The 107,285-nt window shown below is 45.8% G+C and overlaps 4 protein-coding genes and 1 long non-coding RNA gene across 10 annotated transcripts; 3 read left to right on the top strand and 2 right to left on the bottom strand.

Moving 5' to 3' along the window:
• The first annotated feature begins 6,425 nt into the window (after positions 1 to 6,425).
• Positions 6,426 to 30,650, top strand: Sgk2 (serum/glucocorticoid regulated kinase 2). Of its 2 annotated transcripts, none has more exons than XM_027423513.2 (14): positions 6,426 to 6,523; positions 10,933 to 11,178; positions 12,434 to 12,580; positions 13,120 to 13,169; positions 13,698 to 13,755; positions 13,934 to 14,017; positions 15,223 to 15,351; positions 16,965 to 17,077; positions 17,344 to 17,380; positions 18,536 to 18,622; positions 22,749 to 22,844; positions 23,659 to 23,814; positions 25,988 to 26,077; positions 30,444 to 30,650. In XM_027423513.2, the coding sequence occupies exons 3-14, from the start codon at positions 12,545 to 12,547 to the stop codon at positions 30,606 to 30,608; spliced, it is 1,101 nt and encodes a 366-aa protein (XP_027279314.1). In that variant the 5' UTR covers positions 6,426 to 6,523; positions 10,933 to 11,178; positions 12,434 to 12,544; the 3' UTR covers positions 30,609 to 30,650. The 2 variants fall into 2 exon arrangements, with proteins under 2 accessions (XP_027279314.1, XP_027279313.1); XM_027423512.2 differs by having other exon boundaries at positions 15,220 to 15,351.
• Positions 30,651 to 30,912: 262 nt separating this feature from the next.
• LOC107978501 lies at positions 30,913 to 34,576 on the bottom strand. The gene is made up of 4 exons (XR_004770492.1): positions 34,468 to 34,576; positions 33,138 to 33,192; positions 31,073 to 32,049; positions 30,913 to 31,002 (listed from the first exon to the last, which is right to left on the bottom strand). It is a non-coding gene; the product is annotated as an uncharacterized LOC107978501 (long non-coding RNA).
• Positions 34,425 to 60,396, top strand: Ift52 (intraflagellar transport 52). 4 transcript variants are annotated; one of them, XM_027423509.2, is made up of 13 exons: positions 34,425 to 34,530; positions 38,589 to 38,713; positions 39,819 to 39,906; positions 41,137 to 41,266; positions 41,703 to 41,778; positions 43,833 to 43,904; positions 44,911 to 45,037; positions 46,921 to 47,007; positions 48,258 to 48,326; positions 50,648 to 50,802; positions 53,999 to 54,086; positions 56,358 to 56,466; positions 59,479 to 60,396. In XM_027423509.2, exons 2-13 carry the CDS (start codon positions 38,595 to 38,597, stop codon positions 59,634 to 59,636), a joined length of 1,278 nt encoding a protein of 425 aa, XP_027279310.1. In that variant the 5' UTR covers positions 34,425 to 34,530; positions 38,589 to 38,594; the 3' UTR covers positions 59,637 to 60,396. The 4 variants fall into 4 exon arrangements, with proteins under 4 accessions (XP_027279310.1, XP_027279309.1, XP_027279311.1 ...); XM_027423508.2 differs by lacking the exon at positions 34,425 to 34,530 and adding an exon at positions 34,590 to 34,744; XM_027423510.2 differs by lacking the exons at positions 34,425 to 34,530; positions 59,479 to 60,396 and adding exons at positions 34,590 to 34,744; positions 59,321 to 59,437.
• Positions 60,397 to 68,275: 7,879 nt separating this feature from the next.
• On the top strand, positions 68,276 to 99,725 carry Mybl2 (MYB proto-oncogene like 2). 2 transcript variants are annotated; one of them, XM_027423507.2, is made up of 14 exons: positions 68,276 to 68,523; positions 72,504 to 72,597; positions 74,461 to 74,532; positions 75,641 to 75,733; positions 77,796 to 78,016; positions 79,750 to 79,909; positions 88,528 to 88,836; positions 90,415 to 90,831; positions 91,622 to 91,761; positions 93,708 to 93,807; positions 95,782 to 95,895; positions 96,694 to 96,795; positions 98,511 to 98,660; positions 99,192 to 99,725. In XM_027423507.2, the coding sequence occupies exons 1-14, from the start codon at positions 68,504 to 68,506 to the stop codon at positions 99,318 to 99,320; spliced, it is 2,121 nt and encodes a 706-aa protein (XP_027279308.1). In that variant the 5' UTR covers positions 68,276 to 68,503; the 3' UTR covers positions 99,321 to 99,725. The 2 variants fall into 2 exon arrangements, with proteins under 2 accessions (XP_027279308.1, XP_027279307.1); XM_027423506.2 differs by having other exon boundaries at positions 72,492 to 72,597.
• A 4,419-nt stretch (positions 99,726 to 104,144) lies between these two features.
• Positions 104,145 to 104,597, bottom strand: Gtsf1l (gametocyte specific factor 1 like). The gene has a single exon (XM_035446611.1). The coding sequence runs from the start codon at positions 104,595 to 104,597 to the stop codon at positions 104,145 to 104,147; it is 453 nt and encodes a 150-aa protein (XP_035302502.1).
• Between the last annotated feature and the right edge of the window lie 2,688 nt (positions 104,598 to 107,285).

Here is a 107,285-nt window from a genome sequence, read left to right as displayed (position 1 = left end):
CTATGTCCCAGGAAACAAACTTGCACCTCCCAGCCACGTCATGACACGGTGTCTTTCACCCACATCTGTCCCCCTCCTTTCCTGTCATGGTGGAAAAGTTGACTCTTCTTCCTGAAAGCTGATCCTTGACCAGCTAGCTGCAATAAAAGGAACATTGACACATAAGGAAAGGCTTTGGAACGTTAACACGTGATTGGAGAAATAAACTTTTAATAACAAGATTAGAACATTAAAGATGAGGACACCTCCCAGAAAGTAGGACACAGGGAGGGTGGCATAGGGCTGCAATCCTGTAACCTGTCATTCTAGTACTCAGGAGGTAAAGCAAAAGGACTGCACAAACTCAAGGCTAGCCTGTCTCCAAACAGACAAAGACAATGATATGAAAATAGGAAAAATATTGGAAAATCAGCAGACTAGTCAAACAATGAGTTATATTAATAAAAAACTAAACTAAGTGGGCCAAGACACCGAGGACCTGTGTTCATGTACACAAACATCTGTGACTCTAGTTTGGGAGGATCTGATGCCCATTTCTGACCTCCTCAGGGTACCAGATATATATGTGGTACTGACATACATGCAAGCAAAACATTCATACACAGAAAAAATAAAATAAAACAGAATTGAGATATGCTAGTCTCCAAACTGAGAGGTCACGCTGAGTGCCAGGACAGAGGAATAGTACCAAACTGCAAAACTGTAAGGTATCAGAGTAATGAGAATAAAAAGACAGGTGGTGGTGGCACACGCCTTTAATCCCAGCACTCAGGAGGCAGAGACAGGCAGATCTCTGTGAGTTCAAGGCCAGCCTGGTCTACAGAGGAAGTACCAGGACAGGCTCCAAAGCTACAAAGAGAAGCCCTGTCTCGAAAAAACAAAACAACAACAATAAAAAAATGGGGAAAATGTGCTAATCTCAAATGACACAAAAAGGCATTTGACAAACTTCAGTATTCTTCCATGAGGAAAATGGAAGAAAACATGAAAGGAAACTTGCACAATATGACAAAGGGCATCTACACAAAGTCCACAGCTAGTACCATACTCGATGGTGAAAAGCTGAACATTTGTGTCAAAAGTCAAGAACAAGACAAAGACTACTGCCTTCATGGCTGCTACTCTGCCTTTATTAGATGTTTCAGCCAGATAAACTAGACAAAAATAAATAAATAAAAGAATCCAAGTTGGAAAAGAAGTAAAATTACATTTAAAAGTAATATGATTTGATTTCTAGAGATGTTCCAAGTCAATAGGAACCCATTAAGCTGCCAGAACTATCAAGCTAGTTCATCAGAGTTGCAAGACAGATTAATGATGAGGGAAGTGCTTCTGTGTATGTGTTTGTCTTATTGGATGATAAATAAAGTACTGTTTGGCCAATGAGGCAGCAAGTTAGGTGGGACTAGGAGTCAAGGAGAATTCTGGGAAATGTAGTAAAGAAGTAGTGATCCACAGGAAGTGACATGGCAGGGACACTCATATATAAACAAGGGCAAGAAGGAAGTGGGCCCTTCTCTCTTCCTCCAGAGTCACCATGTGATCCCAGGATGAGGATGCCAATGGAAGGCATCCTAAATAAGATAAGTCTTATAAAATATATAGACTTATGATAATTAAGACTGAGCTAACAGATGAGAAATCCTAGTCATTGGCCAAACAGCATTTGTACCTAATATAAGTCTCTGTGTATTATTTGGGGCCCTAACTCAGCGGCAGAACTTGGGTGGCTGGCAGAAAGCGTCTATGTGTCGGTAGAGCTCAGATGGCTTTTGGTGGAAAGATTACCGTAACAGAATTAACACACAAAAATCAGTTGCATTTTTGTAAGCCTGCAATGAGCAATCCAAAAATGTGTCAGTTTCCCACTGCTGTGCTAATTATCCCATAGCAAAGGGACAGAGGGAACATTTAAAAGTCAGCAGCTCTTGGGCTGGAGAGATGGCTCAGAGGTTAAGAGCACCAGCTCCTCTTCCAGAGGTCCTGAGTTCAATTCCCAGCAACCACATGGTGGCTCACAACCATCTGTTATAAGATCTGGTAACCTCTTCTTGTGTGCAGATATACATGGAAGCAGAATGTTGTATACATAATATAAAAATCTTTTAAAAAAAAGTCAGCAGCTCTTAATGCCACTGAACTGCAAATTAAAGATGGTAAATTAAAATGGTAAATACTACCATATATGTATATACACATACATATATAAACACACACACACACACACACACACACACACACACACACATATATATATTTACCACAGTAAAATAATTTGGGTAAGTGAGTGTGGGAACCCATGTGCTTCTTTGAGTGCATGTTTGACAGTCAGAAGACAACCATGGATGTCGAGCCTCACCTTCCACCTGTGTGAGACAGGATGCCTGTTGTCTACCACTGAGTAAACTAGCTGTCCTGGAAGCCTCTAGCTGGCCTGGAAGCCTCTGGAGTTATCCAGTGTCCACTTCCTATGTCTCAGTAGACACTTGAGCTACTTTTTCCAGAATTAGTGAATTTGGGGGACCAAACTAGACTTGTTTGGCTTATCTGAGCCATCTCCCTGGTTCATAATAATTTCTGAGGGGAATACTTAGTATCCGTTAAGCAGGCCATTAAACGAGAGAGATGCCTGTTGAGTTTCCAAAGTGATGGGAAGGGAAAGGCTGGTGTGACAGCAGACACTATCTGTGAAGAAGAGGAGAATGAGAAGGTTCAGAAAGGCGGGAAAGAGCTACATAAACTCAGACTGACATATTAAAGAAAGATAGGTTTCTATCAGAATTGTGTATGATAATACATAATTCCTTGTAATTCAATATGTAGTCAATAATCTACCATAATTAGAATAATTATCCTATAAAATTAAATTTAGTAACACCATGTTTATCTTAGTTTATGGAAGGACACTGCATGACCTTCAAATGAGATCACCCCATAAGATGTCTCAGATCATATCCCCATCATCAAGCAATATGTAATATATGCATGTTCTCTCTATATATATTGGCCATATATGTATATTCTACACAGAGGCAATTTTTCAAGCCATTAGTCTTAGTTAGGGTTTCTATTGCTGTGATAAAACATCATGACTAGCCAGATATGGCGGCCAACGCCTTTAATCCCAGCACTCAGGAGACAGAGGCAGGCAGATTGTTTCAAGTTTGAGGCCAACCTGGTCTACAGAGTGAGTTCCAGGATAGTGAGAGCTACACAGAGAAACCCTGTATCAGAAAAAAAAAATCGTGACTATAGTAGTGTGAAAGAAAATGACCCTCAAAGGGAGTGGTACTTTTAGGAGGTGTGGCTTTGTTGGAGTGGGTATGGTCTTGTTGGAAGAAGTGTGTCACTGTGGAGCAGGCTTTGAAGATTTATATATATGCTCAAGCCACACCCAGTGAGACCGCCTACTTCCTGTTGCCTGCATATCAGCACATAGCAGCTCCTTCTCCAGCACCATGTCTGCCTGCACCCCATCATGCAAACTGCCACCTCAATTAAATGCTTTCCTTTTTAAGAGTTATTGTGGTCAGGCTGGAGAGATGGCTGAGCGGTTAAGAGCAGTGGCTGCTCTTCCAGAGGTCTTGAGTACAATTCCCAGCAAACATATGGTGGCTCCCAACCATTCGTAATGAGATCTGGTGCCCTCTTCTAGCATGCAGGCACACATGCAGGCAAAATACTATATACACAATAAATAAATCTTTTAAAAAAAAAAAGAGTTGCCATGATCATGGTGTCTCTTCCCAGAAATAGAACATGGACTAAGATCATGACCAAATAGGAAGGAAGGACTTGCTTCATCTTACACTTCCAGAAAGCAGTCCATCACTGAGGGAAGTTAGGGCAGGAACTGAAGCAGAGGCCATGAAGGAATACTACTCTTTGGCCTGCTCAGTTTGCTTTCTTTTTTTTTTTTTTTTCTTGTTTCTTCCTAACCAAAGCTTCTCCTCCCTCCCCTCTCCCCAGTCACCCCTTACCCTTTCTTCTCCCCCACCCCATCCACTTCTCCTCCACTATTTCTCTTCAGATACAGGCAGGCATCCCACAGATCAGTCAGCCATGGAGTATCAATCTGCAGTGATACCAGGCACCCCCACATACACACCAAGTTTGGATGAAGCAATCCGGCAGGAAGAATGGGTTCCAAAAGTTGGCAACACATTCAGAGACATCTCCCACTCTGACTTCTAGGAGTCCCACACAAAGTTATACAACTGTAACATGTATGCAGAGGGCCTAGGTTAGTCTCATGCAGGCTCCCTGGTTGTCAGTTCAGTCTCTGTGAGCCCAGGTTAGTTGGTTCTGTGGATTTTCTTGTGGTGCCCTTGACATCACTAGGTCCTACAATATTTCCTCCCATTCAGTTTGCCTTTTTATACCATCCAGAACCACTAGCTCAGTGTTGGCACCACCTACGTCCACCACAAATCAAAATAATATCCACAAACTTGCCAATAGGCCAAACATATGGAGGTATTTTATCAATTAAAATCCCCCCTCTTTAGGTACATGTAGGTTTGTATACAGTTGACAAAAAACCAACCAGCATACCAGTATATGAGGAAATTGTGGGTTAATTTTGGGGGGAAATGCAGAAAATGAGAAAAACAACTCCCCAAAGTTGCCTCCTGACATCTAATTTTAAAGGCTGGTACGATGAGTCAGCAGTTCAGAGTAGAGGACCCAGGTTTAGATCCCATCCAGCACCCACATCAGGGAGCTCATAACCACCCCTAACTCCAGTTCCAGGGGATCAGACTCCCTCTTCCGGCCTCCTCAGGTACATCATGCATGTAGTACGTATATACTCAAGCACACATACACATAAAATATTGTTTGTTTGTTTTTAAAGAAAATCGAACCTGTGTTGACATGGGAAGATATACATGAGAAACAGAAATGAATTCCTGAGAAATGAATGGCTGAGCAATGTGTATAGTATGATTCAGTTTTGTATGCAGTTATGTCCATATCGGCACAGTCCGAAGTCAGGAGGGGTTGTCACTGTTTAATTAAGAGCACATTCCTCTAGAAATATGAATGAAGATGGGGGTAGAGGGAAGCTTTCACTTTCTATTTAATGTTCCTGTGTATGCTGAAATTCTTGCACACAGTCTGTACAATCAATACCATTGTGGGAATGAGGGGAGGAGCTTGACCGAGTAGCAGTGGTGAAAGAGGCAGGATCCTGGCCGTGGTCCTGATTTGCTCTGTACACTCAGGCCAGCTAGCTCCCCTCTCTGGACCAGACATGTGCTAATCTGTGTGTGTTGGAAAAGGTGGTGAGTTGAGGCTGGGCAGAGCTCTGGAGAGCATGGGAGCAGTAGTCTTTAAGGCACTGGGTTTGACCAATGTGTTGCTGGCATTTTTAACAAAGAGTCAAATAAAGAGCTGTGGATGTAGCTTGGGTAGAGTGTTTGCCTGGCATATGCAGGGTGCTGGGTTGGATCCCCAGTGCCACATAAATTCAGGGCATAATGGTACTGGCCTATAATCCCAACACTTTGGAGGTGGAGCAGGAGAATCAGAAGTTGAACGTTAGTCTCAGTTATACAAGGAGTTCCAAGCTAGCCCAGGACACACAAGACACTGTTTTAAGCAGAGTGAATCTCAAACTCTAAGGTGTCTTCTGCAGAGAAGTCACTAGAAAGACCCCGCCCAGTTGCCTGCCCCTGCCCCCTGCCTTCGTCAGAATGCTTGTTATGAAACCTTCAGATCATACACAAAAAAAGCCTCAATTAACAAGAACTAGGACCAGCTGAGCCCTGGTACCTTACCCTCAGATTTCCTGATTCAGAGCAGAATACAAGTCTCCACCCAACTGTCATCCTTCTAAAATGATGCCAGGGTAGATGAACCCTGGGTGGTCATGCACTAACTCAATACAAGAGAGTTGGAGATGGGTCCAGCGATGCAACAGGACACAGCAGGAATGAGCTACCCATCCCTGGAAATTGTCAAGGAAGGGCTGGATGCAGAGGCAGGCAGCCTTCATCAAGGAAATGGTGAGAGTTGGGTGAAATAGATCTTTTTATTTTTCATTCTCCAGGTTCCAGGAGAAGGGAAAGGTGATTTACATGATGGCAAATGGGAGGGCTAAGTGGACAAGCCTAACTTGCAAATGGACCATGGGAAGGGGGTGATTTAGGGATGAAAGTGTGACAGTGTCAGAAGGGACTTGGGAGAGCTTTTAATCAAGGCTCAGGAATTCTCATTAGGTTCTGGGAGCCAAAGTCACTTGCCCAAGGTCACAACAGCTGAAGTTAGCTGTAGCTTTTTAACAGTTCAGAGGGTCCCCAGGGCACAGCTGGCCAGAAGCCAGTGGTGCAGCAGCCATGGTGATTCGGTCCAGCAGTTAATTAGTAACTGGAGATCCTGAAGCCAACTCCCAGCTGGGCTGGAAGGCCAGGCCAGTGGGTGACGGGTCACTCCTGCCTGGGAAGGCTGCTGGTGAGTCAGGATTGGATAGACAAAGAAAGCACAATTCTCTGGGATCTGCGCTGGGACCCAGGCTTTGGAGGTGAGGGGCTATCCTGTGAGCAGAATACCTGCCTTGCTCTCAGCTCTCTGAAGCAGTGTCTTCTGTATTGCAACTGCCTGCCTAGGCCAGATGCTTCCTTAACCACCATTTTCTATCATTTGCTTGCCCTTCTTCCCCTTCCCTCCCTAACTTCATCCCCCGTCCTCCTTTTCCTCTACCAAGTTTCCTTAGTCCCTAACTCCTTCCCCTTCCTCCTACTTTCCCATGCCTCCTTAATTTCTTCTTCTTGGCCTAATCTCTTCTCTGCCTAATTTCTCCTTTTTTAAAAAAATTTATTTATTATGTATACAACATTCTGCTTCCATGTATATCTGCACACCAGAAGACGGCACCCGCTCTCATAGCGGATGGTTGTGAGCCACCATGTGGTTGCTGGGAATTGAACTCAGGACCTCTGGAAGAGCAGTCAGTGCTCTTAAACCTCTGAGCCATCTCTCCAGCCCCTAATTTTTCCTTTCTTAATGAACTAGCTCATATCTTCACTTCATACCCCCCCTTTCATTCTTTCCATTTTTAACTGTCTAAATCTCTTCTGGAGATTCTTGGCTGTGGGTCTTGGGAATCAGCTTGCCTGGGTTCAAATTCTACTTATATCATTTATTGACATAGTATCTCACTCAAGTTATTTCTCTTCACCATGCCTCAGTTTCCTCCTCATTTAACAGGAATAACAGGGCTGGAGGCGTTTAGCTTAGAGGTGGAACACTTGGTTGGCAGTCCTGGATTCACTCTTCATCAAAACACACATGCTCTCTCTCTCTCTCTCTCTCTCTCTCTCTCTCTCTCTCTCTCTCACACACACACACACACACACACACACACACACACACACACACACGTACATACATACACGTCTGGATGATGACAATTCCAGGAACAAAAGAAAACCAAGCTAGCCCTTGAGCTAAGACAGTTAAATGACACAGTTCAATGGAGTGAAGCCAGGTACAGTGACAGAAGCAGATACAAGGAGAGGCCATTGGACAAAGTTTTTAGGGGAGGCAAATGATGACCCATGAAAGGGTTAGGCAAGCAGGTCATGTTGGTGGGGGGATGTTCTCAAGAGAGAGAGAGAGAGCTGTGAATTATTCCTGCCCTAGCCCACTGTGCAGGTAGGTCTAGGGAGATTGAAGCAGGCACAACAGTGAAGGGCCAGAGAAAGGCATGTCTAGGCAGCAGCAAGGGATGGGAGGGATGACATTAATGGCCCATGGGTGACATAAGGGCTGGTGAAATTGCTCACTGGATTAAAAACACTTGCCATGCCGGGCGTTGGTGGCACATGCCTTTAATCCCAGCACTCGGGAGGCAGAGGCAGGTGGATCTCTGTGAGTTCAAGACCAGCCTGGTCTACAAGAGTTCCAGGACAGCCTCCAAAGCCACAGAGAAACCCTGTCTCGACATCAAGCCTGATGACCTGAGTATGATCTTGGGTACCCTCATGGTAGGAGAACCGACTCCTTCAAGTTTTCCTCTAATACACACACACACACACACACACACACACACACAAAGAGAGAGAGAGAGAGAGAGAGAGAGAGAGAGAGAGAGAGAGAGAGAGAGAATAAATGTAATAATAAAATAAAATAATCAGGAGATGACAATAGCGACAAGTTGAGCCAGGTTGTATCTATCACAAGATGGTAACACAAGAGAAAGGGAGCTACAGGACTGGAATGGGGTCTTAGTCAAGGTGACAGGAGACTGGGCAGGGAACATGTTGAAGTACTGCAGAGACTTGGTACTTGAGTAATTAAACAGTGACACTGTAGGAAATTTTATATAGAAATTCAAAATGAAAAACAAATAACCTAATAACTAGTGGCCATGGCATTTTTGCATTTTATTGTAGCTATTCATGCAAATGTCCATTGTCTTTTTCCCACTTTAATAAAATTAGTACCCCAATGCACCCACCATCCTGAAACTTGCTTTCTCCTTGATAATTGCGTCAGACGTGTGCCCCCTTTTTGATTTATGTAATCTTACATAGACAGAAGCTTGGTTTATATAATTTTTCATTTTGCATGTATACTATGCCTGATCATTCCACTCCTTGACTTCATTAGTCATATGTGTCATGAATACCTCCTCTATTTCAGGCCAGTTCTTGATGTAAAGGATTCAACAGTGAGCAAGAAAAGTCTGCCTTCATGAGCCATGTTCTAGTCTGAGGTGGAAAATTAGAGCGCTTGACTAGTGACGTCAGAGGGCATGAGCGCTGAGTGTACAGCCAGGTACCTAGCCTCCAGAGAGAGGCTGGCTACTGAGGAGGGTGCGCCAGCCATCAGGACTGTCTCAGAATTGCACAGGCTCTGCGCTAAAAGCCCTAAGCCCCACATAAACCTACACAATCAGTCAGCACAGGCCTCTCCTGGAGGACCCATCGAAGCAGGGTCCTCTACCATGTTACTGGAAGTCAGCCATGTGTGTTGTCTGAGACTAGTGCTTTCTAGACAGAGGAAGAAAGCACGAGAGGCTAAGCCATTGAACTGGTTTATGGACATGGGAAATAAGTGGAGATAGAGACCCAAGGACTGAGCTGGGGTTGAAGAGAAAGAGGAAGAGAGTCCAGTAAGGAACCCCAGGTCCTCTCAGAGCCAGGTAGGCAAAGGAAGGATGCCAGGAAGGATGCCAGATCCTCAGCTAAGCTGAGGGAGATGTGGACCCAGGAGTCATCCCTGGCCCTGACATAAGAATCCACTGTCCACTGATTCTTCAGGATGCTGGGACGAAATCCAAGGTGGGTTCAGCAGTGGAACAGAAAAGGAGTGGAGGTGAGGAGTGCCGACAGCTCCTTAGAGAAGTTTAATGAGAAAAAGAAAGAGAAAAATGGGCTGTCTAGGCAGGGTACGAGGTGAGGAACTGAGCCAGCATGGTTGTGGTGTTCCTACGTACCAGGCAGGGGCACTTAGCCTATTGTTAGCTTCTTCATCTTGTTTTTCTAAAGTCCTGCAGTCCTGCAAAGACCCCATGGGGTTTTTGTTATTGAAAAGAAATGTCCTTGGTAAGGATGTGTGTTTTGTCAACATGTCTCCCTGCAGACTTGTGTATTGGTTCAACATTTCTATTTTGTGGGGGAATGAAACTTTGATACTATTTAGTGCAGTGTTCTCGGGTCAACACCTCCAGGTCCCTTTAGAGTCTATGAGGATGCCTGACCCACAGCGCTCTGTGCTTAGGGCCATTGATTGGATAGCCACACAGAAAGCCCCAAGAAGAAAGCAGCTGTGTTGCTCCCATTAACTCCTTCCTTCCTCATAACACCTGCCGACCCCTCCTGATCCCCTGATAGATGAAAGGACCCCCATGAGAACCCTACAGGCACACCTTACAGCAAGGCCTTAACGGCCAGGAACTCCTAAGATGTGAGTTCTCACACAGCGGAAGAGCTGTGAGCCAGCCAGGCCTGCTTTAGGGACCATGAGCCAGAGCTCCTGAAGAGCCACAGGGAAAACCTAGGTAGCCAAGTCCAAGGTCAGCTGGACAGAGAGCCAGCTCCAGCTTCTCTGGAGCATCTACAGGGTTTTAGCAGGTGGGTTCTTCCCGGGCTGTAGCTCGGTTCCTCTCCTCTAGACCAGGTGGTCTATATTGTGCCTGTTTAGAACCCTAGGTTCTGGCAGCTGGGCTCTCAATATATGTATGCACACGTACACACACGAACACACACACACACACACACACACACACACACACACACACACACACTATGCCAATATGGACACAGACACACAGTGATGGACCTATACATATGATTACATAGTCATATGCACATATTACTAGACACAGTCTCATCTGAAGCCAGACATATAGACACTCACATGCAGGCTTATATGCTAACATATACTATACAGTGACACATTGAATGTCTGGGGACATTCCATCCACTACACACACAGAAAAACAATGATAAGTTCAGCACAGATACACACTCACATGTACATAATGTCATACCAACACATGTACACTTCCTTTTTCTTCCTTCTTTTTTTTTTTTTTTTTTTTTTTTGCTTTTTCAAAACAGGGTTTCTCTGTGTAGCCTTGGCTGTCCTGGAACTTGCTCTGTACACCAGGCTGGTCTCAAACTCACAGAGATCTGCCTGCCTCTGCCTCCCGGATGCTGGATTAAAGGTGTGCATCACCACTGCCTCACACACACACACACACACACACACACACACACACACACACACACACACGCACGCACACACACTGACACAAATATCTGAAATCTGCAGCCATACTGGCACACCAGAGACATGCACATCTCTGCACAAAACACTTGCAGAGAGCACATACTCTGACCCACACTGTCACACACATTCTCTTGCAGTCTCCAGTGATCCCCAGGATCTTCTGAGACTGCTACATATACCCTCATCTTCTAGGGAGCAATGGTGTCCTGGAGGGAACAGAGGTCTCCCATCCCATCCTAAGCACTGCTGGATCCTGTGTGACATCACCAGCCCCCTCAGTACTGCCACTGCTGGAAGTTCTGAGCTCTGTGCTGAGGGCACCAGGCACTAACACTTGGCTCTTGTTGGGAGAACAGAGAGAGTCTCTCTTGTCTGCCTGCGGCCTGTGCTCAGCTCCGACTGCTGCATCTCCCGGAGGCCTCTGCCCAGGCTGCATAGGTATGTGGGACAGGGCCAGGCTGGGCCAGGCACAGGACCCCCGGGGACAACCTAGGGAGGGATGGTAGTGTTTCAGGCTGGCTGTGGGAGCATCAGAGAGGCCAGGATGCACTTGCCTCTGCTAGAATTCTACGGCCTGCTGTGCAGGAGTTTGGCAATGGGAGGCCTCTAGATCAGCCTTGCTGGGGAACTCCCTTCTGTCGCAATTACTTTCTCAGTTGGGTAACCTCCAACCTGGTAGAAGTTCCTGGCCATGGGTGAATGGGTTTAAGGGTCCCACCCAGTCCAGAGCGGTGCCTCTAAGACCTTTCCTAAAAATAAGGTGATCTAAGAGATGCCAAGAACAACAACAACCAAAACTGGGATCTTTGAATAATTTGCATCATTCCCTGTGGGATGTACAGAGCCTGTGAGGTTCCCAGCCCCTGAACCAAAACAAACCCTAGACAGTTGGCTTCTCCTTCTGTGCCACTGACTGCATAGACCAACTACTGATTCCTTCTATCTACCACTTAAACTCACACTCTGGCTACCTGTGAGATTCCATGGTTCTGGCCCAATCGCCCCAGTGTGGTTGCTGTTACTGGACCCTGGGGAAAGTACCCAAGAGAGATTGTATTCAACACAGAGCTTATATCCTGGGACTTTTCGCAAGAATTCAGGGTTGCCAACATGCCTATGTGTGAGTCTGGAAAGTCTAGGCTACCCACAAACAGTCAGAGCTAAGAAAATCCTGTTCCAAATCATGTGTAGTAGCACACTTCAGTATTGTCTCCATTTGGGAGGCTAAGGCAGTTCAAGGCCAACCTAAGATATGTGGCAAGCTCAAGGCCAGCATGGGCTACAGAGCAAGGCCCTGTCAAAAAAAAAGAAAAGAAAAGAAGGAAGGAAGGAAGGAAGAAAGAAAGGTAGGAAGGAAGGAAAGGCGGGAGGGAGGAAGGGAGGAAGGAAGAAAGAAAAAGAAACAAAATTACATAAAGCATTTTTAAGGTCTCAGTGCCTCACTGAGAAGTAAAAGGAAATATTCATCTTTAGGCCTACAAGGGTCCTGCCTGCTCCAGCCACCTTGGAGTTTTGGGGCATCTGTCAATCATAGGAGTCTTCCTGTCCTAGGTGTCCCCAACATTTGCAAAGACCCTGCCAGGCAGGGACCACCCTAGCTGTCCCTCTCCATCCTTCCTGTACTGTTTGGTGAGAAAGGCTGGGTCTGACAAGTGACATTTGTCTCATCCATGCATGGACCTCTGGTCTTTAGGGTGGGAGCTGCTAAGGCTGTATCAGAAGTTGAAGGTGGGCAAGAGGGCAGTCCTGCCTGGAGGCCAAGGTCTTCCCTGTACCCCAGAGCCTACCTCATCACAGCTACAGAATGGCCTCCAGCCCAGTTGGAGTTCCTAGGCCACAGGTGAGTAGTTCTTAGTCTTTCTCCCAATGCCCAGCACCCTGCACCAGGGACTCACTTTCTCCCAAGGCTGAGGAGATCTGTAGAAATACTGGCCAGCCCTGTAGACTCTCGGGGCTGCCACTTTACTGTGGACTCACAGAGATGGGCATTTGCAAGGAAAATTGAAGAGAGATTTGGCAGGGAGCTATAAGAAGTAGATTTGGTTAGAAAAAAATGTGACATTGGTTTCGAAAATACATAGATTCAAATCCCACCTTGGCCACCTGTAAGACCTTGGACAACTCCTCTCTAGCTTCGGTTTTCTTTCCTTATAATTGCCATGATGGCCAGCAGCCTCTCCAGCTCATTAGGAGAAGCAGGTGTGATTTGAATGAAGAGATGGAGGAGGGGGTGGATACGAGGGAGGAAAACCCGTTAAAGAAGGGAGGGAGAGAAGGAGGTAAGCTAGTTAGTAGTGATGTTGGCAGAACCAGGGCCTAGGCCAAAGAAGAGGAGGATGTTTGCAGGTCTTGATTGCCTCTTTCTTTAAATGTCTTCAGCCTTCTAGGGCCAATGGAAACATCAACCTGGGGCCATCAGCTAACCCAAAGTGAGTTCTGTTTTCTAAGACAAAATTCCTACCTGGCTGTCCCATGGCTGTTTCTCTTGACTTTAGAAATGAAATCCAAGGTCCTTGGTGTGCTCAAAACCTGTGCCAGCTGGACCAGAATCCCTCTAACTCTGTGCCTGTGCAGCCTCATTTCTCATTAACTTCCCAACCTTGGCCCAGGCTAAGCCCTCTGCCTGGAATGACCCCAGACATCTTCACTGTCAGCAACTCTCCACCCGAAGGCCCTTTTCCTGGCTGGGGATGGGGGTGGATGGAGAAGACTGGCCTCTGCACCATGTACCTGATTGTCTCTCCTAGTTTTAACTGGTCTGTGAGCTGGGGTGGGTGTAGGGAGAGGTGTGTGAGGCTGTCTTCTACGCTTCTTGGGGCTGTAAGAGACAATGTTCTTCAGGGGTGAGGCCCTGAGGCTTCTGCAAGGCCATCTGCATTTTTCCAGCTCTGGAATTAACCAGAGATCCAGCCCCCCGAGCTTTCAAACGTTGATCCTTGCACTTCTCCTGTCCACAGTGCCCGACCCACAGACTTCGAGTTCCTCAAAGTCATTGGTAAAGGGAACTATGGGAAGGTAAGTAAAGAGAGGAGAGTGGAGGTTGGGGTCTCTCCCTTCTGTAGCCTTCTGCCTGCTGCCTTCATTAGCATATGCAAAAAGAAGGCTCACATACTGGCATTCCACAGAATTGGGCTTGGGGGCTGCCAGGAGAACTTTGTCATCCCTGATGTCTTGGGTCTGTACTTTCCTTCAGGTCCTACTGGCCAGGCGAAAGTCCGATGGAGCCTTCTATGCAGTGAAGGTGCTTCAGAAGAAGTCCATCATAAAGAGCAAAGAGGTACCAGACTCAGGAATGGTTACTTCCCCTCTTGCTTCTTGCTTCCCAGCCTAGGGTGGCTTCCCAAGATGGTTTCATCTCCAAGAGGTCCAAGAGGAGTAGCTCAGAAAGTCCAGCTCACACACAGGACCCTAACCCTTCTAGAGGAAAGCAGGCCAAGACATCTCCCTAGGAGGATGAGAAGGTCTCTGCCTTCTAAGAGCCTTTAACAGAATCCACTGATGGACCAGCTCTCTGCCCTCTCTAGGTGTCAGAGAGGGCACACACTTTGGGTTCACACCACACCCTTTTCATAGGCCCTGTCCACCTGGCCAGCTTGGATCTCTAGATGCCCCGGTGACTTGAATTCCTTCAACACGATTATGAGGACAGAGAGAAGATAGAATGTCAGGTCAAACTCCTCAGGAAACAGTGATTCATGCCCACAAGGAGGGGAGGTCTTCCTGCCTAGGTGGTCTTGAACTGACTCTGACAGTAAACAGCATTTTGATAGTTTGAAAAGAAGGTGACATGTCCTGGGGCTAGGGAGATGACTAAAACAGCATAGTGCTCCCTGTGCAAGCATGAGGACCTAAGTTTGATCCAGCAGAACCCACAAAAATAAAATGCTAAGCATGGCAGCATGTATCTCTAATCTTGGTGCTATGGAGATGGAGAGAAAGTATCCCCCAGGCTTTCTAGCTGGTTAGACTAGCCCAGTCAGTAAGCTATAGGTCCAATGAGAGATCCTGTGTCAAAGAACAAGGTGGAGAGTAATGGAGAGAGACATCCATCAAGTTCTTATGTGTACACACACACACACACACACACAAGATTGGGGGGACATGTACAGGTGGACAAAATAGCAGGATCAAAGGCATGAGGATAGATACTGCATGACATTTTTTCCTAGAGAGTTTCCCTGGGACTCAACCATCCTACCATAGTATATGCTTTGCTTGTCACCCCGGGGTAGGGGTTTCTGAAGTTACACTCGTATGAAGTGGCTGGGGGTGAGGCTCGGGACACTGACTTCTAAGTACTAAACAAGGAGGCTAGGCCTGGCTGGGGACAATAGAGAGCCAATGAGGGTATCTGAACTGGGGTAGGAAAAAGTCTTGGGCAGGACACCTCCATAAGCAAGGTCACCTGGATTGTGCTGGAATGAAAGGGGCTGTGCTGGACAGTGAGTGACATGGACTCCTGTCTTTGTGACTCCTTAGCAGAACCACATCATGGCAGAACGCAATGTCCTACTGAAGAATGTGCAGCACCCCTTCCTCGTGGGCCTGCGCTACTCCTTCCAGACCCCAGAGAAGCTCTACTTTGTGCTTGACTATGTCAACGGAGGAGAGGTGAGTGGACCTCAGGAAGGGAGCTGCCCACTGTGTTCCCCACTTAGAATGAGCTCACTGAATCCCTACAACAGAACTGCTTGGTAGTCCAAGAAACTGAGAGGCTCAGCTGAGAGCCTCAGCTCAGCAAGTCACTTCTCAAGACAAGCCAGGCTATGCAGGCCCTTTTCTTTCCTGCTGTTGCCTGGGTGTTTCCCTCACAAGGTGGCTCCTACTCACGTACATAGACCCCAGGAAAGGTCTCTGCCAATAGAAGTGTGTGCTGACTGTTTCCAATACTTCCCTTCCCCACACCTAGGCATAGGCCCACAGCCATGAGTATCATTTTTTATAACTTATTTCCATGTATGTGTACTGTACATGCCTATTTTTATGGGTGGGGCAAACATGTAGGTACATTTGCACATGGAGGCCAGAGGTTGATGTCAAGAGTCATCTTCAGTTTCCTCCTACCTTTTTCATCAAATCAGGGTCTCTCAACCAAGCCCAGAGCAGGACAGTTTAGCTAGTCTTGCTAGCCAGGACAGTTTAGCTAGTCTTGCTAGCCAGGACAGGGTAACTAGTCTTGCTAACCAGGACAGGGTAGATAGTCTTGCTAGCCAGGACAGGGTAGCTAGTCTTGCTAGCCAGCTTGCTCTGATGATCCCGTCCAGACCTTCCAAGGCTGGGATGACAGGTAGGCAGCCATGCCCACCTGGCATTTATACTGGGTCTCTGGGGACCTGGACTTGGGCCTTCACCCTTGCATGGCAAGCAGTCTAACCCCACTAAGCTATCTCTCTAGCCTGATGTCTTAGGATAGGATATCTCCTATCCTAAGGAGAGACCTGAGCTACCTGCTAAGCCTAGAGCAAGGCAAGGACAAGCTGGACACCATCTTGGATTTTTTTTTTTTTTTTTGGTCTCACTGAACAAGGGGGCAAAATTTAGTGGAGGCTCTTCTCAATTGTACCAGGTTTGGCCTATATGTAACCAAATGTTTTTCAGCCTGAGTCCAATGGGGGAGGTTTCAGCCTTCACATTCCTAAATGTTGCAACCAACAAAGCAGACCAAACAGAGAGATCTAAGCTGGGCTCAGTGTGACATCCTAAGGCTTGGGTTGGAGGAAATGCACATTTTTGTTAGGCATGATGCCTCCCACCTATAATCCCAACACTTGTGATACAGAGGTAGGAGAATTGAGTTCAAGGCCAATCTGGGTTACATAGAAAGAGTCTACCCTCTCCCACTCCAACCCCCCCCCACACACAAAGTATGTCTTGAACTACCTGGTTTCAAATTCCAGCTCAGCCAACTCTAAGATGTGGGACCTTAGACAAATCATTTAACTCCTCCTTTGACATGAAACTGACATCACAGCTGAGATCTTGAAGATGGTCATGAGATTTAAACAAGAATTGTCAAAGAGCCTGACTTGCAGCCTGGAACACAGCAGCTGCTTAATTATGCTATCTGAAGGTGTGGAGAGTACAAGTGTGCTGAGGGGTGGGGTCAGCATGCAGTCTTTTTAGACTAGGGTAACTAGCCTGCATGGAGTAGGGGGCCTTGAAGGACCCCATCTTGTGATCTAGGAGCTGGGATCCAGCCGCCATCTCACTGTCCCCTCTCCTAGCTCTTCTTCCACCTGCAGCGGGAACGTAGGTTCCTGGAGCCCCGGGCCCGGTTCTACACTGCAGAGGTGGCCAGTGCCATTGGCTACTTACACTCTCTCAACATCATTTACAGGTGAGGCCTGCTCTTGGCTCATGGCCAGTCCCAGGACCTTTCTGTTCCATCAGGCAGCCACTGGGCCATGAAGTTCCAGTGAACTTGGTCCTTTGACTGAGGAGGTCCCTTATTTAGGGGTGGGGTGTCCTCCTTTCTAGAGTCAAGTACCCAGGCTCCCTGGGTTTTCCTCCTTCACCTACGGGGGCTTCCACGAGTAGTTCTCCTGTTAGGACCCAAGTCCCCAATTCACTCAGTAAATGACTGTTTTCTCTTATTTTCTGCAGAGACTTGAAGCCAGAAAACATTCTCTTGGACTGCCAGGTGTGTGGTGTGTGGTGTGTGTGTGGTGTGTGGTGTGTGTGTGGTGTGTGGTGTGTGGTGTGTGGTGTGTGTGTGTGTGTGTGGTGTGTGTGTGGTGTGTGGTGTGTGTGTGTGTGTGTGTGTGTGTGTGTGTGTGTGTGTGTGGTGTGTGTGTGTGTGTGTGTGTGGTGTGTAGTGTGTGTGTGTGTGTGTGTGTGTGTGTGTGTGTGTACATGCAGCTCAACTCTATGCTCTCCATTCATGGTCTGTATACATGGGTATTTATGAATTATAATGTATGCATGTGGTAACATACATTCTTGGATATATGTGTACATATGGGCTCATGCACGTATCTATCTATATAAATCTGTGCACAGGAGACTATGTGTGTGTGTGTGTATGTATGTATGTATGTATGTATGTATGTATGTATGTATGTATGTATGTAGACCTGTGGGGAAGGGTATGGAGTGTGGCCAGGTGGAAGCTAGGGATCTGTAGACCTTCCATGTTGTTCCCTTATTCCCTGGAGACAGACCTTGAGATGGAGGATGGAATGTAGATTTCTTGGGGAATACTTTCCAAAGATACAGCCTTAAGGAGAATGAAGAAGACAGGGTGGGGCACAGGGAGAGGTGCAGCTGCACTGTGGTTGCAAGAGAGGCCTCAGTGCACCTCACAGATGGGAGCCCTAAGCAGGCATGGCTCTTCGGGATGAGTTGACACAAGGAGATTTGGACCTTCCTGGCCTCCACCATTCAGTTCAGGAGCAGCATAACTTTTGACAGGGTACAGTCCCAGCTGTGAGGATTAGGCACAGCAGCTCCTAAAGTCTGATAGCCGTCTGTACCTGTCTACCTTCTCCATCCTCAAGCCCAGATGGCATCGGTGGACTTGATTTCTCAGTCTTCAGCCCTTCATCAAGGGGATTACTACCCAGCAAGAACATCCTGGAGTTGCCACTATTGTAGGCATGGGCCCGAGTCCTGATGAGCTAGGGAAGACAGCAGAGTGGCATGTCCCCAGCCTGTGCCCTGAGATCTCCTGGCATCCAGGCTAGGAGCCCTGAGTCTGTATGCAGCTTGCATCTCCTCACCATATTGCACAGCCATTGCTCTAGGGTGTGGCATTTGAGCTTTGACCACAACCCCTTCCTTTGTCTCTCACCCACAGGGACACGTGGTACTGACAGATTTTGGCCTTTGCAAGGAATGTGTAGAGCCCGAGGAGACCACATCCACCTTCTGCGGCACCCCCGAGGTATGTGGAAGATCTATGGAGAAGGCTGACCATTAGTGGCTGAGGCCAGCCCTAAATAAAGCCACCAGGCTACAGCAGAGAGGCTTCACTCCATCATCTCAAGCTCTTTTCCAAGTCAGCCCTATACTGAGACTTCATTTCCTCACGAGTGTCAAGGGACCAGCTTTGGAAGGGTTGGCACCCAGCTACCTCTAGTGAATTCCACCACTGCCCAATGGGAATAAGCAAGCTATAGCTGAATGTAGGGTTGCATGCCTGTAATCCCAGCACTTGTGGGGTGGAGACAGGAAGATCAGGAGTTTGAAGCCAGCCTCAATTATATTAGATCCCAGGTCAGACGGGACTTCATGAGACCAAAAACAAATAGATGCAAACCTTATTTATTGGGATGTTGGAGGTTGAACTCAGAACCCCAGGCATGCTAGGCAACTACATTCAAAAAGTAAAAAAAAAGGGGGGGGGGCGGCTGGAGAGATGGCTCAGTTGCTTAAGAGCACTGGTTACTCTTCCAGAGAGCCCGGGTTTGGTTCCCAACATACACATGTCAGCTCACAACTATCTACAACTCTAGTTCCAAAGGATTTAATGTCTTCTTCTAGCCTCCGTGGATATTGTATGCAAGTGGTACAAGCAAAACACCCATGCCCACAAAATTGAAACAAATCATGTATGTAAATGTGTGTGTGTGTGTGTGTGTGTGTGTGTGTGTGTGTGTGCGTGTACGCATAAAGACAGGGATGGAGAGCTGTCTCAGCAGTTAAGAGCATTTGTTTTCTTGCAGAAGATGAGGAATCAGGTCTTGGCACCCACATGGCAGCTCACGCCAATCCTCCAAAGTAACTCCAGTTCCAGAGGATCTGGTACCCTCTTCTGGTCTCCGTGGGCACTGCACACATGTGCCACACAGACATACATGTAGGCAAAACATGCATACACATAAAATAAAATTAAATAAATCTTGAAGAAAAGTAAAAAAGACAGGTGATACCAGGCATAATGATAAGTGCCTTAACCCCAGCATTTAGAATTACAGAGATCTCTGTGAGTTTGAGAATAGCCTGGCATAGATAACAAGTTCCAGGTCAGCCAAGGCTATATAGTTAGAACCTGTCTTGGGATGTGTATGTGGGGGGTGGGTGGGAAGAAAATGGGTAAAACTAATTTTAACAATTATTTAACTCAATTTATCTCAAATCTTCTCATTTAAATACATAATCAGTAAAAAGTTGTGAAATAGGGCTGTCAAGACTGCTTAGTGGGTAAGGGCCTTGCTGCCAAGGCTAAGGGCCTGAGTTCAATGCCTAGAACCCACATGGAAGAAGGATAAAACTGAGTTTTCCAAACTGGTCCTCTGATCTCCATATGTATGCTGTAGCATGTGCACACAGGCACACAGGCACACAGGCACACAGGCACACAGGCACACACACACACACACACACACACACACACACACACACACACACACACACACTAAATGTAAAAAATGTTGAAACAATGAATTATTTCTTAGTCTTACAATCTAGCATGTGAATATAGTTTACATTTATAGTCCACATTTCAACAGATCCAAACCTTTTTATCTTTTCTTTTTTGTTTTTTTCTTAATATTAATCATAGAGTTTATTACAGGGGAGAGGGGGAGAGCAAGAGGAAGAGAGAGAGATGAAGGGAGACAGACAGATGAAGGGAGAGTAGGAGAGGAAGGGGAGGGAGCCGAGAGAAGGGAGAGAGAGGGAGAGAGAGAGGAGAGAGAGAGAGAGAGAGAGAGAGAGAGAGAGAGAGAGAGAGAATGTGGAGGTGCTCGCTTAAAGGGGGAAGCTTGCACATGTGTACTGAGTCCTTATGCAGCCCATAATGAGTGCATGACGTGGCCACTCAACGTCAAAGGGCCCTTTGAGCTGCCTAAGTATCTGCCTGAATACTGTATGCATGCCCCTCTTTTGGTTTTTTGAGATGGGGTGTTGCCCTAGATGTCCTGGAACTCCATTTGTAGACTAGGCTGGCCTCAAACTCAGGGATCTGCCTGCCTCTGCCTCCCGAATCCTTAGATTAAAGGCGTGCACTACCACTCCCAGCTAGACCCAAATCTTGATCCTTTGCACAAGCAATTGTTCGGTAGCCACATGTGGCTAGTGGCTGCTGTGTGGGATGGCACTGCTCCATAGGGCCAAGTCCTTGACCAGGAGAGCGTGGCCTGAGAGTTAAGGTCAGGGCTTGCATAAACATAAACATGACCCTCTTTCAGATGGAGAGTCTAGAAGGTTAAAATTTGTAGATTTCTTTAATCCCCATGAATATCTTCATTGAGAGGATAAGGCATGAGGGTTGTAAGAAAGTCCTTCAAAATAATAATAATTAGGACAGGTAATATAGCTTAGTGGTAGAGTGATTGCCAGGCATGCCTGAGGCCCTGAGTTCAACCCCAGCACCCCTATGAACAAACAAACAAACAAACAACACATGTCTGAGCAGGAACTAATCTGTCTGTCTGACCTGCCTTGGGTTTAAAATCTTTCCTTGAAGTCCCACCAGTCTTAGGTGTTGGACCTTGAACTTGAAGGACCCCTGAGGGTTGGACAGACACCAGAAGGGGCAGAGGGCGAGGACTGCAAAGCGCCTCCCTGTCAAGTCTGAAACAGGACTTGAGAGCCACCCTGTTAGTCTCCATCAACCTGCAGAGCTGTGCCTGAACCTACAGATGGATTCCAACAGGTTCCACCAGGTCAGACAACCTCTCCCAGAAGGGACCCTTGTCTGTGCTTGTGCATGGCATGGCATGAATAAAGCTGACCCCGAAGTCTGACAACAGCCTGTCCTTCAGTGGGTATAACTAGCTTAGGGAGCAGGGATTATGGAATTGTGTCTCATGTAGGAGACGTCCCTTCTTCCAGGACTGCCACTGCTGAGTGCCAGACATACAGACAAGAGTACCTACACTTGTTCCCATGTTCCCATTAGGGAATCCGTGTCCCTAGTATTTGTTTGTTTGTTTTGTGTGTGTGTGTGTGTGTGTGTGTGTGTGTGTGTGTGTGTGTGTGTGTGTGTGGTATTTACGCATGTTCATGTAGATGTGGACAGGCATGTGCACATGCTTGCAAATGGAGGCCAGAGGTTAATGTCAGGTATCTTTTTTAAGCACTCTCCATGTTATATTTTGACACAGTGTCTCCAACTAAACCTGGAGTTCATCAATTTGGCTAGGCTGGCTGGCCACTGATCCAGGGATCTGCTTATCTCCCCATCACTGGGGCTACTTATGTGAGCCATCTCACCTAGCTTTTATGTGACTGCTGGGATCTGGAAAAAGGTCCTCATGCTTATGCAGCAAGTATTTACGAACAGAACCATCTCTCCAGCTACCACTCCAACTATGTTCCCACTTTAAGGGTAAGAAAGCCAAAGTTCTGGCAGGTCAAGTGCTCTGCCTGGACACACACACTGAAGAGGAATCGAGGCTGTATGATTCTCTTCCCTTCCACAGACCCACAGGGTAGCTGTGTCTGTTGCTGGGACTCTGTTCCTTAGCAGCAGACAACCCCAGGCCAGGAGGTCATTAAACCCTTGGGACCTGCAGAAACACAGCACTGCCTATGTTTTTTTTCCTTGTACCAGGCACGGCTCCTGGCATGTTCCCATCTGTCAATGTGACCTGGAATACCACCCCTTTCCTGACCTTCCCCCATGCATTAAGGTTTCCATAACAAGTGTGTGACACATTCCTTTGGTTTTGCGCTATTGTCACCCTGCTACACTGTGAGGTGTCTCCAGGGCTTCTCCAGTGCTAGGACACAGATAGCTTACAGGCTATATGTACAAATAAGAAGGCATGCCTGCTTCTGAATTACCATTCTGGCTTTGTGAATAGATCACAGATAGATTGTAGCTCCCTTTACCCCTATGGCTGGTACTCCTGTGTAATGTACAGTGTGTAAACTATACAGGGTAGTCTTGCCTGATCTCCTGGATGTCCCCAGTGCAAAGGGCCTGTCACCAACCAAGTCTCTGGTGTATGGATACAAATGAACACAGGATAAGCTATGACAGCGGGATCAACACCCTTCAAGTGCCTTCTTTACAGATAAACAGAAGCTAGGCGTCTTCACCCCTGTGCTTCCCCCAACAGTACCTGGCCCCCGAAGTGCTTCGTAAAGAGCCTTACGATCGAGCGGTGGACTGGTGGTGCTTAGGGGCGGTCCTCTACGAGATGCTGCATGGCCTGGTGAGTGGACAGAGATGTCTGTGGGGTACATGTGGCTTGGGGAAGCTGAGGATGGTCCCCAATTCATGCAGCTTACTCTAGCTTTGCACAGGGAATTAAATGAGCTATCTATGTACCCCGGGAGGAAAAATGAGGCCAAAGTGAATTTGAGGAATGTATATCTCTTTGAAACAGTGTTAGTTTCACAGTTTTCATTTATAACAACAGCCGCTTCACAGAGTGGAGAGTTACTTTTATTGAACTAAGGTGGAAACTGAGACCGAAAGGTCACAGTGTGGTAGATTGCAGGCTAGTCTGGGCTGTATACTTATGTGAAAGCCTGTGTGGACCTGCCTGAGGCTGGCTTTCCTCTGGCCTGGATTCTCCAGCAGGGCATGCTGTAGAAGGAGTAAGTTCTGAAGGTTCAGAAGAACCAGTGGGTAGAGGAACCGGAAGAAAGGCAAGGAGGCCTAGACTGTGGGCATAGTTTCTAGTCCAACTCTTAGCTGTGCAATTTAGTGGTCCCCGGCCTTGCTTCTCTTGTCTGCCGGTCTGTAGCCTCTGGCAGAAGATGGCTGTGGGGCCAGGAAGAAGTGATGAGGGTGAGAGGTCCCAGGATCTCCAGGAGCCTCCCATGGATGCCCAAAGTCTATGACTCTCTCGGCAATCCTCTCTCCTGTGCTAGAAGCCTGGAGGTCCTTTCTCTCCTCATCTGCCCCACCAGCTGTGGCACTGGACGCAGGCCTGTCTATATACTCCTGGCTGTCCAGCTTGCTCTAACACTCCCTGATAAGTCTCATGGCTGAACCCCCAGTTTCTCTCCCTGTCTCCACAGCCCCCCTTCTTCAACACAGATGTGGCCCAGATGTACGAGAACATTTTGCACCAGCCACTACAGATCCCTGGAGGCCGGACAGTGGCTGCCTGTGACCTCCTGCAAGGCCTTCTCCACAAGGACCAGAGGCAGAGGCTGGGTTCCAAGGCAGACTTTGTAGGTGACCAAACCAAAGAGCACAGGTCCCTCCTGCAGGGACAGCTCAGAAGCACCTGCAGTGAGACTGCCTTCTTCTGCCCTCTGAAGCCAGGAGCTGTCTGTCTTTCTGTCTCTGTGTGTCTCTCTTCTGTTTGTGTGTGATATATGTGTATTTGTGTATGTGTGGAGGTCAGAGGTTGATGTCAAATGTCTTCTCCAATTGTCCACTTTATATCTCGGGACAAGGTCTCTCATGGAACCTGGAGCTAACTGATTGGCTAGACTGTCTTTGCCTCCTTGGTTCTGAGATTATAGAATATGCCATCATTCTCAGCTTTTACATAGGTACTAGCAATCCAGGCTTGGGTCTTCATGCTTATCTACCAAGCACTTTACCAACTGAGCCACCTCTCCAGTCCCTGACTATTTTTTTAAAAAAAAAAATACAGTGTTTTTAGCCAACCAATGTTTGCTGAATCAGCACTGATCCAGGTTTAATAGCCTGGACCTCTGATATGATTAAGCTTGATGGTGGAAGGAGACTGACAAAAAACAGAGATTCTGTACAATTATCACCAAGTGTGACAAATTTCAGGAAGGGAATGAGCAGTGAGCAGAGATAGACAATAAGGCTGTATAGGAATGGTGCTGTTTCACACTGGTATGGCCAGGCAGGTCCCCTCTAAAGAGGTGACAAACTGAACTTGGAATATGAGGAACCATGTGTAGAATTGGATGGAGGCTTCCCAGCCATAGGCACATGTGCAAAAGTCCTGTGGTCTGTACAAGGAGCAGAACAGCAAGACACATAAGACATGGGGATAAATAATTCATGGAATTCATAGTCTGTTCCTTTCATTCCTTTTCTGACACATACATGGGTTTTTTAAAAAGATTAAAGATCACTTTAAAAATAATCTTAAACCAAGATGGTGGTGCACACTGCACACCTTTAATCCCAGCACTTGGGAAGCAGAGGCAGGCGTACCTCTGTAAGACCAGCCTAGACTACAAATCGAGTTCCAGGACAGCTAGGACCATACAGAGAAACCCTGTCTTGAAAAACAAAACAAAACAAAAAATCTTATTACTTAGTGTCAGATCATTTCAGGGCCAGCAAGATGGATTGGGTATAAGATGCCTGCTATCAAACCTGACATCCTGAGTTCAATCCCCAGGATCCACGTGGTGGAAGGAGAGAACTGACTCCCAAAAGTTGTTCTCTGACCTTCACATGTGGCAGAGGCAGGCAGATCTCTGTGAGTTTTAGACAAGCCTGGTCTAAAAAGTGAGTTCCAGGCCAGCCAGGCCACATAGTAAGACCCTGTCTCAAATGAGGAGGAGACGACTATAGTCCAGATGGCCTTAGCATCTGAAGGATAGACTCTAGGACTGCCCACTCCTACTCTGTGGGTAGCACAGCTTTTTGACCCATGTCTGGCATATAACAAGAGTTTGCAAGCATTACATACACTAAAAGATCTCCATGCCAGGTTCTGTGATTTGAGACAACACTTAGGCTATTTGCCGTCCATGTACCCAGCCTGCTTTTAGACGTAGGCTCCTGTGAAGACAGACCCCTTCCTTCCAAGGAGGATTTTGCATCTTAGAACATTCCTGTGATTCTTGGAATGAGTTATGCGTTCACAGAAATCAAGCCTCTGAGAGACAGTAGTGATGCAAAGTGTTGGAGTACCGTTCAGTGTGAAACAGACAGGGAGGACTGCTGGAAGGAGAGGCGTTTTAGAAATGAGGTGGGAACCCATGCCCAAGACTCCCTCGAGTCCCCGGAAACCCACCATTTTTCTTAGGGCTTTATTTCTCCTGTCTTCTTTGGTGAGCAGGTTCTTCTATTACTCTGGCTTGCACTCTGGAAGAATCAAGGTGTATTAATGTGTGTGGGAGTGGGTGGCTGTCTCCAAGTTCCCCCTGTATACCTTCTCCCCTGATAACCAGTTCTTTAGCCTTGCTTATAGCCATGCTGCCAGAGCCTAGTATGGTGTGGGTGCTGAGACCTAGCTGTGGAAGGCACCTGTGGCTGTAGGGAAAAAAATTGGGTTCAGATGATTCAGAAAGTAAGAATGTTCCCTGGGCTGGGCAACCCAGGGAAAGTTCTGTCACCTTGGTGGCCAGTTGTGGGCACCAGTTGGGGAGCAGCTGTGACGAGCTAATCAGTGTCTTCTTCCTGCAGCTCGACATAAAGGACCATGTGTTCTTTAGTCCCATAAACTGGGATGACCTGTACCACAAGAGGCTAACTCCACCCTTCAACCCAAATGTGGTAAGTGAGCATGGCAGCAGCGAGGGGAGGGGGGAGGGGGTCTCCAGATTTTGGCTTCTGGATTTCCAGGGCTGGTAGGATCTAGGACAACACCCTTTATACAGCTGGGGAAGCTGAGGGGCCAAGAGTCTTATCCAAAACACAAGAGTGAGAACTGGCTCTAGCTGCGCTGGACTCTCATGGGTAGCTCAGCCTAAGAAAGATGAGCTGTGGGCTGCTCCTTTATCACCAGCACCGCACCCTACCACAGAGCCGATACAGTGTTTATGTTTGAGGCGTAGTAGCCCAGGCTAGCCCTTAACTCACAATCCTCCTACACAGCCTTTTCCTGATGATAAAAATGATGTGTATTTCTTGTCCAAAGTTATAAAATGATGTTGGAAGAAGCAATAGGGAAATGGCGGGATGTCTCACCAGGGAAACCGCTGCTGGTAGATTTCCTTCCACACGAGTATACTGCCAGCATTCCTCATTGCCTATTTACATTGTTTTTCCTTTGGGGAGTTCCTGCCCATGTATGTGACACTAGATATGTTTTGTTTTGTTTTGTTTTGTTTTGTTTTGTTTGTGAAACTGTGTAGTCCAGGCTATCCTAGATCTCTGGCTAGCCTCAAACCATGGTGATCCATACCTGTCTTCTGAGTACTGGGTTTGCAAGAGTGAGCGACCAAGGCCAGCTAGCACTAGTTTTGTGCAAGCAAGCATGTGTGCGTGCGTGTGTGTGTGTGTGTGTGTGTGTGTGTGTGTGTGTGTGTGTGTGTGTGCCTTGCCCTTCTCCTCCATTCCCTCTGCCTTGCTAAAAACTGTTAGATTACATTCCTAATCCTAGCCACCAAGGTCTATTCCCTTATTTGGTCACTTCCTCCTCCTGAGGCTGACTACCGAGGCCCAGCAATCAAAAGTCCCCTTTGATTCACTTAATTAACTTGCCCAATTAAAACGAACCACCTCATCCTAACATGGGGTTTCCCCCTTTACCTTTATGAACCACCATCTGCCTGTGGGTCCTGTCTGTCTCCTCTCTATCCAGATACAGTTCTTTGTCCTGCCTGGGACAAATATCTCTTACCCATCTCTGGTGTTTCCGCCTCCATCTCCTATCTTTGTCTCTTATTCTCTGCCCTTTGTCTCTGTAGGACAAATAAATCTTTGGGCTGAGAACTCGGTCTTGGGGTATCCTGAACTGATACTGGTCTTTAAGGTACACACACACACACACACACACACACACACACACACACACACACAGGGTTTTTTTTTTTTTTTTGGTTTTTTGTTTGTCTTTTTGCTATTTTGAGACAGGGATTCTCTCTGTAGCCCTGGCTATCCTGGAACTCACCATGTAGAGCAGTCTACCATCAAACTTAGAGGTCCACCTGTCTCTGCTTCCCAAATCCTGGGATTAAAGGCGTGTGCCAACACCCTGGCATGTGATTATACTTACTGTAATGAAAAATGAGTTTGAGGAGCTGCAAAAGTAGGCAACTTCATGAAGATAATGAAGCAGTTGAGGGCGCCTGTATAGGCTAAACAGAGGCAAAGAACTACATGCACCATGACCAACAACGGTGAGATTATTGACAATGGGATTTATATTCCAGTGGGAAGTTTGAAAACACATTTAAAGAACACTGGCTATTGCTACCCTTTAGCCTGTCTGTATAGGTGTGAAGCTATAACCAAGTGTCTAAAATTGATACAAATACACAGTTTCCAAAGACAAGCCTAGAACCAAGATCCTCAGGCCATGCTGATCCTTGTTGCTCTTGGGACAAGATTATTATTTTATGAGGTTTGGATACTTTCTCCTCCTGGAGAGTTTCCTTTGGTGGAATGTTTTCTTTTCTTGGATATTCAGTTTTCATGTGTTAGCCTTGTCCACTTCTGGCAAATCTGGCTCATCACTCATGCTGACTAACAGAAAGACTGCAGACTCCAGGGGTTACATGAGGCCTCCAGTCTGAGACACTGCTTGCTAGGGACTAGGTTCCAGCACCAGGTTCTTGATAAAAATCAGATAGGATACATTTAGGATTTTTTTTTGTATGTTGGGAATGGAACCCAAGTCTCACACATGCTAGACAAGTACTTTACCACTGAGCTACACCCCGATTTTATTTCTTAGGACTTAAACTGACAATAGGTATAGTGTCTTAATATGAACCTGTGGAGGGTGTCAAAGGGAATAAGATATAGTGTATCCTGGAGTCAAATATGAGTGACACATTTTGAAAATACGGATTAGGTTACCTAAAATTACCTGTTCCAACACGGTAACAGTTTTATGAATATTTTATAATAAAATAACAAAGAAAGTCATACACCAAGGCCCTTTTCAAATATGTTGGTAGAAATATTAGGTAACTGGGTTACAGCAAAATGGGAAAATCCCTGCTATAGGCCTTAGATGCTACATAAAGGCATTCTTATGGTCTTTTATACACCCCTGAGGTTTTTTATCTGTTAGCCACAGGATGCTCGGTCAGACACAGAGGTGGACAAGGAATGACTGTTAAGGGAGTGGCTAAAGATAGCCCAAGGTAAATTGTAATTAGGCCCCAGACCTGCAACATTCCAACCTCTCCACAATTACTGGTTTTAATCAGTTGATCAGACCTACGTGCAGTTCTTTTCAGGAACTTTTTTTCACAAGAGAGGATGTGTGTAGAGTCCCAGGAAAGGACACAGGAAAATACAGTAATGCATGGGCATTAAAGTGACACATACTGGAGGATTTTTGCTTCTGTTTTACTTAAGAGACTTCATATACACATTATACAAAGTACCACATCATACTTAGTATTGAGCCCTTTATTTGTAAACAACAACAACAACAAAAACAGCAACTATTTGGTTGTCAAGAGCTACACAACTGACACGGTTAGGCAAGCATCATGGGTGAGATTCACAGTCTGGTCCAGGAACTCTGAACCCTGGGCTGGACCACTGAACCCCATGGCCCTTCTGAGAAGCTGGCAGCCATGGCTTGTTTGTTTCCCCAGCCCAAGACCTGCATGCTAAAGCAGACCTGCAGGTCCTTCCACCATTTACTCACCTGCTTATATTGTAAACCACAGGGGCAATGACTTTTCCTCTGCAGAAACACTAGTATTAGTTTACTCCTACCCTCTAAAGTAGGGGGCCTCAAATAACAATCTTTTTATGATTTTATTTTTAATTATGTATGTAGATGGGTATGGGCAGGTAGCTATGGTGTAAGTGCAAGCTGAGATCAGAAGAGGGCATCAGAGTCCCTGGAGTTGGAGCTAGAGGTGGTTGTGTAGCTTTGGATTCTTTGGGTGTTTCAACTCTTCTCTGTGGAGCCCTCAGGTCTGTGGTTAGCAGTGGAAGAACTGCACTGCTGGGCTGGGATTATCTCACTTGTGCTTGTTTCCTGAGTCCCCTTTACCTCCATCAAACCAGTCTCAGATTGTGTACATGGTGGCGTCAGAGTACCATGAGAGACAACTCCCAAGGTACCCCTTTCAAGCCTTTGCTTAGTTATTTGGCAATGTCTAATTGGCCCGTCACATGACTGGCCCATACTTAAATAGATAGGTATATATATTCTGTCTCTGGAGTGGAAGCAGAGAATCTATTATTCTTTCTTTCTTCCTTCCTTCCTTTCTTTCTTTCTTTCTTTCTTTCTTTCTTTCTTTCTTTCTTTCTTTCTTTCTTTTTTTGTTTGTTTGAGACAAGGTCTGTCTATGTATCCCTGGCTGTTCTGGAACTCTCTATAGGTAGACCAGGCTGGCCTCAAATTCATAGAAAAACCACCTGTCTCTCCTCCCAAGTGCCAGGATTAAAGATTTGTAACACTACACTCAGCATCATATCTTTTTAAAGACAGGATCTAATGCACCCCTGGCTAAACTCAAACTTATTATGTAGCTGAGGATGACCTTGAAGTTCTGATCCTCCTGCTTCCACCTCTCAAGAGCTGAGATTCCAGGTGTGTACAACTATGCTGTTTGTCTGTGAGCATGTTTTGCCATTTCCCAAACATATCTTTCTCCAATATAGCTGAGCAGCCCCTATTTTGTCTCTATTACCTAGGACCTATCAGACTCCTAAATGATCCTCCTGCCTCCTCCTCCATCATATTAGGTCCTTGAAAGTAGAGACTTGCCCTGCTTTGTCCTCCCATATTTCCGGTGCAATAACTGGAATGTGGTAAGCACTTAGGAAGTATACGTTGACTAGTGGCTTGTCTGAGGATTGGTGTGGAACATGAGACAGTCACTTTAAATATGAAGGACCAGGAGGCACTCAGAAAGGAAGGTCTGACATCCCTCTCCCAAGCTCTGGGATCCTTAGTTGACTCATATTCAATACCCCCTTCTCATCCCTTGGCTTCTACTAACAGGAAGGACCCGCTGACTTGAAACACTTTGACCCAGAGTTTACCCAGGAAGCGGTATCCAAGTCCATTGGCTGCACCCCTGACACCATGGCCAGCAGTTCTGGGACCTCAAGTGCATTCCTCGGATTTTCCTATGCACAGGATGAGGATGACATCTTGGATTCGTAAGAGATAAGCACTTATGAAGTCACCAAGACCATCGGGCAAATGCCGGGACTACCTTCTGCTGCCAGGACACAATGAGTTTGATGACTCAAAGAAGAGGAAGGTCATTTCCATCACATAAAAAATCAGTGCAGGGCTCAGAATGGCAGGATAGGTCACCGAGTAGCCAGGTGTCTGTAGTGTTGATTTGCCCTTCTTGAGAAATGACTTCTGTGTTTGGTTTGTTGTTGTGACAAAATATCCAAGAAAAGTAATGGAAAGATACCTACTTGGGCTCACCATTTCAGGGATTTCTGCCCATGACTGTGGTCTTTAGCCAAAGCTGAGTCATTTTGGTGGGAGGAGTAGCACAGGAAATCTGCTTACATTATTCCTACCAGGAAGCAGAAATAGAAGCCTGGGCTGGGAATAAGATTTACCTTCAGAGTAATGCCCCAAGTGACTGACACCCTCCAAGCAGGGCCCACCTTTTAGTCAGCATCACCTTTCCACGCCACACAATTATGAATCTGAGTGGACTAAATCACTGATGAAGCCTGGGCCCTCGTGATCCAATCATGTACTAAAAGCCCTGTCAGCGGAACACAGAACCGTCAGAAAACACTTCAGATCCAAACTATAATAGCTTTGAATATCGGGTCACATGAATCACATGATTCAAAGCCACCACCATTGTGTTCTAAGCCAGAGAAAAGGGGGAATGGGACAGGAGTGGGTTAAAAAGAGCACCATTAAGGAGCTTTCCGGAAGCCCAGTCCAGTGGCTTCCTTTAGCATTTTATAAATCCCAGCTCTACATAATGCAGCCTGGGCACCAGCTACTTCTCATAGTAAGGGAGTTCAAACACACTGAGAGAGAGAGGGGAAGAACGCTGCATAGGCAACCAGAACCCTGGGAAAGGACCTCTTGGTATCTGAATTTTTATTTCAGTGTGTAAAATGATGAGATGTAGTGTATTGCCTTCAGTTTCACAATGCTCTGTGTGAACGGTGTCTTTGTTGTGGGTAGTATTAGATGAACTGGATATCTGTTGGTAAGTATGGTTGCCTCAACACCTTTCAATATTCAAGGAATTCCCTACTTTTGAGGCTTGATTAGAGGGGAGGAGGGAGTGGCCACCTCTATTTAGAATAGTGGGATTAAGAAAAAAAAAAAGCCAGATTCTTACTTCCTCATTCTCCTCTGAGCTCAAGCAAGGCATGTGGTCCAGAGATGCATTTGTACCAACCTGGGCCCAAGCACAGGACTGGGAATTCTCTTTTGAGTTCCTCCTGTAGAAGAGGTGACAATGTCGATTGTAGCAGCCAGTCCTCAGCATACCAGGGCCTGCAGCTCTGCTCCGGGAAGCCTCAAGATTTTCTTCTGAAGATTTCTAAGTCTTTCAGTGCACTCCTTTTTTACTTAGTTGTCCAAAGTCAACCTCCGAACACTTCTCTTGGGTGAGCTGTGGAACAGATGTTCATGTCTGTTAGCAATTTTCATCCAGATGACCCTACGGTAGTAATTACTTTACCTTCTTTTATAAATCAGGAGACAAGGTCAGAGAAACTGCTCCTTGTTTGAAGGCCACACCACAAACACAAGCTGGGATATGGAACAACTTGACCTAGGGTTCTACCCTGTAACCTTTGGACAGGTCTGCTCCTCCTTTAGGTTGTTAGAGCCAAGAAAAGACTCAGCATCTCTCATGAGAGGTGGACACAATACACATGTCCTTAATACCAGGGAGTCAGGGATGGGTGGATCTGTGAGTTCTAGGGTAGCCTGGTCTACATGGTGAGTTCCAGGCAGTCAGGGAGACACAGTGGGACTATATAGGGGGAAAAAAAAACACCAAAAACCTCTTAGATCAAGACAAGAATTGGCTAGAACAAGCCAGAGAGTGAAGAGAGGTCTTGAAGAGCCCCTTCTGCCTGGCAAGAGTGTGAGCATGTCATGTATGTTCAGGTATGCCCAGGTGGGGTAGGCCATTCTGTTTTATTTCAGTTTTTTTTTTACAAACCTGCAGCACTTACTTCAGGGTAGCCTCATTAGCTTGCTGGTTTGGAGCCAATGGGAGGACTTTTTTTTTTTTTTTATCAGTGTATGCTGTGATTTTTATGCCTTTCCTCCTATACTTGGTTCCACTCCTTTCCTTTCAGTTTTGTTCCCTCTGTCCCCTGCCCTGAGAATTAAGGGGGGAGGCAAGGCTGGGACTCATGAAAACAAAGTCAAACACAGTAATATTGACCTACTGGAGATCAAAGCCCAGTCAAGAATTACTATTAAGATTTGTATAGCCGGGAGTTGGTGGTGCACGCCTTTAATCTCAGCACTTGGGAGGCAGAGGCAGGGGCAGGTGGATCTCTGTGAGTTCGGGGCCAGCCTGCTCTACAAGATCTAGTTCCAGGACAGCCTCCAAAGCCACAGAGAAACCTTGCCTTGAACACACCCCCCCAAAAAAGGATTTGTATGGAAAGGAACCCATTTCCATCTAGTGCAGGTTAACTGCTAGAGGTGGGACACAAGGAAAGAACTAATATTTCCACTTACAGGGTTGTAACTGCCAGAAAGCTGAACATGCTGTCAAGTCCACAATCCACTGGTTCTGTTTAAGATTGTAAAATCACAGAGAGTTTCGCCAGGACAGGAAAGAAAAATGAAGAACAAGCACACTATTAGACTGACTGTGTTATGTCTATGTTTATTGAAATATCCTAGGTTTAAAAACTCATATCAGTATGTATGTGTATGTGCATAAACATGCCACAGGGTACATGTAGAGGCCAGAGGACAACTTACAGACATCAGTTCTCTACTTCCACTATGTGGGACTCAAGGATTTAACTCAGGTTGTCAGGGTTAGCAGCAAGCGCCTTTTTTACCAGCTGAGCCATCTCATCCGGCCCACCCCAAGTTTTATAAGCATCATCTATAATCCTCAATAAGCATTTAGGAACTATTCTCAATTTACAGGTAGGGCACACTCAGCTTAAGCAACTTGTCCAAGTTCACCTAATACAAGTCAATCCGAAACTGGATTTGGGAACAGCTGACTCTAAAACCCTCTAGCTCCTTCTGGAACCCGGTACAGTGGGAAAAACGCTCTGGGAGGCGCGCTCTGTCTCTCTGTATGACTACCACTTCTAGTACACACTGACAGTACAGAATGATCCCGTGGCTTGCGGGACTCCAGATCGCTTTCATTTGCATCCTTAATTGCACACTGTATTCAATTTGGCAAGCCATGCAGCACTCCTTCAGAAAAGTCTCCGGTCTGGAGATGAACTCAGTGGTAGAGGGCTTGATGTGGAAGGCTCTGGGTTTGCTCTTCAGTGGGACGGGAGAGATCATGCTTCTTCACACTCTTAACCACTTTTTAAATTCGTAGTGCTCATAGTTGTGATAATGCTTGACAAGTTGTGTATTTTAAAATCCTAAATGCAACTGCTCCATACATGACATAGAAATGAAAAGGAAAACTTCTGGGGTTCCTACACTCGCCTGCCCTAGTCTCGACGCTGCCGCCGTTATGTACTCAAACCCCACAGCCCTCTCGATGAAGGCAGAGTGCTCGGCTGAAGAGAAGGGTGCCTGCTTGTGGATGCAGGCGTTTCTCGTTTCCATGGTGATCGTTTGCACAAGCACTTCCCTCTGCCCGAAATGCTTCCCCAGCTCTACATCTCCGAAGCCTCACAACTCCCTGCATTCCAGGACTCCCGGCCTCCCAATCCTCTCTCATCCCGCAGCCCTGCAGGGGTCTCGGCCTCTCCCCAGACCCGCCCAGTCGAGGGCCCTGCGCCTGCGTCCTGGAGCCAGACCGGGGCGTGGTTGGCCGCGAAGCCCACACAGCTTCCACCCTCAGGGAGGTCTGGGGACCTACTCTCTCTATCGGTCTTTAATGGCGGCTGTAAGGAGATGGACGCAATGGGCTTCTTATTAAAACGTGAGTCCTCAAGCGTGGCTGCTCCCCTCACCAGTAGGAAGTGCCCAGCCCGGCCTTAGCCCCGCCCCCTACCCGTCAGCCCCCGCGTTCGCTGCCAACTGGCACCGCCACTCTGTCGCTCTATCGTCATCATGCCGCGGCGGAAGGCGCTCGGGGCCCGGAGGCACGCCTTGTAGGCGCGCTTCCTTGGATACCTGGCGGCCTCTGGCCTCAGGTAAGGAGAGGTTGGGTTGCTCCGGCCGGCAGGGCGTTGCGCGGCCTGGGGATGATGAGGGCCCGGCCGTGCCGCTCTGGAGACCCCTAGCCCAGCCTTGTGGGGAACTCGAGGTCGGCAGAGGTAAACTGAGGGCGCGTACATGGGCTGGGAAATGGTCCTGGAAATGATCTAGAATCTCCAGTTCCTCAGACCGTGCGATTTGTCATCGTCCTGCAGAGTATGAAAGAACCCTGGGCAAGGAGCCTTCAAGTCTTAGGCTCAGCTATCATTGCTACCACCCTTGTTTGCTTCGGCATTCTGACAAAATTTGATTTGCCTAGTAAGGTTATTGAAGAGAATAATAAGAGAATAAGGTTCTATCCAAAACGATGTTTTTTAAAATTATTATTAATTATTTCTTTTTAGCCTTTTCCTATTCTTAAGGAACCTCATTTTTAATTCTAATAGGACAGAACCCTTTAGCAAAAAAAAAAAAAAAGCAGAAAATATAAATCTCAGTACTGTGATGCTCGGGTTCTTTGTGGTGCAGAATAGCAATAGGTCAATTTCATCACCAATATGGACATTAAGACTTTCCAACCAGGAAACTGCACTGTATGTACACAGAATGAAAACATGCATACAGAAGGATGTGGTGGAACATAAAAATATAGCTCTGTCAGGTGGTGAAATCAACATGACAAAATATTTTGTTATTTCATTGAAGGGGTTAAGGATGTAGTGTAGTTAGCACTGAGTGCTAACATGAGGCCCTGTGTGTTTTAGATAGATGGTCCTCAGCACAGAAAAAAAAAAATGGCATTGGAAAGGCAGCGACATGGTAGCAGTGTGCCTATAATCTCAGCACCCAGGAAACTAAGGCAAGACATCTTATGAGGTTCAAGGCCATCCTCCTATTACTACGTAGTATATTAGAGACTAACTTGAGCCATGAGACTCTGTCTGAAAAGAAAATAAACTGTATTGAAGGAATCTCATATCAGCTCTGAAAACATGGATTGGCATTGGGCAGCCTTCTAGTGATTTAGGAAAAGTTATCTTATGCTCATTTTGAGCATAAGTTTCAAATAGACCGAGAGTGTTTTAAACTTCTAATTAGGATTTATCTGTTGTGTATGTGTGGGTGTACACGCCATTGAGTACTTGTGGAAGTCAAATGACCACTTGCAATTGTCATCCTATGGGTTTTTCAGGCTTGGTGGCACGTGCCTTTAACTACTGAGCCATCTCTTCAGTTCACAAATGGACTCAAATTTCACTGTTAAATAGTTATGTCACCTTTGCTTGAATAAAACCTATACCAAATTGGACCTGTCAACATTGTCTCACAGAGAGGGGAGGGCTTAGGAGGCCTTGTCCCTCACTGAAGCTCGGTGGGCATTTAAAAGTTGCTAGGGCAGGGAAAGACATTTTCTTCAGTGCTATGGTATAGTCACCCATTTCTCACACTCCCATAAGCAATCCTAACTAAACTCATTTATTTAAAAAAGACAGGGACAACTACTAAAAGTAGAGGGACAACTATTTGGGGAAAAGAGGGGAATTAGTGAGAGGGGGACAAGAGCACAAAATAGGGAATATATGATTAAAATGCAACATGTGCAGGCATGAAATTGTCAAATTAATATATGCTAATAAAGTCCTAATAGAAAGAATTATATCATGAAAATTCAAGAAGAAAACAGCATTGGATATACTTACAAATCTTAACCACAGCAAAAGCTTTTCTAAATGCATCATTCTGTCCAGAAGCCAGAAGGAGAAATAGTAATACTTTTGATCTATAAACCCTGTAACCTGCAAAATTAAACCAAAAGGTTACCACCAGCCAAGGCTAAAGGCAAATAAAAATTTGCAAGTTTGGGGACATAAAACCCAATGGGAAAATAAGCAGAGGACACAGTCAAGAAAATGAGAAGAAATACGAATGGCCAATGGTCAATACAGTAATTTCCCCTTAATCTGCAGGAGCTGTTCTAAGACTGTCAGTGTGTGCCCAAAACCACAAATAGTATCAAAACATTCATATGTGTGTTCACATTTGTTAATATTTTATAAGAACTAGCATTACTGGGGCTGGAGAGATGGTACAGGCTGCTCTTCCAGAGGGCCTGGGTTCAATTCCCAGCAACCACCTGCTGGCTCACAACCCTCTAGAATGGGATCTGATGCCCTCTTCTGGCCTGCAGGCATACATGCAGACAGAGCACTCATACATTAAAAAAAAAAAAAGTAAAACTTTGGTGAATATGGTTTCTTTCAAAATACCTTATTCTAGACTTACCCTTGTGATTGAGATAATACCTATGTGATAATATCTATGAGATAGTGCCAGCTGGGCGTTGGTGGCACACCCCCTTTAATCCCAGCACACGGGAGGCAGAGGCAGTCAGATCTCTGAGTTCGAGGCCAGCCTGGTCTACAGAGCGAGTTCCAGGACAACCTCTAAAGCCACAGAGAAACCCTAAACCCTGTCTTGAAAAAAAAAAAGGAGATAGTGTCTGTGTGATGCTGTGAAGTAAGGACAATGATACAGGCATTGTGACATACATAGTATCAGGATATTGTTATAGTTCATTCAGTAAGAGCTCTGTGATACCAGGACCATCAATCTGATTGACAGATAGTGTATATAACAATGATGGCTACACAAAGCAATGTCTCATGTCCAGGGCAAGGTATTGTAGGATAGTGTTAAGATTTCATCATACTACCCAGAATGGTTCACAATTTGAAACTTACTTCTGGAACTTTATATTTAAATTTTCAGATCACATTTAACCTTTAGCAACAACCCTTGAAAAGCAAAATCATGTATAGGGATACTATTCTGTTTTGTTGGTAAAGAGGACAAAAATAGTGTTAATTGTTAATGGAAGTATAAATTATTAATGCTTTGGAGGGCAGTTTGTACACATTCAAACAGATAGTAATCTAATGCTGCAAAATATATAAAACATCACATTTGAAATATTTTTAAGGAGATGGAGAGATGGCTCAGCAGTTAGGGGCCATACTGCTCTTGCAGAGGACCCTGGTTTGGTTCCCAGCACATCAGGTGACATAACTATTTGTAAGTCTACCTCTAGGGGATCTGCTTTCTGGCCTCTGTAGACACATGTACATACACATACATACATATAAAAATAAAATGGATTCTAGCTGGGCGTAGGGACACAGGCCTTTAATCCCAGCAGTTGGAGGCAGAGGCAAGTGGGTCTCTGTGAGTTTGAGCCAACCTGTTCTATGTAATGAGTATTAGAACAGCCAAGCTATGTAGTGAGACCCTGTCCCGAAAAATAAATAAAATAAAAATAAAAAAAATTAAAAAAAGAATCTGGAAATGTTTTTAGTATTTTACTAACAAATTGAAAACCATGTCACTAAATTTATGATTGATTAAACATTTATATTAATACTACATCCTTAGAATACTAAGTAGTTATTTGAAGGAATTGGTCTATATGTATTGACAAGAAAGGATGTCAAATACATGGTATGTTTTGGAGCAGCATTGATGGCAAGACCTTATTTCATAAAATTAAGTTATGCCTAAGATGATCTAGAGAGCTATACTCTCCACTTGACAGTAGTGAGCAGTGAGGAATGACTTGGGAAATACGAGGATGGTGTAGGCAAGGTCATGAAAGTAGGCTGGTAAGAGAGCCAGAGAGCAGCCTGAAAGCTAATGCCAGGCACAAGCTGTAGTTTGGCCACTGGTTTTTCAGCTATGATCAACCTTTGAGAATCATTAGGGTTTTGTAGGTAGGTGCAGCTGTTTATCCTTCTCCAGTGTAATAGGACACTTTTAAAATGCTGCTTCTCTGGTTTGCTTTATAAGGTAACCATGGAGAAGGAGGTGCGGAGTACCATTCTTTTCAATGCATACAAAAAGGAGGTGTTTACCACCAACACTGGCTACAAATCTTTGCAGAAAAGACTTCGGAGTAATTGGAAGATTCAGAGGTGACCAGGATCTTGGAGACTGCTTTCTAAGTGATAATGGTGGCCTGATGGTAGACCTGAATAGTCATTCCTTAACTTCGATTGCTTGGGCGGGAGGGGCTCAATTTAAAGATTACTTGGTCAATATTTTGAAGGTCAGACTGAATGTTATTAAGTTGCCCCTCATAAAAAACAAATATTATAATAATTATAGGTATATAATATTTTAAGATAATCAGAAGTTTTCTCTATATTTTATACTTGATCTTGGCCAAAAGGCAGAGAAATTATTCTCCATATTTTAAGTTGGTTTAAAACTTCAGTTTAAGCCGGGCGGTGGTGGTGCATGCCTTTAGTCCCAGCACTCCAGAGGCAGAGGCAGGCAGATCTCTGTGAGTTCGAGACCAGCCTGGTCTACAAGAGCTAGTTCCAGGACAGCCTCCAAAGCCACAGAGAAGCCCTGTCTCGAAAAACAAAAACAAAACAAAACAAACCCTTCAGTTTAGGGAAGGAAAAGTGAGAGTTAAATGAGAATGTCTCTGTTTTTAACCTGTGCTTTCTTTAAATGTCTTTTTCCACCTTGTGGTCATGAAGATTGAACCTAACACCTTGTGTAGGCTCGGCAAGCACTCTACTACTAAGTTACAGCTCTAGTCCTTAGATGGTTATTTGTTTTGTTTTTGTCAATGAGTGAAAATATGTGGTCGTATAAATTAAAATTAGAGCCAGGCTTGGTGGCATGTGCCTGTAATCTCACACAGGGTAGGTGGAGTAGGAGTTCAAGGTTAGACGTGGATACATAGTAAGTTTGGGACCAGCCTGGACTGTATGAGACACTATCTTAAAATATAGATAAACTAATGGAAGAATTGGTTGAATTAATGTTTGGAAGGCTTCTTTATACTTTAGTGTGAGTTAACTTGAATTCCTTTGCTATTGGGAGTGTCTGAGCAGAGTATGGGTACCTCTAGGACACTCGTGGGAGGGCTCTCACTTTGGGAGGGAGGCTGTTCTAGGACACAAACTGTCTCAGCCTTTGTGGTGCCATATAGTCAAGAGGCTAAAATAATTCATAGACTGGTTTAAACTATGGACCTAACTTTCTCTTAAAATTATATTTTTCCAGCTTAAAAGATGAAATCACATCTGAGAAGTTAATTGGGGTGAAACTATGGATTACAGCTGGACCAAGGGAAAAATTTACTGCAGCTGAGGTAAGGAATATTCATACCGAAACCAAGAGAGGAGGGCAGGAGCAAGCAAGGGCCTGAAATTGTGGATTTGAGTCTCCCTTGCTACACCTACTATGTTGCCTTAGAGTAGACATTTCCTCTTTGTGGTGATGATCTGTGGTAACCCACAGAGTCCTAAACCCACCAGAAAGGTGGATAAAGGTCAGGCACATGTCTTTGCCTTAATTTTACTTTGAACATAGGAAAGCTCCTTTGTAGCCTAGGCTGGCCTCAAATCCCATCTTCCTGCATCTACCTTCAATTGCTGGAATTACAGCTGTATACCACCATGCCCAGTTTATCTGTGCATGTAGACCCCTAGCAACAAAGGTGGCATTTATAATACAGATGGATGCTAGTCCTTAGTGCTGAGTCCTCTTACAAGTGTGCACCACCATGCTGTTTTATGCAGACCTGAGGATTGAACCCAGGACCTAGTACCTGCTAGGGAAGCACTTTTACTACCTAAGCTATATCCCCAATCCCTGGTCAAGCATTTTAGAGTTTTTTTTTTTTTTTTTTTCCTTGGTTTTTTGAGACAGGGTTTCTCTGTGGCTTTGGAGGCTGTCCTGGAACTAGCTCTTGTAGACCAGGCTGGTCTCGAACTCACAGAGATCTGCCTGCCTCTGCCTCCCGAGTGCTGGGATTAAAGGCATGCGACACCAACGCCTGGCGCATTTTAGAGTTTTAATTCTCAAAGCTAAATTGTGGGTTTTTTTTGTTTGTTTGTTTGTTTTGTTTTTAAGATTTTGTTTATTTTTTATATGTACAACATTCTGCTTCCGTGTATATCTACACACCAGAAGAGGGCACCAGATCTCATAATGGATGGTTGTGAGCCACCATGTGGTTGCTGGGAATTGAACTCAGGACCTCTGGAAGAGCAGTCAGCGCTCTTAACCTCTGAGCCATCTCTCCAGCCCAAAATTTCTGTTTTTTGAGACAGGATTTCTGTTCATCCTACTGGCATCCAGGAACTCACAGTGTAAACTAGACTGGCCTCTAACTCACAGAGATCTACTGACGCCAAAGGCATGAATCACCATACCCAGAGCAGACAGATCTTGTATAGTGAGAAAATTCTATACTATCCTATGAACAATTAAATGGTTTATAGATTTAAAGTGTTTATTTTTAGTTAGTTAAGGCCTTATTTATAGTATAAGTATTTTAAACTATATTCATAGTTTGTTTGTTTTTCCCTTCACATAGTTTGAAGTCCTGAAGAAGTACCTTGACAGTGGTGGGGATATCCTTGTGATGCTGGGAGAAGGGGGAGAATCCAGATTTGATACCAATATTAACTTTCTTCTAGAAGAATATGGAATCATGGTTAACAATGGTGATTATTATCTTACTATATTTTATTTATTTTTGTGTACATATGTGTGCCATTATGTACATATGGAGGTCAGAGGACAACTTGGGGATTTGGTTCTCTCCTTCCCCATGTGTATGTCAAGGTTCAAACTCAGTTCTTAGGCTTGGTGGCAAGGACCTTTACTCACTGAACTGTCATTGGTTTGGTTATTATTTTAAACAAAGGTATTGATTGCCTGTTTAATGTTTGTATCATAGCCCTCTTGACCTGCTGATGCACTGGGGGAAAACTCTCCCAAGGTGTCATGGTCACCCATTCTGAGATAACTAGTACACTGAACCTTTGGTAAAGTAGGAGGGATTTGAACAGAGATCTAGGTTTCTTTTCAAAATTTGGATGAGTCTCTACGTCAAGCTTGTTTCTAATCTAAAATCTACCTTTTCTTTTGCTCCCCAAGATGCTGTGGTTAGAAATGTATATTACAAGTATTTCCATCCTAAGGAAGCTCTGGTTTCAGATGGAGTGTTGAACAGGTGAGGGTGTTGAAAGCGAAAAGCCCTTCATGTGGCTTGCATTTTTCTCACATGCCTCTTCCTGCCACACCTATCTTCCTTCTTGGCCTTTTTTGCTTTATTTATTTCCTATTCTTCAAATTATATTCTTCCATTTTTGGAAACTTCATATTAACTTTTGGTCAGGCTATTTTGCACTCCCAAGTAAAAGAAAACTCCATCAAGTGGGATTAAACAGCAGAGAAGCATTATTGTTTTGTATCACTGGAACGTGCAGAAGTAGGGTAGGCTTTGGGTATGGAGTGAATGAAGGAGTCACAGCATTGGGGCCCCAGTTCCTTTACTCTCAGCTTGGCATTCCCGTTTGTGTAGCTGAATATCTTTGTGTGTTTGTTTGTCGAGGTCGTCATCTTCTCCCCCCACTTTAGTTTTTAATTTCTTTAAGATTTATTTATTTATTTTGTATACAATGTTCTGCCTGTATGTATGCCTGCATGCCAGAAGAAGGCACCAGAGCTCATTCAAGATGGTTGTGAGCCACCATGTGGTTGCTGGGAATTGAACTCAGAACCTCTGGAAGAACAGCCAGTGCTCTTAACTTCTGAGCCCCCTAATTTGTTTGTTTGTTTGACCAGGTCTTCATATGTATCCCAGTCTGGCCTCAACCTGTGATCTTCCTGCCTCACCTTCCCAAGTGCTGGAGTTACAATTGTGTGCCACCACAGCTAGCTTCCAACAAGTTAACAGTTAATTGATAACTACTTGCCACACCATCTGGAGATAGCATGATATGATTCCTCACCATTCCCTTGAGAGGTTTGCTATTTGAGCCATCCTAGGCCCTGTGCCCATCCCAGACTGACCTTAACTTCCCTTCATGGAGCCTTAGACTGTGTCAGCTTTCATTGCTCTGAATCCTAAAACAGATGAGGGGCTTTTAGAATTGGGAAATGAATACATGAGATGGCAGTCTCAGATGCCCCAAGAGCTTTTTCCCATGATGAAAATTATTCATTCTACACCCCAGCTTGCCGTATGCAAGTACTCTGCTGACCCTAGGTATACAGTGTAGGATGAGGCCTAGGATATAGACCCTTTCTTTAGGCTGAGATAGTGTGGTTGCACACACCTGTAGTCCACACACTTCAGAGTCTAATACAGAAGCATTAGCTCAGTTTTGAGGCCAGCCTGTGTTAAATAGAGTGCCAACCATGCCAACCAGTGCTAAATGGATTAATTTCCTTCCCCCTTTCCTTCCTTTCATATGATATATTCATTTCTTGAGAATTTCATATAATGTATTTCAATCATATTACCTCCCACTCCTCCCCCTAATTCTTCCCAGATCCACCCTATGTCCCCACCCCTCCCAACTTTGTATCCTCCCTTTAGAGGAAAACACACACACACACACACACACACACACACACACACACACCAAAAAAAAAAAAAAAAGGAACTGAACCAAATATTTGTCTATTTGGTTTCTTTCTTTTTTCTTTTTTTGAATCAGTTTCACATAGTCCAGACTGACTTTGAACTCCTGATCTTGCTACTTCTCCCTCCCTCCTAAGGGTTGAGATTACATGAGTATAATACCAGATCCTGTTTATATGGTCCTAGGGATTGAACTCAGGACCTTGTGTGTGCTAGGCCAGCACTCTTCCAACTGAGCTATATCCCCAGCCTAAACCTAAGTTTTTGTTATTATAGTCACTTTGGTTTTTGTTGGTGTTTTATTTTGTTTTTAGAGTTATCCTATGTAGCCTTAGGTAGCCTGGAACTCACTCTGTAGACCAGGGTTGTCTGGAATGCACAGAGATGTATTGGCCTCTGCTTCCCTAGTGTTGCAAATAAAGGCCTACACCTACACCATCATGCCTGGTCCAAGCCTAATTTTTTAATGTTAATTTTTGCAAGCATCTGAAAAAAATGTGGGTATGTGGTGTGTGCTCCTGTTTACTCTTTGAAACCTGCCAAAGTACAGAGTCCTTGTGTCTGGTTCATGTTTACTGTTGATGAAGACAGTGTGAAATCCCCCAATTCTTTGCTTACTTTTAATGTTTTCCTTCTAGGGAAATTAGCCGAGCTTCAGGGAAGGCTGTGCCTGGAATCATTGATGAGGAGAGCAATGGAAACAATTCCCAGTGAGTGTTTCTGCAGCTCCCTGAGGAAGAAGGAGCTCTCACTTCTAAGTTGCCTTTTTTAAAATGAAGAGTTTTCTAATTATAAAAGTAACTCCCACCAAAAGAACTACAAAACCACCACCACCAAAAACCCTGTTGAGCTTGAGAGATGGTTCAGTGGTTAAAAGTGCACACTTCTCTTGCAGGACCTGTGGTCAGTTCTCAGCATCCATATCAGGCAGCTTCCAGTTACCTGTAACTCCAGCTTCAAGGAATCTGAAGCCCTCTTGTGGAGTGTGGGCACCCACACATACATACATAATTAAAAACAAAGAAAAGAAACCAAAAACTCCAACCCATGGTACAGCTTAAAAGGAAACAAAGTAGAAATTCTGCACTGTAAATTTATGCTCCTCTCCTCAAGAGGGTCATTGTGTCTTAAGTGTATGGACTTTAGATTTCCAGGTTGGTTGTTGTCTGTCTCCCCACACACGCACACACACATATAATGTTATAACTAAGTACTCGGCTATTTTAAATGACTGGATCAGATTAGCTACATCCTAATTTATCTAAATAATGGTGAATGTAATTGCCCAAGTTCACATGACTAATCTGTTGTCAGAACTTAGATTCAGACCTATGTGATTTGCCCCAGAGTCTCCTCTTTTTTTTTTTTTTTTTTGAGACAAGGTCTTGCTATGCATTCCAGACTGTCCTCCCAGGCTGTCTTCTTATGTCAAGTCTTTGAGCACTAGGATTACAGATGTAGGCCACATGTCCTGCCAGCGACTGTGCTTGGTTGGTTGATTATTTTTACTTACTGTGTGCATGTAGGGAGAGGTGTGCACACATATACAACAGCACATATGTGGGGGCTGGAGAACAGCATGCAGTCATTCTCTCCTGCTGTGTGAATTCTGGGAATTGAACTCAGGATTGGTGACAAGTGTTATTGCCTGCTGACCCATCCTGTGGCTCCTAACATCCATTCTGTAATCACTTGAATGTGTTTGTTTTCTTACAGGGCTCTCACCTTTGTCTACCCTTTTGGTGCCACGTTGAGCGTCATGAAACCAGCCATAGCTGTTCTGTCTACAGGCTCTGTCTGCTTCCCACTTAACAGACCCATTCTGGCTTTCTATCACTCAAAGGTATTGAGTTCTTAGATATGGGATGTGGGCGGGGGAGGGGGGCGCGATAGTGTTGTTTTTTATTGAAATAACAACACTACTTTGTGATAGGCACAGGCCTTTTATCCTTGCACTAGGGTGACAGAGGCAGTCAGAGCTCTGTGAGTTGAGTTCTAGCCCAGCCTAGTCTACATACTGAGTTCCAGGAAGCCAAGGCTACATAGTGATACTCTGTTTTGAATAGAAAAAACACACAAAAAAATAGTAATATTTTTCCTGTGAAACATTTGCTTTTTGTGAGGTAGCAGCTGGTCTATTTTGTAGGCAAATAAAGGGGAATCCATGAGAGTCCATTAAAGGGGTATCACGGATTTATTAGAATACACTCACATATATACATCAAGGTAAATAGCTACCATGGTCTTCTGCTCTGCCCTGGGGTGAATGGAACCAGTAGTCTGATCTCCGACAAGAGAGAGAGAGACAGATAGAGAAAGAGAAGGAGGGAGGGAGGAAGGAAGAGAGAGAGCCCCTTTTCTCTTTAATGGGGTCACCTCGGCAGACAAGAAGCACCGCCTCTGTTGGACTAGATACTATGCCCCAAATTGGATTTATTTCTAATTATCTGTAATTATGGCCACAGATTGGGTGTAGAGTCTCTAATGTTGTGGATCATTGGTTGCAGGGTTTTGGTTTATTTTGTTTCCTCTAAAAAAAATTTTTTTTTGCCTTTAGATGTAGTGTGTGTATGCATATGCAGTTGTGTGTGTGTGTGTGTGTGTGTGTATGCATATGCAGGTGTGTGTGTGTGTGTGTGTATGTATGTGTGTGTGTGTGCATATGCAGTTGTGTGTGTATGTGTGTGTATGTGTATGCATATGCAGTTGTGTGTGTGTGCATATGCAGTTGTGTGTGTGTGTGTGTGTGTGTATGCATATGCAGGTGTGTGTGTGTGTGTGTGTGTGTGTGTGTGTGTGTGTGTGTATGTGTGTGTGTATGCATATGCAGGTGTGTGTGTGTGTGTATGCATATGCAGATGTGTGTGTGTGTGTGTGTGTGTGTGTGTGTGTGTGTGTGTGTGTGTGTGTGTGACTGTGGGCACATGCATTCCATGGCACGCAAATGGAGGTCAGAGGACAACCTAGGAAACTGTCTTCATCTTCAGCTTTGGGACAAAGTCTCTTGTTTTGTTTTGTTTCTGCTATATGTGCCAGGCTACCTGGCTCACAAAATTCCTGGGATTTTCTTTTTCTCTGCCTCCCATAACCACACAGGAGTGCTGAGGTTCTAGACATGTGTGCTACCTCAGCTGGCTATATATGGGTTCTGGGAATTCAAACTCAGGTCCCCATGCTCACACGACAAGCACTTTACCCACCAAGCTATCTCTTCAGCCTTGGCTGCAGATACAGACAATTTTAGTAGCAGTGTAGTGTAAGAACTCACTTACTGAAATTTAATCAACACTGATCATCCTCTGTTTTTCCTATTTATCAGAAAGGCAAAGGCACTTTGTTTTTATTTGTTGAGAACAGTGATGTGGGGGTTGCTGGGATCTCTTTCCGAGGCCCCAGTTGCTACCCAGAGTCCACTTAGGGGCTCATAGCTACCTGAAATTCTAGTTCAGGGGACCTGAGTCCCTTCTCTGTCTGGTCTGCACAGGCTGTTGAGTCATGCACATAGTGCACACGCATTCATGTAGATGAAGCATTCATGAAAAATAAATACATATTTAAAAATAAATAACAGTAAAGGATAATTGTTTTCATGGTTGGTATTTTTCAAATGTTAAGTCTTTGTGTGAATTGGCATTTATTGGTGTATCAGACAGTTGCTAATATGATAAATGATACATGCATTGTGTTTTGGGGTCTAAGTATCTGACATTGCTTTGTCACCAACAGAACCAAGGTGGGAAGCTGGCAGTGCTTGGCTCATGTCACATGTTCAGTGACCAATATTTGGATAAAGAAGAAAATAGTAAAATTATGGTAAGCTTTTCTCTTCCATCAAACTAATGCACACTATGTAACTATGACTTCCATGTCATTAGAAAATACTGATAAGCCGGGTGGTGGTGGCGCACGCCTTTAATCCCAGCACTTGGGAGGCAGAGGCGGGCAGATCCCTGTGAGTTCAAGACCAGCCTGGTCTACAAGAACTAGTTCCAGGACAGGCTCCAAAGCTACACAGGGAACCCCATCTCAAAAAAAAAAAAAAAAAAAGAGAAAAGAAAAAGCACTGATAAGTATATTTATTACTCATCTACACAAGTTGTGTTGAAACACATTAGATGTCAGGCACTAAAAAATACAAAGTTGAGTTGGGCATAGCCCATGCTGACTTGGAGTGGTGGCTGACTGGAAAGGTGGTGAGGAGCAAGGGCCTCCCTTCTAAGCAAGTAGTATAAGCTTACACTGAAAGCACAGGGAGCTCTGCAGGGTTTACAACACCTTGGTGGTGCTCAGACCCCCCCCCCCCAGATTGTGTGGATGGTTGGAGGGAAGGAAGAGGTAAACCAGAGCCAGTCACCCAGGCAAGCAAGGACGATGGCTAAGTGAAAGGTGTGACTAGTGAGTGGAGCAAGGGCTGGCAGCATGAGTTAGCAAGGGTTATGAATGGGACTGTTCAATGGTGAGGAATGAAGTAGAAGCAGGACCTCTGCATAGCTGAAAGAGCACGTGTCTTGTGAGGAAGATAATGGAGGAGCAAGCATTTTCCTAGTCTCTGCTAGACTTGCACACTGGAATTCTAGCAATGCTAGAGGAAGATGTGTGCACTGAGCTTCTCTGTTAGTGAGTGAGCCCTTCTAGTCTTCCATTGTAGTGGAAAGTGGACTAGGGGTTGACGTGATTCCAGTGCCTCTCACTGTGCTCTGAAACCTAAATGTCTGCTTTTGAAAAGCTGTTTGTTTCTTTGTATAATTATGATTTTTGTCTTATTACAATAGCCAAAGTTAAAAAGGTTTTCAAAAGTTTAGACTGTCATCCTAGTAAACAAAGGATGTTTTAGGATGTGAACAAGTTTTAGTAAGTTTTGACTTGTTACATGTTGGAATACCCTGAAGCAAATGATAATAAAGGTTGCATTGATTGTAATTTCCAAAGAATTTACCAACAGAAGACTGACCATCCTTTATTAAATTACTTGTTGCTTTTTCTCCCTACCTTAATTGTCTAGTTTGATCTTCAGCGTTCCCAAACAGCCAGGCATCTAACTATATTTATTATTTTAAATGCAGGATGTTGTGTTCCAGTGGCTCACGACAGGAGACATCCACCTAAACCAGATTGATGCTGAGGACCCAGAGGTAGGAGACTGTGAATCATTAGAAGACTGAAATGGAAAATGGGTCCAGCTTCTTAGAACCACTTCCAAAGCAATAGATGTTTCTTAACTCATCCCTCAGATACCTGGAAAGAAAGCAATGCTGCTTGGGGAAAGGAAGGGCACATTATAGAAAGTCATAAGCAAAACAGATAGTTAATCATAGATTAATTGAAGTCAGTGCTTCCATATAAATACCAGGATTTAAATTTTACTCTCTGGAAGATTGCTGGGCTAGAGAGATGGCTCAGTGTATAAAAGCCCTTGTTGCCAAACCTGATAGCCTGAGTTCAGTCACTGGAATGTACATGATAGAATTAGAGAGCCAACTCCTGTACATTGACCTCTTACTGCCACATGCATGCCTTGGCACATGTGTCCCACATATACAATAAATAAATAAAATGAAAAATAAACGTAAAAAGAGAGCAAGTTAGGACGCTAGACATCCTGGGGTCATTCTTTATATTTCTGTTTGGATGTCTAAGCCTTGATGACTGACTGAACTAGGATTTCATGGAAGGCCTATAGCCAGAGAAGTGAGAACAGATGGCTGGCCTGTTTGTATCCTCTGAGTTGTGTGCTGAGATGTGTTATGGCACAGTTAGTCTTCTTACCATTGCTCTCGCCCTTAGCCCACTAAAGTTGCTAAAGCTGCTGTATGTTGCTGGAAGGGCATTTATCTCTTTGTTTCTTGGTTGAAAAAAGAAGTTTGAGGATTGGGAGAAGTTGTTGGTTTCCTTTTTATTTTTGTTTAGGTTGGGTTTCACTGCATAGTCTTGGCTAGCCTGGAACTCAGTATGTAGACAAGGCTGTCCTTGAACTCACAGATAATCACCTATCTCTGCCTCCCAAGTGCTGGGATTAAATTGACCACAGGGTTATAGAAAAAAAGTGAGTGCATTTTATTATTTCTATAATGCTCAGACAAGTCTCCTGTGTTGAAGCTAAAGATTTTGTGAAACAGGACTAGCTGTCTGGTTTGTTTGTTTTGTGGTGGAGGTTAAAATCTGAGTTTCCCATATGCGAAGCATTCAGTGTCTGAGCTATTCCCCAGCCCTTCAGATGACCAGCTCCTATTGCTAGTCTTTGTTTGAGACAGTCTCCCTGTCCATGTTTGCCTTGAGCTCACAGCAGTCCTCCTGTCTCAGCCTTCTGAATGCTGAGATCATAGGCTGTACTGCTACATCTTGTTACATATCAGAGCTTTTTTGTTGGTTTTGTTTTTGTTTTTTAAGTTTTATTAAGTTTTCTATTGGATAACCAATTAGGAGGCTCATCCCTAGGACTAGCTAATTCTCCCATTCTCAGCAATAGTAGTCATTAGCTGCCTGTAGTTCTATTCTAGGGAAGGAACCCTGTGAGATTTACTTTATTTTTCTTGGTGTGTGTGTGTGTGTGTGTGTGTGTGTGTGTGTGTGTGTGTGTTTGTGCATATATGTAACGTGTATGCACCACATATACAGATGCCCAGGAAGGCTAGAAGAAAGCATGAGATCCTGTGAAGCTGGAGTAACAGGTAGTTGTGAGCCACCTGACGTGGGTGCTGGGAACCAAACATCATCCTCTGAAAAGCTCTTAATGCTGAGTTGTGTTTTCCCTTTGTTTATACCTTTATTAAAGTGTCCTCTTGAGAAGGACATTTAGATTCTCTTGGCCTTTTCCTCTCACCAGCACAGAGCACTTGTGAAGAGTGCTGGGGGTGTCCTTGGCTAGGGGAGAAGGGCTGAGCTACAGTGTACACGGGGAAGGTCTGTCTGCATTGGTATCACATGTGCTCAGGCATCTTACAGGAGAGAGCAGACATGGCCCAGAAGCTTCGGAGAGAGCTGTATGTTGTAGTGGGAGTTAATGGACTTTCTCTTATCACCTCCAGTTTCTCACTGTAATAATAAAGAAAAGTTGTTCATTAAAGTGACCTTAAGGAAAATTGTTTGGATGGTTAAAGTGATAAATGGGGTATTGCCTCAGTTGGAGATGTGTGTAAATTTGAGAGAGAGTTGATTACTTAGTATTCAAGGTGAAAGACTGTGATAGTAAAAGGAGAATAGTTGAGTCGGCTCCCGCAATATTCAACTATGTGTGTAATTGGAGAGTTGTATTCAGCCAGCTTTGGAGGTTCAGTCCAATAGCTTTGTTCCTCTTTCTGCTTAAAGTGTTGGATGGAAGTTGTCAGTGATGACAAGTGGTGAGATCTCTTGGCAAGGACATCGAAGTTTTGTAGATTGAGACCCAAGATGGTGGATGCCTTCCAGAGTAAACTCCCGTTTATTGTGCTGAAAGGAACTCTCTCTTGGCTTTTAGATTTCTGACTACACAATGGTACCAGACACAGCCACCCTTTCAGAACAGCTCCGAGTGTGTCTTCAGGAAGGCGATGAGAACCCTCGTGACTTTACCACCCTCTTTGACCTGTCCATATACCAGCTGGATACCACCTGCCTCCCCAAGGTCATCAAGTTAGTACTGAGGCTGTCTGGGCTGCACACGGAAGTCCACTCTGTTTGGTTTGACAATATGAGCCCGGAGACAGTAGTTAAAGTGTTACATGACAGCAGATGTAATAGGAAAACTGTTCTCAGCTCTGTGGAGTCAGTAGGGAGTTTGGTGTGGGGTGTGGGGTGATGTAGAGGAATTGCTGCTAATCACTATGCCCTGTGTCCCGGGATCTATAGGGCGTTTAAAGTAACCAAGACTTTTCTACTTTGCCAACAACTTTTCTGGGTTTAGCACGAGTCCTGGGTTCCAAAAACCCCTTAGTAAACATATGTTTGCTCTCCCTTGGAAGCACTTAAACAGAGCAGAGGGAGCACTGAGTCTCTGAGACTTACCCATCACAGCCTATGAGACACATGCCCCTGGACTCTTCCCCCATATCCTTTAAATTTCAGCTACTCTTCCTAGCTCCACTGTCCACACTCTTGATGTACAGACAGTCTCCCCTCTTTCTGACTCTAGTCATTTGACAGGCTGCTGCACTATTGTGGGTGCTGAGTACAGCTCATCGGAAAGCACACACCTAATGTGTGAGGTGCTCAGATACTGGAAAAACATTGTTTAGAAAACAGTTTGAAGCGTGTGCCTCTCTAGAGATCTTTTCTAGTTTCTCTCAGATTGGACCCTGGCCCCGAATCTCAGCTGCTCTCTTGCCAGGACTTGTACAACATGGGTAAATTTCCAGGACTTTGTTCAGACAATGATCTTGCTGTGGAGTACCCTATCCCAATGGAGTCAGTCCCTAAAATCATTCTCACCCCGAGAGCACACAGCTTAGCAGATGCAGGTTCAAGTGAAGAAACATTTGCTGAGCGTTGTGCACTGGCACAGACTTGTAATGTCAGCATGGGGAGCAGAGAGACTGAAGGAGGATGACTGAGGTCAGATTCAGCCCAGGCTACATCTTGCCTGCCTCTTAAAAAGTCAACTTTGGAAGCTGCTTCAAGTCTTTCCACCTCCGCTTCCTCCTACTTGAGTAATTATGCCACAGTCTAGAGTGTTTTGAGCTTATATGAGTTCAGTGACCCTGCACTACAGGGTCAGAAAACACGTGCTGTGTGGTGGGTAGATGCTCACCAGGAGTTATTTGTCTTCCCTCGCTGGGACTTTGTCCTTTTGTAGTAGCTGTAATTCTGCTAGATGGTGCAACTCCTTGTCCACCTTAATTTTCTCCTTATTCTGTTCATGTAGTATTTCTGAGACAGGGTCTGGCTTGTCCTGAACCCTTAATCCTCATTGCTAGGAAAGGTTCTTCCCCGGGCACCTGCAGGTATGCAGACAGTGATTGAGAGCAGTGGTTCAGCTGATTGCCTCTGCAGCCACAGCCCTCATCCTGCCTCAGGTGCCATACTCACTGGTGTTTGCTTCTCTCACTTAATTCTGAAAGGCCACAACTGTGTATTAAATGAATATGTGAGGCCAGGCACTGTGGTGTCAGGCCTAGAATCGCCATCCTCTTTTGTGAGACTGAGGCAGGAGGATTACATGTTGAAGACAAATCAAACCCTGTCTGAAAAAAACTAAATGAATAGAATAAGGAGAAAAACTAAATTGGGCTAGGAGTTGTACTAGCTTGCAGAATTATATACAGTACCAAAGGACAAAATGAGTGCTAGGGACAGTGAAGGCAAAGCAGAAGCCATGGCAGCCACTTGAGTGTGGCACTTGAATCTCTGATGCCCTCACCGTACTCCCCACCTTGCTGTGACAAAGAAGAATTCTTCCCTCTTTTGACAAGTCTTTGCTGACTCCTAAAAACTTTTTTTTCCCTTGAGATTAGGTTTGTACTACAGGTTGGTGTGAAACTTACCATGTAGTCCAGGCTGGCCTTGAACTTGCCATCTTTATGCCACAGCCTCCTGGGGACCAGAATAGGCATGTATTATACATGCCTGACTCAGCTTCAGATATTTAAGATACCTATGTGACTTCTCCCCTCTCTCTCTTACTCAGTGCTTCTCTGACCAGCCCTACTTCCTGCTCCCTTTCTGTCTCTATCCTGAATTTGTTTTTCTTCATACTACTTACTGATATTACCTAGTTTTCTGTGTATGGTATGTAGGACCCAGGAGAAGCTCCTTTGTCTCTTCTTGCTGTGGTGCTTATGACAGGTAAATCTCCCTGGTTCATAGCAGACAGCGAGTCAGTACTTGCTGAGAACCAGTGAACACACGAGAGTTCCTCTTCACTCTGGACTGCTGTCTCTCGGTTGTGAAAACAAGTCTAGAATACAGTGAGTGCCAAGTCACAGTATGCATCGGGCACAAACTAAATCCCAGTGAGAAGATTGTTGAAATTTAAAAGGAAGTTTTCCTTTCAGTTCTCAAATAAGACTTTGATTAAAAATTATCTTGTTAGAGTAACCCTTTTAAATTATTTTTCCTTTGCACCTTTGCATTACATTTTATTCAGTCTTGTGTGTTATAATTTGTTTTCTGTGATAAACACTGAGATCAAAAGCAGCTTAAAAAGGAAAGGGTTTATTTCGTCTTACACTCCCTCATCACTGAGGGAAGTCAGGGCAGGAATTCCAAGGAGCTTGAAGCAGCTGTTTACGCTTGCTCCCTCTGGCTCATGCTCAGCAAGCTTTCTTATAAAACTCTGCATTGTCTGCTCAGAGGATGGTACTGTCCACAGTGGACTAGGCCCTCCTATACCAATAGTGACCAAGAAAATGCCCCATAGGCCTGTCTGATGGAGGCGGTTCTTCACTTGCGGCTCCTCCTTCCCAGGTGTGTCAAGCTGACAACCAAGATTAGCCATCACAGTGTGTGTATGTACTTGTACATGTGTGCCCATATGTGGAAGTCAAAGGATAACTTGCAGGAGTTGGTTGTTTTTTGCACCATGTAGGTTCTGAGGGTCAAACTCAGGTCATCAGGGTTGGTGGCAAGTTCTTTATCTGCTGAGCCATCTCACCAGCCCAGAACAACACATTTTTCGTTTGTTTTGCTTTGCTTTGCTTTGCTTTCTGGAAGCGATGTGGCTAGAACCCAGGCCCTTGCATATGTTAGAATATGCCCTATTACTGAGCTATTTCCACAGCCATGTAGAACAACAGACTTTGTGTATTTTCTGAATAGTGTTGTTGTGAGCAATTAACTGTGCTTTACCACGGTGTCTTACCTTTATTCCCACGTTTTTGTCTTATTAACCCAGGGCTCATGAGGAGCTAAATGTGAAACATGAACCACTTCAGCTCGTCCAACCTCAGTTTGAGATGCCTCTGCCAGCCCTTCAGCCTGCGGTGAGTAAGTGTGTTTAGGGGCTCCTGCTGCAGAACTCTGCTGCTTGCCCTTGGTGTGGGCACCTTCATAGAGTCCCAGTACTCTACCTCTAAGTACATTCAGGCATCACATCTGTTAGCACTCCCTAGGGACTCATACATGGGGAAGTGCCCAAAGAATCAGAGAATGGGCTTTCCTAGAGATTAAACTTTTCCATCTGGGGGGGGGGGGATTGGCATGTATGAGACTGCCTGAGTGCCCTAATTACTTTTCTATTGCTGTGATGAGACACTGACCAAGACAACTTATAAAAGAAAGCATTTAATTGGGGGATTGCTTACAGTTTCAGAGGGAGAGACCATGACCATCATGATGGGGGCATGGCAGGCAGGCAGGCAGGCATGACATTGGAGCAGTAGCTGAGAGCTTACATCTGACCCACAAGTAGGAGATGGAGAGAGCACAAGACTGAGCCTGGTGTGGGCTTTTGAAACCTCAAAGCCCACCCCCAGTGACACACCTTCTCCAACAAGGCCATAATTCCTGATCCTTCCCAAAACAGTTCCACCAACTAAGGGCCCAGCATTCAAATATATGAGCCTGTGAGTGCCATTCTCATTCAAACCACCACACTGGGTAAAGAGGTAGAAAATCTTTTCGATGCCTTCCCAGGCATTGGGCACTCAGAGCCTTAGTTTAGTTTTAACAGCCTGGGGGTATACAGCCACTGTATGACTTACTCAGGAGACATGAATACACATTTTCACTCTAGTGGGCACTGATGACACACCAAAACCATGATTCCACCCAAGTCTGCTTTACTAAACCAATGAGCTTTTGCAGTTGGTTGCTTACATGAACAAGGGTGAGGAGCTATTCACAGGAACAGGGTTACTTCTCAGCTAGCTGCATCACCAAAAAGCCCAACCCCTGCTGTGATGAATATTCAGGAAAGCTGCATCTTGAAGTTTTCTGCCCACCTTGCAAGCACCTCCACCTGAGAGGAGCATCTGCCTCTCCACATAATTTACTGTTTATTTATCTTCCACCTAGACTGTGAGTCTTGTAATTTTTCGATCTTCCTGAGCCTTCTAAGTTTCCTTATTCCTATGAGTCTGTTTTCCCTTCTTGGGGGATGTTTTGGTTGAAAAGCAGTAGCTACAGAACAGCAGCCATATGTAAGGCGTCATGTAACTTCTGAGTACTTCATTGTCTTAGGGTTTCTATTGCTTCAACAAAACACCATGACCAGACAGAAAGCAAGTTGGGGAGAAAAGGGTTTATTTATAGGCTTACACTTCCACAGCACTGTTCATCATTGAAGGAAGTCAGGACAGGAACTTAAATTGAGCAGGATCCTGGAGACAGGAGCTGATGCAGAAGCCACAGAGGAATGCTGCTTACTGGCTTGCTTGCCCTGGCTTGCTAAGCCTGCTTTCTTATAGAACCTAGGACCACCAGCCCAGGGATGGTACCACCCACCATGGGCTGGGCCCTCTCCCATTGATCACTAATTGAGAAAATGCCCTACAGCTGTTTCTCAGTGTTTCCTCAACCGAGGCTCCTCCTTCTCTAATGGCTCTAGCTTCTGTCAGGTTGACACACAGAACCAGCCTGTACAATTATTAACTGAACTTGTGTTATCTTTCCCTGTCCCCATACATTTTGCCCTTAATTTGCTAACTTGAAATTGGTGATGGTGACGTTTATATCATGGAAGTCATCAGGTTACTTGTCATGAGAGCTGGTAGTTACAGCTCACCAAGGGTCCACACCTGTGAATGTTAAATTTAGCCCTGTCTGCACTAATCTACATCTGCCCTCCAATGACTTCTGTTCCTAAACAATGCATAATAACCATTGGGGTGTAATGATGAACACCTATAATTCAGGACTCGAAATGCTATGGCAAGAGGTTCGAAAGTGTGAGGCTGCCCTGGGCTATGCAGCAAAACCCTGTCTCAGAACAGAGCTAAACAAAGACATGATTATATAGGAACAAATTGTGGCGTCAAATGTTCTACAGAGACCTAAGCTCCAGGCTTGTGCTGAACTCATGGCACTGTTGTATTGGCTAGGCCAGTTTAGTGGCATAGTTAAAGCTGGTTCTGTTGGTTGCTTACAAGAGACTCAGCCTTACTTGACATGGGCCTAACGGATGAGGGCAGCTGGAGGTGATGGAGTTGAGATGGTTCCTCCCAGGGTTAGGGCTCAGTCAGCCTCTCATTATCTATGCTTATTGTCGTTGTTAGACTCAGAGAGACTTTGCTAAAAGCCTGCATTTCCTCTAGGTCTTCCCTCCTAGTTTCCGTGAGTTGCCACCCCCTCCCCTGGAGCTGTTTGACTTAGATGAAACGTTCTCTTCTGAGAAGGCTCGTCTTGCTCAGATCACCAACAAATGTGAGTATTAGCCCACCCCATTGTTTTTCTTGCAACTTTTATTTGCCGTGAAGCTCTGTGACTTGCTGTAAGAGAATGTTCAAAGATTGTTCATGAAGAACCAAATCCAAGCACATGGATAGAATTGAACATGTCTTCATTGCGTGAGAATGTGGTCCTCTGAGGTCAGTTAATCTAGAGAATCAGACTATGGTGCTAAGCAGAATTAAGTCTCACTTTTGATCCTCATAGGCCCTTAGTTTTGACCAATTGAGTGACCCTAAGATGCATACTAACCCTGGCTTCTACCTTACAGATCTGGGTCACTGGTCATAGGAACATTTAGATTAGAAAGAGTCACAGACTGGCAAGATGGCTCAGCAGGTAAAGGTGCTTATTGTAAAAGCATGTTTACCTGAGATTACATCCTGGAACCCACCTATAGGTGAAAGGAGGGAACCAACTCTATGAAGTTATCCTCTGACCTCCACATGAGTGCCAGTACAAGCTGATGCCCGGACACACATACAAATAATAATAATAAAACAATTATTATTCTTAAAAAAAAAAAAAAAAGGAGAAGAAGAAAGAAAGAAAGAAAAAGAAGTCAGGGCCAAAAGACTCATGTAGACTTCAAATTGTAGTGTCCTTCTGCCTGTTGACCCTCCTAATATGCTTTGCTTCTAACACAGCAAACAGGCCTACACCCAAACAGCAGGAGATATAAACTTAGCCACTCACTAGGAGGCAGTGACCCCGCTCCTGGGAATACAATTTAAGAAGACAGATAAGCATACACAGATGACATTGTTTATTTATTTATTTATTTATTTATTTATTTTGTGTTTTTGTTTGTTTTTTCGAGACAGGGTTTCTCTGTGTAGCTTTGGAGCCTATCCTCGCTCTGGAGACCAGGCTGGTCTCAAACTCACAGAGATCCACCTGCCTCTGCCTCCCGAGTGCTAGAGTTAAAGGCATGCGCCACCACCGCCCGGCAACATTAATTTTTAAAATGCAATAAGCTGTATGTTGTGGCGCACACTTTTAATCCCAGCACTTGGGAGGTAGGGACAGGAGGATCTCTGAGTTGAAGGCCAGCATAGTCTACAAATTGAGTTCCAAGACAGCTAGAGCTGTTATAGAGAAACCATATCTCAAAACAACAAAAAAGCAATGCAGTTGGGAATATCTGTCACATTAACTAGCAAAGGAATGGTAGTTACTTGTTTCACATTTAATCTGTGGTATGGAGCTTGACTCACATACTCCCTGCATTCAGGAGCCTGAGACAGAAGGATTATTGAGTTCAAGGCCAGCCTAGGCTACAGTGTACAATCCTGCTCAAGAAGAGCCATAATAATTGTAAATCTTAGATATAGGACTGCTAGGGAATAGCTTCGCAGAAGACTGTTGTAATTACTGGTCAGTTTTTCTTTGTTTTTCTAATTTTCAGGGCATGGGATGAAGGTTGAGATGGGCTCATATAGCCAGGCTGACCTTGAACTCAGTATGTAGCTGAGACTTACCGAGTTCCTGATCTCCCTGTGTCTGCTCCTCATCAGGCCCTGCCTCTTTTGGTTTTTAAAACAGGGTTTTACATGGCAGTGTGAACTGGCTCTGAAACTCAGCTGGTCAGTTCAGCTGGCCTCAAAGTCAAGATCCTCCTCCTGCCTTAGCGCTTGAGTGCTGTGAGGACAGGTGCGAGCCACCTTGTGTAGTGGCCTGCTTTTCTATAATAATCTACAGTGAATGGTGGGGTTTTCTGTTTGTTTTACTAATACTGAACCCAAGACTTTACTTTTCTATAATGCTCTTCCAGTAAATGCCATTCCCTGTCTCCCTGTACTACAGATCGAATCCCAGTGTTGCAGCCCAGTGCTCTACCACTGAACTATATCCCTAGTCTTTTTATTTTTCTTTTATATCACAGGGTCTTCCTGTGTCACCTAGGCTGGTCTCTTTCCACAGTTTCCCAAATGGCGGGATTCTGGGTGTGTCCACCATGGTTAGCACAAATGCTACTTTAAACTTCACACATCACCTTTTCACGGTGCCCTTTATATTTAGAGCCTGGTAACTTGAGTTCCTTCCGCTGCTTTTCTGCTTTGTGGTATACCAGTGCTTGATTTGGGAGGTGGGAAGCCGAAACAGACAGGGCTTTACTCTGATTAGGCTTGTCATTTTAGGCTAGGCATAGATGCTCACTCCTGTAATCCCAGCTTGTAGCTGGAAGCTTTTGTGCATTCCACTTGGTCCCACAGCCACTTATAAAATAATCACTCTGAGCCTTAATATTAATTATAATTATTTGGCCAATGACTCAGGCATATTACTGACTAGCTCTCACATTTTTTTTGTTTTTTCCTTTGAGACAGGGTTTCTCTGTATTGTTTTGGAGCCTGTCCTGGCACTCACTCTGGAGAACAGGCTGGCCTCGAACTCACAGAGATCCACCTACCTCTACCTCCCAGAGTGCTGGGATTAAAGGCATGAGCCACCAATGCCCGGCTTTAGCTCTCACAATTAAACTAACCCATTTCTATTAATCTGTGTATCACCACATGGCCTTGGTTTACAGGTAATGTTCTGTACTCCTCCAACAACTACATGGCATCTCCCTGACTCCACCTTCCTTCTTTCTGTATATCTGTTTGTATTTCCTACCTGGCTGTAGTCTGCCTTGCTATTGGTCAAATCAGCTTCTTTATTAACCAATGATAATAAAACATATTCATAGCATCAGAAGGGCATCCCACATCAAAGCTGAAGATAGGCAGGAAGATTGTGAGTTTGATGCCAGCCTGAGCTATAACATGAGACTGTCTCACTAAAGAACAACAAAATGTGCCACTTTTGTCCTTATTTGTATAAGCAGCACATCCAAGTCCCCAGAGGTGCCAGAATGTAAGTCCTGTGATCACAGCATTCTAGGAAGAATTGAATAATGTCGAGAGGAAGGGAACACCTAAAACACGATGTCTGAACTCTGGAAAGAGCAGAAGTGAAGAGTTAATTGAACTGTACTGTGTTTAGGTACTGATGAAGACCTGGAATTCTATGTCAGAAAGTGTGGCGACATTCTTGGAGTAACCAGTAAACTTCCAAAGGATCAGCAGGATGCCAAACATATCCTTGAGCACATCTTCTTCCAAGTGGTGGAGTTCAAGAAACTGAACCAGGAGGCCCACTGACATGGCAGCCCTTCAGGTGATAGCACCCATAGAGACTGTTCACAACATTCCTTAGTTCCGCAAGTACTTACCACGTGTCTACAGATGAAATATGATGATCCCTTCAAGAATGGAACTTCTGTTCTAGCTGGAGGGTCCCAGCAAACAGTAGCAGAGTGTATAAGCAAGCACTTAGTGGGCTAGAGGATGGTAAGTGCTGTGGTGTGGAAAAAATAGAGCTAGGCCAGGGGATCCAATGGGCCAGCATTCAGTAGTGTGAGCAGAGTTGACCCAGTACACATGGATGCCAGAGTCTGGGGTGCTGTTTGTGCCAGAGCCTTCAGCACTGTGGGCAGTGGGCAGGATCCCCCATCCTGGAGTTGTGAAAACTTCCTCCTTGGGTTAGAATCAACCATCAAGCCAGCTAATTCCTACTGGTCCCAACAAATGGTGATTCCGAATTCAAGTTAATGTTCAAAATACCAAAGAGTTCCTATTTCAGGCTCTGAACTGAAATAAAATAAAACAAAATTCTGTGTTTATTGTCTCATCCTGGAACATGATATTGATAAAAGTGGAATGACATTCCAGGACTTGTGGGGCCTGTGCTCTTGAAGCACCTTCTGACAGCAGACTCTCTGTGGCTTTGCATTCATCCTCGCTGCCAAAGTGTCTGTACTTTGTTTTCTCTAAGCTGTGGGAGGTTTGTGCATCTTTTTGCACCCAGATGGAAGAGATGATTCATTTGGGATTAAATCTATGATTGAACTTGTATGATTTATGAAATTGTCTGTCATTAATATCTTTTTTCCTCCTCATTCCTCATTTGAGTCTTCTGTTGAATGATCAAATTGTATACATCGTACAGACTTCTGGGCTGATTCAAAGTCAAATGAAAGCCTAGCAGGAAATAACTGCTTACACTAGAGATGACCTTGTGGATTTACTTGAAAGAATACGAAACAAGCTGAACATGTGGCCCACACCTTTAATCCCAGCACTCAGGAGGAAGAGGCAGGTAGCTCTGTGAGTTTGAGGCCAACCTGGTCTACAGAGCAAGTTCCATACATATTGAGACCCATCTCAAAAAGAAAGATTAAGAAAGGAAGGAAGGAAGGAAGAAAGAGGAAGAGAAAGAGAGAACTAGCAAATGGCTAGAATTCTATTACAGAAGCTAAGATATATGGTTGCAAGGTCTGAACTGTGCAAATGATCGTTGAAGCCATTGGAATAGATTGTCAAAAAATGGACAGTTTTAGCCATGGCTTATACCTATAACTGCAACACTCAAGAGGCAGAAACAAGAGGTGTTGTGCAAGTTCAAGGCCAGCCTGATCCATACAGTGAGTTCTAGGTCAGCCAGGCATGCATGTGAGACTCTGTCTCAAGAAGAACTGGAGGGTGCAGAGAGAACATTCTTTAGGAAACTGGGAAAGATTGGGGGTATGGCTCAGTGGTAGAACACTGGCCCATAATGTTTAAGACCTTATTTTCAGCCCACAGTACCTCCCAAAAGTAGTTAAAAGACAGACCAATGGTGTGTGAACCTGACTGAATCCTGGCTTGGAAAAATATCTACAAAACACCTTTTGGCAGGAGAATTGCCACCCTGATCTATGGGGACCTTTTCTCAAAAAGAAAAAATGTGGGGCTGGAGAGTGGTGAAGAGTACTGACTATTCTTACCAGGATCCCATCCCCCACATTCACATGGTGGTTTACAGCCACCTATAATTCCAGTCCAGGTGATCTATCCCCCTCTTCTGGCCTTTATGGATACCAGGAATATACATGGTACACATCTCTACATGTAGGAAACACAACATACACACACACACACACACACACACACACACACACACACACACACACACTAAATCTAACAAAAAGGGGGAAATTAAAAATGCAGGGACAGTCTTGAGTGTTCATAAGATATGTGACATTATCTAATGAAGTACTTAGGGAATGAGCATTCTTTATACTGGTCTGTACCCTACCCTCTATTGCTTTAAATTCAGAACAAGTGTGGCTCCTGTCAACAATCAAGCACTTACAAAGCTAAGGCAAAAGGATTGTTCAGGATTGAGACTAGCCTGACATAGCAATCAGTTCCAGGCAAGCCTGGGATATATAACACATCCCTGTCTCAAATCACACTAATCTACAAGCCACCTCTAAATATCAGCTAGTGCAGTGTGCACCCCTGTAATCCTAGCTACTTGAGAGACTGAAGCAGCAGGATCTAGGCCTGGCTGGGCACATAGAGAAACCATACCCCACAACAGCAAAACACACACCCAAGCATCAGAGGGCTATTTTATTTTGTTCTTAGGGTTCTTCATGTGCCTTACACAAATTTAGGGAGTGTTGTTTGTTTGGCTCAGTTGTTTTTGTTTGAGACAGGGTTTCTCTCTGTAGCCCAAGCTGGCTTCCAACTCTTGGTGACCATCATGTCTCAACCTTTTGTTTTGTTTGGTTTTTCCAGACAGGGTTTCTCTGAAGCTTTGAAGGCTGTCCTGGAACTCATTCTGCCTCTGCCTCCGGAGTACTGGGATTAAAAGTGTTACCACCACAGCCTTGGCAAGATGTAATTTTTTTAATGCCAGGCATTATGACTCACGCCTTTCATTCTAGCACTCTGGAGGCAGAGGCAGGCAGATCTCTGAGTTCGAGGCCAGCTTGGTCTACATAGCTAGCTCCAAGATGGGCCAGGGCTACACAGATGAATTCTGTCTCAGAAAAAAAAATTATGTATGTGCATGTTTTGCCTGCATGTATGTGCACCATGATTGTGTGTGGTGTCAGTGGACCCAGAAGAGGGCACCAGGTCTCCTGAAACTGGAATTAACCATGGTCATGAACTGGGCACTGAACTCCAGTTTAATTTTTAATTAAAAAAAAATGAACAGTGTTTAAGTCTTGAGCACTGAACTAAATAGTGTAAGGGGAAAGAAATCCACCCTCTTCAGCTATCCAGCTCCCCTCTTTGCAACCAGGGTTACCATAAATAGAAATATATGCTTTAACATTACAAGAATGCAGAGCTTGGACTCACTACGTAGAGGGAAGCAGCTTGAGGTCTTGGCCACTAGGGGCCGCCAGCTCCACTGACCCACACTGACTGGCGAGGTCCAAGCTCCCTGTAGTGATGTCATACAGTGGGGTGCCTCACTCTGTCAGCTCTAGGAAAACAGCCAAGGTGCTAACTTGCTGGTCTTCAGGCTCCACACTTCTAGTGATTCGGGAGAGACCCCTGGAGTCATGCAAAAGGACAAAACTTCCTGGGCTGGCATATACACTTATCTTTTGAAGATTTGATCTTACCATAGTGTATAGTTTTAAGGCTGCTCTTTCTGTTTCGGGAGAGGGGTTTGGCTTGGATGCATTTGTTTCTTTGAGATGTTTGTTTTTTGAGATGGTTTCACTGTGTAACCCAGGGTCATCTGGAATTACCATGTAGAACAAGCAGGGTTCAAACTTGTGGTGACGTTCCTGCCTCTGCCTCTGCCTCTGCCTCTCACTCTGGTGCCAGGTTTGCAGGTCTGGGCCACCAGGCTTGGTTTATGTGGTGCTTGAGATCACAGCCCAGACTTGGTGCCTGTCCAGGAAGCACTCTACCAAACTTCTTCCCAGCCCATCCCCCCCACCCCGACTCTTGTTCTTTAGGCCAGCCATTGGATCTGCAGGAACTTTGCCTCTAGCTCCTGTGTGGTGGGATTATAGTTGTGCACTTTCTTTCGTTGTCTTTTCCTTCCTTTGAGACAGTGTCATCTCATGTTACCAAGGCTGGTCTTGAACTCCTGGACTCAGCTTCCCTCCTAGCTGGTACTATAGGCCTGTACCATGCCTATCCTATGTGTGTGTTTAAGAAACAACTACAGGATAACGTAGAATTAAAAGTTTAAGGCTGGCCTGGAGTGGTGACTCACACCTTGACATGCAGATCTCTGTGAGTTCAAGGCCAGCTTGGTCTACAAATTGAGTTCAGGACAGCCAGGGCTGTTACACAGAGAAATCCTGTCTTGAATCCCCGCCCTCCCCCCCAAAAAAAACAAAAAACAAAAAAACCAAAAAACAAAAACAAAGTTTAAGGCTGTCTATAGAGAGAGTTCCAGGCCAGCCTGGGTTACATGGAAAGGCCTCCTCCCATCCCTTTTCTTTCTTTTTTGTTTTTGTTTTTCAAAACAGGGTTTCTTTGTGTAGCTTTGGCTGACCTGGAACTAGTTCTGTAGATCAGGCTGACCTTGAACTCGCAGAGATCTGACTGCCTTTGCCTCCCAAATTGTGAGACTAAAGACATGTGCTACTACCTCCCTCCCTCTCTCCCTTCCTTCCTTCCTCTTTTTGTTTTGCTTTTGGTGGTTGTGTGGCAGTAACGCTAGGAATTGTACCCAGGGCCTCATGGATGCTACACCAGTGCTGAACCTCTGAGCTATGTAATTAGCTTTCTTCTTACTCTTTGAAAGATCTCACTAAGTTGCCCAGACTGGCCTTGAACTTGTTATCCTCCTGCCACAACTTCCCAAGTATCTAGAATTATGGGTCTGTATTAGAAGATCTGGGTCATATCCAGCTTTTAAGCATCTTTTGTGCTTTTGCTACTGAATACATTTTGAAGTGTGTGCCAATGGGATTTGTAGATGATCAAAAATTGTAACTTGAAAGGAGTCAAGAATGTAACCTCCCCAGATGTCTTTCCTTTGGTCTTTTCTGCTCCCTCCCTCCCTCCTTCTTTCCCGTTCCCTTTCTTTTTCTTTTGATATGGGGTCTCCCTATCTAGTCCATGCTAGTCTTGAATTCTCCTTAATGTTCTAGAATGCTGGAATTGCAGGCATGCACCAGTACTTCAGGGAGAATTTTCTTTTTTTTTTTGGGGGGGGGGAGAGTACAGGGTCTCCTTGTATCTCAGTCTGGCCTGAAACTCATCGTATAGTGCAGGCAGGTCTTGAATTTGGGATTCTCCTGCCTTGGTCTTGCAAGTACAGGGATTACAGACTTGTGGCACCATGCCTTGCATAGATTTTCTAATCTCTCTCTTCCTCGAGTATTCTTTGCCATTTCTTACATTGTCCACCTTGCAAATCCCTAAATAACCCAGCTTTGAGGAGCCTAAAGTGAACTGATTAAGTAAGTGCCCAAAGCTTCATTCTTCCAGCCTAATAGTGTTCAGTCAATTTAGTGAATGGCTTTTGGTCTCAGTTTTCTTATCTTTAAAACATGGGTTGTGGCTGGTTGGTAATGGCACATGTGTTTAGTCCCAGCACTCTGGAGGGAGAGGCAGGTGGATCCCTGTGGGTTCGAGGCCAGCCTTGACTACAGAGCTAGTTCCAGGACAGTCAAAGCTACACAGAGAAACCCTGTCTCAAAAAACCAAAAATAAAATAAAATAAAAATAAATAAATAAAATGTGGGTTATGTATGTAGCTTACTTATAGGTAGAGCCTGGCAGGCCGAAGACCCAGACTTTGAAGCCCAGCACAAAGCAAAGCAAAACCAAAAGTTGCTCAGTAGATGGAAGCCATGTCTCCAGACAGAAAAGCAGGTGATCCTATTTATTATTTGACATCAGTCAGTGTTTTTGTGTCCTCCCAGTTGCTAGGCCAAGTGTGTCTAACAAGAAGAGTTGATCTTTGTCTTCTTGACACAGGAACTGCCTTAAGTTTGGAGCCCAGGGTGAGGCAGATAACTGAATGGTTAAATGGTGAGAACCTTTCCATCCCTGGAGGTCATTTCCAAAAAAAGCTTCCCAGCACCGTTCAGAATGCATGTTATCTGCCTTGAGTCTAGAGACCACTCCTATGTGTGATGGCACCCTGGATTCTGGGAGTCATCTCCCCAAAGGTTGTGTGTTGGTATGCTGATAACCAGAGGATGCACTTGTGAAGGTCACCAGATTCCTTGTGACACTAGAGTGATTTACCACACTGCTCTCCAGGTTCCTCCAGCTGTAGTGTGGGTTTTTGTTTGTTGTTGTTGTTTTGTTTTTTCGAGACAGGGTTTCTCTGTGGCTTTGGAGGCTGTCCTGGAACTAGCTATTGTAGACCAGGCAGCTGGTCTCGAACTCACAGAGATCCGTCTGCCTCTGTCTCCCGAGTGCTGAGGTTAAAGGTGTGCACCACCACCACCCAGCTGTGGTGTATGTAGTGTTTAACTGGCCCCAATTACAGGCCCTAGGTTGCCTCTGCATCTACTACTCCCTGCCTCTTTGCCTTGGGCACATATCTTATGCAAGTTTCCAGGTGCTGCTTTTGCCCAAAAGGAGATTGGTAATCTACACAAGAGTGTGCGCAGCCTGCAGAGGAGCTTCTTGGACCTCAAAGGACAGATGTGGAAGGCAGCTGGAGTCCGAATAATAACCATAGTACTAACAGAAGGGGTACAGGTGTTGAGACAGAGGCATGTGGGAAACCCTGGGTCTAATCTCAGCAACAAAAACAACCTAACAGCTGGACGGTGATGGCGCACACCTTTAATCCCTCTCTAGGGAGGCTGAGGCAGGCAGATCTCTATGAGTTTGAGGCCAGTCTGGTCTACAGTTATGAGTTCCAGACAGGCTTTAAAGTAATACAGAGAAACCCTGTCTCACAAAAACCAAACCAAACAAAAAAAACCCAAACTAACCTAACAGTAATATAATACTATGTGCCTTATGCGTATTTTTGATCCTTTTGATCATATAACTACCATACAGGGTAGATATCTTTGTAGTGCATGGTTTAAATACCATAGCACACCAAAACAGACTGTAGGAGAAAATAATCCCCCACTTCTTTGGCCTGCTTTGACCTGGCTATCCTACAGAAACTGTAGACTATAGAATTTCCTTGCAAAACAGACTTTTTGTAAAAGAAATTTACATTTGTAAAGGACATCTACATTAGCCAGCATTCTGTACTAGCAGCCCAGCTGCTGCCAATAATTTTTTTAATTGAGAGACTTATTTGCATGACAAGAACACCTCTATTTGCCATACAATTCCTTTCCTTAGCCCCAAGTAACTTGTGTCACCACCACCCAGCCCTTGGACTCCATTCCTTTTTGTAGCTCAGGGAATTTCAATCATCTGAGCCTTCAAAGGATATCATTATTTTTGGGGACTCTCATGGCTATGTAATTAATCAAATATGAGTTTTTTCCTGTTAATCTATCTTCTATCTATTTAATTTGTTAACAAGCCAAAGACACTAAGGGGGAAAGCCCTTTTCCCCTTTCCTTACTATAAATTCTAGAATTAAGAGTTTGTGAAGTCTGTGCCTCAGTTTTTCCCTCTGCTAACAGGTAGTACTAGCATAGTTTTTTTTAAAAGTCTAAGATTTTGATATTGCTCAGAGGCAATAGGAGTTTGATAATTTGTCTGAGATAGTGCAACTAGGGAGAAGAAGGCTGGGAATCAACCCCCAGGAAATCATGCCAGAAATGAAGAACTAAAGTCCACATGAGTTTCTTTGCAAGGAGATTGGTGGGGAAGCCTTGAATTAAGCGAGTTGGATACTTGTAGCTCTTAGGTCTTCATTCTGCTGTTGTAAATGAAGTTTGCAGAACTGGACTGTGTTCAGGGGGCCAGCCATTTTTGGAAGAGGGATCTGAGGCCTGAGATGGGCCTAAATAAAAGGTGTTTGGCTGGGGGTTCTCCCAGACTCCTGTCCTTCCGAGAAGTCCCAGTAAGGTGACACTTAGTATTTAGTTGGTAAATGACAACCTAGAATGGAAAGTCCTTGCCAACACAGTTTATTTAAGAGAGCGAAAAATGAACAAGTCAACAAACGTTTACCTGGAGGTTTCCTACATCTCTTAGTAGGAAAGGCTGCTAAAATTCCTGGATACTCTCAGTGCAGCTGAGGAAATGCATACATCAGCAAGCGCATGGGTACTGGCCCTCAGTGGTGGGAGGTGTGGAAAATTACTACTCTAGATAATGGCCCAAGCAAAACCTAGGAGACTAAATTTTCCCCTCTGGGGCTGGCGTGATGATCTGTAAGACTTTTACACACTTAATTACAGAATAGAAGAATCCCGAAAGAAAAGCTTAAGTTTGGTGAGAGAAATGTTGGCATTTTTAGCTGGTTCTCTCTGAGGCAGCTGAAAAAGCAAGAAGACTTGCAAAGGAAAAGGGGCAAACCCAGAAGAAAGGTAGAGTGGGGGCTGTGGGAGCAGTGGCTTGGACTGGAGCAGTGACAATTGGGGCGGGAAGTTTCTCCCATCTGACTCTCCTTATTCGGTTCTTTGCTATGTACATTACTCAGGATCTACTTAAGATCTGCACAAGGCCGGGCCCGTGCCTCATTCAGTCCCAACATCTGGAGGTCCTGGCAAGCCCTGCTGTAGCTAGTCGAGGCCAGTCTGGTCTACAGTTATGAGTTCCAGGACAGGCTTTAAAGTAATACAGAGAAACCCTGTCTCGAAAAAACCAAACCAAACAAAAAAAACCCAAACCAACCTAACAGTAATATAATACTATGTGCCGGCCCTCAGTGGTGGGAGGTGTGGGAGGGACAGACCCGCAGGCTCTGTCCCTGCGCTCCCTTAGGCTACTCCCCACCCCTCCTTAGTCTCCGCCCCTCCTGTAGGCCCCTCCTTGGGTTCTGGCGCGCGGGCTCCACCCCTCGTCCCTTGTCCGCCCCGCCCCTTCCGTAGCCCCGCCCCCGCGCTCGCGCGCCAGGTCCGGGCGGCGCCGACGCACTTGGCGGGAGATAGGAAAGTGGTTCTGTGCACTCCCGAGGCAGCCGCAGTTCCTGAGAGCGCGCCACAAGACCTGTAGCCACGCAGACGCCTCAGAGCGCCGCCTGGGGCCGGGAGCGGCCGGAGCAGCCCGAGTCCTGACCCCGGCCCGGCTCCCGCTCCGGGCTCGGCCAGCGGGCGTGAGGGCGCCGCGCGGCCCGGGCCGGGGGGATGTCTCGGCGGACGCGCTGGTGAGCGCTGGGGTTTTCGCCCCTCCCCTTGGGTCTGTAAACACGGGGTGGGGGTTCCCCGCGGGAAATACACCCCGCTGGGTGCAGGGGCGCCGCCCGGTGCAGGGGTGCGCGCCACGCTAAGGGGCTCTAGGGACCCCTGGTCCGGATTCCCGGGCCCTGGGCCCGGGAACACGAAAGCGCGGGTTCCCCCCAGACTCGGTCCGGGCCCTGGGTGAGGTCCATCGTCTCCCGCCTAATTGCAGGGTGGGGAAGGAAGGCTGGTGCGCGCGGTGTCAGCTGGAGGCTCACTACCTGGCCGGGAGAATGTCTCTCCTAGTCGCAACGGGGTGGGAGGCAGAAGTGTGGGAGAGACACTTGTCCTTCAAGAGTGGCTCGAATTTGCTGGCGTTCTTTTCTTGTTTGCATTCTGGGAAGCACAAAGCCCCTGGGCCTTCTGCCGGGTGTGAGGGGATTTATTGTCTGTCTCCTGGGGATTCGGCGGCCGGTTCGGTTTGGTTTCAGAAGCCCTCTTCCTGTCCCACGCTAGTTTGGGGCAGCTGGGGCTCAGTAGAGACTGATGATGTGTAACGATACTGCTCTGCCTGCAGCCGCTGGGCCAAAGGCAGGAGCTGCGGTTCCCTCTTACTAGATCCCCAGAGGATAAGTGGCTGGGTCACGCCTGGACCTTTCGTACACCTGTGTATGTGGGACCTAATCGCGGGGTTTCCAACCTCTCTGAGGAGTGGGATAATGGGGTCCTGTCGTGTTCCCCCTGGATCTCTCCAATCCAGTTCACCCACGGCCTCAGACGGCCGAACTGGGCTTAGGATGAGGATACAGAACAGAGATAACCCGCCTGCTTATTTTCAGAGTTCCTCGTGGCTTATAAGTATTCGGTCCGCGGGTGCTGGTCTGGTTGGGTTCCATGCCCCAGTTTCTAAGGCGGTTCAGTGCCCAGGAAGATCATCCGGGGCTCATTTGGGGGGACCCTGGTAAAACAAGGGCTAAGTGCCTCACAAGCCTCAGTCCTTCTTCTGCCACATGTTAGAACTCTCTTGTACCCCAGTGCCCCACTTCCCTCTTGGCCTCTGACTCACCTTTCCCTGGAGCACAGCCCAGAACCTACAATGGCAAGAGAAAGGGTATGTGTACAGAAATGTGATTTTTTTTTTTTTAAACCACACACTGGCCTCTGCTTTTCAAGTTGTGATTAATGGGGAGGTGAGGGCTTAAAGGTGTGGAACCTGACACAGCATAATCCTAGTTGGCCTCAATGTTCACATCTGTTAAATGGAGACCTTGAGACTGTGAGAAAGCATGGTGTGAATGCCCTCATCTCCCATCTGTCCTGTAATGGGAACAGCATCAGAGCTTCTCTACACAGATATCTTTTGTTCTGGGATATTGGCTAAGCTTCTGATAGATTCTGGGCCTTGTGCTGGGTACTTGAGAAGCAAACTCAATTGTTAATACTTAGTGGATTTTGCCTTCTGCTTTCAAATGGTAGGTGGTTCATGCACTGGGTCAGAAATGACAGAACAAATCTGTTCTAGATCCAGTGACATGTATTATCAAGTTTAGAAACTTTTTTGTTTTTCAAGATAGGGTTTCTCTGTAGCTTTCTTTGTTTTGTTTTGTTTTGTTTTGTTTTTCGAGGCAGGGTTTCTCTGTGGCTTTGGAGATTGTCCTGGAACTCGCTCTGTAGACCATGCTAGTCTTGAACTCACAGAGATCTGCCTGCCTCTGCCTCCTGAGTGTTGGGATTAAAGGCGAGCCTGCTCCAATACTGCCCGGCCTTCTTTTCATTTTAATTGAATTTTTACATTGTTTAGTGGGCAGCTTCTCTTTGCAAGTGTTCATTCACAAATCCACTCCTTCCCTGGGCAGCTATTTCTTAAGGCCTTTCTGTGCCAGATTCCAGGTTGTGAAGGTGGAGCTGACCTTTGCGGGTGCCATCAAGACCAGAGGCTGGAGCTGAGGTCAGGGCCTGGTTTTCCAAAGTGCTTTGGGCGTGTAGGAGTGACTGGGAAGCTGTGCTGCCTTTGGGGGAAGAAAAGGGAAGGGCGTGTAGACACCAATGGAACCCTTGTCTTGTTTGCAAATCTCTCTGCTTCCCCCAATTACAGATGACTGACCTAGGAGTATACTGTGGAAGGATTAACAACCTGTGAATAACTGGTTGTTTTCCTTCCTTCCTTAATTATGTACTTGTGTGGTTATACACACTTGGGTGTAGGTGCCCTCAGAGGTCAGAGGCCATGGATCCTCCTGGATCTGGAAGGTGGTGGTAAAGAGAGCTGGAAATTGAACTTGTGGGTCTTCATCAATGCAGTCCCTAACTAGCATTCTTAGATGTTCATAGTGTGATCTCCTTTTTCAAAGAATTAAACTAGATAGGAGGATTTTAGTAGCAGTTAAATAAATAAAAAATTTCATGTTTGTTGGTCCTGTAGTGCAAGAAGGCCCATCGCTGAGTCTACAGGACCGAGTTCCAGGACAGCCAGAGCTACACAGAGAAACCCTGTCTTGAAAAACAAAACAATAACAAACCTTCTATCTTAATTTTTTGTTTGTTTATTTTTCTGAGACCAGGGTTTTTCTATGTAGCTTTGGAGCCTATCCTGGCAATCCCTCTGTAGACCAGGCTGACCTCGAACTCACAGAGATCCGTCTGCCTCTGCCTCCCCAGTACTGGGATTAAAGGTGTAAGCCACCAATGCCCAGCTCCATGTTAGTTTCTTAAAAAGCCTTCAGACTTCAAATGATTGTATTGAGTTTTTTCTGTTCTTTAATTATGCCCACAAGCAGGCAAAAATTGGAAGGGACCGGCAAGAATGAATAAAGTTTTGGGTGTGGCGGAATAGATGGTTTTCTTAAGTATTAGGACTTTAAATTTTTTGTTTGTTTTGGTTTTTGGTTTTTTGAGACAGGGTTTCTCTATTTAACAGCCCTAGCTGTCCTGGAGCTAGCTCTATAGACCAGGCTGGCCAATGCCTCCCAAACTGCCTGACATAGCCCAGTGGTGGTAGCCCGTGATCTTAATACCAGCACTTGGGAAGCAGAGGCAGGTGGATCTCTGAGTTCGAGACCAGCCTGGTTCACAAGAGCTAGTTCCAGGACAGGCTCCAAAGCTACACAGAGAAACCGTGTCTCAAGGGGGTTAAAAAAAAAAAGATTGCAAGCAGGATGATTACATGTTGTCTTGAAAATATCCAGTGCCAGGGACTGACTGTATAACAAGATTTCCTCAGCAAATCACACCAAAACAAAAACAAAACAAAAAAACCTTAACCCTGAGCAGGGCAGCTGGCTCAGCAGGTAAAAGGTGCTGACATACACATAGGCATACAGATAATAAATGTAATTTTTAAAGCTCAGACCCATTTCATTGAAAAGAAAACAAGGCAGCCTGGGCGTGGTGGGACATGCATTGGCAGGAGGATCTGAGTTTAGAGCTAGCTTGGTCTACACAGCAAGTTCCAGGACAGCCAGGAAAGAAACCATATAGAGTGTATCAAAAAAAAAAAAACTAGTGTTGGGCCGGGTGTTGGTGGTGCATGCCTTTAATCCCAGCCCTCGGGAGGCAGAGGCAGGACCTGGTCTACAGAGCCAGCATCAGGATAGGCTCCAAAGTTACACAGAAAAACCCTGTCTTGAAAAACAAAACAACAACAATGAAAAGCTAGTGTAAAAACAAACAAACGAGAAGGCAAACATTTACCTATATCTTTTGGCTTTTTGAAACAAAGTTTTATAGTACCCAGACTAGGCTTGATTTAGGCAGACCAACTCCTGATCTTTCCCCCACCTCTGGCCCCCCACAAGTTTTGGGATTACCAGTGTGGACCACCACATTTGGCCTGTACCTAACTTTTGTGAAAGTAGAAAAAAAAGGCTGCCACCCCAAAAGTCAGTTGACCTGACCCTTGGCCATACACTAGCATCCCCAGGTGAAGGTATGCAAACATGCTCTCCGTGACCTCTAGTTGTCTCCACAGTGAGGAGCTGGATGAGCTACACTACCAGGACACCGACTCAGACCTCCTGGAGCCGAGAGACAACAAGTGCAAGGTCAAATGGACACATGAGGAGGTGAGCTGCAGCTACTCCAGGGAGCTGGGGGTGGGGGTGGGATAATGGCTGTTGGTGGTGTCTAATGTCCCCCATCTGTGGACAGTGAAAAAGTTGATGGGCCATCTATTTCTCGTTACCTTCTCAGAGCATTCTCAGATGCTCAATTCTGAGGATTGGGGCGGGGGGGGGGGGGGGTCCTCAGACCTCAGGATATATGCTTCTTGTCCTTTGTCTTAGTCTGCTCTCTGCTATTGTGTCCTAATTCCAGAGAGTAGGTAGCTCATAACAAAAGGTTTATTCACCTCACTATCCTGGGGTGCATATAATGAAGATATTTCCCAGGCAGTTTAGAGCATCACACCACAAAAGAGTTATGTAAGAGGCAGTGCCAAACTGGCTTTTATAATAGACTTATTTAAGATACCTGTCCATCGGTCCATGTATTAATAATCCATTTTGACAGCAGAGATTATATGACTTCAACACCTCTAATCCTCACGAGACTGCCTCATACTGCATAGTGGAGATTAAGTTTAAACATGAGTTTTGGTGGAGACATTTGACCCTAAGTACCCTTGGCTGCCAAGAAGCTAATCAGCAGTCCTTGTTTAAAAAAAAAAAAAATGTTTATTACTTTCAAAAAATTTAAAGCAAAATGATTTTACTTTATATGTATGGGTATTTTGCTTGCCTGTGTGTAGGTGCACCACTTGTGTAACTGGTACCAACAGAGGCCAGAAGAGGGTGCCAGGTCCTCTGGAACTGGAGTTACAAATGGTTGTGAACTGGGCGCTGAGAATGGAACACAGGTCCTGTGGAAATGAGTGCTCTTAACCAGTGAGCCATCTCTCCAGCCCCTTTTAATTTTATGTATTGTTATTTTTGTGCCAGAGAGTTGATGTGTACTACAAGTTTCCTTTGTTGTGTGTCTATTGAAATAACTTTTGGGGGTCAGTTCTTTCCCATTTGGGTACTAGGGATTGTTGTCAGGTTTAGCAAGTGCCTTTATCAGCTGAGCAGTCTTTCTGGTACTTTATGGTTTTGAGACGGTTTTTGTTTTTTAGTTTTTGTTTTTGTTTTTTTTTATGTGGGATTTATTTTTAATGTATGCTGGGCAGGCCTCCCAATTTTGTTACACAGCTGATAATTTCTTACTTTTCCTGAAGTAGGTGCTGGAGATGGAGTGCAGCTTACACTAGGCGAGCATTGTAGCAGCTTAGCTGCATTCCCAGCGCTAAGTGGGAAAGTGAATTGTTGTTAGTTTGTGGAATTTTGTTTTTGATTTGAGGTGGGCCTCTTGTATTCCAGGCTGTTCTGGAATACTAGCTAGCTGTATACTTTAGGATGGCCTTGAACTCCTGATCCTATTGTTTCAAGTGCGGAGCTTAAAATAGATGAGCCCCCACTCCCATTCTGTTTTCTGAAGTTTCCGTACCCTGAGGCAGTCCACCGATACTTTGTAACAAGCACATTGGGCCTTGCTGATCTGCCTAAGTGCCTCTTCATGGAAGAACTCTCTGAATCAATCCTCCTGGCCTGCCACTGTCAGCCTCTCTAGCCGCATCTCACCACCCTTCCCCAGTCTAGCTGTCCTTTTTTTTGTTACTTTTTAAAACCTGTCTGCGCACCTGCTTGAAGAGTTAATCACCTTAGCTCCCAGCATATCCCCCAGGGGAGCGGCTATTCTTGTGTCTGTTGCCTGAGGCTTTGATTACCATCTTCCTCCGTTTCAGGCAGATGTGTTGCTGCCTGCTACTGTGTCTAAAATGGGGCACTTAGTAGGCATTCAGTTCCAGAATGAATGTCAATATGGTGGTATTGTGGCACCTTAAAACATTGCACACATGTGAGCTAAATCCTGTGTCTTTCTTACACTGGCAGGATGAGCAGCTGAGGGCCCTGGTGAGGCAGTTCGGACAGCAAGACTGGAAGTTCCTGGCTAGCCACTTTCCTGTGAGTATCTTCCCCCAGGCAAGGGCCTGCTGCAGCATGCTTAGAAAGCAGAAGTGAGGCCTGGAGGCTGGGCCGAGGTGGTGCACACCTTTAATCCCAGCCTGCGGTTGGGGGCGGGACACAGGGCAGAGGCAGGCAGATCTCTGAGTTTGCCACACAGAAAAATCTGTCTCGGGGGAAAAAAAAAAAAAAACCAAGCCAAAAAACCAAAAGCCAGAAGGCACCCAGTGAGAAGATTGCATGCAGCTGCTTTAGCATAATTGAGGTCCCAGGCCCAAAGGCAGTTTTGTATTTCTTCCTGCAAGGCAGGAGCACCTGGATACTGACCTATGGACCATCAATTTGACACTGGGGGGTGGGGGGAGACCTTTGGCAGACTTCTAGCTGAGGTTCCTGTGCAGGTGGCTGGTACCACAGCACTGAACATCCTGAGCCCTCTGGGGATGAGTCTTCCCTTCCAGGACTGCAGGCATCTAGACAGCACAGTGCACAAGGCTGCAACTCGACTGCTGGGGTTTGCTAGGCATCTCAGGGCGAATCTTCATGCTTCTTTCTGTGTCCCCCCATCCCCTTTCTCCATTTTTTCCTTGTAATCTGAACTCTGTAAAGAATAAAAAACGTGGGGCTGAAGAGGTAGCTCAGTGGTTAAAAGCACTGGCTACTCTTCCAGAGGATCCTGGTTTGATTCCCAGCACTCACAGCTGTCTGTCTGTTCCAGGACATCCAACACCTTCACACAGACACGCATACAGGCAAAACACCAATGCACAAGAACTAAAAATAAATCATTAAAAATAAATAAAAATTTCTCCAAGAAGAAAGCAGGAATCACTAATAAGTTCCACAAAGCTTTTGTAGACTTTGAGATAGTACACGTCACACACACAAGGTTCAGAGGATAGGAGGTTCCTTGCCACAGGGCCTGAGTTTATCCTTTGAAACAAAAATAATGCACCTGTGTTGTGGTAGGTCAGCCTCTAGTATGTGGTGGGTGCCTGGCATAGGACACAGCTACCTGATATATGTATGCCTGCATCCTGGCCCCTGAGTTCAGGACTCAACCAGAGTTCAAGCTTATGGTTCCACAATTATTTCTGTTCTATCCCAGAACCGCACAGACCAACAATGCCAGTACCGGTGGCTGAGGGTTTTGAATCCAGACCTTGTTAAGGGACCATGGACCAAAGAGGAAGATCAGAAGGTAAGTGCTGGCAAAAGGACTGCATGCATAGTGGGCTGTCACCACTGCCAGTGAGTCAGGCACTGAGATGTCTAACATCCCCATACCACTCTGCTTTTGTCCTACGTGTCTTCAGGGGAGTGTGTGTGTGTGTGTGTGTGTGTGTGTGTGTGTGTGTGTGTGTGTGTGTGTGTGTGTGTGTGTGCGCGCGCGCGCGCGCGCGCGCGCGTGTAGAGACAGGTCAGCCTTGTAACCCTTGACTAGTCTCATATTTGTTGTGTAGCCTAAGCTGGCCTTGAGCTCACAGTTGCTTCTCAGACCTCAACTTCCAAGTTCTGGACTTATAGTGGCCACTTTACCCCATGAATTACCTAGCTTTTAACTGGTAACCTTACCTGTCACATAGAAAATGGAAAGGTAATGTGTGCATGCTCTCCTCCATTGAGCTTACCTCCCCTCTAACCCCTTCTGGTGTTTTTTTTTTTTTTTCTTTTTTCAGACAGGGTCTCAGCCTGGGCTGGCCTTAAACTTGCTATGTAGCCAGGGCTGGCCTTGAACTCCTTGTCTATCTTGAACTTCTTGTCTATCTCCCATGCGCTAGGATTACAGGTGTTTGCCACATTTGGCATTTTAATACTTTATTTCTTTAGCGTCCATAGTCCTGTGAGGTGGGTTGTTTTCCATGTTAAAAGTGGGTAAACCAAGGCATAGAAAGGATTTGATATTCCCCAAGACTATGATCACTCCTTTGTAGAGCTCTGGTGCATATCCCTGGTGTTAGCCCATAAGATACCATTTCACCTTGGTAGGCACAGCACCCAAGAAAAGCAGGGGATAAAAGCATTGTCATTGTAGATGCGTACTCCCCTTCAAATGAGTTGTGATAAAGGAAAATTTTAAATCACAGCAAGCTGGGTGTGGTGGCACATGTCTGTAATCCCAACGCTGGGAAGGTGGAAGCTGAAGGATCAGGCATTTAAAGCCAACCTGGTCAACATAGTGAGACCTTGTCTCTTATTTTTTTTTAACTACGGAGAAATGAAATAGAATATTTCCACACAAAAATTCCCTTTTGTTTTCTGTAAGCATCTACTCTTCCCTGATTGTGGCTGTGTGCACATGAAACTGTTTATCAAGAACTGAGGAAGGAGCCTGGCGGTAGTGGTGCACACCTTTAATCCCAACACTTAGGAGACAGAGGCACGCAGATCTACAGAGCCAATTCAGCCAGGGCTACCCAGAAGAACTCTATCCAGAAAAACAAGGAATTGAGGAGGGCCTAGCTTGGGTAGCTATGATGTTAGGGTTTGTGTTCTGAGCAAAAGAGCCTTTTTTGTTTGTTTGTTTGTTTTTGTTTTTCTGAGACAGGGTTTCTCTGTGGCTTTGGAGGCTGTCCTGACACTCGTTCTTGTAGACCAGGCTGGTCTTCAACTCACAGAGGTCCGCCTGCCTCTGCCTCCTGAGTGCTGGGATTAAAGGCATACGCCACCAACGCCCAGCCAAGATTCTATTTATTTATTATGTATACAGTCTTCTGTCTGCATGCTAGCAGAGGGCATCTCGTTCAAGGTGGTTGTGAGCCACCATGTGGTTGCTGGGAATTGAACTCAGGACCTCTGGAAGAACAGTCCGTGTGCTCTTAACCGCTGAGCCATCTCTCCAGCCCTGCAAAAGAGCCTTTCTAAGAGGTGATTGAAGACTGAAGTCTAGCTCTAGGTGGCATGCATGACCTGGAGCTCTCCCCTCCCAATTTCCACAGAGGACTTTAAATGACCCTGTAGGGGCTGGAGAGATGGCTCAGAGGTTAAGAGCACTGGCTGCTTTTCCAGAGTTCAATTCCCAGCAACCACATGGTTGCTCACAACCATCTGTAATAAGATCTGGTGCCCTCTTCTGGCCTGCAGGCACACATGCAGGCAGAAAACTGTACACATGATAAATAAATACATTTTCAAAAAAAGTGACCCTGTAGTGTGATTGGGGTTGACCTTTTTACAGTCCTGCAAAGTGAGACCCACTGGATGTGGCAGTGCTTTAGTGGAGGTGATTGAGGGGCTGTTCCTTCACTGATATTTTTTTCAAGGTCATTGAGCTGGTCAAGAAGTATGGCACGAAGCAGTGGACGCTGATTGCCAAGCACCTGAAGGGCCGGCTGGGAAAGCAGTGCCGTGAGCGCTGGCACAATCACCTCAACCCCGAGGTGAAAAAATCCTGCTGGACTGAGGAGGAAGATCGCATAATCTGTGAGGCCCATAAAGTGCTGGGCAACCGCTGGGCTGAGATTGCCAAAATGCTGCCAGGGAGGTGAGCTATCTTCTGGTAGGTAGGGTGCAGGTGGGGGGCTGTTCCAGGATGTGAGGCCCGTGCTTGATGGAGTGACCTGGAGTACCGTGATCTTCCATATTCAACTAGCCTTGTCTCCAGGTCTCCCAGAGACCTGCATCAGAAGGAGGAAACTAGGTCTAAAAAGACAGTACCAGAAAAGGCAGGTTGTATCCTGACTATTAAAGGGAATATAAAGGAAACACTAGTTTCTGTCACCATTTACCACTTTGTACTAAATCAGGCTCTTGTTTGATTTTAGAGATAGGGACTTGCTGTGTATGCCATGTTGGTGTTGAGCCCAGGTTGACTTCAAACTTGTGACCTTGGCCTCATGAGTACTATGGATGTAGGTGTGCCCCACCATGCCTAGCCAGTCTCCATATTCATGAATGATTTGTTGTTTTTAAGAATATTATACTTGTGGGTTCTTTCTGCTCTGTGCACTGTTTCTGTCTGTTGTGGCCACAGTTGCTGGGTTGTATCTGCAGTCAAATGTCCTAACACTGAGCTGTACCCCCAACACAGCTGGGGGTATTTTTGTTCTTGTTCTTGCCCCCTCTCCCCCACCAGGGTTTCTCTGTGGCTTTGGAGGCTGTCCTGGAACTAGCTCTTGTAGACCAGTAGACTAGGGTGGTCTCGAACTCACAGAGATCCGCCTGCCTCTGCCTCTCGAATGCTGGGATTAAAGGCAAGTGCCACCAAGGCCCGGCAAAGCTGAATTATTTTAAAAGAGGAAACATCGAGGAAACTCCCTCTGTAGCCCTGTTCCTGCCAGGAGGTCAGGGTCAGGAGCTGGAGGTTGGGCAGATGCTCTGCTTAATCTGTGCCTGTCTGTGCTCCTCAGTCTGGTTACTCCAGTCCTGGGGCTCCTGGAGTTCTGGGAGGAGCCTTGGGATGAATTGACTCTAGATAGAATCTTCCTGTAAGGTCAGTTTGGTTTGGACTCCCAATCTCCTGGCCTGGCTGTTGCTCCCCTGACCTCTTTCCATCTTCTGAAAACTTCTAAAATATAATTTGCTGCCACTTCCCTCCCTGTTTTCTCAGCCTTACTTTGCTCTTGTTTTCTTGTGTTTTGTTTTGAGTCCCTCCTTTGTCACGGCAGTGTGATCCTGGGAGGAAGAATAAAGAGGAGGCCAGGTGATAGTGTCTTTTCATAACTTTAGTCTCAGTGTGTTTTTGAGGCCCTGTCTTGTTTCTTGGTTGGGGACTCAGAGTCCCTTCCCTGTGTGGTGTTGGCCTTGCGCATGCCAGTAGCCTCACCTCCATCTGCAGTCACCTTGGTTGCTTGGTCCTGAGTGGGTCCTGAGCTACCACTCTTCCCCCTTCCATTCCCACAGCTGCTGGGCTCTGACAGGATTCCCCCCACCACCCCCACCACCACTCTGACAGCTTGCATGCCTCGCTGCCTTGCCCTGTTGTGAGGCCCACCAGCTTGCTGTCAGTTCTCACTGCTGCTTCTTCAGAGAAGCTTTCTGGGTCAGTCCAGCTTGCACTTAATCCTGCCTTGAGTTCTGCACTAGCTTATTCCACGGAAATGTGTGGAGATTGCTAAGTCATGAGGGCTACAGACAGACTTCATTGTAGCATTGACCAGTGCTTTTGGTGCATTCGGCCAAACCTTCACTTACACATGTGGGAGAAGCTGCAGAAGGCTGGAGAAGCCTCCAAGAGACGGAGAGCTTCGTGTCAGAGGCTCCTGGATTTCCCCACAGGACTGACAATGCTGTTAAGAATCACTGGAACTCCACCATCAAGAGGAAAGTAGACACAGGAGGCTTCCCAAGCGAGTCCAGAGACTGCAAGCCCGTCTACCTGCTTTTGGAACTTGAGGACAAGGACCGCCACCAGAGTGCCCAGCCCCTGGAAGGCCAGGTGAGTGGCCGCCTGTGGCACAGTCTCTCGGCTCCATTCCAGGGTGGTGGTTTTGCTTTTATTCCCTGGTTATCTGACCCTATCTCCTCAATAACTTCCCCAGAGCCACTCACTCATTTCTACCCTGAGGTGTGAGTGTGGCCATCATGTTTCTAGGTCTTTCCTTGTGACAACCTACCCCTAGTTTGCCTGCAGGACAGGAAAGAGGTCATATAACATTCCTACCCCTTTCAGCAACTTTTTTCTCAAATGCCTTTCCAATCTACAAACTGAAAGTGTCCTTGCTATTTTTTGGTTTTTCAAGACAGGGTTTCTCTGTGTAGCTTTGGAGCCTGTCCTGGCACTCGCTCTGGAGACCAGGCTGGCCTCGAACTCACAGAGATCTGCCTGTCTCTGCCTCCCGAGTGCTGGGATTAAAGGCGTGCACCACCAATGCCCGGCTGTGTCCTTGGTATTTTAAAAAATTATTTTTATAGCCAGGTAGTAATGGTGCATTCCTTTAATCCCCAGTACTTGGGAAGCAGAGGCAGGTGGATCTACATGAATTCCAAGCTATCCTGTCTACAAAGGGCTACACAGAGATAACATGCCCCCAAAAATAAATAAAATTCAGTTTTATAGATCTCTGTGTGTATGTTCGTTAGAGCCAAAGTGGAGGACAACCTGTTCATGGTGTTTTTTCTTTTTGTGTTTTGCTTTTTTTTTTTTTTTTTTTTTTTTTTTTTTTTTTTTTTTTTTTTTTTTGGTCTTTTGAGACAGGGTCTCCCTCTGTAGCTCTGTCTGTACTGGAATTCGTTATGCTGACCAGGCTGGCCTCAGACGCTTGGATCCTACTGCCTCTGCCTCCTCGTACTAGAATTAAAGGTATGCACCACCATGCCTGACCTTCAGGGGCCAACTTGTAGGAGCCGACTGTCTCCTCCTATCATCTGAGTTTCAGCTCATTTACCTGCTGAGCCATCTCTCCAGCCTGTGTATGTGTGCACCATGTGCCTGTAGGAGCCCACAGAGATCAGGTGAGGGCACCGGATCCCCTAAAAACTGAAGTTACCGGAAGGTTGTGAGCCTCCATGTAGGTTCTGGGAACTGAACCGGGATCCTCTGCAAGAGTAGTAAAGTACTCTTAGCTGCTGAGTCATCTCTCTGGCTCCTCATTTGCCATTTTAAAAAGGGTCAGATTTATTGAGAGAAAACATGGCATTCAGCATATATTCTGAATTATGTATTTGTAGCCACTTTGCCACCTCCATTCCAGTCATTCCAGTGTTCACCTGTTCATATACCACCATGGCTCCCCATTGCCATCTACAACTGTGGTTCTCAACCTGTGGGTCGTTTTTCATGGTATGGTGGGGGGTTGGCTGGCCATTTCACAGAGGTCACCTAAGACCATTGGAAAACTCGGCCATCTACCCAGAATTCCTTTGTGTGTTTGTTTGTTTGTTTGTTTGTTTTTGGTCAGCATTTAACCTCCCGTTATCTCCCTGATGTGTTTCTATCTTATAATTTCTACCGTTAGAAACATTGAAACTGATGTGTGCATGTGCTAAATCTCCACTCCCCAAAAAACCAAAATATTTTTTAAAGATTTTCTTTATTATGTATACAGTCTTCTGCCTGCACGCCAGCAGAGGTCACCAGATCTCATTCAAGGTGGTTGTGAGCCACCATGTAGTTGCCGGAAATTAAACTCGGGACCTCTGTGCTCTTAACCACTGAGCCATCTCTCCAGCCCCCCAAAACTATATTTTTTTGTCTTAAAATAATTTTATTTGAGCCAGGCAGTGGCAGCACATGCTTTTAATCCCAGCACTGGGGAGGCAGAGACAGGCAGATCTCTGTGAGTTCAAGGCCATCCTGGTCTATAGAGTGAGTTCTAGGACAGGCTCCAAAGCCACAGATGATTTATGTTCATGTACATGTATGTGAGTCAATGGCACATGCATAGCTGTCAAAGGATAACTTTTGGGTCTCAGTTCTCCTTTTACCATGGATTCTGGAAACCGAACTCAAGTTGTCAGGCTTGAGTAGCAATCACTTTTGCCCACTGAGCTGTCTTGCTGCGCATCCTAACCACCCATCCCTGTGGTCCTTTTTTTGTTTGTTTTTGTTTACTCATGTAAAATGGTGACTTAATAGAATGGATTACAGGTTTTCAGGCTGTGATCCACCTAGTCCAACAGTGCCTGTCTACCAGTGGACAGTCCAAGAGTCAATCCAGTAGTTGTGCAGTCCACAAGACTGGGTGTCCCAGTTGTTCTTCAGGGTACACTGGAAACCTGAAGAAGTTGACTTCAATGCCATTGAAGGAATGGACTTGCAAGTGAGAGTGAGAGCAAGCTGGCAAAGGGCAAAAGCTTCCTTCTTCTATGTCCAGAAGGAAGATTAAAGGTGGATCTTCCCAACACAAAAGTTCTGAGTTAGAAGTGGTTCTTTCCACTTCAGATGATTTAATTAAGAAAAATCCCTCACAGTGTATCCAGCTGCTTGGGTTTTAGTTAATTCCAGCTATAGTCAGGTTGACAATCAAGGATAGCCATCACAAGTCTACCCATTATCAACTTGACACATACCTCCTTAAGTCATGTTTAATTTCCAAATGAAACAATAGCCAGGTTATAATTACATCTAACAAGATGAAACTATCCTCATGCAACCACAAATGCATCATCAATTTTAGAATAGGTGGAAATGTCCCCTTAATTGATGTTATATTACATGATAAAGAAATTGAGGACAGCCAGGCATTAGTTGTACATGCTTTTAATCCTAGCATTCAGGAGGCAGAGGCAGGCAAATCTCTGAGTTTGAGGACTGCCTCGTCTACAGAGTGAGTTCCAGGACAGCTAGGGCTGCACAGAGAGACCCTGTTTCTGACCATTCAGCCAATCCATTGGATGAATGAATGAAGTAAGTCTTGTCATTTCTCCTTCCTAACAAACTGTATGACCACGTGTACTGCCCAAAGTTCTGCCCACTGAATATTTCCCTTCTCCGGTGTCTTTCAGGGTTGTCCCAGAAAAGTGTTGTAATGCCGTAGCTGTCCACTTCTGGGTGGTGTCTGCTTAAGGTGCAGATCCATCAGTAAACTGGGCCCTATCTTATCAGTCAACCAATCATAGGGAACACACCATAAGGCTATAGGTGAATGTTAGGCAGCTGACAGCATTGTAACAGGAGTAGAAACCATAGGCATTTGGGCAACTTTCGTGTAATCTTGCTTGACCTTCAGGACTTGCTCAGGCCCAAACATACATATGAACTTCTATTTGACAATAAATTGCTACTGTGTATGTCCTACTTTATGACTTGGTGGGTCAGATAACATCCAGCTTATGATGGGCAGCACAGGGTTCATGGTAACTTAGTGTCCCATTGTTAAACATTCAGTTTCCACTAAGGCCCAATAGCAGGCCAAGAGCTGTCTCTCAAAGGTGGAATAATCGTCTGCAGATGATAGAGCCTTGCTCCCAAATCCCAAAGCTCTCCTCTGTGATTCACCTATAGGGCCTGTCAGAGGCTCCAAACAGCATCTTGTCTGCCACTTGACACCTCAAGTAACCATCGGGTCTGCTGGATCATGTGGTCCAAGTGGTAGAGCAGCCCGCACAGCAGCCTGGATTTGTTGAAAAGCCTTGAGGAGCCTTCTGTTCAGGCCCCAGGCAAAGCTAGCAGCTTTCAGAGTCTCTGGCTTTATGGGCCAAAGTGATAGACCCAAGTGGGGAATGTGCTGTGCCTAAAATCCAAATAGACCCCACTAAGCTTGTTTCTTTGGTGAGAGGGGCCACATGGAATGACTTCACCTTAGGTGGCACTAATTTCTGCATGCCACCACCACTCACACCACTAGATTTCTAAGAATTTCACTGTTAGAAGGCCCCTGGATTTTGGCTGGATTTATTCTCCATCTGATGCGTATATGTGTTATCAAGTCCCAAGTGGTAGCTACCTCATTCATGCTCACTTTGTTTAGTCAGCATCATGGCATCAATACAATGCACCTTGTGATATTTTGTGGAAGAGACACATGAACAAGATCCCTTCTGAGTTATGACACAGGACTGGAAAGTTAATGTATCCTTGAGGTAAAACTGTAAAGGCATACTGCTGCCTTGCCAACTGAAAGCAAATAGTTCTGACAGTCCTTATGGACAGGTACTGAAAAAGCCGAGCTGCGTACCATGTACCTCAGGAGATGTGTTAACCTGCTCAAGTAAGGACACCACATCTGGTGCCACAGCTGCAGTTGGGGTCACCACTTGATTGAGTTTTCAGAGTCAGCTGCCATTCTCCACTGCTGGCTTAACAGACAACGAAGGATTAATTTTCTCAATCAAAGGGGGAAAGGCAATATTTCAAGGGGTGGGGCGGGGTGTGCATCTTCTACTGAGGGTGGAGAGACTACTTCCTCAGGTGAGATAAGCCCATGAGAATCTGAGGGGTTCAAAGTTGTCAGCTTCACTAGGGTCCTCCCACACATCCCCTTCCCAAGTTATAAGATCCCATTCTTTTACTTTACTTCAGCTTCGGACACCCTGCAAGGCTGGGACTTGAATTCTTGGATTTTCTTTGTAATTCAGCCATTCTAGTGATGTCCGTGGTTTTCCATAGCTTGAGTCCTGTAACTGCTAGGGAAAAGATTTTCTTCAAGGTCACACTAAGAAACCTTTAAACCTTGCGGTTGAGACCCCTTTCAGGGTGGGGGTGGGGTGAACTTTTACAAGGGTTACCTAAGACCATCAGAAATCACAGATATTTACATTTACTATTCTATTCATAACAGTAACTAAATCACAGTTATGAAGTAGCAACAAAAATAATTTTGTGTTTGGGGGTGACCACAACATGAGGAACTGTATTAAAGGGTTGAGGCATTAGGAAGGTTGAAAACCACTGCTTCAGACAGTTATGTGCATCTGGAGCTGGTCAGTTTTACCACTTAGTTCATTGTTGTCCTTAACCAAATTCTGAGATGTTAGAAGTTGTTGAATTTTATTACAGAACAGAGCACATTCCTTTGTCCACTCTTCTGGAGATGTTAGGAGCAACCAACCACCAGCACCATCGTTTTCCTTGTTTATAGTCTCCAAATGCATTGTCTCTCACTGTCGGTGAATCAGAATGATCAAATGCATTTGTCTCCTTACCACAGACTTTCAATACATTCTGAGCTTCTAGGAGAGATTTCAGTCCTTGAAAGGCTTTAGTAGCTGTAGGTGTTGGCAAACTGAAAACCTATTCAGATACTTCCTTTCCGAGTGATGGTGGTACATGCCTTTAATCCCAGTACTCAGGAGGCAGAGACAAGTGGATCTCTGAATGAATGGCCAGCCTGATCTACACAGCGAGTTCCAGGACAGCCAGGGCTGTTACAGAGAGAAAGCCTGTCTTGAAAACAACAACAAAAAATTCATCCTTATACTTTTATTGGTCTAGAACCATTTCTGGTACCAAAAGCTCTATTAGTCAAAGTTCTCTACAGGAACAGAATTTATAAAATAAATCTGGCCAGGCGGTGGTGGCATACGCCTTCAATCCCAGAACTCCAGAGGCAGAGGTAGGTGGATCTCTTGAGTTCGAGGCCAGCCTGCTCTACAGAGCGAGTTCCAGAGAAACTGGAAGCTACAGAGAAACGCTGTCTTCAAAAAACAAAAAATGACTCTGTCTAAAGGGGATTTGTTAGAATGGCTTATAGCTGTGGTCCAGCTAGTCCAGCAACGGTTGTCTGCCAACAGAAAGGCCAAGAATCCACTAGTTCTTCAGTTCACAAGGCTGGAACTCTTCATCTGGTCTTCATTTACAGTAGAATCCCAAAGAAGTAAGCTCTAATGCCAGTGAAGGAATGGACTTGCCATGGAGAGTGAGCAAGATCAAGCAGGCAAAGAGCAAAAACTTCGTTCTTCCATGTCTGTTATAGGCTGTCACCAGAAGGTGTGGCCCAGACTAAAGAGTTAAAAGTGGTTCTACCCCCTTCACATTTAATTAAGAAAAATCCTTCACAGGTGTACCCAGCTGCTTGGGTTTTAGTTAATTCCAGATGTAGTCAAGTTGACAACCAAGAATAGCCATCACTATTAAACTGTATCTCCAATAATTTGTTTTTTATACTCAACTAAAAGGTCAAGAAACTGATTTATTTTTTTTTTAAGATTTTATTTATTATGTATACAACATTCTGCTTCCATGTATATCTGCATACCAGAAGAGGGCACCAGATCTCATTCTGGATGGTTGTGAGCCACCATGTGGTTGCTGGGAATTGAACTCAGGACCTCTAGAAGAGCAGTCAGTGCTCTTAACCTCTGAGCCATCTCTCCAGCCCCTCCCCCCTCCCCGATTTATTGTTTTAAAAATTAAGATTGGAAACAAAGATGACAGTGTGAAGATTTGAGTGAACAGCCCATGTGTTGTCTTGTCTTGTACTGTCTGTGGTCTGAGATGGTTACTGGCCTATATGTCTGTTTTGTATCATTCTTACTGCTTGCTTGGAGGGAACTTCCCTGTTCCAGCTCTACACTATCCTGTTAAGGGTTATAGCATGTTTTTGCCTCTATTTCTTGGGGTCCCAGCTTGCAGGAATCTGATTCCCTGATGTCAGATGCAGCTATATAGGGGATAGGACATGAAATTGAAATTGTACAGAAGAATGGAGGTGTAAGAATGCCTCTAGTTCAAACTCCCTGGAGGTCCCTTCACCAAAGAAGCCTGCTTCTGGTAGTTTCTTGCATGTCTAAGCTACATGAGATTTTTGAGGGAAAAAGGAAAAACACCCACCAGGGGAGCCGAGAGCATGAGGGGGAGTCGTGGTGCTAATGATCCTGCTTTGTTGGAAGTCAGCTTATTGGTGGCACCTTTCTTCCTTTGACACTGGAATGTTGTCCGAAGTGATGGCCTTGCTGGGGTGTCTCTGAGCCCCACATGGGCCCAGAGCACAGGAAACTAGTTCAACCTTTGTCTCACCCATTCTTCTCCAGACGATTTTTTTTGTTTGATTTTTTTTTAAATCATTTTTTTAAAAAGTAAATTACTTTTATGTGCATTAGTGTTTTGCCTGTGTGTGTGTGTGTGTGTGTGTGTGTGTGTGTGTGTGTGTGTGTGTGTTGGATCCTAGAGTTAGAGTTGTTGTGATCTGCCATGCGAAGCTGGGAACTGAACCTGGGCCTTCTGGAAGAATAGCCAGTGCTCTTAACCCCTGAGCCATCTCTCTAGCCCCATGGTTTTGGTTTTTTATTACATTTGTTTGACTTTTATATGTGTGTGTTGGGGAAGGGGCTTACATACCACTGTGCAGGTAGGGGTGAGAGAACAACTTGCAGTTCTCCTACCATGTAGGTCCCAGCGACGGAACACAGATAGGCTTGGAACCAAGTGCTTTTACCCCCTGAGCTATCATGCCAGCCCAGCTTTTGCTTTTCGAGCAGGTCTCGTAGCCTAGTCTGCCCTCAGGTTTGTGGGAATTGTGGGCTAGGCTCATTTACTAGGTTCTGCTTTGAGAATTATTCCTGTGAAGGGTTTTCCTCAATTTCTACTTTTCTGTCACAGTGTTGGAAGAGTTTCAGGAATAGTGCTAGGAGTTCCCATCTATTCCTGGGATTGGTTCCGTTCCCAAAGGGCCTTCCCATGCTAGATAAGCACCCTCCCACAGACCTGTAGCTCCAAGGCTTAGCTCATTTTTCCCATTTGCCAGACTTAACTTTATTACTCTGTGTGTCCATTTAGGATTTACTTTATAGTCTCAGCACCCTGGAGACAGAGGCTGGTCTGTTTATAGACTTACAAGCCAATTAGGACTGTATAGAGATTCTGCCTCAAAAAAAAAAAAAATGCTCTGGGGGCTGGAGAAATGGCTCGGGTTTAAGAGCACTGCCCGTTCTTCCAGAGGTCCTGAGTTCAATTCCCAGCAACGACATGGTGGCTCCCAATTATCTGTGATGTAGTCTGGTGCCCTCTTCTGGTCTGTAGGGACACGTGCAGGCAGATCACTGTATACATAATAAATATATAAATCTTTAAAAAAAAATAGAATGCTCTGTGCTTCCGATTATATTTCCTAAGATAAGGGCATTCATTTACACTCATGGTGTGTCTGTTTCTAATTAAAGGACTTCCACATGGATTCTGAACCTTGTGGTGGTGGTGGTAACACAATTTGTTATTTTTTGCTTGCTTTAAAAAATGTTTTAAAGTGTATGTGTGTGTGTATAAGTCGGGTTACCGTTGTTTTCTCTACTATATGGGTCTTATCAAACTCCGGTTGTCTGTCCAGCTGCAAGCACCCTTATATCTACTGCACTACCTCTAGTTGCTGTTGTGGAATTTACTATGTAACTTGTGTAATCTTCTTGCCTTGGCCTTCCACATTCTGGGATGAGTGCTTCCATGCCCAGCATTGATTTAGGACCTCTGTCTCATCTGTAGTCCATGTCCACTTCTCCCACGGACAGTCCAGGATCAATTATTTATCTGAAAGTCTTGCTTTTCAAATGTACAGAGTTGGAGTGTCTCTCAATTTCTGTTCATCTGAGCTTCCTTTATATTTGATTTGGGTTATGTGTTTTTAGAAACTACAGCATAGTCTATTTCAACAAAAATACACAGTGTGCCCTTGGATCTGACAGGGAAGTCTTATGACTGGCTGGCCCCTGGCGCCCTCTACTGTGAAGGAAGAGGAGAACAGTGAGGAGGAGGCTGCAGCAGCTGCTATTTCTGCTGCTAAAGAGCCTGAGCCTGAGCCTGAGCCTGAGCCTGTACCTACTGACCTGGGAGAAGTGCACACCCCAGAGTCCCTGGAATCCCTCAAGCGTGAATATCAGGAAGACTCCTCTCCAGAAACCAGCTTGCCCTACAAATGGGTGGTGGAGGCGGCAAACCTCCTGATACCTGCTGTGGGGTCCAGCCTCTCTGAAGCCCTGGACTTGATTGAGTCGGTATGTTGGTCCCAGCACTTCTCTTTTGAATTTGCCTTTTTCCGTCATCCTCCTAGCATATATTGACTGATGGAAGTTGCATAGCTCCGACCAGACTGGGGACACCAGTGAGGTCGCTGCAATCCTTGCCCTACAGTGTGGAATGGGGTGAAAAGGATTCTCAGAGAGGGCACTGAATTGGCATCATATAGTTATATCTCACTGGAAAGGGCCCTGGAAGTGCCAGGGGTTATGGTTGCAACCTCTGGAGCAGCAAATGGGTTTGGCTTCTCAGGCCAAGGCCATGCTATGCTTACTGTCCTAGGTTGTGTTCCTTATGTGGCTTTTCCTGAGGAGACAAACAAGTATCTGTTTACTCAGATACAGTACTAAGGACAGATTGAACAATTCCACACAGCTCTAGCATGGTGAGCTAATGAGTTCTTGGAGACACATAGAGGATTGTGGGCATCCTGCAGTCCCATAAGACGGCTTCGTCACCAGAAAGCTGACCCAGCATGACCATAGACTCAAGCTGCATCCCTGGAGCTCCCAGCCCAGCTTGCATGCAATCCTCAGGGAGGAGTCTCTTCTTCACCAGCAGTTACTTACAGCTTTATAACCTCAGGGAGGGGCCTTCTGGCTCTTGTAACTTTCCTCTAGGAGGGAATGTGTCATTTCTGAGAAAATAAACAATGACTTTGCCTGAGAGCCTGTGGGCGGGGCCACCCCTCTGATTTGCTATCGAGCTTTAGGCTGTATCATCTAGGAGTTAAGTCCTGACTGACTCAGACCTCAGACTCTTTTACAGTTTCCTTCTGGGAGGGCTGAAGATTAGGGAAAGGCTCTACAAAAGCTGCTCTCCATCCTCTCCAGCATCCTCCCAGGCATTCCTGCAGCATACGCTTTCTAGCTCCAAGATGTCATCAGTTTCCTGGACCTCTGATCTTTGAGATCGGGTATAGGGCTGAGGTCAGCCTAGCTGCAAGCTAGTTTCTACTCTCAGGAATGAACTGTCACTGGCTCCAGCAAATCCCAAGAACCACAGCTTGTGAGTGGGCTCTGGATCTACACAGGGCCACACCTCAAGGACCATAGTGGAACCTTCTGTTTCCAGAAGCCTTTGGGTAAAGGCAAAGGACTGTGGTGATCTCATGATCTTCGGAGCTTAGTGTGGGTTCCTTGATATCAAAGTAGGAAAGGGAGCCAGTGAGATGGCTCAGCAGATAGAGGCACTTGCCACCAAGCCCACCAAGCTGAGTTTAATCCACAGGACCCACGTGGCAGTAGGAGAGGACTAACTCCTTCAAGTTGTCCTTGACATTCACGTATAAATAAATGCAATGAATTAATAAAAAAAAAAAGGCAAAAGTCGTGCTTCCTAGCAGGTTGCTATGGGGATTGTGAAGCTGTTGATGGGCAAGAATCCCATTCAAGCTTCAGCATAATACATATACATATACATAGAATGTTGAGGAAATGAATGTAAGTGGTAATGACTGATCCCAGGGATAAGGGACTGAATATGACACTGGTGTATTTTCTCGTAATGAATGAAGTCCTACTGTATTAGGACCTTCTAACCTCCCTTTCTGGCAGGACCCTGATGCTTGGTGTGACCTGAGTAAATTTGATCTTCCTGAAGAGCCATCTGCTGAGGGCAGTGTCAACAGCAGCCCAGTGCAGCCCCAGACATCACAGCAGCAGCAACAGGCACAGTCATCCCACCAGAGCGCCACACCAGGTCCCAGCATGACTGAGTATCGGCTTGATGGCCACACTATTTCAGACCTGAGCCGGAGCAGCCGGGGGGAGCTTATCCCCATTTCCCCCAGCACTGAGGTTGGGGGCTCAGGCATTGGCACACCACCCTCAGTGCTCAAACGGCAGAAGAAACGGCGTGTGGCCCTGTCGCCTGTCACAGAAAACAGTGCCAGCCTGTCCTTCCTGGATTCCTGTAACAGTCTCACCCCGAAGAGCACACCTGTCAAAACCCTGCCCTTCTCTCCTTCCCAGGTGTGTGGGCCCTTCTGGCTGCCTTGGCTCCCACATATAAACACTTAGTGCCCAGTGAGGTCTGGCACAGGTACACACTAGATAATCAGTATTTGCTGAGTATCTCCCTGTGCTCAGTGCTGGGGGCCCAGTGCTAGTTGAGAAAACCAGACCTGGCCCTGCCCTAATGAAGCTTACACTCTGGGTGGTAAAAGATCCAGATAAGTGATAAAATGAAGAAGAGGCAAAGACTTTAGTCACTTGTCCTGTTTTTTTTTTTTTTTTTTTTCATCAAAATACTTGATGTGAAAGTAATTGAAGAAAGGACAGCTTTATTTTGGTTATACCCTATGACAAGGAGCTGAAAGTAGCTGGTTACACTGCAGCCAATCAGGAGATGGAATGATGTCCTGTTAGGCTCCCCTTTTCCTTGTCATTCAAAGAGTCCAGGCAGTGACTGACACTGCCTACAGTAGGGTGGGTCATCCCTATCTCATTTAACCTAATCTAGAAAAGTCCCTTTCAGACAAGCCCAGAGGTTTGTTCCCATGGTGATTGTAAACACCATCAAGTTGGTGTTTCAAAGGTGGAAGGATTTCTTCCATTGAGAAAGCTGCAGGGCCTTGTTGGATGATAGAGAAAAGACAGAAGGACTGAGTCATACTTGTTGAAAGAAGTTTTTGCTGGTGTCCTACAGGTCAGGACAAGACCTCAACCTTATAGAACAGGCACAGGGAGGGGTGTCTAAGGATCTATTCGTCTGTCCCTCAAAGGCCTCATCTTGTCACATGTTCTATCTCTTCCCTGGCAGTTTCTGAACTTCTGGAACAAACAGGATACCCTGGAGCTGGAGAGCCCCTCGCTGACGTCCACTCCAGTGTGCAGCCAGAAGGTGGTGGTCACCACACCCTTGCACAGGGATAAGACACCCCTTCACCAGAAGTATCCATCGTGAGTGCCACGGGGCCACCTGCCCACCCTGGGCAAAGGGGAAGTCTCTGATCCTGGGGAGTGGCCGCCGTATCTCTTTGTCCTTGTCTGAAAAGCCTGGTTCTTTCCCTTCTTTTTCCCTCACTTTTATTTTTTAACTTCATAGTCCTAGCTCTCAGAAACAGTGTTCAAATTGCTGCCCCAAAACACTAATATTTCCCCTTCTTTGATAAGCATCAAGTATAGATCATATGTGTTTGAACCTGGAAGTGCCCCTGGGCTGTCTGCCTCAGGAGCCTAGAGCACTGCGGTTGTGTCTGTCCTCAGCCTGCTGTGAGTCTGTCTGTCCTCAGCACGTTATGTACAGTGAGCCCACTTCCTCTTTTGGCATAATGGAATTCCAGGTGGGTGTCTGTCCAAGGAGCTAGGAATTTTGCACAAGGTAATGAGATGACTTTTCAGAAGCAATTTACTAATCCACTGTTTAGAAATCACTCAGTCAAATAATGATAATCTTGCAAGACATAGTTCTTAGCATTCAAACAATAATCTTAACGTTTACATCTGAGCCCTTTAACAGGGATACTGAACCATGGCAGGCCTTTTCCTTCAGCCCAGTTGAATGTGATTAGAGGCCTGTGTTGTCAGTCATAATGCTGTGTAATTGTATATTTCTGGATTTTACATTTTGTTCTGTGGTGCAGCTGAATTATTTAGAAGTGGTCTTTTAAAAGACGTAAGGGGCAGAGTAAGGTGAGCCTGGTGGTGCACGCCTTTAATCCCAGCACTCAGAAGGCGGCAGAGTAAGGTGAGCCTGGTGGTGCACGCCTTTAATCCCAGCACTCAGAAGGCAGAGGCAGGCAAACTTCTACATAGCAAGTTCCAGGTCTACCAAGGCTATACAGTGAGACTCCATCTCACTAAGAAAAGAAGGGATAGAACTCGTGGAGTGGGGCTGATGAGAATCAGTTACCTTCCTAGGCCTGTATCATGTGACTGCTGGGCTCTACCTGGGTGTCCCGTCCTCTCCCTGTTTTGTGGCTAGGAGATAGATAACTAAATGTCACAAGTCCCCAACACCACTGTTTATCTCTGTTCTTGCTGTTCCCTTTTGACCAGAGGTTGAAAACTTCTGCTTTATCTTCAAATGCAGATTATTATCACAGATTCCTTTGATATTCTTCTCTTCCAAAGATTCTTTGTGGTGTTTACCAAGGCATACTAGGCAAGAATTATTTATACTTAAATTTCCAAATCAGGGTAGTTTTGTTGCTAGAAGTATTATTTCATGCATCCTGTGCTTGGGGTGTGTTACTGTTCGAGACAGGCTCTCTTGTGTCCTACACTGGCCTCAGACATAGTATGTAATTGAGAGTGATCTCAATTTACTATCTTCCTGCTTCTGCCTCCCAAGTGCTGGTGTCACAGCTATGTGTCACCATGCCCAGAACTTTTTCCCTCATGTCATAGAGGTTGTAGCTTAGTGAAGGGAACTGCCAAAGCTAAAAGGTAGAAGCATGTCTTTGTGTAAAGAGTAGCATGGCCCCTGAGTAGTGAGCAGATAGAGTGAGAACATGGAGGAACTGCAAATGTGTTCTTTCCATATTTCTGCCCCCCCCCATGACTTGAGGACTTGTGGATGTCATGGCCATGCCATCTTGTACCGAGTACCACATACTTTCTGTAGAGAGGGCACACAGGGTTGTCTCTGGGAAGTCCTGAAACTGTGCTTTGATGGGGCAGCACTCTCCATCATTGTCCTGGTCTCCTCCCCCCTCTTTCCTATCCTTTCTTTATTTGAGAATAGACCTTCTGGGTCCCTGACCTAGACTTGTGCAGGAAGACACCATTGGACCAATGCAATAGCAAAGAGTGTGTGTGTGGGGGGGTGACATTAACCATGACAGGAAAGTGGGAGTCTCCCCTGTCCTTTTGCTGAGCTGCCTCCTCTGTCTGGCCCATGGCAGGTTTGTAACCCCAGATCAGAAGTACTCCATGGACAACACTCCCCACACGCCAACCCCATTCAAGAATGCCCTGGAGAAGTACGGACCACTGAAGCCCCTGGTATGTGGCATGGTTACTGGGAGTCTCTGGGGTGAATTCATCTAACATGGGTTGATGAGCCGTTTTCTCTCTGAGGTCTCTAGAGAGTCTTCTAACAAGGTACAATTTCTCCTTGTCACCTCATCTGCATTTCCTGGGTACCTTCAGTGTGGCAGGCAGGCAGACACTGACTGGTGGGAGAGTTAGTGGTATCTTGGTGAACTAATGTGTAGAGCAGGGGATGTGGACATTAAAACATGCCACCTAAACAACTAAGGGGTTTACTGGAAAGGGCCAAGACATGCATATAGACACACACACCTGTAATACCTGTACTTGGCAGGTGGAGGAGGCAGGAAGGTCAAAAGTTCAAGGTCATGCTCAGCTGCCTAGAAATTTAGTATGGAGGGCAGGGAACCAGGTATGGTGGTCCATGCCTATAATCCAGCTCTCAGGATGCTGAGGCAAGGAGATGGGGCAAGGAGATGGTGAGCCAGTCTGCACTGCGTGGGAGGGGCAAAGGAAGGGCTCAGCAAAGGTGAAGGTTGTCTCATTGCCTCTGGGTTAAGAGGAGTTTCTAGGGACTGGTACATGTGGCAGAGTCATGGGTACTAGTTCATACTGCCCCTTCCTGTGCGAGTAGAGATGCTGTTGGTTGAACTAGGTTGCCCACCAGGCTTGTTCTTGGCAACTGTAGTTTGTGTTCAGGGGCTCTTTTGTATGATGTTTGAAGTGTCACTATGCCCTTTAACTGTCAGGAGCTCACTCTCTCCTGGTCTTTGCTACCCGAGGGTGGAGAGGTTGCTTGAAAGGAATGGGAACAGACGACACCCTAGTGTCCCAGTTAGTGTGGAACAAAGACAGAAGGTCCCTGGGCTTTTGGTGTGTGCAGGTTCTTTGTTTTTGAGCTGCTTTTTCTCTATGAAGCCCAATGGCTTGGGTTTCTGTTGCTGTGGTAAAACACTGACCAAAAGCAACTCAAGGGAGATAGGGTTTATTTCAGCTTACAGTTAGTTGGAAGTCCATCACTAAGGGAAGTCAGGGCAGGAACCAGGAGGCAGGAACTGCTGCGGAGACCATGGCGGAGTGCTCTCTGTACTTGCTTGCTCCTTGTGGTTTGCTCAGTTTCTTTCTTTCTTTCTTTCTTTCTTTCTTTCTTTCTTTCTTTCTTTCTTTCTTTTTTTTTGTTTTTGTTTTGTTTTTCGAGACAGGGTTTCTCTGTGTAGCATTGGAGCCTATCCTGGCACTTGCTCTGGAGACCAGGCTGGCCTCGAACTCACAGAGATCCACCTACCTCTGCTTCCCGAGTGCTGAGATTAAAGGCATGCGCCACCAACGCCCAGCCTAGTTTCTTTCTTATATACCCCAGGACTACCTGCCCAAGAGGGGCACAGCCGACAGTGAGCCTTCCCACATCAATTATTATTAATCAAGAAAATTCCCTCACAAATTTGCCTACAGCCCATTTCTGGTAGGAAACATTTTCTTGGCTCAGGTTTCCTCCTCTCAGATGGAAAACTAACAAACACTATCAAGACTATCTTTGAACTTGCCCACACTGACTTCCTCCTGCCTTAGCATCACAGTGCTGGAATTACAGACAGGTGCTGTGTGAAATTCCTGGGTACAAGTGATGTTTCTGCCTTGACCCATGAGTAGCTGGGACCATGGGGAAGGCCGGGCTCAAGAATCTGAATTATAATAACTGCTGTGGCTTGAGTCAGGCTCTTGGTATGAGCTGAGTCTACTCTACAGACATGAGAATTGCTGTACAGGCTATGTGAGGGTGCCAGACTGCTCCTCTAGACACGTAGGCCTACAGGGTCAAGGTCTTCATCCATTTGTCCAAGGCAGGCCCAATTATAGTTATGAACAATGCATGTGAGGTCAGTGTCCTGGTGTAGTCTCCCTTTGCTTGCCTAGTACTGTCTACCTCTCTTAGACTTACACAGCCTGAGTGGGCTTCATGTGGATCACCCTTGTCTCCACCCACAGCCCCAGACTCCACACCTGGAAGAGGACTTGAAGGAAGTGCTACGTTCTGAGGCTGGCATTGAGCTCATTGTTGAGGATGATGTGAGGCCTGAGAAGCAGAAGCGAAAGCCTGGGGTGAGTGGTTTGAGGACTCTCCCTCTGCCTAGGTAGTTGGCATAGAAAGAAAGTCAGCCCTGAGGTCAGGGAGGACCTGTGGAGTGCCTTACGGGGGTGAGCCTTTCAGAGGGCCCTGGCTTCTTAACCTGTCCGTCCTCCTCTGCTTAAAATGATGCACTCTCTCGTCCAACATTGTGAATGGACCTTCCGAAGTGGCTTAGGCGGGGGTGATGGGTGTGAAGTGGTCAGGGAGACTCCCAGAGCTCAGTGGATGGAGACAGGCATGCAGCACACACCTCGTGGCCATGGGAATTCCTGTGGGATGAGGGAGTATAGGGGGACACGGTGTTCCTTTCAGACGGTAGTCTAGAGTGAGCTAGGAAGAGAGCGGTGCCTTGGTCATGAAAGTAGGGTGTGGGGGGTTTCACAGGGCCACCTGGTGAGATGCCAGGCTGATGGTCTGCTTCCTTCCTGTTGCACTATCTAGCTCTTGTAGCCACAGGTGGCACTTCATATCTCTCCTTCCATTTGTGCTTTTCCCCCTAGACTGCTCTCCCTAGGGAGTGTTGATAGTCAAAGCTGGGCAGTGAGGCTGGGATGGACCCACAGTGTCTGGCAGGGTATTGACCACCTGGGTCAGAGTGTAATGTGGCCAAGGTCTCCTGGTCTTCCCATATCCCTGGAGTAAGAGCTACTGGCTATACCTTGAAGATTCTACTCTCGAAAGTCCTGATTCAGTGACTGTGGTCACTGAGGCATTGGCCATGGGGAACCCGATTGCCCACATTAACCATCCTTTTCTTCCCTAACCCTCAGCTGCGGCGAAGCCCTGTTAAGAAAGTCCGAAAGTCTCTGGCTCTTGACATTGTGGATGAAGATGGGAAGCTGATGTCCTCACTGCCCAAAGCTCTGTCCTTGGTAAGGGGCTGACAGTGACCACCTGCCTCACAGGTCTTTAGGAACCTTCTGCCTTTGGAGCTGTCTGATCATGGAGAGGACCCTTTAGATGGGGTGGGTTTCTGGTTCTCCAATTGGCCCCAGTGTTGGGAAGAATGTCAGGAAGTGGCAGGTCTGGGCACCCAGCCTGAGCCTCACTGAGAGTTCTGATGTGTCTTTCCTAGGTTTGATTTGGCAGGAGACACATTGCTAGAATGCTATGGGCCCCAAGCACCACCCTTCCCACTGAGTGTCAACCACATTTGCCCTAAGCACAGCGGGGTGTTTGAGGCACATCAACCCTGAGCAGCTATTGTCTGGCCTACAGGCCAGCCTTGCTCTTCTGGGCATAGAAGTCATTGCCTTTAAGAGCACAGGTGTGTTACTGGCTCCTTGCAGTAACACACCTGTGCTACTGGGAAATGGCCTGGCTTGACCTGGTGTATAAACTGGTGGTATGGCAGTTCCATTGTATGGTTAAGGGGGAGGTTTTTTATTGTGGATATGAGAGAGAGGGAAACAGTATAGACTGAATATGGACAGCAGACTAGACATGACCAGGACTATCTGTGAGAGAGGGGAGGATAGCAGGGCATAGAGATTAGAAAAACATAGAGAATAACAGGATTCTAAGGACAATGAATAGCTGCCAGGAGGGAACTGGGATTCTGGGGTAAAGGAGGAAGTGAAAAGGGCTTTGAAAAGTAGCAGGTACTTGAGATACTGAAGGAGCCTGGAGACCAGCATAAATAAGCTTTGATAGACTGATAGGCACCATGGGTAGCCATAGCTCTTCTGCCTGAGGTAAGGGAAATGACTCCTTTTGGTAGAGAGGAACCAGCTCCACAAGTTCCTGAGGAATGCTGGCTTTTATCTAACTGCCAGAAATCCTCCTATAGTCTAGGTTGAGCTCATCTTTTGGAGTTTGGGGAATTGGAATTTCTTTTGGACCTGACACCTGGCACCAGTAGAGAGGCAGTGAGTGAGTGAGGAGCGGGTGGGAGCATGGATGAGGACATGAATTGCTAAACAGATCTTATGGGTAGGGCTGTTGTCCTTCTAGAAAAGCTTTTTTTCCCCAGGGAACCCTGTCAGGTGGGGGACTTGCTCCCTTCAATCAGACCTTTGGCTGCCTCTACTTGAGGCACGACGTATTTTGTTCTGTTTTAAGCAGTGTTGGGGGTTGAGCCCAGGACCTCACCCACTCTGAGTGAAGTGAGGCCTGTGGAGATGAGCTGTGCTGTGGAGATGGGTGTGGGAAAGAATTAGCCTGTGAACTTGGCTTCTTGGCCCCCTAGCTCCAAGTGGAACATTATGAAGGCAAGCCAATGAGCAGAGCTTTATGGGCCCATGGCACATTTCACTTGATGCTTTTGAGTGTTTCAGGACCAGGAAGCCTGGAGCATGTGTGGCCTCACGTGACAGGAGCTGGCATTGCTGGGCTCTGAAACGATCAGTTCACAGATAATTCCTTTAATCCTATAAGTAAAAGGATTAAGGGTTCGTGTCTAAACTCCATATCTGAAAGGGAACTGAGGCTTAGAGGGCAAATATCCTGCTCCAGATCTCATCAGAAGGGATGGGGTGAAGGGGGGCGGGGGCAGTGCCAGGATACCAGGCTGTGTTTGTGTTTTGTTTTGTTTTCTCCTGGCAAAGATCTTGTGGCAAAGTAGTGACTAACTTGGTTTTGATTTCAGCCAACAAGTGTCCCATCCAGCTCCTCTAGCTTCACCCTGCCAGGCAGCAAAGAGGATAACAGCCTGCTCAACCAGGGGTTCCTGCAGGCCAAGCCTGAGAAGGTGGTGGCCACCCAGAAGTCTCGGGGCCACATTCCAGCCCCTGCCCCTGTGAGTCTTGCTATGAACGGGTCCTGCTGTCCTTTCACCCCAGGGCTACACTATTCTGATGTATTCCTGTGGCTGTGACTGCCTGATTAACTTCTAGGATCTTAGCCCAAGTGCTACTTCCTACAGGAAGCAATTGCTGACTTCACCTAAAGAGATGCCCCCATTTCTTCCTTCCTGAGGGCTGGGCTTTTAACCCCTCACTAGGTCATTACCTGTATTTGGTTTGCTGAGTGCTCTGTCTGTTGCTGACAGCAGTTAGTCCGGTCCCTTGTATCACAGTGTCCTCAGCCGCTCAGCTGTGGCTTCCCATGAGGCCATCAGGTGCTGCACACTTTTTCTTGTCTCAACTTCCTGCTTTACTGTTAAGCCCACAAATGAGGAGGCATGACTTCCCCAAAATCTCCAAAGAAAATGGAGGGAGCACAAACTGGCTTCCAGTATCCAGAGGGAGGGTCCTAGAAATGTCCCACCCTTACTAGCCAGGACCCACCACCAGGGTTTGTTACTGAGCTGACTCTCATCTCCTCCCAGATGACCAGCGCCTGGAAGATGGTGGCCTGTGGGGGCACCAAAGACCAGCTCTTCATGCAAGAGAAAGCCCGGCAGCTCCTGGGCCGCTTGAAGCCCAGCCACACATCTCGGACCCTCATTCTGTCCTGAAGGGGCTTGGGAGGCTCAAGCCTGTTGTCATGTTTACAGGGGCTAGGGTGGTGGGGTGAGGAATGCACTGAAATTCTGAAATTGCATTCAGCTGATCAGCTTCAGGAAGTTGTCTGCTGCCATCCCCTCAGACTACTCAGGTGTCAGTAGAAGTGGCACACTATATCCTGTCCCCAGGTCTAGCTTCGGGATGTCCCTGGTGCTAACAGAACAGACACCCACTCCTGGGCCTGTGTGTCCTGTCCCCAATGCCTAAAGGAGCCCTGTTAGTTTCTCCCAAGCTCCCATCTGGCCTGGCCTCATCTCAGACCCCTACTTAGGATAGGGGGCGTGGCTAGGAGTGTTCCTTTTCTCATCCCCTCTTGGTACATTCTCTCCACAATAAAATGCCATTTTCCCTATGCAGCCCTGACTCTGCCTTCTAGGCCTTGTACCTCAGTGGCTTTTTCTTGACATGGAGTCATGTCAACATTTATCCTCAGAGGTAACAGCTTTGCCCAGTGTGTATCTCTGCAAAGCTCCCAAGAGCTCTTGGTGGGGTAGAACTTGCAGGTGGGTAGACAGAGACAGGTTCTGAGAGGGCTGTTGGAATGGTACTTAAGCTTTGTCTTAATGCTCTTGGCCTCCAAGGAGCTGCTGCCTTAAGGTGAGCCAGACATTAGGTAAAACCATTAATAAGGAAGGGCTGGCAGAACCTTCCAACTCTGGTGACCAGTGTGCAGAAGACTGCTTAGCCCTGGGGCCCTATATCTGAGGTTGCCGCAGCAACTGCCCAGGCTGTTGCCTCCTTTGGTTAGGTTCAGTGGGTAGACCATGGCCCATAGCTGATGTATCAGTCACAAGCTTGAAGATGGAGATGACAGCCTAATGTCTAGATCAGGAAGTGTTCAGTAGCTTGCATGAGTGTCCTTGAGTTGGAGGTTGGATAAACCTGTGGGAAGCCTATACTTAGTCCTGATTGCAGGGGAGACTAGAGGCAGATCCATTCCCATAGGGCAAGAGATAACGTCTGAAGACATGACTGAGCCAGCACACTAGCGTTAAGACACTACCCTGCTCTTAGGCAAGGGATGTTGGGGACAGGCTCTGCTCTTCCCAGGCTGCCTCCCACAGCCTGTGTGTCTGAGTCCCATGCTCAAGTAGGCTGTCCCTGAGCTGTACCTGCCTCACCCCTGTTCTGTCCGTGTGAGCCCCATGCTCAGGTAGGTGCTGTCTGAGGTGGCAGAAATGAGGCTACCAGGAAGCAGGGGAGCTTATCAGGATTTTCAGCCTGGGCTCTGGATCCAAAGGGTGGTGCCACCTGCATTTAAGGTGGGTCTTTACTTTTAAACCCCTGGAATTTCCTCTGACATACCTAAATGTCAGCCAAGTTAACAATGAAGAGCAGCCATCATAGTGTCTGTCTTTTTCTCTATTTCTTTGTCATGAAAGACTAGGTGGAGTATTCCTGTCCCACCAGCCCACTCCCAAGTTGCCACACACAGACTCAGAATTAATTACAAATTGGCCAATAGCTCAGGCTTATTACTAACTAGCTTTTACAACTTAACCCATTTGTAATAATCTGTGTTGCCCCAAGGCTTGTGGCATTTACTTCTCCTTGGCATGTCTTGCTTACTCTCCTTCCCAGCCTCCTCTGTGTCTGGCTGCCCCACCTATACTTCCTAGCTACCAGCCAGTCAAGATTTTTATTAAACCAAGTGACAAATCTTGACTGTACAAAAAGATTATTCCACAGCATGTCTGCATCCTTGGACAAGAGGTCTGTCTGAACTGCATTGTTTCCTAAGGTTTCCACCAAGACTAGAGTATTGGGGCTGCGGGCTGCTGACTGGAGATGTAGATACTTGGGTCCAAAGACCTTAGAGAGGAGCCCAGGCCCTTGGAAGTCTCTGGCTATACCGATGAGCTGGTGGTCTAAGAGACCCGAGGATCTCTACCCAGTTCCCTTTCCTGCCTCTCGCCTTATTCTCAGGAACTACATAAAGGGAGAGCCCACTGGCAATGGGAAGACTTAGTGCCAGTTACTTGTGCCATGGAGCCAGCAAGGACCTCAGCTGCCATCAATCCATATTTTAAACTAATTGGACATAGTTTGCTATAGTTGCAGTCAGTCTGTCAGTTCTCTGGGGATAGGGCAAGAACTGAAGCAGGCCGAGGCAGCCTGCAGTGAGGGAGAAAGGGTTTGTCAGTGAGACTTGAAAGAACAGCATGGAAGGCTGAACAGGCTTTGACTACTAGTGTTGATGGTGAGCTTTCCTGATCTAAGTTTGCTGAGCCACTCAGTCCTTTTCAATCGAGCTCATTGCCACACTGATAAGCAGCTGACGGGAGCTGCCCAGACCCGGCCCTAGAGGGCATTCTCACATCCTCCAGCTTCACTGTGTTTAAACTTTGTACTTTGACATTTTATGTGCACAGAAAACCTGCCACGGTCATGTGATTAGTTCCCAAACTTCACCCTGCTTCCCCAATGTTCACATCTCACCCAATAGTAGTGCATTTCACAAAAACCAAACCAGCTGGTGCAAAAGCATCCATAAAATTCAGACTTCATTTGGATCTCACCTGATCCTGTATTCAACCCAGGGTGTCACTTTGCACTTAGCATATGCATTTAAAACTTCATTATGGATGACTTCAAGTCTTTATTTAAAAAAAAGTAGGCTAAAGGTGCAGCAAGTGGTAGTGTATGCTTAGTATGTGCAAAGCCCTAGGTCCCTAGTTATACAAAAGAGTAAAATGCTAGAATCAATTTATATACAATGTGATAGAGGATCTGTTATTAATAACCAATTTACTCATAACCCACACCAGACTTTTTTTGTTGTTGTTTTCCTGGCCTTACACAACCATCCTTCCACTGCTTCCCCTGGCTTCCCATTGGCCGTCCTCTACTTAGTGCACTTAAGTTCTTGCTAAGTTTTCTTTAGTATTCAGGGCTGGTGAACACTTGCTGTTCTTCCAAAGGATCCAAGTTCAGGTTCCAGTATCCCTGTGTCAGGCAGCTCACAGTTCCTCAGCTTCGGCTGGGACCTGGCATACACTCACATGCACACAAGAATAAAAATCTAAAATTGTTATTAGTGGCTATGTGTTTGTGGGAGGGGGTGTTGCTCACAGTATGCATATGGAAGTCAGAGGTCAAGTAGAGTTGATTCTCCACCTTTTTGTGGGTTCTGGAGATTGAACAGGTCTGCAGGATTGTGTGACAAGTGTCTTTACCCACTGAGTGATCTTGTCAAACACGCCCAGAGCCTCTGTCTCTGGGGACAGGGACACACAGTACTAATTTGAAGAGGCAAGGGTGGTGTGAAGTGTGCCCAAAAAAGCGATTTGGATTTTCTCCTAAGCTGGGTGTGGTGGGACACCTGTGACATCAGCAGAAGCAGGAAGCTCACTTCAAAGTTCAAGGCCAGCAGCCTATATGGTTAGCTCTAGGCTAGCTACCGAGTAAGACTATATCTTCAAAAGTAAAGATTTCTTCCTTAAGAACTTAGAGAAAAGCAGCCGGGCGTTGGTGGTGCACGCCTTTAAACCTAGCACTCGGGAGGCAGAGGCAGGTGGATCTCTGTGAGTTTGAGACCAGAGCCTGGTCTACAAGAGCTAGTTCCAGGACAGCCTCCAAACCCTGCCTCAAAAAACTCAAAAGCAAAACAAAAAAACTTATAGAAAACCTAATTATAGCTTCTGGCTGCTTTTTTTTTTTTTTAATCTATATATTTCAGCCAGGTAACACATTGACATGTATGCACAGGTGAAGAATGCAGAGATGCCTTCCTTATTCCTTGGTTCTCTCATTGTCCTCCCTAGAGGCAGTCGGTATTAGATTCTAGGGAGGAAGCTTTTTTATCAGGTGATAACCACTTAAACCTACATGGACAGACTCCTATAGTATCACGAGTATACCATGCAAACAAGCAAATATATCATGTTTCCTCTCTGGCTCTGTAAAAATGGCACACTATAACAGATTTTTCTAGGCTTGCTTTTTTGTGTTTTTTTAAAGATTTTATTATTTATTATATATATAACATTCTACTTCCATGTATATCTGCACACCAGAAGAGGGCACCAGATCTCATAACGGATGGTTGTGAGCCACCATGTGGTTGCTGGGAATTGAACTCAGGACCTCTGGAAGAACAGTCAGTGCTCTTAACCTCTGAGCCATCTCTCCAGCCCCCTAGGCTTGCTTTTTATCAGTTAAACTCAGGGGTTTACAATCTACATCCCACTGGCCAAGTCCAGCCTGTCTCTGTGTAGATAGTTGTATTGGAACATGGGGCCACTGGCTTCAGTGTTATCTCTGACTGTTTTCATGCTATAGAACCAAGTAGCTGCCAGAGAGGCTGCAAGGTGAGCTGAGCCTAACTATAAACCTTTCTGAACAAGCAGTGTCCAGTGTCCAACATCTGTACACAGTTTCTACGCCTGGCTCATGATACCTTGTCTCATTCGTAAAGCTGCAACAGTTCCCTCAGTAGACCCTCCTTATGGGTAGGTCCATGCTGCTATAGATAACACCTCGCTGAATAACAGTACTAAACCTCATTTTCTGCATGCGGTTGTCTGTGCAGGGTGAAGTCTTAGATGTAGAATTATTTGATCAAAGCCCATGTGTGATGATTATTTTCGTAGCTACTGTCAAAGTGTTCCCCAAGGAAGTTGGTTCAACTTACAGTCTCACTTATGTTATAAGCACCACCTCCTCCGCAGACTCCCTAAGCCTTTTGGAACAATCAACAGCAGGACCAGTTACTTTGCAGGTTTTTATTCTGAGATTCGCGTCTATTCACGCATTTGAGAGCCCTCTTCCTCCACCTAGAGGTTTGCCCTCCTGGTCCTGGACTGAGGATCTTCTAGGGGTTGGTCTCTCTGTGACTCTTGTGTGTCACTCTCACAAACAAGTTTTTGGGGAACAAAACTCTTAAGGACGAACATTGGGTGACAGTTGGCACTGTCAACATTCCACGTATCAGGGTTGGAAAGCCAACGGACCTGTAGTGTGTCCTCATTCTGCGGCTGTGGGAGACTGACGTGCAGAGGGCTCAGGGTGTCCTCTTCCTCCATGGAGCTTCTGTTGACACAGGTAGCTTCATGTTCAGCCAGCTTTCTGATAGGGACCACGTGGCAGGCATTGTATTTACAGCTGGCCATCTTTTTGGCTTTCTTGGGGTTCTTCTTCCTGCATGATGCCAGGTGGTACTGGAACCTGCTGAGTGGGATCCGGTGGTGAGGGTTATAAGGACAAATTTCTATGGATTCTGGCTCCATGGGGACTTGAAGCCAGGTGTCCTGCTGCCCAAAGTACAAATGACACACCTCCCAAGGAAAAGCCTTTTTGTAAGAAAGATTGTACTGTCTTCTGCCAGGCTTTGGCTCTTGGGACTCTGGAGTGAAAGTCTTACTCTGCACCTTCTGTCAGCAACAGCTATGCAGAGAAAGCCAGCAAATGGCCACAAGAGAAGTTAACTCAAGCAGATTCAAGAGCCCAAAACAGTAGCTTCCACGGAGGTGAAGTTAGCAGGCTATAGCCCTTTGACTCGAAGGGCTGACATGCTGTGTTGTCAAGGGACAGAATGGATGGTCACAATGGGCAGCTTATGACATCAGGAAAAGACTGTCCATTGCTCGGGGGGTGTGGCTTTGAGGAAAAACCGCTATTCAAATTTGTTCATGGCACGAACATTGCCATTGGCATCTTCTGACTTTATTAGTATAATTAAGCCCGGTATACATTTTGGTTTAAATCAGCTTTGTGCTGTCCTTCAGAAGTAACTTTTCTACATGATGCATTTGTATGGAGTTGCATGTGGTAGTACCTGGGGAGGCAAGAGAAACTTGTGGAAAGGACTTGATTTTCTTCCTCCTTGTGGGTTCTGGGACCAAATTCAGGTTAGGAGGCTTAGCAGCAAGCACCTTCCCCAGTGAGCCCTCTTGCCAGTCTTTCCCCCTCCGTTCTTTGCTCCTCTCTCTCTCCCTCACTTCTCCACACCAGGTTTTGGGTAGCTCAGGTTGGCCTGGGTCTCGATATGGAGTTGAGGATAACCCCCACCTTGTGTGCTGGCATTGTAGATGTGTGCTTCTATGTCCAGTTTACATGGAGCTGGGGACCACACTCAGGGCCACCTGCGTTTGTGGCAAGCAGTCTATCAACTGAGTTGCATCTGAGCTCAGTCCACATTGTCTGCTCGCTTTGGTTCATCTCTCTGTCTGTCTGTCTGTCTGTCTGTCTGTCTGTCTCTCTCTCTCATCTGCTAGGATGCTTCTTAGTGTAGGCTGTCTCAAATTTGAAATCATCTTGCCTCGGCCTCCCAAGTGTTACATTTTCTGGTGTATGCAACACACCTGGCATCATTCCCTTATTTTAAGCAGAGTGTTGAAGAAATATTTCCACCCTTCCTCAAGGTGTATACTTTTAAATTGTCTAATGATTCAATTACAAATTAAAATTTCCATTGGATGATTTACCAATTTTTTAAAAATAGATTTTTATTTTGTGTGTGGTTTTTACTTCATGTGTGTCAGTGTACTGTGTGTGTGCTGGTGCTGGTGTTGGTGGAGGCCAGACGAGGGCTCTGGAGCTTCTGGAACTTGAGTTATAGACAGTTGCAAGCCACCCTGTAGGGGCTGGGAACTGAACTTGGGTCATTACAAGAGCACCAAGTGCTCTTATAACCACTGAGACATCTCTCTAATCCTTGGTTTACCCAAATTTAAAGTTAGTATTTTACCCTTTCTGGATCATGTGAAGATTTTCTTTAGCATCCCCCCTCCCTCCTTTCTTCCCCCTCCCTCCCTTCTTCTCCCCTCCCTCCCCCCCTCTTCTGTCCCCTCCCTCCCTCTCTCCTTTTAATGCTAGATACTGAACCCAAGGTTTTACACTTGCTAGGCAAGTCCTCTACCACTGAGCAAAATCCTTAACCTATTCTCTGTATTTTAACCCTGGTTTTATGACTACTATTTATTTTATTTTATGTACACTGATGTTTTGCTGTGGGTGTTGGGTCCCTTGGAACTGGAGTTAGAGACAGTTGTGAGCTGCCATGTGGGTGCTGGGAATTGAACCAAGGTCCTCTGGAAGAGCAGTCAGTACTCTTAACCACTGAGCCATCTCTCCAGCCTCTACTATTTATTTTTTATGTTTTTATTTTTACTGTTTATTTTTTATGAGGCAAAGTTAGGGTTTTATAAAGATATTTTGGAGGGCTAGAGAGAGTACTCAGTGGTTAAGAACTTGCTGTTCTTGCAGAGGATGGTGGTTCAGGTTCCAGTAAATACCCTCCATAGCTCACAATCATCTGTAAGTCCATTTCTAAGGGGATCTGATGCCCTCTTCTGGTCTCTGTGGACCTCTGCATGTGTGTGTGTGCTTCTCAAAGGAGTCACAGAAACAAAGACAAGGATGCAGATGGGGGAGTCACTTAGCCCTGACTGAGTGGCTTCCCTGGACCTTGCTGCTGTTGTCATTTTGTGTCTTTAAGGTTTCTTTCCCTTTCTCCTCCGTGCCTCTCCTGGCTTCTCAAATCCTCTCCGTGCTTCTCAAATCTTTGCCTCTCTGCTGTCCTGGCTCACATTGCATTTTGTACCCCCTTGGGGAATTATTGCCCTTCCAATTCAAGTTCATCTTCCTGACTTCCTCTTGACAAACCATTCTTTCTCTGCTTGAAGGACAACACTCTTGTTTCACTTTTTTTTTTTAACCCTAAAGCTTTATTTTGTTCTGTGTGTCTGTGTGAGTGTATGCCAAATGTATGCAGGAAGACAATGTACCTGGGGGTTGTGAGCCCATGATGTATGTGGTGCGAACCCAGGTTCTTTGGATGAGCAGCAGGATATAAGATCAACTCACATGGTAACTGGGCTGAGAAAGAAATCAGAGAAGCTTGGGGGTAACCCTAACCAAACAAGTGAAAAACCTGTATGACAAGAACTTTAAGTGTTTAAAGAAAGAAATTGGAG

The sequence above is a fragment of the Cricetulus griseus genome, chromosome 6 (assembly GCF_003668045.3).
Source record: "Cricetulus griseus strain 17A/GY chromosome 6, alternate assembly CriGri-PICRH-1.0, whole genome shotgun sequence".
Taxonomy (NCBI): domain Eukaryota; kingdom Metazoa; phylum Chordata; class Mammalia; order Rodentia; family Cricetidae; genus Cricetulus; species Cricetulus griseus.
This window is presented reverse-complemented; position numbering and strand designations above follow the sequence as displayed.

What these genes read in the sequence shown, in the direction of transcription:
- Sgk2 (XM_027423512.2), top strand. Translation starts at nt 12,545, where the DNA reads ATGGCCTCCAGCCCAGTTGGAGTTCCTAGGCCACAG. An exon ending in GGGCCATCAGCTAACCCAAA is followed by an intron (nt 13,170 to 13,697) that starts GTGAGTTCTGTT and finishes TCCTGTCCACAG; the next exon opens with TGCCCGACCCACAGACTTCG. An exon ending in TCTCTCAACATCATTTACAG is followed by an intron (nt 17,078 to 17,343) that starts GTGAGGCCTGCT and finishes TATTTTCTGCAG; the next exon opens with AGACTTGAAGCCAGAAAACA.
- Ift52 (XM_027423509.2), top strand. Translation starts at nt 38,595, where the DNA reads ATGGAGAAGGAGGTGCGGAGTACCATTCTTTTCAATGCATACAAAAAG. An exon ending in TCAGATGGAGTGTTGAACAG is followed by an intron (nt 41,779 to 43,832) that starts GTGAGGGTGTTG and finishes TTTTCCTTCTAG; the next exon opens with GGAAATTAGCCGAGCTTCAG. An exon ending in TGCCAGCCCTTCAGCCTGCG is followed by an intron (nt 54,087 to 56,357) that starts GTGAGTAAGTGT and finishes CATTTCCTCTAG; the next exon opens with GTCTTCCCTCCTAGTTTCCG.
- Mybl2 (XM_027423506.2), top strand. Translation starts at nt 68,504, where the DNA reads ATGTCTCGGCGGACGCGCTG. An exon ending in TCAAATGGACACATGAGGAG is followed by an intron (nt 72,598 to 74,460) that starts GTGAGCTGCAGC and finishes TTACACTGGCAG; the next exon opens with GATGAGCAGCTGAGGGCCCT. An exon ending in CCCAGCCCCTGGAAGGCCAG is followed by an intron (nt 79,910 to 88,527) that starts GTGAGTGGCCGC and finishes TGGATCTGACAG; the next exon opens with GGAAGTCTTATGACTGGCTG.
- Gtsf1l (XM_035446611.1), bottom strand. Translation starts at nt 104,597, where the DNA reads ATGGAGCCAGAATCCATAGAAATTTGTCCTTATAACCCTCACCACCGG.